Here is a 144,179-nt window from a genome sequence, read left to right on the forward strand (position 1 = left end):
CTAAATGCGGCCGAACTAATTTCTTGTGCAATTGTAACATGTCCTGCCAGCTCTTATACACAATACTCCGTCCAAAGAAGGCAAGCATATCATATGCCTTCTTGACCACTCTATCCACCTGTGTAGCAACCTTCACAATACAAAGGAACAAAAGTCCCACATCTCTCTGCACATCAACTTTTCTCAAGTCTCTTCCATTGACTGTACTGTTCGCTAAGATCTTTCAAATTGCATCACCTCACATTTGCCCAGATTGAACTCCATCTGCTACTTTTCCGCCCAACTCTCCAATATATCTATATTCTCCTGTATTCGTATACAGTCTGCTATGCTTTCTGCTGCTGCAACCATCTTCGAGCCATCTGAAAACTTACTGATCAGACAAACCAATGCCCTCTTCTAGATCATTTATGCATATCACAAAAAACAGAGACCCCAGTACTGATATCTGTGGAACACTACTGGCCACCGTTCTCCATTTCAAGAAACTCCCTTCAACTATTAGTTTCTGTCTCCTATTGTTCAACCAGTCCTTTACCTACCTAGCTAGAAGACGCTGTACAACATGTGACTTCACTTTTTCCATGAGTTACCATGGGGAAACTTATCAAACTCCTGACTAAAATCCAAATGTATGACATCGACAACCCATCCTTCATCTATCAACTTGGTCACTTCCTCAAAGAATTCTAATAATTTGGAAAGGCAAGATCTCCCCCGCACAAAACCATGTTGCCTATCACTGATTAGCCCATTCTGTACAAAATAAAAATAGTTCCCATCTCTCAGTGCCTTCTTTACCAACTTTCCCACTACTGACGTAAGGCACACTGATCTGTAGTCACCTGGAATATCGCAAGAACCATTCTGGAACAGGGCAACAACATTAGTAAGGCTCCCGTCCTCCAGAATTTAACCTGTGTTTAAAGTTGCGACAACGTTATCTGTCAAGGACCCAACTATTTCACTTTCTGAACCCTGTTTTCAAATAGATTCCCAAAAGAAATTACATTATTTTGTCTTTCAATGTATTCGTATGTCCTCTTGTTTTTAACTCATTTACTCAGAGGCACAGCTGCTCTCTGTTCACTCTGTCCGTACATCTCATGGTCTTAAACACCTCTGTCAGGTTCACCATTCTACCTTCTCTGCTCGAAAATCAAATCTAGCCTCTCTTCATAGTTTGAGTACTTCCTTGTCTTGTTACATCTTCGAAAGTGCAGCATCTCCTATCTCATATATATCCACAATGTTGTGGATAACACAATGATTATCCGGGTGGTTCAGAGTGGGGACCATGTTAGGTTACAGGAGAATACAAATGCATTGTCAGATGGCCAGATGAATGACAGATAAAATGTAATACTTATATATATGAAAGTAATACATTTTATCTGTCATTCATCTGGCCATCTGACAATCCATTTGTATTCTCCTATAACCTAACATGGTCCCCACCCTGAACCACCCGGCTAATCATTGTGTTATCCACAACATTGTTTATCAGTTTATCATTCTCCAAAACCCTCCTATCGCTACATTCTTATCATCAACATTTATGAATATCAGAAACAAAACTTTGTTTTCTTCCTGTTCTATCGATGTTGTTGCAGAGGAAGAACTGAAAATTCCCGTCTCTTCTTTATTTTCATACTTTGGTGAATTTACAACGTGATGCAGTTGAGGCCTTTTATGAAAGAGCTACAAATAACATTTTGCACATCTCGCTGAATACTATTTTTATACTCTGCCCCTCTGTATGTAATTTTCAGGAAAGCGGTTACATCATTTATTTTGGACTAGCTTTTGTCACTGTGTATTGTAATATTTACGTTGTATGTGGGCCTGCAGCTTAAACTTTATAGCATTCGCGGCAATAGTCAGAGTTGAAAGAATCTGGCTCATTTATTAAGATTGTTTGAAAGAGCTGGACAGATGAGAACAATGTTTGAATTAAAATCTGTAGTGTAAATACTCTATAGGAGATTAATTCTCTTGTTCTCATCTCTGGGCTGATTGGAAGCAAATTAATACAACAGACACCCAACGTTCTGAATCTTATCTTAAAAAGTGACATCATGATGAAATTATGCTTTGGGAGAACAGAAAATGTTGTCTGCACTTGATGGAGATATAGAAATGCAGAGTGAATGTACAACATTAACAAGAATCAAGTGTTAACTTAAAAAGTAGGAACATTTTTTCTTAAGTTTCAAAAGAAACCAGATCCCAGCTTTCCTGAATATTTGATTGCTCAACAATTTCACTTTTCCATCTACAAACTTTTCTCTACCACTGATGCATCTTCTGCCACACTACCTCCTCCGCTTCCTACTCTTTCTTTAAACTCCAACTCCTACCTCCCTTACTTTGCACATTCTGCTGCTACATTCCACTGACCATCTCATTTCACACTTCTCTCACTGCCTGTTACACTACTTCCCCTTTAATTCCCACTTTCCCTGACCACCCCTTTCGCTTTTTGCACTCACACTAGAGAATGAACGTTGTTGATTTTTGTGCAACTGCAGGTCATCAGTGAATGATGAGTTTGGAATGATCTATTATTAATAGCTGCAGACAATAGTATGTTTGCAACTCTCTGATGCACCGTGCACAAAATGGTTTTGGTTAATATTCGTACAAAGTGGAGCTTCTTCCCGTCCCTCTGTCGCACCGCTTAAGCAAAGACCCTTACTACCAATAGAACAAATATATTCAGACAGAATCGGAAGTCCAATCAGCAATTTTTCTCTTCTGTAAATTTTGAAAACATTATTAAATGAAACAGTCTTCTTGTCTTTTGCTCTTTATTCTTTCAACGGATCTTCCAATGTCATTTGAGCTGACATAAGAGTAAATTCCCTTTCCATCAAAGCAGGAATCGATGGAAGTTGGCATCAAGAACCTTGACCAAATCTGTGACCAATCGGAATTAGAGTATACTTTGCACTGGTAATGAGAATAGTGGAAAAAGCAATCTCTGCAAGTTATCTTCCAAGTTACATGTCTTTCTGACGAGGGACTAATTTGCTGTTCCTTCACTATCAGTTGTTAAAAAGTCTTGAAATATGCCGACAAACAGCTCGATGCTTATGTGCATTACATGAACATCAGAGGTTCATTCTGACGGCTCTTTGTCATCTTCTCCAGAACGATTGGGTTTGACAACTAATCTTTGCCTATGCTCGTGCATTCAAAAACACATGAATGAATATATGCTGTATAAAAACGCCAAGATATTTTATGTTTCTACAGTTTCATCGAAAGTTTTAGAAAGGTAAACCCTTCCTCGATGAGTGCGACCCCAGTGACGTCAGGAAATTGATATGACAATGAGGTAATGATCGGTGTTTTTACTTCAATCATTTACTTTCAGACAGTTGATCATGAAACGTCATGGCCACTGATTTCAACATTTTCATGGCGAGTTATGACAGTCCATCACGTTATCGATATTGAGGAACTTGTCAAACACATGTTTTTCTTTATTTTACATTTAATGACCATAACTAAATTCTTTAGCGTAAACTAAAATGGAAGTATCACTGTCACCTTTCTGATCAGATATGTATCTAGTACAAAATACAAAGAAAGTTGAAAGTGTAGGAAAACTTCAGCAAGTCTGTCAGCATCTGAGCAGCGAGAAACAGAATTTACGTTTTGAGACCAACATGAGTTTTTCAGAACAGGGCCTCATCACTCACAATATGTTAATTCTGTTTCTCTCTCTCGATCTTGACTCAGGTGCTGTATTTAACCACTATTTTCTGTTTGTATTTCAGATTTCCATGTTACCCAGTGTTCGTTATCACAGTGACATAGTTTGGGAACTGCACGGTGGCTCAATGCTTAGCACTGCTGTCTCATGGCACTATGGAACTAGGTTCCATTCCACCCTTAGGGCAGTCTCGGCATTGAGCATTCACATCCTTTCCGTGTCTGCAAGTGTTTTGTTTTTGTGCTGCTCCCAATTCCTCCCATAGTCAAAACATCTAAAGATTAAGTGAATTCACCATGCTAAATTGCTCATCTGCAGTTACTTGTGTTAGCTATGGGAGATATATGGATAGGGTAAGAATCGGGTATGTGTGTAGTGGTCTTCAGAGCGTCAGTGTCGGCTCGATAATAGCTCAATGTTACACTTTAGGGTTCTATTGAAAATTACAACAAAAGTGGCGGTTACTGAGGACATAATCTCTGCACCAGCTATTTCTCGACTGTTGTTCTGTATTCTCCCATGGTCCTGCACATTGTGTTATCTGTGTCTCTGTTTTCTTTTGGAATTCCGAATATATCTACATAATCCTAACGAACTGCATATCCAGTGATTAAAGTTTATACAGAACATACTATTCTCTCCTTTTAAAATTATCCTGATTGGCTCACATTGTCAAGGAACATTCAATCTCTCACATGTAATCAGTTCCTTTGCTCTGCATTGCATTTCGTTCTGTCCGTCAGAAAGAGAGATGATGACTGGGGGAATGACGTTGTGCAGCCCTCAAATCTCCACAATCACTGTCCGCATTCCTTTCTACCTCCTAGTAAATATTCTGTCCACTCTGTCCCTGACTCATTAATCCAAGGGTTTGAATGAACAAAGTCTTTGTACGTGCCATGTTAGGCTTTTGACTGAAGTCAAAAATATAAATGTTACTGCTTTAAAGCGAATAAAACATCAATAAGATGATTGTCAATCTTACAAAATATGTATCCTGCACCGTACTGTGTGTTGACATTACAACGTGGCCTTCTGAGAGCAGTGAGAGGAACGCACAGACAAATCCGAGCTTCTTCTGTAAGGCCCGGGAAACTCTGCTAATTGACAATCTTTTGGTTGGCATTTGTTGCCGCGGAGGAGAGAACCAGACAGTAACAACGACTTGATTGTGTGACTTATAGGGAGGCAAGCAGTCACAGCATTGTACGTGAACAACTTTCACAAACATGTCGCCTGCGAAAAGATGACAGCCAACTCTCTTCCTCACCACTGACTTCGTTCGAGTAATTGGTGATAGGAGATGTTTGTGATGTTGACATCCAATCCAGTCCAGCTGTTAATGTGAGCTGGAAGTGCTGTAGTGAAAAAGGTTAACTGGAAATGTTTGTTCAGAGACTGTGATTGATGTCAGTCTCCATGGATCCTAACTGTGTCACTGGAGGATTTCCCCTCTCCTATTAGTAAGGAGCGTCTTTGAATGCGTTACCCCATTGTAGCAGCAGATACATCAACTCCGTCAGTAATAGAGATCAGCAGCTCCAGAGACAGGGCGAGGAGAGGTCGAAGTCTGAGAACAACGGACTGGAATGTTCCAACAATGGATGAGAGTATGAGAACAACGGACTGGAATGTTACAACAATGGATCAGTATCTGAGAATAATAGACCTGAATGTTCCAATTATGCACAAGGGTTTATCCGAAGCTCTTTACTGGTTACCCAGGTCTAAGTCAAATTTACCAAGACGGATAAACTGTATACTCATGATTATTCAGGCAGGTTATTATCCTGTCCTCGCTATTGTTGGTATTCCTGGTAAGTCCCTCTATATCTGCCCATTTATTAATTAAATAAACCATGTTGAACTTCTTTTTGTTCTGTTGGGTACATCTGGTAAAGACAGAAACCATTGTGTTTAGTTTCATTATGAATTCCATTCATTATCAACAATTTCTTTGTATGATTTTTCTTTCCTTTCTCTATTTCTCCATATATTCAACTCACTCCATCAACACGGGAGTTGGGGCGACATGGTGGCACAGTGGTTAGCACTGCTGCCTCACAGCGCCAGAGACCCGGGTTCAATTCCCGCCTCAGGCGACTGTGTGGAGTTTGCACTTTCTCTCCGTGTCTGCGTGGGTTTCCTCCGGGTGCTCTGGTTTCCTCCCACAGTCCAAAGATGCAGGTCAGGTGAATTGGCCATGCTAAATTGCCCGTAGTGTTAGATAAGGGATACATATAGGGGTATAGGTGGTTTGCGCTTCGGCGGGGCAGTGAGGGCTTGTTGGGCCAAAGGGCCTGTTTCCACACTGTGAGTAATCTAAACACGCGTTACATTATTTCTCAGCTGCTTTCCGATCTGACCCATGGTCAGTGGACTCAAAAATCTGTTTTACTGTCAACAGACGCTGCCAAACCTGCTCCGTTTCCCCAGAACTCTGTGTCTGTTTGCTTCAGATCTCAATTATATTTCATTTTTTTGATTTAACCCTTAATATGTTATTTTACGGCATTTCAGCATCGCTGACAAGGGCAGAATTGGATGACCATCACTAATTGCCCTTGACTGTGACCATTCCACAAGGCAGAATCGAGCCAAGCGTATTAATATGGGTCTGAAGTCACTCTCAATCCAAACCTGGCAACAATGTGACATTTCTTTACCCTCCCTCACAAATATCTGAGATCAAGGAGCCTTTTTGCATTGAACTGGTTTATGTCTTAGTATTCCCTCCATCACCAAACTTGCCCACTCCCAGCTCCACCTCTGTGTCAGAGTTGTTGGTGAATTAACCATTATCTATGCCAAGGTAAATATCAGACTTTACAGTTCCAGTTCTTTTCTGGACACTGATCCAGTTACACATATTTCAATCACAAACTTGTTCTTGTCTCTGAAGTTACTTCACAATGGGGACTCTGTGTCAGAGTAGAAAAGTCGCTGGTCGCATAATTTCAGAGGCGCAGGTCATTACATTAAAGACACAGTTTCAAATTCTACCACAGCTGCCAGCTGTGATAAGAACCGACATTAAAAAAAAAATCACGAACTGTAAGCATAAAACCAGCAGCATTTTGTTGAATAAACTATCTGTTTTACTGGTAAAAAAAATGTCACATTGTTGCCGGGTTTGGATTGAGAGTGACGTCCGACCCATAACAATATGCTTGGCACGATACTGCCTTGTGGAACGGTCACAGTCAAGGGCAATTAGTGGTCATCCAATGCTGCCCTTGTCTGCAATGCTGATATCACGTAAAATAACATATTAAATGTTAAATCAAACAAAGAAGTATAATTGAGATCTGAAGGCAAATGAAACAGAGTGCTTGGGAAACGGGGCAGGTTTGGCAGCATCTATTGACAGAAAAAACATAGTTTTGAGTCTACTGACCATGGGTCGATCTGAAAGTAGCTGAGAAATAGTGTAATGTGTGGTGATGGAGTGAGTTGAATATATGGAGAAATAGAGAGAGAAAAAAATCAAACAAATGAATTGTTGATAATCCGCTGTGGTGGAAATAAAGTGTGAGATCAATCTCATTGATGTTTCACTTTTTCCTATATTCCTGGGTATCATGCCCTGATCGGTTTCCGTCGCTCTTTAAAGTGAGTTGTGTCAGCTCTGTTTCTCTTCCTTGAGTGTGGTCGTTTTCTTTTATTCATTAATGGTTCATCGGTGTCACTGGTGAGCTAGTACATATTTCCCTTTCCCAGTTGCCCTTGAGAAGGTGTTGGTGAGCTGCCTTCGTGAACCACTGCCGTCCACATACAGTAGGCTGACAGTGCTTATGCCTTTCTGGTTTCATTTTTTTCAGACCTTGTAGTGACAGAAGTGAATGGCTCCCTTGGCCATTTCAAAGGGCAGTTGAGAGTGAATCACATTGCATGGGTCTGGTGTCAGATGTCGGCCAGACCAGGTGAAGATAGCAGATTTACTTGCACGAAAGACACAACTGGGCCATGTTCTTTTTTTAAATAATTGAGAATATTCCCGTAGATTGTTAATTCCAAATACTTCATTGAATTCAAATTCCATTATCTGCTGTGGTGGGATTCACGTCCAGGTCTGCATCATTACCTCGGTCCCTGGATTAATAGTCTGGAGATAATATGAGGAGATTACTGCATCCCCAGCAGCTACACTGACAATAAATGCATTGTTGTTATCGTCAGTGAGGTACAGACAATAGTGCAGTTACATTGGCAACTACTTCTATGGAGAGCAAAACTGTTAATATTTCATGTCACTGGGACTTGCAGAAATGCAACGAGTGTTCATCCAGACATGGAAACTGAGGAGAGGAAGGCATTTTGAACATTGCGTGGGTGTGTCATGAATATGATATTTGACTTGTTCCTGTGATTGGAATGTCAGATGACTTTCTCTGGGTGGCAATCTACGATTTGTGCTTCAGCTGTTTCAATTATTCAGGGAATCTGAGGGTCTGGTGTCCCCATTCTGGACAAGGTGTGGGCACTGCATTTGCAGAGAGTCTGGGTCTGCAGAGACCACACAGGCTGGACCCGAACATTCCACTGTGCTTTTGGATTTTCCGAATGTTGTATCTTTCCAAAAGTCCAAATTGTGAAGCCAGTTTATCTCAACCATGAGGAGGTCACAGATCTGTGCATCCTCTTTCTGCATAACCTGACGTTCCACATCAGGAGGAATACAGTATTGACAATGCCCATCAACTGTTTTGATTCTGAAACTTCCCAGGCAGGAGGGGGTGATATATCCAATATGTCACAGTGCCATCCTTTCACGAATTCACTACGGGACAGACGTCATCTGTGTTCGATGAGGTGAGAATGTTGGTTCTATCTCCACAGAGGGAGCAACAGAAAAAGATTTGGAAATAATTGAGAGCAGGGTGACTGAAGAAAGTGAGGAACTTCAATAAATTAGAATTATGAAAGTTCAAGTACTGGAGAAATTCGTGGTAATGAACGTTGGTAAGCAAGATGAGTGATGAATTTAGAAAGATACAGAGATACTGCTGGAGAATTGAGCTCGCTGGACAACACATTTGCGAGCTGGTACAGACATGATGGGTCAATGGCCTCCTTCTGCACTGACAATTTTGGAAATCTATGAGGGAGTCAAAGTTCATCAAAACTCTTTAGATTATGAAAAATGATCCTACAAACTGGAAAGTAGCGTTTGTGAACGCAAAGTGGAAAAACGGAAAACGAACAGGTGGATAACTTGATGTCAGGTGTGAGGAAAATGTTAGCATTTCTTGTAATTAATGATAAGTAGATCCTTGGAGAATAATGATATAATTTACCAGAGTCAGCCAAGATTCATTGCAGGAAAATTATTTTTGATAACCATACTGGAGTTCATGGAGGATGTTGGTTGTTACATCGACAGAAGAGAAGCCGTGGAAGTGGTGCATTTCAATTTTGAGAAGATTGTTTTCACATACTTGCACACAGGTGTGTGAAGAAAGTAACATTCAAAGGCAAGGTGGATATACCAAATGCATTGAAAATTGGAAGATGGAGTAAGGGTCCCGTTCTGAACTGAAGTCTACTATTCATTGTGTATCACATGTATGAAAGCTTGTAGCACCACTGTTCGCAACGCAAAGAAATGATTTTAACAAGAAATGCTGTGAACATCGCATACAGATCTTTTTATTTTGTATTTAATAGAAGGTGAGTAGGAGGGAAGCGCTTTTCTCGAAGAGGACCTTGATGTTCTTGGTCAAACGTCACTAACAGAATTCATGTAGTTCGTCTATTAATCAGGACAGTAAATTGTGTTTTCCTTCTTTCCAAAATGAATCAGGGTAGGAGTAAAGGCACCTTCCTACATCTGTAGAGTGTTCTTGAGGCAGTATTTGGGGGATTCTGGACAGAGGTTCTCTCATTTACAAGCAACAATCTCCATGTCGCAGGGACATTATAAAGAACTTTCACCAGACTCTTCCCTGGGATGATGGTACTTTGAGGATAGTGTGAAGGAAATAAGTGCTTAGTTTGTGGCACTCTGAGAGAATAAGAGGTGTTTGCATTAAAAGTTGGATGTCATGGACGAACACTCATTATATCCAGTAAAAGACATTGATAGCATGAGAAATTGCATTTTCACAATGACACGTTTCCTGATAGATTATGTATCTCTGTCGAGCTGCCAAATAAGGTGAGAGGGAGCTCCAGGCTCTGAATATGCTCTCTCTATGTCAATGTGCAACTGAACATCATGTTTTTCATCAATCTGTCAGCAGCCATAAAGCCTTACGCCTGAAAGAGTTAGCCATTCCCACCAGTTTCTGACTTCCAACCAGAATACTAGCCTGTCTTATCGCAAATGGAAGATGCCTTCTTGAGGCTTGGCAAAAACCATCCACTGTCCTTCCTCACCGTCACCAAACTACGATAAAGTAACACGTGTGTACCATTATCAATGTACCCAGGAGGAACAACAAGGAACAGTCTATCCATACTGTCTCTGCTGCATTGGTTGGTCATGTTGAGGCTTCGATATCATCCTCCTTTTTGAAGGGCTTGAAGGGCTGAAGCCTCCTGACCCCATTGAAGAAGCTCAAAGACATGATCTGGCGACCCCCCGTTCCTGTGTAACAGCTCAACATTTTGAATTGTTTCCCTCTTTTCCTGTGTAATCGGCAGGGTGGAGGGAATGGGTAATCTCTCTTATCTAATAGTTTCGGTGGGCTGATTGGCTTCCTCATATTCCTATGAATCAATCTTGACGTGCTCCATGAGCTCATTATTTTACTATGGAAATATGCAATGTATAGCATTACTGTTACATGTATGCTGTCCACATTTTAACAGCAGAAGCCTGAATGTTGTCCGGATCTTGCTGCACATGAACATACACAGCTTCAGGAGATTGGGGTGGGGTTGGGGTCACATTGTTGTGAACATTGTGTAATCTTCAGTAACCATCCCCAGTTCTGATATTCTGATGAGGGTAATATATTGATTAAGCAGCAGAAAATTTTTGTGCCGAGACATCGAACCTGAGCATCTCCTGCAGAGATGTCCCAGAACTGAGATGGTAGATGTTCACGAACTACTAACAGTTATTTCGTGCTCTGAATCACTCCAATCAGTGGAGAGATTATCCCTGGTTACAATTAAGTTCAAGTTTCTTCGAGTTTCCTGATACCATACTCAATTATTTCTGCTTGACTTGAGGACCCTGACACTCTTACCTTGTGTGCATATATTTTATTCATGTCAATACGTCACGGTGTCTGTGTGGCTTATCCCAGAGCATCAGCTTCCACTATTATGAAGCTTAGGAAAAATGTTTAAATAAAACATAACTTGCGTTTTCTTTGACTTCCCGGTGTCCTGCACGGTTCTTCATGTTGGACAGTGGAATTTCAGCAGTTTTGAGACAAGTCTTGTAACTTGTTCTGAGCCTATTCACTGAACGCCCGTGCTAACCACTCATTTGCTCAGTTACACGAGGAATCCCCTCAACTGTCTTTGATTCAGAACATGATTCTAACTTGGCGTTCAGTGACGTTTAATTCATTTATGTTATTGAAAAGTTATTAGAATTCCTGGGGGATTGTTTCCGTGGAAGTTGTGCTTTAAGCTGCTGTACACTTTCAAACGTTTAGAGAATGTGGCGACCAACTGTGGATGAGATATTGTGATGAAGTTGAAAGCATGTACTGTAACTTTCAGTGAGAGTGAAAGTTGTAAAGCTAGTATGTGGTTAGCTGCAGGAGCAATGTGCCCAGAACAATTAGAAAATCCAATATTTCGGCTGTAACACAGCATTTTCGCAGCATTTCCAATTGAACTAATCTGTTTAGATTATTCCCCAAGACTCTAAAAGCCAATCGAATTTCAATTTTACTGTTTTGACTACATCAAAAAATGAAACGATCCAGTATTTTGGGCTATAAAACGCCAACATTTCTGACGGTTAGCCAGAAAAAGCACAGCTTCTGCTTTGAACGACTGCTGCTCTCTTTAAAATGTATTTACTTTCTTATGTAAAAAGAAAATCTGTGCAGCAGAATGCCGAAGACGACCTAGTGGGATTTTCAGGGAATGTTCGACACCGCTTGCTAGTTTTGAAAATTGATGTGCTGCAAATTTAATAAGGGCTTTATTGGATCAGTATTTTGTTAAGGACTGGAAGGTAACTAAATATTTAAGACAAATGAGGCTTGGAGTTGGAAATTTTTGTTGTTTGATGATCACTTTTGGAGTTAAATAATTTTTTTTACGATTAACAGTGATATTTGGGGTAATTCTCTGTTACCTATGCTTTATCAGATTACAAGGCGACATGAGCTTTTCTGTGTCGTTGGTTTAATTAGCAGCAGCGTTTATTTCCGTGTTGTAACAATGGTGACTGCAGATACAGCATCTGAGTGGACAATACAACCAATGATTGGAGCAGAGGCTGCAGAGGGTGGAAATTCTGTAAAACAGAATGAGGTGTCAGAATCAGATTAGCCATGGTATTATTGAGTCCTGAAGCACGAATTAATAGACCACTGCAATGTTTTAATATTATTCTGTTTGTAAAAAGTGAATTCCCATTCTCTCCCAGTGTCCCGTACTGTTGGGGAGTGAGTCCCCTCCTCCAGTTTCTGGGTAACAGGATCGTGGGAGCTCACGGACCTCCAGATTTCCATATATACCTGTTTAGAGTATTTGCATGAATATCTCCTGTCCCTGTGACCCAGTCTCAAGCAGTTCAATGACTGCTTCGTGTTCTTGTGCAGATTGATTAATATTGTTGTTGGGTTTGGCAATTCCTTTACTTTAATATTCTCAAGCGCATCCTCACCTCCGTCGATGGCAAGGTTCTCAGTCTCTCTATGTTGATTACCCAAAGCTCTGCTAGTTGTTCACATTTAAACTGATTTCCTCCATGTGTATTCTATCTCAACAACGGTTTTCATATCCACTGCCATCAACACACACCCACGCAAACATACATGAACTTTTACCTTGTACTGGTGCAATCGAGGTACAGAGGTATATACTTGTGGGAGTCCATTTACTGTCCCTGCATGGGTTTCAAATCCTCCCATTAAAAGGCATTTCTCCAATGCAAGTTCAGTAGTGATATATTGCAATGGTTTGCAATGTTCCCCATGCTGGGCAGATAGCCAAGTTTATAGAGTACTCTACCAGCATGGTCTGCACAGCTCTCTATTCTGGCCCGTACCTTGTCCCAATTAATGTTGTCTGTACCGGTTCAGTGCGGCAGATTCAGAATTTGATGTGACGAACCATTTCAACTGATCTGGCACTATCTTTATTGAATTTTCTCATTCTTGTGATTGGACCCAATATTGACTCACTTCTCCAGTTCGTTCTACTCTCATGTCGCCTTGTCCATATTTTCGCAATATGTTCGCAGTTAATTAATTGTTTGATTTATGTGTCTTTTCCTGGCCTTGTGTGTCGAGTGATGGCATCTTGAAGTTCAGAAACATTGAAGTGGTGTGTTGGGCCATTGTTCACTTCCCCGTGTGTCCCATGTGGTGGATAGAGGGATTTCAGCAGCTTTGATATATGTCTTTGTAACTTGGTCTGCGCCTGCCCACTTACCGCCTGTTTCTGCCTCTCAGCTGATTGTGCAGTCAGTAACTCGAAAGACCCTCGAGTATTATTCTAAAGTTCCAGGCAGCTATCCTGCAACTGAGGGGCTTCTGACTGTTTCCTCTTATTAAAACGTTAGTGCACGTGTTAGAGATGATTTGTTGGAGCTTGTACGGTGAGTTGCCTCAGGCATTCAGGGAGACATGAGGAACCTGGAAGTGGTGACAAAGCATCCTGTCTCCTTTTCTTGCGGATCGTTTCGGAGAACATCTCTGGGATACCCACACCCACCAACTCCACCGCCTCGGGGGTGAACACTTCAACACCTCCTCTCACTCTGTCATGTACATGCAGGACCTGCTCTACCACTAAACCGTTACTACCGGAGGACTGGACGAAGATTGCCTCTCATTCCACTTTTCAATAGCTTCCTCATTTCCCCTCTCGCTACATTATCCCAGTCCCATGCCTCCAATTTGGCACTGCCCACCAGAACTGTCAATCACTCCGCCCTCAGGCCTACTCCCTCACCTTAATCTACTGATCGCTTTCTCAGCGACCTTTCCCCAGACCCATACCCACTCCCATTTATCTCTCAGCACCCCGGCCCACAAGCCTCATTCCTGATGAAGCGTTGATGCCGGGAACATCGATTCCCCTGCTCCTAGAATGCTGCTTGACCATCTGTGCTTTCCCAGCACTGCACTCTCGACAATAGAATGATTTTCGTAAATAAACGGTTTGGGGGGAGCATTGCAAGTAATCGTTATCCACCAAGTTAACATAGATTTATGAAATGGTAATTATTTTTGAGAACATAACTGTCCGATGCATTATGGAAAAGTAATGGATGCAGTGCATTTGAGTTTTAAGAAAGATTTTTCATGAATTCTCAAGCCTAGAGTGGAAAGTCAAACCGAGTAAGAATGGGGATAATACATGAGCATGGTTTTAGAATGGGAGAGCTGACAGGAAACAGTGTATTATTTTATATATATGCTTTGTCTGCGCTAGCAGTATCATGGGATATCAAAGACATTGGTACTTGGGCCCCAGCTATCCCCAGTACAACTCAAACATTTAATTGAGGGTCTAATGGCACAAATGATGTTGGATCGTTAGTGGATGAGGAAGATGTAATAAAGCTCCAAGGTGATAGAGAGAAGTGGAGTGAATGGGCAAATTCTTGGCAGATTTTAAGCAATGTGGGTAGATATGACGTTGTGCACTTTGATGAGAAAAATAGAACGTCAAAGTACCATTTGAAAAGGGATTGATGAAAGAATGTCCGTCTATAAAGGGAGTTATTGTCATTTTATTGTTTCCCTCTGCACAGATCTCCGATGTCCATGTAGGATAGTGTGTTCTGAAGCCAGAAGATAATGGCATTTGCACGATGACAAATGTACATAGGCCCACTAGCTTGGTAGGTGTAACATTGAAAATGATCGGAATCTCGTTTTACTCCACTGAAAGTAATATTGCAGGCACAGAAAGCAGTTAGGAAGAGAAATGTTGTATTGCACTTCATTTCAAGCGGATTTGATTTCAGGAGCAAGGGTATCTCACTGTAGCTGTACAGGGACTTGTTCAGACCTGATCTCGCACATTGTGCAGGATTGTGCAAAGGTTTGGACTGCTTAACTAATAAACGACAAACCAGACATTGAAAGTGAGCAGTGACGTATTACCAGACTGGTCTCTGGGATGACAGGATTGTGTGAGAACAGAGTATGTTGCGACTGGGCCTGTATTCCATGGGGTTTAGGAAAATGAATGGAGATCTCAGTGAAATATATAAATCTTTGATAGAGTGAGGCAGATTGGAAGCAGGAACGATAATCCCCTGACTGGTATGTCTGAAACAAGGTATCACTTTGCATTGAAATGACAATAAATGTCTGAGATCAGAGACTGTTAAACTGGGGAATTATCTCCCACATAAAATGTGGATATCAAGGCAATGAATATAAATGAAGATTTCTATACACTAGAGGGAGAGAACATGAGTATGGTGTGGAGATAGAACGTCAGCTGTCATCTTTGGATTATGGTGGAAAATTCAAAAATGCAGTGTCTAGTTTAATAGTTTTGTAATGGTTTATCGCATTATGGAATATGTATATTGCGTGAATAATGTGCATTGATGGGATATTCTAAAATGAACTGGAATGGGCGGAGGCTCAATGTGTTGAATTACCTCCTCATCTCCCGACGTGTCTGTGCACTCTGAGGGAAAGCTCTGAAAATGTTGTCACAAGCTGTTATGTGTTTGGAAGGAGGTCCCTGCATGTCAACAGGACTGTGTTTCCCAATGCTTTTTCCAGTTCTGGGGCTGGTGATGGGTGTTCTGGCTGGGTTATCTTTGAAGACCTCGGAGCAATTTAATGCAATTGATTGTCTTGCGTCGCCCTTTCAGAGACCATTGAAGAGTTTATCACTTGACTGTGTGTTTGTAGTCAATTTTAGGCTACACCAGGAAAGCACGGGCGATTCACTTCCTGAAAGTACATTAGGAAAGCAAACTGGTGTTTACAATCGACAGTGGCTTCAAGGTCACTGTTACTGGCATCAGATTCTGGTTGTCTGGTTTTTAAATTTTTTTATCATTTTTAACTTCCGCCAGCTGTCAGAGCATTAGCGTGGTCTGGATTAGTAATCCAGTGACATTTCGACAACAACATCATCTCCACGTGGGGACCTATCGGAAACCACACTGCGCAGGTTATTTCTGAGCTTCTTGACAGCTCTGTGAAAAAGAACTCCCACCAAGTGACTGTCTTGATGGGCCTGAGGCGGTAGTAATTGGTCAGATTGCAATTATTCTTCTGTTAGGGGGAATTTTTCATGTTGTTAGGGAACTGTGAGAGCTGGAGCTGGAATGAAACCGTTTCTCCAGCGACAACGTACAACAGAGATCTTCAGTCCTATTGCAGGAATGATGTCATGGTCCATTCTCTTTTTTGTATCTACTGTGCTCAGGTGTTGCTTCACATCAGGTGCAGCGAATCGATTTGGTTGAAGATGGAAATCTGTGATTCTGTGGGCATCATTGCGAGGGTGAGGTGATCGCACCAGGCACTGTATCCAGTCCTCAATGGGCCCAGTATCCAGACTGCACTGGTCCGTGTCTCCAGGCTGCAAAGGGCCCAGTCTCCACATCACATCTGGCCCAGTCTCCAGACCATGCTAGGCCCAGTCTCCAGACCGCACCGGGGCAAGTTTCCAGATCGTACAGGGCACAGTCTCCAGGCTGCACTGGGCCCAGACTCCACACTGTACCAGACCAGTCTGCTGACCACATCGGGCCCAGTCCCCAGAGTGCCCCAGGCCTAGTCGTTCGACAACACTAGGCCGAGTCTCCAGCGGCCCCGGCCCAGTCTCCACACCATACCAGGCGCAGTCACATTACCTCATCCGACCCATTCTCCTGGCCGCACCAGGTCAAATTCCCAAGTTGCACTCAGCCCAGTCTCCAGGTCACACTGTGCTTTAACTCTGTCAGCCTCCATCCCTGCAACAGCCTCCTGTTTGGGAATCACCTCCTCCATTCCCATTGGAGGAACTTTAAATGTATAAAATTTGGGAAAATAACGTCCATCCAGAAAACAGAATAAAAGAGGTAGATACAAAGAACGGGCAGAACAGAAATGCTCTGGATGGAACATTCTGACTCTCCCATCATCTTTAGGACATTTGTTTCCTTCTGAAAAGAATGGCTTTGGAGACTCAGCGCAGGTTTGCACAATTCCTTGCAACGCTGTTACTGAGATTTCAGCATAAGGAGATGGTCATGTCCATTGCTAGCCCACATGCTGCCATTGGGTCTGTGTCAGAACTTTACAATCCATTCCCACTGTAAGTTGGAAGAGTATATCAAAAAATTAAAAGTTAGAGAAGGTGCCTGAAAAAAAGCACCTTACCCTCTCCCAGTGTGCTTCACCGAGAGTGCCCTGAATACAATTGAACTGCTGTAATCTGCACAACTCCGGTGCTGGGAAAAGTTCTAGTCCGGTTTATAGATCAATGCACTGTTGTAGTCTGCACAGCTCCATGTGTTCGACAGATATCCTTTCCACATTTATAGACCAATGCACTGTTGTAGTCTGAAAAGCTCTCAGTGCTGGACAGGTATCTCGTCCGGGTTTATAGGTAAGTGTAATGCTGTGATCTGCACAGCTCCCCTATTGGAAAAATGTTTAGTCTGTGTATATCGATCAATGCACTGCTGTGGTCTGCACAGCGACCTGTGCTGGACAGATATCTAGTCCGGGTTTATAGATCAATGCACAACTGTTGGCTGCACATCTCCGAGTTCTAGACATATATCTGGTCTGGGTTTATACATCAATGCACTGCTTAGATCTGCATAGCTACCTGTGCTAGACAGACTCATAGTCCAGGTTTATACATCAATGCACTGTTGTAATCTGCCAAGCTACCTATGCTGGACAGATATCTGGTCAGGGGTTATAGATAAATGTACTGCTGTGGTCTACACAGTTACCCTGCTGGACAGATATCCAGACCGAGTTTATAGATCAATGCACGGCTGTGGTCTGCACAGCTCTCCGTGCTGGACAGATATATGGTCTGGGTTTATAGATCAATGCACTGCTGTGGTCTGCATAACCATTTGTTTTGGACAGACATTCTAGGCCGGGGATATTGATCAATGAACTGCTATGGCCCGCATAGCTATCTGTTTTGGAACGATATCTAGTCCGGATTTCTAGATCAATGCACTGCTCTGGTCTGCATAGCTACCTGTGCTAGACAGACTCTTAGTCCACGTTTATACATCAATGCACTGCTGTGGTCTGCACAGCTCCCCGTACTGGACAGATATTTATTCCGTGTTTCTAGTTCAATGCACTGCTGTGTTCTGCATCTCCCACCGTGCTGGACAGATATCTAGTCCCGGTTTATAGATCAATGCACCACTGTGGTCTGCATAACGCCCCGTAATGGACAAATATCTATTCCCGGTTTATAGACAATGCATTGCTGGATTCTGTACTGCTCCCCGTGCTGGACAGATATCTAGCACGTGTTTTTACGAGCTGCTGTGGTCTGCGCAGATCTCTATGCTGGATAGATATCAAGTCCAGGTTTATAGATCAATGCACTGATGTGGTCTGCATAGGTCCCAGTGTTAGACGCATGTCTAGTCCGAGGTTTTATATCAATGGACTGATGTGGTCTGCACTGTTTTCTGCACTCGGTAGATTGCTGGGTTAGACTGAGCAGAGCTGGAACTTCAAACTGTGCTGCACAGATATCTTTGCTGGGTTAATGATTCTCTGTGTTGGATTGAGAATAAATTCTAACTAAGCATTTCAGCTGATCTGGCAATGTCTTCAGTTCTCATTCTCGGGTTTGGATCTTCTGACTCTCACTCCATTAATGTTCCAGTGTGCCCATGCCCAGTACATCATGTTGGTGAATGCACACTCTCCTGGCAGAAGCCACAGCTTCTTTATTCAGAAGCAGTCAGCCATTCCCATTGTCCTCGGGTCTCCACGTCGAAAGAAAGGATGGTCTGTCGGAAAAATGCCGTTACCTTGACTCACGGCTCAAAACACCCTCCTCCCGCCCCCAGCATTCCCACCGCCATCCAAACACATCAAAATATCCTGTGTATATTGAGATCAATTGGGACACTGGGAAAATCAGGGAACAGACCATCAAGAAGACGGAGCACAACTTCCCATTTCTGAAGTGTCTGTTTGAACCCTCTAGTACATACTTATCATGAAGTCCTGCAATCTCTCTACATTTATTGATATATATATATATACTATTATTCGTCCTGCAAAAATAACAGGTTCAGAGTTCTCCACGTTCTATTAAAGGTGCCAAATTGCTGTCCAAATACAGATACTCCACCATCTCCTGATAAGGTAATTTCCTGCCTATCCTCGATAGAATGCAATTGTTCCATTTAACGAAAACGTTGATATTGGCTGAAAATAATTGAGGACCCAGCCTAGGTCACAGTGTCACTGAAATCGTTAGTTTCTGCGAAAATGATCGTGACTGATTTATCTATAATTTAGTACAGCTCCCAGCTCAGCAATAAGTCCTCCCCGTATTCCTGTGGAGCAGCTTTGCAAGATTGAATATTCCCTTCCATTTCTTGTGTAACAGACATAAGAGATTAAAAGCTCTGCTCCAATTGCTGAGTAAAAGTCTCAAACGGCTGAATGGCCTCACTTTGTTCCTGTTTAAAACTCTCTATCCGCTGAATAGCCTGCTTCAATACAGGTGTGGTTGTGAATGGTGCTGAACATTTGGAGCCATTGGTGAATAGCCCACTTCTGACATTGTGATGGAGGGAAGACCATTGATGCTAGTCCATAGTGCATCATGGATGCCCAGTTCCCTTTCGCTCGGTCCTTCAGAAGTATGTCCTAATTCACAGAAGGGAGTGCCACGTAGCACAGTGGACGGTCTCTTCAAATGGAGGCTGAGACTTTCCCTCCATCAGGAGACTGTGTGCTGGCTGCTCCTACAAATACTGTTAGGGACAGATCCATCTGATACAAGACGTTTGGTGATGGTTCCCCCATCACTTCCCCCAGTCTGGCTGCTGTGTATTTGAGGCCTTGCCCTGCTCAATGGTGGGCCTGCAGAGACACGTTTGGTGATGGAGTACGTTCAGAGTACGTTCTGTGTCCTTGTCACCCTCAGTGTTTCCTCTGATTTGTTTTCAAAATTGAGGGGACCTGAGTTATCACCACGGAATAGTCTGGAGGGCAGTAGATCTTTATCATCAGGAGCTTTCCTTCTGACCATTAGAGAAACATGGTGATTGGGTGACCGACATTGGGAACTGAACATCCAGCAAATTATAGATTTATGCAAATCTGAAGATGAGGCAGGGTAGACCTCCCAATAAAGAATGGCACCGGTATAATTGAAAAGGAGGATCTTAAATCCAATTATCAGTGTATTGTGTCAATGATTTCGTGTGTGACAACGTTTACAGATGACAGACAATAAGTGGGAGGGAAAATGTATAGAAGATACTGAACGTATACAGAGAGGTATAGATAGCTTAGTGAGGGGGAAAAGGTCTCACAAAAGCAGTAGAATGTTGGTAAATATGAGGTCATCCATTTTGGCAGGCATAGCAGCACGCTGGACAACGTTTTAAATGGTGAAAAATTACAGCATGCTACTATGCAAAGGGACATGGGTTTCCTTGTGCAGGACTCACATTGATTTGCAGACAATTAAGAAGGCAAATGGTTTATTATCCTCCTTGCTAAAGGGATCCAGATTAAAAACAGAAAGATTATGCTCGAGCTGTATATGATGTTGGTGAGGCCACGCCTCGTGTATCGTGTACAGGTTTGGTCTCCTGACTTGAGAAAGAGTATACCAGCACTGTATGGGTGCAGAAAAGTTTCACTATGTTGATGGTAGAGTTGGGAGCGTTGAATTTTAAGGAGAAATTAAGTAGACTGGGACTGTTCTCATTGGATTTTAGAAGAATGCTTGGGGATCTGATGCTAACATAAAATTATAAATGGAGTAGATAAGATAGAAGCGCGAATGTTGTTTTCACTGTTGGCTGAAAATAGAAATAAGGGGAATAGCCTCAAAATGTTTGGGAGCAGATTTTCTTCTGAGTTGGGGAGGCACATCTTAACGTGAAACTGTAGAATTCCCTATTAAGTGAAGTAGCTGAGGCTAGGTCTCTGAATGTATTTAAGGCAAATGTAGATTTTGGAACAGTAAAGGAATTAAGGTAATGATGAGAGGTGGTAATTGCAGCTGGGTCTATGAAAAGATCGGTCCTGACATTATTGCAGTCAGGCTGAGTGCGTAGATGGCTGACTTCTACAGCTATTCCCTATGTTCTTACGGATGCAGCTAAATAATTATCTTTTAAATGCAAAGTGTCAGTCGAGATAGTGATTGAACAATGATTTCCAACATAAGACGGAGGAGGTCTCACCAATCTCACCGCGTTAATTGGTAGTTTGAGTCTTCACAATGTGAATCATATTGGTCTTCCCCCACTTCTAAGTGCACATCAATCCCAGAGAAAATTCCCACTCACGGGAGAGCCAGGAATTACTCAGCATCCCGGGAACCAGTGCCATCTTTGAAATCCCTTAGTACACTGCGACAAGCACAGTCCATGTGGACCTACCCTGGACAGCCCATGATATTGAGCCTGTATGTGGCAGGCAGACAGATATTACTGCCCTCACTAAACCCGCAATATGGGCGTGGGCATGGAGCTCCTTATGGGTTAGGAGGATCACAGACAGGACTTCCCCTTCTCCCGGGTCCAGGAGTGAGGCCCATGACACCAGACCATGCCTGCCTGCCCTGAATATATCCCCAATATTAGAGCAGTCTCAGCTATTAGGAACAACGTACAGACATGTAAGGAGGTCATTGTACTTCTCCACTCCGCCAGTGCAAGGGGAGAACGAGGGAAAATCTTACCATTCCACTTGAGAAGAACATGCACGATGCAGCGAGTTTATCTTAACAATCAAGAAAGGCCTCAGGAAACATCTCGTTGAATTTACCATGAATCTCATCAAAGCCTACGGCGCTCAGATAACACAGAAACTTTTTTTTCTGGTGCTTAGAAACAGCAAGAAGAAATAATACTGGTGGGAGTTACCTCCCAAAATCAAACCTGAAGGGAAATTTTTGTGCATGTTGTAAAAAGGGCATTAGATATGCAAGAAGTCGCTGGGAAAACTCAACAGGTCTCGTAGCATCTGTAGGAATAAAGCAGAGGGAACATTTCAAATCTGGGAACTCTGCATCAGAAGAATTTTTATTTCAGATGTCCAGCATGTGCACACTTTGTTTTATTTTTCAATAGACAATTATTGTGCATACTGCAGTATTAATGGAAAGGAGGGGAAGGAATTAGGGCAGAAGTGCAAGACATGGGTCATTTATAGCTGAAAGCCCTATCCATCAGAGTTTGGGTAGAAGTACTTAAATCCTCGTGTGAGAAAAATAGGTGGGGTTTAGATCAGTGTGGTGCTGGAAAAGCACAGCAGGTCAGGCAGCATCCGAGGAGCAGGAAAATCGATGTTTAGGGCAAAAGACCTTCATCAGGAATATCTAGTTCTGATAAAGGGCTGTTGCCGGAAACGTCGATTTTCCTGCTCCTCGGATGCTGCCTGACCTGCTGTGCTTTACCAGCACCACTCTGATCTAAACTCTGGTTTCCAGCATCTGCAGTACTCGCTTTTGCCTGCCTGAGACAAAAGGCATGGCAGAGGTGCCGCACTGGAATTCGACATCGTCTGAACAGATATGTAGGTTCCAGAGGAAGTGCGAGAATGAAATCACTCTGAGCTGGTACTGTGCTCAGTGGCTCAGTGACTCAGTGACTTCATCAGTTTCCTCATTTCCCATTCCCCAACCTCACCCGAGTTCCACACTTCCAGCTCAGCACTGTCCCCATGGCCTGTCCTACCTGTCTATCTTCCTTTCCACCTATCCACTCCACGCTCCACTTTGACCTATCACACTCATCCCCACCCCATGGACCACTTTGCTACCTTCCACCACCCTCCTCCCTGACCTATCACCTCTATCCCCACCCCCAGTCCCCTCTTGTACCCTATGCTACTTTGTCCCCACCCCCTTCTCATTTATCTCTCCACCCTGCAGGCACCCTGCCTCTATCACTGATGAAGGGCTTTTGCCCGAATCGTCGATTTTCCTGCTCCTCTGTGCTTTTCTAGCACCACTTTAATCTATAATCTGGTTTCCAGCATCTGCAGTCATTGGTTTTACTCAGTGGCTCAGTGGTTAGCACTGCTGGCTCACGGCACCAAGGACACAGCTTCAATCCGATGTTTGGGTTGCTGTCTGCGTAGTGTTGCATATTCTCCATGGTTCTGTGTGGGTTTCCTCCCTCTGATTGGATTTCCTCCCACAGTCCAACAATGCAGAGTGACCTTGCGAGACGGCCGCGCACTATCCCGGGTTGCGGCGGGCTAGCTGTGAGTAATGGCTGTATCAGTCGGGATGCTGTTTGGCGGGTCAGTGTGAACTCGATGCGCTGAACGGGTTGTTTCCACACTACAGAGCTTCTATGAGTTCTACTTCGGTGTCTGTGGCTGGCAACACCTCCCAGGATACTACCTATAAGTGCTGTCCCGATTTGCCTCACCAAACTGTTACACCTTACGTTTGTTGAGCATAATTTCAATTCGCAACTCCCTTGCGTTTTGGCTCATCTGATAAGGGTCCCATTGTACTCTGAGATAACCATCTTCACTGTTCACTAAACCACCAATTTTGGCATTACCTGCAAACCCACAAAGCATTCTTACCATATTCACATCCAAATCATATATGTTCATTACAAAATCTATTAGATCCCTTTGGCACACAGCTGGACACATGTCTCCAGTCTGAAAAAAAAAAACTCCCCACCACCATCTCTCAATCTCTGACATTCGAGCCAATTACCTCCAATTCTCTCTGTATTTCGTTTGATGTAATTAGTGCTATTGACTTTAACATGAGGAACCTTTTTGAACACCTTACTGAAGACCAAATGGACAACCCTTCTTCTACCCCTTCATCAACCTACTTCAGCACATCTTCAAAAAACTAAATCAAATTAGTGAAATATGATTTTCCACACGCTTTGTCATTTGACTACCTCTATTCAGTCCTTGCCTTTCCAAGCACAAGTCCATCAGAAGTCTCTGCAACAATTTCCAACATCAGACACACCAGTCTCCAGTTTCCTGGCTTTTCCTTCCCAACTGTTCGAGCGAGAAATATTTATTTAGTATGTGCCCCATCTCATGTGCTTCCACATAAAGGTTCGCTTCGCCGATTTTTAAGAGGGTCTATTCTCTCCCAGTTACTCTTTTCACACTAATATATTTGCAGAAACTCTTTTGAACCTCCTTATCCTATTTTCCAAAGTTATCTTATATCGCCATGTTGCCCTGCTGATTGCCCCCTTGAGTAATATCCTAACGCCCTTGAACTCAATGGATTCAGACAATCTCTGCTACCAACATCGATTATGTGCTTCTTTCGTTTTCTTGATCAGAACTCTGTTTTTTTAAGCCATCCAGCATTCTCTAAAGCTACGAGCCTTACCCTGCTCATGAACAGAAATATACTGTCGCTCGACTCTGCAAACTCATGTTGAAGGCCTCCCACTTTCATGTCAATTGTATCTCCCAAGCAGGTTTATCAAAGTGGGTGATAACCCAGCTTGCTGTGCAATGCACAAGCAGAGTCTGCACAGCTCCCCATGCAGATAGATAGTCTACCATACTGAGCATTACACTGGCATAGTCTGCACAGCTCTCCATGCTGGGTAGATAGTCCAGCTTTCTGAGGAGTACACTGCGATAGTCTACACAGCTCTCCATGCTGTGCACAAAGTCCACTTTACTGCGCAATACACTGGCATACTCTGCACAAGTCTCCATGCTGGCCAGATAGTCCACCTTACTGGGAAACACGCTAGCATAGACTGCACAACTCTCCATGGTGGACAGATAGTCCAGCTTAATGGACAGTACACTGGAATATTCTACACCGGTCTCCATGCTGGGCAGATAGTCCAGCATACTGAGGAAAACACTGGCATCGTCTGCACAGCTCCCCATTCTGGGCAGATATTCCTGTGTACTTACCAATACACTGTAATAGCCTACTCAGCTCCCCATCCTCGGCAGATAGTCCAGTTTACTGATCAGTACACTGGCATACTCTGCACAAACCTCCAAGCTGGGCATATAGTCCCGCTTACAGACCAATGCATTAAGATATTCTACACAGCGCGCTACCCTGGGCTGGCAGTCCAGCGTACTGAGCAATACACTGACATAGTCTGCATAGCTCCCCATGTTAAACAGGTAATCCAGTTTACTGAACAGTTGTCTGGCATACACTGCACAGATCTCCATGCTGGACAGATAGTCGTGCTTACGGAACACTGCATTAGCCGAGTCTGCACAGCTCTCCATGCTCGGCAGATAGTCCCACCTAATGAGCAATATACTGGAAAAGTGCATAGCAATCGATGCCAGGCAGACACTCCACCTTACTGAGCCAAACAGTGACATATTCTGCAAAGTTCCCCATGCTGGGCAGATAGTCTAGCTTACTGAGCAATGCACTGGCATCGACTGCACAGCTTCTCATGCTTGGCACATAGACCAGCTTACTGAGCAGTACACTTGGATAGTCTGGGAGAAAGTGAGAACTGCAGATGCTGGAGATCAGAGCTGAAAACGTGTTGCTGAAAAAGCGCAGCAGGTCAGGCCGCATCCAAGGAGCAGGAGAATCGACATTTTGGGCATGAGCCCTTCTTCAAGAATGAGGAAAGTGTGCCAAGCAGGCTAAGATAAAAGGTAGGGAGGAGAGACTTGGGTGAGGGGCGTTGGAAATACGATAGGTGGAAGGAGGTTCAGGTGAGGGTGATAAGGTGATCGTGATAGGCTGGAGTGGGGTTGGGGCGGAGATGTCAGGAAGATGATTTCAGGTTAGAAAGTTGGTGCTGCGTTCGAGGGTTGTGACTGAGACAAGGTGGGGGTAGGGGAAATGAGGAAACTGGAGAAATCTGAGTTCATCCCTTTTGGTTGGAGGGTTCCTAGGCGGAAGATGAGGCGCTCTTCCTCCATCGTCGTGTTGCTATGGTCTGGCGATGGAGGAGTCCAAGGACTTGCATGTCCTTGGTGGAATGGGAGGGGGAGTTGAAGTGTTGAGTCACGGGGTGGTTGGGTTGGTTGTTCCGGGTTTCCCAGAGGTGTTCTCTGAAACGTTCCGCAAGTAAGCGGCCTGTCTCACCAATATAGAGGAGGCCACATCGGGTGCAATGGATACAGTAAATGATGTGTGTGGAGGTGCAGGTTAATTTCTGAAAGGATATTGAAGGATCCCTTGAGGCCTTGGAGGGAAGTAAGGGGGGAGGTGTGGGCGCAAGTTTTGCATTTCTTGCGGTTGCAGGGAAAGGTGCCGGGAGTGGAGGTTGGGTTGTTGGGGTATGTGGACCTGACGAGGGAGTCACAGACGGAGTGGTATTTTCGGAGCGCTGATAGGGGAGGAGAGGGAAACATATCCCTGGTGGTGGGATCCGTTTGGAGGTGGCAGAAATGACGAAAGATGATACGATGTATGTGGAGGTTGATGGGGTTGTAGGTGAGGACCAGTGGGGTTCTGTCCTGGTGCCGATTGGAGGGGCGGGGCTCAAGGGCGGATGAGCGGGAAGTGGAGGAGATGCGGTGGAGAGCATCGTCGACCACGTCTGGGGGGAAATTGCGGTCTTTGAATAAGGAGGACATCTGGCCTCTGTTCCAACCCCAACCTCACTATCGAACCGGAAGATAAGGGAGGAGTGGTGGTTATTTGGCGCACCGATCTTTACACCACTGAGGATAAACGCCAGCTCGTGGACACCCCCTCCGACTGCCCTCTTAACCATGACCTCACCTCCCACCACCAAACCATCATCTCCCAGACCATCCATAGCGTCATCTCCTCATGGGATCTCCCACCCACCACCTCCTACCTCATAGTCCCACAACCCCGCACCGCCCGTTTCTATGTCCTGCCCAAAATCCACAAACCTGACTGCCCCGACGAACCCATTGTCTCAGCCTGCTCTGCCCCACCGAACTCATCTCTGCATACCTCGACACTGTCCTGTCCCCCTTCGTCCAAGAACTCCCAACCTACGTTCGGGACACCACTCACGCCCTCCATCTCCTCCACGACTTTCGCTTCCCTGGTCCCCAATGCCTTATCTTCACCATGGACATCCAGTCCCTGTACACCTCCATCCCCCATCACGAAGAACTCAAAGCCCTCCACTTCATACTTTCCCGCCGTACCAACCAGTACCCTTCCACTGACACCCTCCTTCGAGTGACTGAATTTGTCCCCACTCTGAACACCTTCGCTTTCCAATCCTCCCACTTCCTCCAAACCAAAGAAGTAGCCATGGGCACCCGCATGCGCCCCAGTTATGCCTGCCTCTTCGTAGGATATGTGGAACAGTTCATCTTCTGCAGCTGCACTGGCACCACACCCCACCTTTTCGTCCGCTACATCGATGGCTGCATCGGCGCTGCCTCGTGCTCCAATGAGGAGGTTGAACAATTCATCCACTTTACTAACACCTTCCACCCCGACCTTAAATTTACCTGGACTCCTCCCTCCCCTTCCTAGACCTCTCCATTTCTATTTCGGGCGACCAGATCAATACGGACATTTACTATAAACCGACTGACTCATTCAGCTGGCTAGACTACACCTCCGCCCACCCTGCCCCCTGTAAAAATGTCATCCCATATTTCGAATTCCTTCGTCTCCGCCGCATCTGCTCCCAGGAGGACCAGTTCCAATACCGTACAACCCAGATGGCCTTCTTCTTCTACTACTACTAAGCAGTACACTGCCATGATCTGCACAGTTATCCATGCTGGGCGGATACTCCGGCATACTGTGCAATACACCATCATAAGCTTCACCGCTCCCCATGCTGTGTAGAGAGCCCAGCTTACTGAGCAGTACACCAGCATAGTATGCACAGCTGCCCATGTTGTGCAAATGTTCCAGCTAAGTGAGCACGTCGCCGGCATAGACTGCACAGCCCATCACATTGGGCTGATAGTTCCGCTAACTGAGCAGAACAGTGGCATAATCTGCACAGCTCACCATGCTCGGCAGATATTCCAGCATACTTAACAATACACTGGAATAGTCTGCACAGCTCCCCATGCTAGGCAGATAGTCCAGTTTACTGAGCAGTACACTGGCATACTCGGCACAGAACTCCAAGCTGGGCATATAGACCCATTTACAGAGCAATGCACTGGGTCTACACAGCGCTCCATCCTGGGCAGGTCGTCCATCTAAGTGAGCACGTAACCAACATAGTCTGCACAGCTCATCATGCTGGGTAGATTGTCCAGATAACTGAGCAAAACCGTGATATAATCTGCACAGCTCACCATGCTGGGCAGACAGTCCAGTTTAGTGAGCAATACACTGGCATAGTCTGCACAGCTACCCATGTTGTTCAGATAGATAAGCTTTTTGAGCAATACACTGGAGTGGACTGCTCAGCACACAGGCATAGCTTGCACAGCTCCCCATGCTAGGCAGATAGCCCAGCATGTTGAGCAGTACACTGAAATAGACTGGAGGAGAAAGTGAGGTCTGCAGATGCTGGAGATCAGAGATGGAAATGTGTTGCTGGAAAAGCGCAGCAGGTCAGGCAGCATCTAGGGAACAGGAGAATCGACGTTTCGGGCATTAGAAGGGCTAATGCCCGAAACGTCGATTCTCCTGTTCCCTAGATGCTGCCTGACCTGCTGCGCTTTTCCAGCAACACATTTCCATCACTGAAATAGACTGCACAGCCCTCCATGCTGGGCAGATAGTCCAGTTTACTGAGCAATACACTGGACTAGACTGCACAACTGTCCATCTCGTGCAGATCGTCCAGCATACTGAGCAATACACCATCATAATCTGCACAGCACTCCGCGCTGGGCAGATAGTTCAGCTTACTGATTTACGCACTGGCATCGTATGCACAGCACCCCATTCTGGGCAGATATTCCAATGTACTTGACAGCACAGCTCCCCATGCTAGCCAGATCGTCCAGTTTACTGAGCAGTACACTGACATACTCTGCACAGACCTCCAAGCTGTGCAGATCGCCCCGCTTACAGAGCATTGCACTGGGATAGTCCACACAGAGTTCTATTCTGGACATTTGACTAGCTTACTGAGCAATTTACTGGCCTTTTGTGCACAGTTCTCCATGCTGGGCAGTTAGTTCAGTATACTGAACAATACACTGGCATATTCTGCACAGCTCCCCATTATGGGCAGATGGTCCAGCTTACTGCTCAGTACTCTACCATCCTCTGCCCAGCTTAAAATGCTGGACAGATAGTCCCGCTTAAAGAGCAGTGGACGCGAAAGTCCTCACAGCTCGCTCCCAGGGCCGATAGTCTGGCTCAGCAAGTGGTCCAGCTTACTGAGTCGTACATTGACATAGTCTGCACAGGCCTCAATGTTTGACAGATATTCGGGCTGACTGAGAAATATGGTGGCATACTCTGAACAGCAATCCATGCTGGGCAGATAGTCCAACTTACTGATCAATACACTGGCATATTCTGCACGGATTCCCTTGCTGAGCAGGTCGTCCAGCTAAGCAAGCAAGACAATGGCATAGTCAGCATAGCTCCCCATGCTGGGCAGGTCGACAGGCTAAGCGAGGAAGTCACTGTCATAGTCTGCTGGGCAGATAGTCCAGTTTACTGAGTAATACAGTAGCATAGTCTGCACAGTTCCCCATTCTGGTTCAGATAGTCCATCTTACTGAGCAATACAGTGGCATAATTTACACAGCTCTCCATGCTGGGCAGACAGTCCAGTTTACTGAGCAATACACTGGAATAGACTGCACAACTCTGCATGCCCATCGTCCAGTTTATCGATCAATGCATTAGCATAGTCTGCACAGTTCTCCATGCTGGGCAGTTAATCCAGAACAGAAATCTAGCACAATCTTCCCAGTTCCCCATTCTGGGCAGATTGTGCTAGAGTATGCCAATATACTAAGCAGTACACTGGCATACTCTGCACAGACCTCCACGCTGGGCAAATAGTTCCGCTTACAGAGCAGTGCATTGGGATAGTCTACACAACGCTCCATGCTGGGCAGATATTCCAGTTTACTGAGCAATACACTGGCATATTCTGCGCAGATATCCATGCCGGACAGAAAGTCCCACTTCCGGAGCACTGCTCTTGAAGTGTCTGCACAGCTCTTCAAGGTCGGCAGGTAGTCCCACTTAATCAGCAATATACTGGCAGATTCTGCACAGTTCTCCATGCCGGGCAGATAGTCTAGCTTACTGAGAATTACCTTGGCATCGTCTGCACAGTTTCACATAGTCCATCTTACTGAGAAATATACTGGCATCGTCTGCGCAGCTACAATGCTGGGCAGATAGACCAGCTTAGTGGAAAATATACTGATATAGTGGGCAGAACACCCCATGCTGGGCAGATAGTCCAGTTTTGTGAGCAGTGCACTGGAGTTGACTGCACAGCTCTCCATGCTGGGCAGATATTCCACCAAATTGAGCAGTGCATCATCATAGTCGACACAGTGCTCCATGCTGCGCAGATAGTTCAGCTTCCTGACCAATACACTGACATCATCTTCACAGCTCGCCATTCTGGGCATATATTCCAGAGTTATTAACAATACACTGGTTTACTTTGCACAGCTCGCCTTCATGGCAGATATTCCAGGTTATTGAGCAGTACAATTGCATACTCTGCACAGACCTCCATGCTGAGCAGATAGTCACACTTACTGGGCAGAATACTGGGATAGTCTACACAGCTCTCCATGCTGGGCAGATAGTGCAGCTTACTGAGCAGTACGCTAGCATTGGGTTTGCACAACTGTCTGTGCTGGTCAGATAGTCCAGCTGATTGAGCAGCACACTGGCATAATCTGCACAGTTCCCCATCCTGGGCAGATATTCCATTTTACTGAGCAGTACACTGTCAAAGCCTGCACAGCTCCCAATGCTGGGCAGATTGCACAACTTATTGGACAATACACTGGGATAGTCAGCACAGCGGCCAATGCTAGACAGATTCTAGAGCTTACTGAGCAATACACTGACATAGCCCGCGCAGCTCTTCATACTGGGCAGATTTTCCACCATACTGAGCAATACACCATCGTAATCTGCACAGCGCTCAGTGCTGAGCGGATAGTCCAGCTTACTGAGTAACGCACTGTCATAGTCTGCACAGCTCCACATTTTAAGCAGATCGCAGGGCAGCACGGTGGCTCAGTGGTTCGCACTGCTGCCTCACAGCGCCAGGGACGGGCGTTCAATTCCTGCCTCGGGCAACTGTCTGTGCGGATTTTGCACATTCTCTGCGTGTCTGCGTGGGTTTCCTCCGGGTGCTCCAGTTACCTCCCACAGTCCAACGATGTGCAGGTTAGGTGAATTGGCCAGGCTAAATTGCCCGTAGTGTCAGGGCCATTAGTCAGGGGTGAATGTAGGGGAATGGGTCTGGGTGGGTTGCTCTTTGGAAGGACAGTGTGGACTTGTGGGTCCAAAGGGCATGTTTCCTAACCGTAGTATTGCCCAATAAGTTGAAGAATCTGCAGGTGAATTTCTGATGGATATTGAACTTGCGCAAACACCTCCCCCCCTCACTTCCCTCCAAGGCCCCAAGGGATCCTTCAATATCCATCAGAAATTCACCTGCACCTCCACACACATTATTTACTGCCTCCACTGAACCCGATATGGCCTCCTACACCTTGGGGAGACAGGCCGCGTACTTGTGGAACGTTTCAGAGAACACCTCTGGGGCACCCGTACCAACAACCCAACCCACCCGTGGCTGAACACTTTAACTCCCCCTCTCACCACGCCAAGGACATGCAGGTCCTTGGCCTCCTCCATCGCCAGACCATGGCAACATGACGCCTGGAGGAAGAGCGACTCATCTTCTGCCTAGGAACCCTCCAACCACAAGAGATGAATGCAGATTTCTCCAGCTTCCTCATTTCCCCTCACCCCACTTTTTCTCAGTCCCAACCCTCAGATTCAGCACCGCCTTCTTTACCTGCAATCTTCTTCCCGACCTGTCCGCCCCCACCCCCTCTCCGGCCTATCAACGCCACCTTAACCTCCTTCCACCTATCGCATTCCCAACGCCCCTCCCCAAGTCCCTCCTCCCTACCTTTTATGTTAGCCTGCTTGGCACATCCTCCTCATTCCTGAAGAAGGGCTTATGCCCGAAGCGTTGATTCTCCTTCTCCTTTGATGCTACCTGACCTGCTGCGCTTTTCCAGCAAAATATTTTTAAGTTCTGATCCCCAGCATCTAGAGTCCTCAATTTCTACTAGCAGTGTCAGCACAACTCTCCATGCTGGGGAGCTTTCCAGCTTACTGAGCAATACACTGGCATAGTATGCACAGCGCTGCATGCTGGGCAGATAGTCCAGGTTGCTGAACAGTACATTGGCGTAGTCTGCACTGATATCTTAGCAGATAATCCAGCCAACTCAGCAAAGCACTCGCATAGTCTGCACAGCTCTCCATGCTGGGCCGATAGTCTAGCTTACGGCGCAATATACTGGCATAGTCTGCACAGCACCCCATGCTGGGCAGATTTTCCAGGTTACTTAGCGATGCAATGGATAGTCTGTACAGCTCCTCATGCCAGGAAGATAGTGTAGTTTATTGAGTAGTACGCTGGGATTGTCTACACCGCTCCCCATGATAGGAACATAGTCCAGCTCTCTGATCAATGCACTAGTATAGTCTGCACAGCTCTCCATGCTGGACAGATAGTCTAGTGTACTATACAATATGCTGGCACAGTCTGCACAACCCCCCATGCTTTGCAGATAGACCTGCTTACTGAGCAATACACTGGCATAGTCTGCACAGCTCTCCATGATGGGCAGGTAGTCCAACTTCCTGAGAAAAACACTAGCAAAGTCAGCACACCTCCTCATTTTGGCAGAATGTCCAGCTTACTGAGCAGTACACTGGGATATTCTGCACACCTCCTTACGGCGGGAAAATAGTCCAGATTACTGAGAAATGCATTGGCTGCACAGCTCTTCATGCAGGGCAGATAATCAAGATTACTGAGCAGTACACTAGCATAGTCCACACAGTTCACCATGCTGTACAGATATTCCAGCTTACAGGGCAATACACTGGCATAGCCTACACAGATGCCATGTTGGGCAGGGCACCACCTTACTAAGCAATACAGTGGAATAGTCTGGACAGCTCTCCATGATGGGCACATTGTGCAGTGTGAAAAATGTGTTGCTGGAAAAGCGCAGCTGGTCAGGCAGCATCAAAGAAGCATGAGAATCGTTGTTACTGGCTTATGCCCGAAACGTCGATTCTCCTGCTCCTTTAATGCTGCCTGACCTGCTGCGCTTTTCCAGCAACACATTTTTCAGCTCTGATCTGTGGCATCTGCAGTCCTCACTTTCTCCCAGATTGTGCAGCTTACTGAGCAATACGCTATGTATTGTCTGCGCAGCTCACCGTGCTGGGTGATTAGTCCAGTTTACTGAGCAATGCACTAGCATAATCTGCACAGCTCTACATGCCGGACAGTTAGTCCAGATAACTGCGCAATATACTGGCATAGACTGCACAGCACCCCATGCTTGGCAGATAGTTCCGCTTACTGGGAAATACACTGGCATAGTGAGCACAGCTACCCATTCTGTGCAGATAGTTCAGCTTACTGGACAATACACTGGCATAGTCTGCACAGCTGGCTTTGCTGTACAGGTAAGTCCAGCATAATGAGCGATACACTGGCATAGCCTGCATACTCCCCATGCTGGGCAGATAGTCCAGCTTACTGAGCAATGCACTTACATAGTCTGCAATGCTCGCCAAGCTGGGCTGTGAACATGTCCCAGCTTATTGTGTCTGTGTTTGTTCTGTGAGACACGTTCAGTATTTAATGTAACAAATTATTTTAGCTTCTCTGGCAATGCCTTTATTCAATGTTCACATTCTTGTAATTGGACTCATCAAGTTTGCACCTCTCCAATTAGACTCGCTCCCCTGTCTTTTTCCAAATATTTGAACAACATGTTCTGTTTCTCTCTTAATTGTCTCTTTCACCTTAATGTGAACCTTTCTGTCCCTCTGTATCTTTTCCAGGTCTTAGGCTTTTGGCTCCTGAGTGTATCGAGTGCTAGCAATTTGAGGCCCAGAAACAATGAAATGGTGTTTGTCGGGCCGTTGTTCATTGCCGGGCGCGACCCATATGGTGTTCCATGTTGGACAATGTTTTCAACAGCTTTGACTCACGTCTTTGAATGGTGGTCAGTGCCTGTCCACTGTACGCCAGTTTTGTCCCTCTCAGCTGATCCTGCTGTCAGCAACACGAGGAAGCCCTTGCAGTACTATTATAAAGAAGAAGAAATTTAACTTGTAGCTGAGGGGCTTCTGACTGACTCTCGGTATTGAAAAAAATAGCAGAGGTGTTGGGGATGGTTTGCTCGAGGTTGCGCTGTGAGCTAGCGCAGACATTTAAAGAGACCTGATGATTTGGTGACACAAGTCTGGATAGAGCATTGGGACTGTAATTGCAGCATCCGAATCTGTAACATGAACAACAAATGGAGATTGCAGAGAGGGGAAGCTCTGAAACCACAGAGTGAGTGTGTAGAAAGGCATCTGTCATATCGGTCTGTGTCTTAACGTGGACATTCAAACTTTAACTCTTCCACTTACACACACTCAAACTTACAGTATCTCTCTCGCTCTCTCCCCGCCAACCCCCTTCCACAGACAAACTCCTCCCCCATCCCCTCACACGCACACACATCTCAATATGCAGTATGAATGTTAATTTGCAGGTTTACTTATGCAGATGCATTCTGTTTTGTCTAAAAGGGCTCAATTTGTCGACACAGAATGTTGCATTTTATAAACTCCTACTTTGGAAATAAAACCAATCTGACTCCAGGTTAAGACACAGAAAGACTCCACACAAGACGTCATGCCTAAAACGCATTGTCTGACCGGAGGTGTTAACTCCTTTATATCGATAATACCTGAAGTTATCTTCAGGCAGTGAAAGAAGCAAATTCTGGATTTATATAATAAATAAAAATCTGTCCCTCCACTCTAACTGATTTAAGGTTTAAGAGCCATATTAGATGCGTTCCATTTATGTGCATGAGTTGTACGACCCCTTTGTCTTTTCCTTATAATTTCTGTGTTTAAGGTCTTCCTCTCTCACTAATCCTGATGATGGAGCAGTGCTCTGAAAGCGAATGATTGCAAGTAAATTCGGTCGAGTGTAAACTGCTGTCGTGTGATTTCGACCTTGCTCAACCCAGTCCAACGCCAGTACCTGCTCATCATGGTTTTTAATCGTTAGCCAATCCTCCCTCCAAGAAAGTAAATTATCCTAACCCCCTGTGGAGGGTTATCTTGCATAGGAATCTTTTATGAGACATGTTATGCAATGCCTTCTGGAAGTGCAGACACAAAACGTCTATAGTATCCCATTTATATACCTTGCTTGTCACATTAATAAAGAAGCTCAGCCAAATAACTCAAGTACAATTTATCTATCAGACTATCATGTTAGCTATGATGGATTAAGGATTGACTTTGAAAATCTCCTTACTAACAAACATCACTCATCCTAAAGCAGCATAATAAGGGGAAGGATTCGATTTCGAACAAATTGCCTTTAATCCCAAAAGTGTTCACACTATTTTTCATTCCCTTCTTAAAACAGTTATTCGAAGTTCTTACCTTTTTATAACCTCGACGTTACCTTTCAATTCATGTAAAACAGGCACAAGGATTAAAAGATCTGCTCTGGTTGCTGTGTAAGAGGTAAGATTGACTGAATGGACTCATTCTGTTCCTGGTGTACACACAACGATGGCGTTGAATGGCCTTCTTGGTGTTCTTATAGTATAGGCTCAAATGGCTGAATGTCCTCCTGGTGTTCCCTCATTATGGTCATGAAGGCCTGAATGCGCTGCTCCTCTTGCAGATCAAGCGACTGAAGGTCTGAATGTCCTTCTGCTCTGCTGTATGAGAGGTTTGGGGACTTATGGAATTTTGCTGCTGCAATGCATCATTTAAAGGGGCTGAAGTGTCTCCTCACATTCCTCCATAACATGATCGAGGTACTGAACAGTCGCCTCCTCTATCCATGAAATGGGAACGAGAGAGTAATTGGTCTTTCCTGTTTCTCATATAAGTGAACTGAAAATGTGTTGCTTATGCCCGAAACGTCGATTCTCCTGTTCCTTGGATGCTGCCTGACCTGCTGTGCTTTTCCAGCAACACATTTTCAGCTCTGATCTCCAGCATCTGCAGTCCTCACTTTCTCCTCTCATATAACTGAACCCTTGCAGAATTACCTCCACCTGTTCACAAAAAACTCAAACGATTTCTCCTGTTCTTGTGCAACACACTCAATGGGCTGAATGGCCTTAAGCTAGAGTGCCAATTTCCAGTCACTTTGCGGCCCCTTCCAGTTCTTGTGTTGCAGCATTAGAAGGCTTAATGGTCTCATTCTGTTGTTTTGTTGCAGGATACAGGTGCCATGATCTATAATGGGTCCTGTGTTGTAGTGTGGAGGGGTTGATTGGACTTTTCCTGAAACTGTATAACAGGATCAAGAAACTAAACAGCCTCCTTCTCATCTGCTGTAATGCGGTCGAATAATGTATTTCTACAGTTCCTCTGCTCCAGGTTCGAGAAGGGGAACGGACTCCTCAATTTGCTGTGTAATTGCCTTCAGTTACTGATCCTTAAAACACAATCATCTGTCATTCTTGCAAACTTTAATAGTTATTGGATCAAGCTGCCAATGCTCCCTCCTAAGTTAACGTGATGCTGTCGCTTAGTTGGTTAAAGTGCCTGTTTAGCAAACAGGTAAATCCGGGGTGCACTGCACATAAACCATTCCTTGTTGAAACTTTTTTTCAAGTGCCATGTTGCTGTCCCATCAGGTTCTTGATCCAACCTCGATGGCTGAACATGATGCCTGTGTTTCAAGGTAACTTGTTGCCTGGGATCCCACTGTTGTTAATTGGGCTTGATCAGAGAATATAGTGTTCAGTTAAGGTGATGATGTACTGATGTTGTCACTTCCCTATGCAGAAGTAGTAATGTTCTCAGGAACTGGATTCAAATCCTGCTCATGGGTTAACTTCAGTGTGGCAGCGTGGCTGAATACGTTAAGGCACTGGATTTCACGCTTAGTCTGAAAGTAGGCATGGGTTTGAATCCCATTGCTATTAACGTGTTATGTTGAATCTTAGAGGGAGTGAGTTTTGTTTAAACTGAACACGACAAAATGTTATCTGTTTCTTGCAAAGTGATACATGATGAGAGACAGCACAGACCCTTCAAAGAGGCAGCGGCCACAATGGGTTTCTGTAGTGCAGTGGTTGTCACATTCACCTCACATGTGAGTGGTCCCTGGGCAGAAACAAGGTTGTATTGCTGCTTCATTTTGTAGGCATGTTCTGTGACACATACTGGATAGTTCAGTGGTTATCACTGCTACCTCACAGCACCAGGGAAAGGGCTCAATTCCAGCTTTGGGTAACTCCATGTGTGGAATTTGCACAATCTACCCGTGTCAGCAAAAGTTTCCGCCTGATACACCACTTTCTTCCCACAGTATCAAGATTTACAGCACAGATGGACTGACCATACTCATGTCCGGGAATGTGCACACTAGGTACATTAGTCATGGATAATGCCAGGTTACTGAGATTGGGGTGGGGAGAGGCATATGTGGGTGGTTTGGATGGGATGGTCTTTAGTGGATCAGTGTGGAGTCAATGGGTCAAATGCTTCCAGACTGTCGTGAATCCATAATCAACAACTTTCTGACCAAAATCAGTTTAGGGAACAATCTCTGGGTTAATTACAATACTATTTCTTCTGTGAGGAGCTTAAGTCTGTGCACACTACTACAGATGTGATCTCATAAAGATGCTGTACATCAGAAGCAACACTTTACCAGCCTGCTCTAAGGTTCCCACTCAGGTTGGAGAAGGCTCAGCTGTCTGGAGGAATGCACAGCATTATTGGACGATCTTTGTCCTTCTCTATTCTATCTACATAACGGGAGATCTGGTGAAAATGTGACAACGACTCTTGATATGAATGATAAAGATGTGGCAAGATAATGTCATTGTTGTTATATGCTTCGCCAAACATCTTGCTGTAATCTACCATTAATCTCACCAGATCCTACACCACTCAGATTCGACAGAATCTGCTAAAGTGCAGCTTACAACAAGCAAGGAGAGGCATTGATAGGAGTTATATATCAAAGTCAAAATTGTGTTAAAATTGTTGGCTATATTACAAAACAGGACATTAGAAGTGCAAGTCTGTGGGAACTAAAATGATGGAGAGATTGAAGTTGCATCGAAACTGTGTTCACCCAAACTGAATGTTAATGCTGAGAAAACTGAGTTTCATGAGTATGTATGAGTTAGTTTCCTTTAACAATATGTTGAGCATCGCGCTAGAGATCAGTTCACACTTTTGGATCATTGGACGCTATTTTGGGGTTGAAGTGACCTGTACAATAAGGATGGATTGCACCTAAATTGGAAGGGGACTAATGTACAGGCAGGGAGATTTGCCAGAGCTGCTCTGGAGGATTTAAACCAGTAAGGAGGTCTGTGGGAATCGGGAGATAGTGAGGAAGGAGATCAATTTGAAACTGTTTTGGAGTTGGTGTTGTGTGATCAGAAGAGCTAATTGAAAACCTTGCGGTAAAAGAGATTTTTGCAATAGTGATCTGAATAAAGGGAATTTTACATGACTTTTGAATACAAACCAGTATTTTGTTTTCTTAAATTACGAATATATGCTGGAGTCATGCAAACCATGAAAGTATGAGGAGCAAGGTGGTTGAAGTGAACTTTAAATGTACATGAAAAAGATATAATGGAAGACAGGCACTGTCTGTTATTTATGGAAACATTCTAAGGTGCACAGTATACACATATTGTTCAAGGTGCAAATAGCAAAAGGGTGGGTGACTCAAAGTTGATTAACAAACGAAGTTAAACAGAACATAGAACATAGAACATAGAACATAGAAGAATACAGCGCAGTACAGGCCCTTGGGCCCTCGATGTTGCGCCGATCCAAGCCCACCTAAACTACACTAACCCACTATCCTCCATATACCTATCCAATGCCCTCTTAAATGCCCATAAAGAGGGAGAGTCCACCACTGTTACTGGCAGGGCATTCCATGAACTAACGACTCGCTGAGTGAAGAACCTACCCCTAACATCAGTCCTATATCTACCCCCCCTTAATTTAAAGCTATGCCCCCTTGTAATACCCGACTCAATACGCGGGAAAAGGTTCATACTGTCGACCCTATCTAACCCCCTAATCATCTTGTACACCTCAATCAAGTCACCCCTAAACCTTCTTTTCTCTAGTGAAAACAGCCCCAAGTGCCTCAGTCTTTCCTCATACGATTTTCCTTCCATACCAGGCAACATCCTGGTAAACCTCCTCTGCACCCGTTCCAATGCCTCCACATCCTTCCTATAGTATGGCGACCAAAACTGCACACAATATTCCAGATGCGGCCGTACCAGAGTCTTATACAACTGCATCATGACCTCAGGACTCCGGAACTCAATTCCTCTACCAATAAAAGCCAGTACGCCATATGCCTTCCTCACCGCACTATTTACCTGGGTGGCAACTTTCAGAGATCTGTGTACATGGACACCAAGATCCCTCTGCTCATCCACACTACCAAGTATCCGACCATTAGCCCAGTACCCCATCTTTTTGTTATTCTTCCCAAAGTGAATCACCTCGCACTTAGCTACATTGAATTCCATCTGCCACCTTTCTGCCCAGCTCTGCAGCTTCTCTATATCCTGCTGTAACCTGCCACATGCTTCCTCACTGTCAACAACTCCTCCGACTTTCGTGTCATCCGCAAACTTGCTCACCCAACCTTCTAACCCCTCTTCCAGGTCATTTATAAAAATGACAAACAGCAATGGTCCCAAAACAGATCCTTGCGGAACACCGCTAGTGACGGCACTCCATGAAGAAACTTTGCCATCAACTACTACCCTCTGTCTTCTTCCATCCAGCCAATTCCTAATCCAAACCTCCAACTCACCCTCAATGCCATATCTCCGTATTTTCTGCAGTAGCCTACCATGGGGAACCTTATCAAACGCCTTACTAAAATCCATATATACCACATCTACCGCTTTCCCCTCATCAACCTCCTTCGTCACCTTTTCAAAGAATTCAATAAGGTTTGTGAGGCACGACTTGCCCTTCACAAAACCATGCTGACTATCCTTGATCACATTATTCCTATCTAGATGTGCATAAATCCTATCCCTTACAATTCTCTCTAAGACTTTGCCCACAACAGAAGTGAGACTCACCGGCCTATAGTTACTAGGGCTATCCCTACTCCCCTTTTTGAACAAGGGAACCACATTTGCTATCCTCCAGTCTTCTGGGACTACTCCTGTAGACAAAGAGGACATAAAAATCAAGGCCAATGGCTCTGCAATCTCCTCCCTTGCTTCCCAGAGAATCCTAGGATAAATGCCATCAGGCCCAGGGGACTTATCTATTTTCACCTTTTCCAGGATTTCCAACACCTCTTCTCTACATACCTCAAAGCCATCCATTCTACTTATTTGTGCCTCAGTATTCTCATCGACAACAATGCCCTGTTCCTGAGTGAATACTGAAGAAAAGTATTCATTCAGTGTCTCCCCAATCTCTTCCGCCTCCACACGCAACTTCCCCCTACTATCCTTGACTGGACCTATTCCTACCCTAGTCATTCTTTTATTCCTAACATACCTATAGAAAGCCTTAGGGTTTTCCCTAATCCTATCTACTAAGGACCTTTCATGTCCCCTCCTTGCTGCTTTTAGCTCTCTCTTCAGGTCCTTCCTGGCTACCCTATAACTCTCAATCGCCCCAATTGAACCTTCATGTCTCATCTTGAGATAGGCCGCCCTCTTCCATTTAACAAGGGATTCCAATTCCTTATTAAACCACGGCTCCCTCGCACGACCCTTTCCTACCTGCCTGACAGGTACATAATTATCAAGGACACTCAATAGTTGCCCCTTGAACAAGTTCCACATATCATTTACACTCTTGCCTTGGAGTCTACTTTTCCAAGCCACACATCCTAAGTCATGCCTCACCGCATCATAATTTCCCTTACCCCAGCTATAATTCTTGCCCTGTAGTACACACTTATCCCTCTCCATCACGAGTGTAAAAATCACCGAATTATGGTCACTATCCCCAAAGTGCTCACCTACCTCTAATTCTAACACCTGGCCTGGTTCGTTATCCAGAACCAAATCCAGTATGGCCTCACCTCTTGTTGGCCTGTCTACATATTGTGTCAGGAAACTCTCCTGCACACATTGAACAAACACTGACCCATCTAACGAACTTGAGCTATAGCTTTCCCAATCAATATCAGGAAAGTTAAAGTCCCCCATAACAACCACCCTATTACTGTCACTCATCTCCTGAATCACCTTCCCAATCCTTTCTTCAATGATTCTAGGACTATTAGGAGGCCTGTAAAAGACTCCTAACAGGGTGACCTCACCTTTCCTATTCCTAACCTCAGCCCAAACTACCTCAGATGGCAAGTCCTCATCCATCGTCCTTTCCACCGCTGTAATACTATCTTTGACAAGCAATGCCACACCTCCCCCTCTTTTACCCCCACCTCTAAACCTACTAAAACATTTAAATCCCGGAACCTGCAACAGCCAATCCTGTCCCTGTTCTAGCCATGTCTCCGTAATAGCCACAACATCGAAGTCCCAGGTACCAACCAACGCTGCAAGTTCACCTACCTTATTTCGTATACTTCTTGCATTGAAGTATACACACTTCAAGCCACTTCCCTGTTTACAGGCACCCTCCTTGGAAATTGATGCCATGTTCCTCACCTCCCTACACTCCAGGCCCTGCACCCTGAAGCTACAATCTGGGTTCCCATGCCCCTGCCGAGTTAGTTTAAACCCCCCCCCAAGAGCACTAGCAAACCTCCCCCCAAGGATACTGGTTCCCCTCAGGTTCAGGTGTAGACCATCCTGTTTATAGAGGTCCCACCGTCCCCAGAAAGAACCCCAGTTATCCAAAAACTGGAACCCCTCCCTCCTGCACCATCCCTGAAGCCAAACATTTAATTGTTCTCTCTCCCTATTCCTCGAATCTCTATCACGTGGCACGGGTAACAAACCAGAGACAACAACTCTGTTTGTTCTAACTCCAAGCTTCCAACCTAGCTCCCTGAAAGCCTGTCTAACATCCTCAGCACTCCTCCTACCTATGTCGTTGGTGCCAATGTGGACCACGACTTCGGGTTGCTCCCCCTCCCCCTCCAGGACCCGGAAAACACGATCAGAGACATCACGTACCCTTGCACCTGGGAGGCAACATACCAAACGTGAGTCTCTCTCGTTCCCACAAAACCGCCTATCTGTGCCACGAACTATCGAGTCCCCAATTACTACTGCTCTGCTCTTCTCTGCTTCTCTGCTTAGAACATTAGATCCAGAAAAGTAGCTGAGAAAAATGCCAGATATTGCGGATTCATTGGAACAAAGGGGGTCTAAGAAACGGAGAAGGAAATGAAAAAGAGATCAAGAGTGCAAAATAACAAGGAACAGAAAGGCTGACGCAAAACTTCCTTCAGTTATACAAGGACTGATTAACTGATAGTCAATATAGCTTTGTACGTGGGAAATCATGTCTCACAAGCCTGATTGAGATTTTTGAAGAAGTAACAAAGCGGGTTGATGAGGGCAGAGCTGTAAATGTGATCTCTGTGGACTTCAGTAAGGTGTTCTGGGGGGAGGGGCCAGAAGAAGGTCCTTGTACACATTGGAACCAATGACATTGGAAACGAAAGGTTTGAGATACTGAAGGGAGATTACAGAGAGTTAGGCAGGAATTTAAAAATGAGGTCCTCGAGAGTAGTAATATCTGGATTACTCCTGGTGCTATGAGCTAATGAGGGTAGGACTAGGAGGATATAACAGATTAATGCATCGCTGAGGAGCTGGTGTAAGGGAAAACAATTCACACTTTTGGATCATTGGACGCTATTTTGGGGTTGAAGTGACCTGTACAATAAGGATGGATTGCACCTAAATTGGAAGGGGACTAATGTACAGGCAGGGAGATTTGCCAGAGCTGCTCTGGAGGATTTAAACTAGTAAGGAGGTCTGTGGGAATCGGGAGATAGTGAGGAAGGAGATCAATTTGAAACTGCTACAGTTGAGATCAGCGGAGAGACAAGCAGTCAGGGCAGAGAGGGGCAAGGTAGGACTAATAAATTAAACTGCATTTAGTTCAATGCAAGGGGCCTATCAGGGAAGGCAGATTAACTGCGGGCATGGTTAGGAACATGGGACTGGGATATCATATCAATTACAGAAACGTGGCTCAGGGATGAACAGGACTGGCAAGTTAATGTTCTAGGATATAAATGGTACAGGAAGGACAGAAAGGGAGGCAAGAGAGGAGGGCGAATGCCGTTTTTGATAGTCCTATAATAGTAGTGTTGTCCCAGTCGAACTCATGTTGCTTGTCATCTGCGTGTTTGTTACTAAGGATAACTAGTCGTGTCGTCTCGTAGCTAGTTGGCGTTCATGGATACGGATCGTTAGCTCTCTTCCTGTTTGTCCTATGTAGTGTTTTGTGCAGTCCTTGCATAGGATTTTGAACACTACGTTGGTTTTACTCAAGCTGGGTATTGGGTCCTTTGTCCTGGTGAGTTGCTGTTTGAGAGTGGACAAACCAAACAGAGAACAGCCAGGGAATTCCGAGAGGCATAGCACTCATCCACAGATTCTATCAACAACACCTCGACCTGGACCCGATATACAGGCCACTGCAGCGGACAGCTGGAACTGACAACCGTAAGTGGCAGAGACAGACCACTCTTAATGTTGGAGGAAACATCACAGAAGCGCTTCGCAGGAGGCTCCCAAACACTGAGGATGTCACCTAGACAGGGGACGAAACGTCTGCAACACAAATTTCCAGCTCAGCGAACTGAACCACAGCAACGAGCACCCGAGCTACAAATCTTCTCACAAACTTTGAACTTGACCTACTCTTGGGAAATAAGGCAGGGCAGGTGACTGAGGTGTCAGTGGAGGAGCACTTTGGGCCCAGCGACTATAATTCTATTAGTTTTAAAATAGTGATGGAAAAGAATAGTCCAGATCTCAAATTGAAGTTCTAAATTGGAGGAAGGCCAATTTTGAAGGAATTAGGAAAGTACTTTCAAAAGCTTATTTGGCACAGATGTTCGCAGCGAAAGGGACGGCTGAAAAATGAGAAGACATCAGAAATGAGATAACAAAGGTCCAGAGAGAGTACATTCGTGTTAGGCTGAAAAGAAAGGCTGTTAGGTATAGGAAATGCTGGATGACTAAATAATTCGAGGGTTTGGTTAAGAAAAAGAAGGAAGCATATGTCAGGTATAGAGAGAATAGATCTAGTGAATCTTTTGAAGAGTATAAAGGCAGGCGGAGTATACTTAAGAGAGAAATGAGGAGGGCAAAAAGGGGACATGAGATAGGCTTGGCTAATCGAGTTAAGGCGAATCCAAAGGGTTTTTACAAATACGTTAAGGACGAAAAGGGTAACTAGGTCGATAATATGCACCTCAAATATCAGCAAGGCAGCGTTTGTGTGGAGCCGCAGGAGATGGGGCAAATACCAAAGGAGTATGTTGCGTCAGTGTTTACTGTGGAAAAAGGACATGGAAGACATAGAAATAGATGGTGACATCATGAAAACAGACCAGAATACAGAGGAGGAAGTGCTGGATATCTTGGAACACATAAAAGTGAATAAATCCCCAGGACCTGATCAGGTGTACCATCGAATTCTGTGCGAAGTCAGGGAAGTGATTACTGGGCCTCTTACTGAGATATTTGTATCATCAGCAGTCACCGGTGAGGTGCTGGAAGACTGGAGGCTGGCTAACGTGTTTAAGAAAGGTGTTGAGGACAAGCCAGGGAACTACAGAACAGTGAGCCTGACGTCGGTGGTGGGCAAGTTGTTGAGGGAATCCTGTGGGACAGGATGTCCATGTATGTGGAAAGGCAAGAATTGCTCAAGGTTAGTCATCTTGGCTGTATGCGTGGGAAATCATGTCTCACAAACTTGATGGAATTTTTTCAAGAAGTAAAAACGAGGATTGATGAGGACAGAGTTGTAAATGTGATCTATATGGACTTCAGTAAGGCGTTCGATAAGGTTCCACATGGGACACTGGTGAGCAAGGTTATATCTCATGGAATACAAGGAGAACTCGCCATTTGGCTACAGAATTGGCTCAAAGGTAGAAGACAAAGGATGGTGCTGGATGGTTGTTTTTCAGACTGGAGACCTGTGACCAATGGAGTACCTCAAGGATCGGTGCTGGGTACAATACTTTTCGTCATTTATATAAATGATTTGGATGTGAGCATAAGATATATAGTTAGTATGTTTGCTGATGACATCAAAATTGGAGGTGTAGTGGACAGCGAAGAAGGTTACCTCAGATTACAACGGAATTTTGATCAGATAGGCCAATGGTTTGAGGGGTGGCCGAGGGAGTTTAATTTAGATAAATGTAGGGTGCTGCATTTTGGCAAAGCAAATCTTAGCAGGACATATACACTTAATTGTAAAGTCCTAGGAAGTGTTGCTGAACAAAGAGATGTTGGAGAAGCAATGGATGCATAGAAGAAAGTGAGGACTCCAGATGCTGGAGATCAGAGCTGAAACATGTGTTGCGGGAAAAGCGCAGCAGGTCAGGCAGCATCCAAGGAGCAGGATAATCGACGTTTTGGGCATAAGCACTTCTTAAGGAACGAGGAAGGTGTGCCAAGCAGGCGAAGACAAAGGTAGGGAGGAGGGACTTGGGGGAGGGGCGTTGGGAATGCGATAGGTGGAAGGGTGTTAAGGTGAGGGTGATAGGCCGGAGACGGGGGAGGGGGGTGTAGAGGTCGGGAAGAAGATTACAGGTCAAGAAGGCGGTGGTGAGTTCGAAGGTTGGGACTGAAATAAGATGCGGGGAGGGGAAATGAGGAAGCTGGAGAAATCTGCATTCATCCCTTATGGTTGGAGGGTTCCTAGGCGGAAGATGATGCGCTCTTCCTCCAGGCGCCGTTTTACCATGGTCTGGCGATGGGGGAGGCCAAAGACCTGCATGTCCTTGGTGGAGTGGGAGGGGGAGCTCAGCCACGGGGCGGTTGGGTTGGTTGGTGCGGGTATCCCAGAGGTGCTCTGAGTTCTGAAGCCAAAAGTCAATACTGGGAGTGGCATTGGCACAATTACCACTGTATATGGACACAAGTGGGTAGCTGAAACATTGTAGAAGGATCTGGATCTCGTTGTAAACCAGTCACTGAAAGCAACATTGCCAGACAGTTAACAGTAAGGAAAGTAAATGGTCTGTTGATCTTCATTTCAAGTGGATTAGCGTCCAGGAGTAAGGGTGTCTTACTGCAGCAACACAGGGACTTGATGAAACCGCATCTTGAACATTGTGCAGTATTTTGCGCAGTTTTGATTTTGTACCTAGCACAGAGCAAACCTGACATTGGGGGAATGCAGCAAAAGATGATCAGTCTGATCTCTGGGATGACAGGCTTGTTGTGGGAGCACTGTTTGGGTCGATTGAGCCTGTAGTCCATGCGGTTAAGGAAAATGATTGGAGACCTCAGTGAAATATCTAAAATTCTGACAGGGTGAGACAGATTGGAAGCAGGGATGATACTCCCCCTGGCTGGGGCGTATAAGACAAGGGACAACAGTAATGCACAGGCAGGCCACTGCATTGAAATGAGAACAAATGTTTGCACTTAGAGACTGGTGAACCGGGGGAAATCACTTCCACACAAGTCTGTGGAAGCCAATAAACTCAATATAAATGCAGATTTTTCGACACTAAAGGGAAACAGAAAGAGCAGGCCGATGGTGTGAAGATACAGGATCAGACATCATTATATTGAGTTAGGGAAGACAAAGATGGATCGAAGGGACTGCTGAAGTTAATTTTTCTGCAATGGTTAATCAAATTAAGGGAAGTTTACATTGTGGAGAAAAAGTGCATGAGGGAGATGTTCAGACATGAAGTAGAATGGGAGTAGGCTCAATGCATTAAATGTCCTCATCTTTTTCTGATGTTTCTGTGGGAAGGCTCGAAAAGTTTTGTCACAAGCTCTCAGATGTAAGGAAGGAGGTGTCTGCAGGGCCGAAAGTACTGTGTTTCCATTTCCCTTTTCCAATACCAAGGCTGGAGAAGATTTTTCTGTCTGGTTATATGCGTTAAGACCTCTGAGCAATTTGATATCATTGAGTGTCTTGCTCAGTTCCTGTGCTACTCGACACCTGTCAAATAGTGCTTCCACCAATTTGACTGTCCTGATGGGACTGAGGCTGTGAGTAATTTGTAAGGTTGTAATTAAACCTCTCTTCGGGGACAGGACAAGCTGAGTCATTTTCCACATTTCCAGGGAAATGTCAGAGTTGGAGCTGGAATGAAACAGCTTCCCCAGGGACGCGGCTTGTTGTGCAGCACAAGGCTTCAGTCCTATTTCAGGAATGGTGTCAGGGTTCATTGCCTTTCACGTAGCTACTGTGTTTAGCTGTTTCTTCATGGCCCCTGTTGCGAATCAAATTGTTTGAAGACTGGCATCTGTGTTTCTGTGGGCGTCATGGCGAGGGCTAGGTGAATCATCGACTCAACGCTTCTGGCTGAGGATGGTGCAGATACTACATACTTGCCTTTTACACTGATGTGCCGGGCTGATCCATTATTTAGGATGGGGATATTTGCGAGCTATCTCCTCTTGTAAACTGTTTATTTGAACTGTTCGTTCGTTGATCTTGGGACCATTTCACCCTCTCTATCACATGTTAATTCTCCTGTTTGGAATGTAAGCAGTAAGAGCTTTAACGGGTTGTTATCAGTTTTAAATACACATGGTTCTGTCTCTGGAATATTCACCCACACGCATCATTGACCCATAGATTGGCTTGATGGTAATGGTAGAAGACGTATTATGCTGGGTGAAATGAAACATATTGTGATTGAATATAATTCTGATTCTGCTGCTGCCGTCTCTAGCACCACACCAATATCAGCAATTCTGCAGACCAGGTTTCCTAAACTGATCGAGTTCTGTTTTTCTTCTATTGGCACATGCCCCTCCAAACCTTTCCTCTTCATGTCCCCATCCATTTGACTTTTCAATGTTATGATTGTACTCCCCAATACCACTTTCTCTAACAGTTCGCTACATATACACACTACCCTCTCTGAGAAACAGCCGCTCATTGAATCCCTTTCAAATCTCTTCCCTCTCACCTTAAAGATATCCTCGCTGGTTCTAGTCACCCCTAACCTGGGTGAAAGACCTTGGCTATTCAACTTATGCTTGGTCCTCCTGATTTTATAAACCTTCATACGGTCACCCTCCGCCCCCCTACGCAAAGGGAACTAAATCGCAGCCTCTCCATATACCTCAAAACATCCAGTGTCCGCCACATAATTAAAAACATTTTGTCTCCTTTCCAATTTTTAATAGCGGGGTGATACGAATTGTACTCATTACTCCAAATATAGCCTTGCCATTCTCTTCAACAGCCATAAAATGATGTCCCAATTCCCTTCCTCAATTCTCTGCCTGAAGAAGGCAAGCTTGCCGAGTGCCTTCTTCACAGCCCTGTCGACTGCGATCCCACTTTCACAGAACTATATACCTGTACCCTGTGTCTCTCTGCTCGACAACACTCCGCAATGCCCCGCCGTTTACTGAGTAAACCCTGCCCTTGTTTGGGTAACAAAATGCATCATCACAAATTATCTGCATGAAGCTCCATCTGTCCACTGACACAGTAGGTCAAGATCTCATTGTTCTCTCAGATAACCTTGGAGGTTTTGTCTACAAATTTCCGTCCAAGGTCCCAATGTACTCATCCAAATCATTTACAAAAACAAAGAACGGCAGCAGCCTGGTCCTTGTGGCACTCCACTGTTCACAGGCTACTATTTCCAACAACAGATCTCTCCCAGCGACTTCTGTCTCCTACTGCTAAGACAATGTTGTATTTAGTTGGCTAGCTGTCCATGATCCCCTGTGATTGAACCTTATTTTCCAGGCTTCCATGCAGAATTTAGTTGGCCTTACTAATTTCCACGCAGACAACGTATGCTGTTTTAACTTCATCTAACTTCTTGGGCATCTTTACAAAAACTGCAATGTAATTTGTGAGACACGTTTTCCCATATACAAATCCGCGCTGACTATCTCTAATCAGTCCTTTCCTTTCAAAATGCATACACACCCTGCCATTCAGCGTCTCCTGCACACAATTACATACACCTGAAATCAGACTCTTTGGTGTTTAGTACCCTGGCTTTTCTTACAGATTTAAAAAAATAATAATGTTACAACATTAGCTGTCTTCCAGTCCACCAACTCCTCACCCATGGCTGTCAATCTTCCAAATACAAACAAAGTGAAAGAACTGCAGATTCTTTCAATCAGAAACATGGACAGAATATGCAGGGAAAACTCAGAGCTCTGGCAGCATCTGTGCAGAAACATCAGAGTTAATGATCTAGTAAACTTTCAACAGAACTCGAAAGAATGAAAGAAATATCTCACCCAGTGGCCCCACAGTTTCTTTCTCAATTTCCTGTAATAATCGGGGATACACTTGAACAGCTCCAGAGTACTTGTCTAAGGTTAGGCATGTTAAGACCTTCAGCACTTTCTCTTCTGTAATGTGTTCTCGTTTCAAAGATCAATTATTTTCATTTAATGAGTTCCCTTGTTTCCGTGTTTTCCATTCTGGGGGAATGGAACTTTGTACTTAAGACTGTGTCATATGTGGCGACTTGTAAACTTTTGACACTCCACATGTGACAATAAACATAGTAAACCTAATTCATCTCCTGTGGAGCCTCTTTGATTGTTTAGGGGGCCCGATTCTCTCCTTATGTCTCTTTTGCACTTAAAGTACTTTCAGAATCTGTTTCCATTCTCCTTAATCCTATCAGCCAAATCTAACTCATGAATCCTTTTTGCCTTCCTGATTTCCGTGGTAAGTGATCTCCTACACTCCGAATTCTCACGGACTCTCTTGATCCCAGCTGCCTAAATCTGACATATGCCTCCTTCTTTTTTCCTTGAACAGAGAGTCAATATCCCCTGCCATGTCCTGTTTCCCACTCGTGCTTGCATTTTCTTTCACACAAACAGGAACATGCTGTCGCTGAACTCTCATTATCTCGCTTTTGAAAGATGCCCAATTGCATGATGTCATATTACCTGTGAATAGCTTCCCCCAAATCATCTTTTGAAAGTTCCTGCCTAATACTGTCAGAATTGCCTTGCCCCAAATTATAACTTTAACTTGTGGACTAAGCCTCTTCTTTTCCAGAACTACTTTCAAACTAAGAGAAGTATGGTTACTGATCCTAAAGTGCTCACACTCTAACAGAAAATTAATTTGCCCTGCCTGATTTCCCAAATGGAAATAAAGATGATGTCAGTATCAGATACCCATGGTCTTATGGAACGGCAAGGCTGGCATGAGGGTTGAATATCTGCATGTGTCTGTGTGTTATGTTTTTGTGTATCTGTGTTTGCAGGGTGTGTGTGTGTTCGCGCGTGCACACGCGCATGTCTGCTTTTGGGTATTAATGTGTGTATCTCTGCATCAGCGTCTCTGAGCAATTGGATTTCTGTTGTTTTGGGAGTAAATCATTGAATTGGGAATCAAAGTGTCAGACATCACACTTTCACTCTCTCTCTACTGGTTGCACCCTCGTGTGCTAAAAGTGATTTAATGCCCCCCTCTGCTGAAGCCCCATGCCACTGAACAAGCAGCAGCTTTGTTTGGAAAAGCGTCAAAGGCAGGAACTCTCCAACAATTGAATTGTATTGGCTTCAATGTTATATGCACTCTGATAAGTGCAACGAAAAAATTCCAATGGCTTTGCTTTTGGTACTATCTCTTATAACATTTTTAAACACCGTAACCGCAACTGAAGTAAGGCTCAATGACCTGTAATTACCAGGTTTGCCGGTGGCCCAGTGGTTAGCACTGCTGCCTCACAGCGCCTGTAGACCCGGGTTCAATTCCCGACTCAGGCGACTGACTGTGTGGAGTTTGCACATTCTCCCCGTGTCTGCGTGGGTTTCCTCCGGGTGCTCCGGTTTCCTCCCACAGTCCAAAGATGTGCGGGTCAGGTGAATTGGCCATGCTAAATTGCCCGTAGTGTTAGGTTAAAGGGGTAAAAGTAGGGGTATGGGTGGGTTGCGCTTCGGCGGGTCGGTGTGGACTTGTTGGGCCGAAGGGCCTGTTTCCACACTGTAAGTAATCTAATCTAATCTAATCCTTCTAAAACAACGGAACAGCATTTGATATCCTCCAGTTTTCTGGCAATATTTCTATCGACATTAATGACATAAAGGTCGAAGCCAAATGTTCTGCAATCGCCTCCCTTGTTTCCTAGAGAATCCGAGGAGAAATCCTATGAAGCCCAGGGATCTTACCTATTTTCAGATCTTAAACAATTTCTAAAAAGTCCTCTTTGTCAACCTCAATGCCATCTACCCTTTTAGCCTGTATCTTCGTAATCACACTAATGTTTCCAATGTGAATACTGAAGAAATTTATTCATTATGTGCTTCCCCGATGTCCTCAGATTCCACTCACAACATATCTCTACGATCAATGATAGGCCCAAATCTTACTCGCATCATTTGACACTATCTAGTCTCCAGACTGCACGAGACCCAGTCTGCCGACGATACCAGGCTCTGTCTTCAGGCCGCACCGGGCCCAGTCTCAAGGCCGCACCATGCCGAGTCTTTATAGTGCACTTGGCCGAATCTACTGATTGCAGGAGGCCTAGACTCCAGGCCAAATTAGGCTCAGTCTCCAGGCCACATTGGGACAGTCTCCAGAACGTCTCGGGCCCACAATCCGGGCTGCACAAAGCCCAGTCTCCAGACGATGCCAGACCCAAGTCTCCAGTCCACGTCAGGCCTAACATGCAATCTCCCGGCCGTGCCAAGGCCTCGTCCCCAGATTGTGAAGAACTCAATCTGCAGACCGTACAAGGCACAGTCTAAGTCTGCACTGGGTCCTGTGTCCAGCATGCACTCGGCCAAGTGTCTAGGGATCATGGAGCTTCAGATCTTGAGTCATCAATTCTCAAAGGTGTAACCTTAAAAACTTAAAGGACTGAGAAGTAAATACCCTTCGGAAAGCAAAATTAGAAAGAGAGAGACACAAAGTGTGGGCGTAGACAATGAGTTTCACCTGGAACATTCCACCCGAGCCACCATCATCAGGATATTTTTTGCTGTTTCCTTCTTCAGTAAATGGCTATGTAGACTCAGAGTACTTTCGTCCAATTCGTTGCAATGCTGTCCCTGAGATATTAGCGGAAGGAGTTGAACATGCACATTGCTGGCCCGTATGCTGTAATTGGATTTGTTTCAGGAGCTTACATTCCATTCTCATGGTAATTTGGAAGAGTACTTCAAAAATCATTGAAAGTTGGAGAGAATGCAGTAAGATTCATCACAACTTCTTCCAGCGTGCCTCACTCAGAGTGGTCTGGGTGCAATTGTACTGCTGTGGTCTGCATAGCTCCAGGTGTCGGACAGATATCAATTCCAGGTTTATAGATCAATGCACTGCTGTGGTCAGCACAGCTCCCCGTGCTGGACAGATATCTAGTCCGGGTTAATGCATCAATGTAATGCTGTTGTCTGCATAGCACAATGTGCTGGGCAGATACCTTGTCTGAGTTCATAGATCAATGCACTGCTATGGTCTGTATAGCGCTCCATGCTGGATTGCATCTAATCTGGATTTATTGATAAATGCAGTGCTGTGTTCTGCATAAAACATAGTGATGAACAGAAATCTATTATGCTGTTTTCTGCACAGGTCCCCGTGCTGGACAGACATATACTTCGGGCTTATGGACCAATGCACTGGCGTGGTCTGCACAGTTTTCCGCACTCGGCGGATTGCTGGGTTGGACCGAGCCGAGAAGATCTTGACCGACACAGTGCTCTGCGCTGAACAGATATCTCCTCTGGTTTAATTGTTTTCTGTTGTGGACTAGAATGTGGTATTACTAAACCATTTTAGCTTATCCTGCAATGCATTTAGTTCTCATTCGTGTGATCGCGCCCTGCATCTCTCACTCCATTAATGTTGCAGTGTGCCCATACACAGTATATCGTGTTGGTGAATACCCACTGTCCTGGCAGCCGCCACAGCCTCTTCATTCAGAAGCAGTCAGCCATTCCCATCATCCTTGGGTCTCCACGAACAAAGAAAGAATGCCCTCTCAGATAAAGACTGCCCCCCTGGTCCACGGCTCAAAATACCTTCCCCCTCACCGCTCCCCACCGCCAACCAATCATTTCAAAATATCTTGTGTGTCGTGAGAGCAATGGGGCACCTGAGAATATCAGAGACTAGACCATCAGTGAGATGGAGCAACACTTCCCATGTCTGAACGGGTCAAAGTGAACCATACAGTATGCACTGTATAATTAAGTCCTGTAATTTCTCCCCAAGTGGTTTATTATTCCTGATAAATAGCCACAGGTTCACGATTACCAAAGATATTTTCCAGCTGTCAAGTCGCTGTCCTTTGCTTATCCAATTAGTGATGCTCCACCTCCTCTTGATAACGTAATTTCCTGCCTGTTTATGTTAAAACATATCTGCTGCATTTATGTAACATGTTGCAAATAGTTGAGGCCCCAGAACTGACCACTGTGTCACTGCAGTCGTTAAATTGTGTTGAAGGGATAAAAACTCATTTATCCCTAATTTATACCCACTCCCGGGTCAGTAACCAATTAGATGCAATATAAACCTTCACAAACCTTCCTTCTCCGTATTCCTGTGAAGCAGCTTTGACAGGCTGAATCTTCCCTTACATTTCCTGTGTAACAGGTATGATAGATTAAAAGCTCTGCTCTAATTGCGGAGTAACCGCCTCCAATGGCTGAATTGCGTTATTCTTTTCCTGTTTATAACTCTTAATGGGCTGAATAGCCTTCTTTCGTGTAGATGTAGTTGCGAATGTTGCTGGATATTTTGGGACCATTAGTGAACAGCTCACTGCTGATTTTATGATTGAGGGAAGGTCATTGATGCTGAAGCTGCTGCTAGCTCACACTGCCTCATAGATGCCCAGTTTCCTTTTGCTCGGTCCTTTAGACTTATACCCTACTTAACAGAAGGGAATGCCACATAACACAGTTGGCAGTATCTTCAATACGAGACTGAGACCTTCCCTCCGCCAAGACTGTGTGCTGGATGCTACTATATAGAGTCATAGAGATGTACATCATGGCAACAGACCCGTCAGTCCAACTCGTCCTTGCCGACTCGATATCCCAACCCAATTTAGTTTCACCTGTCAGCACCCGGCCCATATCCCTCGAAACTATTCCTATTCATATACCCATCCAAATGCCTCTTAAATGTTGCAATTGTGGGACAAAGAGTTTGGTGAAATGTTTCTTTCATGTTGGTTCCCCATCACTTCCCCCAGTCTGGCTGCTCTGTATGAGAGGCCTCTCTCTCCTCAGTTTGTGGGGGGACTGTGGATACACTCTCAGTGATGGACATTGAAGTCCCACACCCAGAAACATTCTGTGTCCTTGACACCCTCAGTGCTTCCTCTGATATGTCTTCCATATCGTGGGGAACTGAGTTACCACCGAGGTATGGGGTGGGTTGCAGCAAATGTGCATCCGCAGGAAAGTTACTTGACCATCTTTGACCTGTTAGCATTGGTTTTCCTGGGTTCTGGAAATAATGTTGAGGAACTGCAGGATAACTCCTTTTTCGATTGTATCCCACGGCGTGCCCACCACTGCGGGGTCTGTCCTCACGGTGATACAAGGCATACCCAGGGTTGGTAATGTGGCTCCATGAAACATTACCCATCAGGTCTGACTCCGTGAGTATGACGGCACCAGACTGCTTCTGACCAGGAGAGTGGTGCTGGAAAAGCACAGCAGGTCAGGCAGCATAATCCCTTCATCAGCAATGAGATTCGTGGGCCAAGGGAGCTGAAAGATAAATGAGAGGAGGTGGAATGGGGGCAAGGTCGCTGAGAATGTACGTTGATGAAATTGGGGGAGATGGTGATATGCCAGAGAGGATCGTGAAGCAGGTAGATCGGAAAGGTAATGGACAGGGCAAGACAGTGGTTCTGAGTCGGAGGCTTGCGATTGAGCTAAGGTGAGTGGAGGACAAATGAGGGAACCGATGAAATCTGCATTGACCCTTTGTGGTTACAGGGTTCCAAGTCTCGGATAGTCAGGGTTTGGTGATGGAGGAGGCCCAGGACTTGCATGTCCTTCGTGTAGTGGGAGGGGGACTTAAAGTGTTCAGGTATGGGATAGTGGTGTTGGTTGGTGCAGATCTCCCAGAGATGTTCTCTACAACTATCTAAACATTGGTGTCCGGTATCCTGGTGCAGAGAACATCACATTGTGTCCAATGCATACAGTGTATGGCAATGATGGTGATTCAGGTAAATTTCTTTGGAATATGGAAGCATCCTTTAGGGCCTTGTTTGGAGGTGAGGCATGAGGTGTGGGCATTTCTTGCGGTGGCAGGGGGAATGGGCTGGTGGGGGGCGTGAAGTGAGTCATGGAGGGAACGGTCTCTCCAGAACGCTGATGGGCCTGGGGTGGGAAATATTTCCCTCGTGTTAGAGTCTATCTCTAGGTCGAGGAAATGGCTGATGCAATGTATACAGAACCTGTAGGGGTGGAATGTTAGAACTGTAGGGTTCTGTCCTTTTTGCGCTGGAAGTGGTGGGGTTGAAGGGTGGATTTTTTGAAAGTGGAGAGCAGGCGCTGGGGGGCATCAGCAAACACGTGGAAGGGAAATTGCGATTTTTGAAGCTGAGCGACATCTGGGATTTTCTTAGGTGGATTCCGGCCTCCTGGAAGCAGGTGTGGTGGAGGCAAAGGAATTGGGAATAAGGGATTCTTACAGGAGGCAGGATGGGAGAAAATGTAATCCAGGTAGCTGTGGGAGTCGGTGTGTTTGTAGTAGATGTCCGTGATTGAGATGGAGGGGTCCAGGACCTAGATGGTCGAGCTGAATTTGACTTTGGAGTGGAATGTGCTTGTGAAGTTGATGAACTGCTCAAACTCCTCGTGGGAGCATGAGCTAACGCTAATACAGTCATCAATGTAGCGGAGGGAAAGTTGGAGAGTAGCTTGGTGCAACCGCAGACGTTTTCCCACAATATTTTGAGCCCAACATTCTATTACCGACATTCCCTGGAAACTTCTGTACCCAACATTCTATAACTAACATTTCAGGACCATTCTATCACTGACATTATTTATGAATGGCTGGACGTCAGTGGATTTAACAAACAATAAGATCCCGAAGGATGAGATACCGTTCCAGGGAGAAGACAATACTGTTCTGAAGTCCCCTCCGGCGATTAAAGTGATGAATAGGTTTTTCCTGTGTTTACATTTATTCATGGCAGGCAATTTAGACTAAAAGACAGAAATTTCCAAACTCTGTTTGTCTTCAGGAAACTGGGAAAGAATCCTTCAGGACAGCAACGTTTTCACGTCCGTATTAGGAACTGGAAAGAAGTGACCTGTGTATTTTCTCGAGTAATCGATTTTCTCGGAATGTTCTAGAAACCATTTTCCAACATGGATGTGTCCCTGTGTGTTCCGGGAGGGAGGTTTTCTTGTGGTTTATGTCATGTTTTTGTCAGTAATTCAGAACTTCCCATTTGTTATTCCAGCTCCAATTATTTTAATAAATCTCTGAATGCAGTGACATATTTGAAAATCTCACTGGGTCATCAGACACACTGGGAACTCTACCTCAAGGCTGATGTTTAATGAGTTCGTTTTCCTTCCTCCCAGTAAATGTCGTGACTATCTACGTCCTGCTTTATAAAGATTGCGGATTGTCTCCATGTGTCAGACGTTACCTGGGAGCCATGGCAGTGGCGGATCTACTGGTCATTATCCTCGACTTGATCATGAGGCAGATTCCAATTGTTTATCCGGAAGTGTTTTATTTCCTGAAGTTCATCCCCGTGTGTAATAAACATGCAGTCCTGCTTTATACCGCCATTGACTGTTCTGTCTGGTTCACCGTCACTTTCACCTTTGATCGGTTTGTGGCCATTTGTTGCCAAAAGCTGAAAAGTAATTATTGCAATGAGAAAACGGCGGCTGTGGTTCTGGGAGTAGTGACAATGCTGAGCTGTTTAAAGAACATTTTCTGGTACTTTATGTTCACGGTTCGGTATCGGCTTATAAACCGCCCCTGGTTTTGTGACGGAAGAGACGGTGCTTTATACTCTCATGTCTGGGTCACAATCCAGTCCCTCCACTACATTCTAACCCCGACTCTCCCATTTGTCTTTATTCTGCTGCTCAATGCGTTCACCGTCAGATACATTTTAGTGACCAGCAGAGCCCGTAGAAGACTCCGGGCTCACACCAGTGGGGGCCCTCACTCTGACACTGAAATGAGAAACCGAAAAAGAGCCATGATTTTACTGTTTGTGATCTCAGCCAATTTCATCCTGCTATGGTCAACATTTATGTTGTTTTCTATATGGACCCGGATTCGGGAGATTGTGGATAGCCCTGTGTATCTCTATCCCTTTGTGCGGGAACTGGGCTTCATGCTGCAGCACCTGAGCTGCTGCACAAACACACCAATTTATGCCGTGACCCAGACTAAGTTCAGGCAGCAGCTGAAGAATGTGCTGAAATATCCCTTTACTCAAATATATCAATCAACCAAATTCACTCATTAATCAATCCATCCTGGATTTTCTCATTTCAGTTCAGCGTTTCAGCAATGGAGCAGTCTATCGCTATGCTAACAGACTGAGAGTAGCGCTGGTTTGTCTATCCATAGCGCAGGGGATTTATGGGAACACATTTCAATGTTTCTCTCAACTCAGGGGCCAGCGAGAAAAGGCACCATCCCACTGACTGTATCTATAACTCCACATTGTAAATAATAAAACTGTTCATTGAAGATTACCAAGCAGTAGAGTAAAATATGCTGCTGTTTGTCTTTGTGTTGAAGAAGCTGAGTTGGAGAGAGACAGACTCAGCTCCAAGTCCTTGTATTCCGGGAAGGGGAAGTGAGCGGCTGTTAGCTCAGAAGTTGGATTTAATTCCCTCTGACATTGCGTTCACCTCTGGGGCCCCCAACACTGACCTGGACTTCAGCGGAATTTATCTCTCTAGCGCGTTCTCCCCATCTCCACAAGACTGCATCCGTCTCTCTCCCTCTTTCTTTTCCTCCATTCCTTGCTATCCCTCTTGAGCCCCCGTCCCCTCTCCTGCGTTCTGACTCCATTTCCTCCCCCTTTCTTCCTCCACATTTCTCTCCCTCCCTCTCTCTGCCCACTCTGTCTCATCCACTCTCCATTTCCATCGCTCACTTTCCCCTCTCTCTTTCTTACAAATCCCCAGCATGCTCCAGCAGCCTCCACTATTCTCTCTCTACCCACTTGCAATCCCAGTCTCCTGCTGTCTCTGTCTTCCTCTGGTCTTTCCATCTCTCCCCCATTTTCTCCCTCTGCACAAACCTCATATCTCTCTGTTCCCCCTGCCCACCCCAAGACTCTCCAAGCTCTACGCGTCTCTGGTCAGAGGGAGAAGGAAAGACTAGCGAGAGAGAGTGTGTTCAGTTAAGAGGGAGGGAGAGAGAATCAGTCAGAAGGAAAGGGATGGAGGAAGAGAGGAAGAGTCAGAGGGAGAGGGAGGGAAGGAGAGACAGAGAGAGAGTGTGGAGCATGAGAGAGAGTGGGGAGACAGGGTGGGGAGAAAGTGCGTGGGTGTGCGAGAGAGTTGGTGGAGAGAGAGTGTGGGGGAGATAGCGAGTGGCGGCAGAGAGAGTGTGGGGGTGAAAGAGAGGCTGGGTGGAGTGAGGAAAAGTAGAGAGAGAGAGGGAGTGTAGGACAGACATGGTGAGGGAGGAGAGACTGTCGAGGGCTAAGACCGTGTTAGGAGAGAGATTCAGTTGGTGAGAGAGTGATTTTAAGGAGAGAGTGAATGGGAGGACAGAGGGAGTCGGAGGAAGAGAGAGAATGGTGTGGAAGAAGAGAGGTAGTTTGGGGAGAGAGGGAGTGATGGGGAGAGAGTCTAGGATGAAAGAGATAGAGAGGGAGAGAATTGAGAGGGAAGAATGGGGCGAGTAAGAAAGGGGTGGAGAGAGGAAGTTGGAGAGAGAGGGATGAGAGAGACTAGGGAATAGAGTTTAGGGGAGTGAGTGGTTGGACAGAGTAGGAGGAGAGAGAGGAGGGACAGAGAATGAAAGGAAGAGAGACAGACAGGAGCAGAGTGCTGGGGCGAAGAGAGAGCCGGAGAGGGGAGAGAAAAGGAGTGATGGCGCAGAGAAGGAGAGTCTGTGGATGAGGGAGGGGAGGAGAGTGGGAGAGGGCAGGGAGAAAGAGAGTAGAGGGACAGAGAATGTGGAGGTCAGAGGAGGGATTACGGAGAGAGAGAGTTGGGAAGAGAGATTGGGGAAAACAGACAGTGGGGGGAGGGAGGGAATGGGAGAGAGTGTGGGGAGAGAGGTATTATCGTGGAGAGAGTGTGAGGAATGAGATCGAGTGGGAGAGAGAGAGATTGTGGTGAGGAGAGAACGGGGGTATAGAGCGAGTCGGGGATCGCGAGTTTGGAAGAGAGGCAAAAAATTGATAGAAAGATGGGACAAAAAGAGGGAGAGGGAATAGAGCGAGGGGGTAAAGAGGGAGAGAAGAGGAGAGGAGAGAGAGAGAAGAATCCGGTGAGAAAGAAAGGGGTGGAGACAGGGAGTGGGCGAGAGACGGGTGAGAGAATGGGGAACAGAGCATACGGAAGATAAAGGGGGACAGACAGGGAAAGAGAGGAGGGAGAGAGAGTGAATGGGAGAGAGATAGGGAGTACAGAGTTAAGGGGAGAATACAGAGAAGGAGAGGGGAGGGGGAAGGTGGCAGAGATGGAGAGTCTGAGGAAGAGGGAGGGAGAGAGGGAGACAGAATGGAAGGAGAGAAAGAGTGTGCAGTTGTGAGAGGGAATGTGGGAAGAGAGAGTGGAGGACAGAGAGAATGGGAAGGGAGAGACAGTGGGGGAGAGTGGGTTTTGGGAGAGTGTAGGGGAGAGAGAGATGGGGGTTGGAGAGAGCGGTAAGAGAGAGCAAGTGGGGAGAGCGTGAAGGGGGAGTGGGAGTGGTGGAAGAGAGACAAAGAGAGAGGTGGGATGGGAGAGAAAGGGAGAGTGGAGAGAGGGTAGGATGAGTGGAAAGAAAGAGAGGTGGAGGGAGAGATGGAATAGAGACGGGGAGGAGGAGAGAGAGTGAGGGCGTGAGAAAGAGGGGGTGGAGAGCAAATTTGTGAGACAGAGGAGAGAGAGCGGGGGAAAGTGGGAAGCAGCGATGGGGAGAGATGGGTAATAGATAGGGAAAATAAGAGAGGGAGGGGATGGGAAGAGCTAGAGATGGGAGAGAGCGCAAGTGGGAGAGGGGTGGGGAGTGAGAGCAGGAGGGGAGAGTGTGGAAGGGGAGAGAGAAGGAAGCGAGAGAGTGAGAGGGATAGGTGAGAAAGAGAGGGATTCGGACGGTGGAGAGTGTGGCGAACAGAAGAGGTGGCAAAGAGGAGGGAAACGATGGTAATAGAGAGGAGGAGAGCACGGGTAGAGGGTGAGAGAAGGAAGTGAGAGGGAGGGTTGAGAAGAGGGGTTAGAGTGCGGAGGTGAGAAAGGGAGTGGGGAGAAAAAGAGTGGAGGAGAGAGAGGGGGACAAGCGAGAGTGAGAGTTATGAGAAAGAGAAGGGTGAATACTGAGGATGGGAGGGAGAGGGCATCTAGAGAGAGTGGGGGCAGAGGGGAGAGAAACGGCTAACAGAGAAGAGGAGAGGAAAATAGAGAGGGAGAGCACGAATGTAGCGGGTGAAAGCGTGTGGTGGTAAGAGACGTAAGGGAGTGAGTGGGTGGAGAAATTAGAAAGGAAGAGGCAGAGACAGAGAGCGAGAGACGAGGGAGAGAAAGGGATGGTGAGGGAGAAGGAAAGACTGGGGACAGAGTAGCAGAGGGGGCGGGGAGTGATTAGGTGGGGAAACAGAGAGGTGGAGGGGAAGAGTGGGTCGGGAGAGAGGGGTGGATAGATAGAGATGGGATCAAATGGGGAAGAGATGGAAGGGTAAGAAGAATGGGGAGAGAATGGGAGGGAGGGGAGAGAGAGGTGGGAGAGAGATAGAGAGGAAGGAAGACAGTCAGGGAGGGGGAGTGAGTGGAGATGAGAGTGTGGGAGAGGAGAGAATTGGGGATAGAGAGAGTGAGAGAGCGGGAGGGAGATAGAAATGAGTGGAACTGGAGAAGGGGCAGTGGAAGTAAGAGAGTGAGGGAGAGAAAGAGTGGTGGAGCGACAGAGGCAGGCGGGGAAGAGAGAGAAAGGGGCAGAAAGAGTGAGGGAGTGAGGATGTCAGACAGGTTGGAAGAGAGAGTGGGGAGAGACAGGTGGGGAGAAAGAGGTTGGAGAAAGCGAGTGGTGGGGAGAGATGTGGGGGAAGTGAGTGAGAGGGAGAGGAGAGAGAATGAGGGGATGGAGAGTGAAACAGCGGGTGGAAGATAGGTTGGGGAGAACGAGAGATGGGGAAGCGAGAGAATTGGGAAGAGAGAGTAAGGCGGAGAGAGGTGGAAAGTGGAGAGGGGTGAGGGGGAGCAAGTGAGGGAGGCTGGGAAAAGAGGAAGGGGAGGGAGAGGGTTGGAGGTGAGGTGCAAGAGAGATGGAGTTGCAAAGAGAGAGTGAAGGGTTGAGTGGGTGGGCATGAGGGAGAGAGACGGGAGACAGAAAGGAGCGAGGCGGTAGAGTGAGGAGTATGCGAATAAATGGAATTGAGAGAGATGGAAGGGTGTGGGAAAGAAAGGGAGGGCGGGTGGGAGGCAGAAGGGGAGAGAGAGAGGAGGGAAATGAGAGCGGGTGGGAGAGAAAGATTGGGTGCCAGAGCGAGTGGGGGGGGGAGAGAGCAAGAGAGAAAGTGGGTGGAGAGATAGGCGTAGAGAGAAGGAAGGTTGGAGAGAGAGAGGGGGAGATAGGGTAGGGAGACACTGAGCGGCAGAGAGCGCGTGGATGGGAGAGAGAAGTGGGGAGAGTGAGACAGTGGGAAGGCGACAGTAATTGGGGAGAGATCGAGTGGGGGGAGGGAAAAAGAGAGAGAAACGATGGGAATCGACAGAATGGCGAGAGAGAGAGCCAAGGATGGAGAGAGAGAGAGAGTGGGGGCAGAGAGAGAAAAAAAGAGAAAGCGAGTAGAGAGTGGGGGATAGAGAGGGGGGGGCAGCAGTGAGAAAGTGGGCAAGAAAAAGAGTAAGGGTTGAGAATGTGGGGTAAGAAAGATATTGGGGAGAGAGAGTGAGGTGGGAGAGAGAGTGGGGTGTAGAGACAGTGAGTGGGAGAAGAGAGAGAGTCGATGAGGGAGAGTGTGCGGAAGAGAGGGAGGCAATGGGGAGAGACAGTGAGTGAGATGGAAGAGAGAGAGAGACAGTGTAGAAAGAAAAAGAATGGGTGGAGGGAGAGAGAGATTGGGGTAGAGAGATAGAGTGGGGGAAAAACAGAGTGTCGGGGAGAGAGGTGGAGGGAGAAAGGGGGTGGGGAGAGCGAATGGACAGAGAGTACGTGAGAGAGAGTGGGAGAGATATAGTGTTGGGTTCAGACAGAGATTGGGCCTGAGCAACAGTACTGGCGGAGTGAGAGTGGGGTGCTGAAAGAGAATGGGGGGACAGAGAGAACGGGGGAGAGAGTGTGGAACAAAGATTGAGATGAGAGAGTGGGGGTGGGAAAGAGAGTGGGTTTGTAAGAGACTGGGGAGAGAGTATGGGAGAGAGTGGAGATGACAGAGAATGGTGTAGAGAGAGTGGATGGAGAGCCTGTGGGGAGAAAGAGCGGGGTAGGGAGGGTGCAGAGAGAGAGACTGTGTGGGAGAGAATAAGTGGTGGTTAGAGAGAGTGTGAGGGCAGAGAGAGTGGGGATGAGAGAGAGTGTGGGGCAGGGAGGGAGAGGGGTAGGAGAGAGAGAATGGTGGACAGGCAGTGGTATAAGAGAGAAAGAGGCGGACAGAAAGAGTGTGAGTAACAGTGAGAATGTGGATAGAGAGAGATTGGGGCGAGAGAGAAAGAGTTGGGGGACAGTGAGATAGAGAGTGGAGTGGAAAAGAGTTTGAGAGACAGAGAGTTGGAGGGAAGAGACAGAAGGAGTTGGGGGTGATCGAGAGAGAGAGAGAGAGTGGTGGTGGAAAGAGAGAGTGGGGCAGAGAGAGTGGGAGGGAATTGAGAGCTGTGGTAGAGAGAGAAAGATTGTTTGAGAGAGCGGAAGACTGAGGGAGAGAGAGAGAATAGACTGGTGGTGGAGAGTGAGAGGAAAGGGTTGGGGTGCGACAGAGAGGAGGACAACGAGAATTTGAGGGTGAGAGATTGTGAGGGTGGGGGAGAGCGAGGATAATGGAGAGAGAGAATAGGAAGGGTGTGAGACAGAGTGCACGGAAGAGAGAATGTGGACGAGATAGAGAAACAGTGGCGGACAGAAAGGGGGAGAGTTGTTGGGAGTGAGAGAGATCGAGGAAGAGAGAGAGTGGGCCGGAGGGAGAGAGTGAGAGGAGGGAGAAAGATAAAGAGAGATGGAGATAGACAGAGAATGGGCGAGAGAGAGAGCAACAAAGTCGGGGAGAGAGATAGAGAGTTGGGGGAAAAGAGTGAAGGGGTGAGACAGAGAGAGAGGGAAGTGATTGAGAGTTGGGAAGAGCGAGTGATTGGGCGAGATAGAGAACGAGTGGGGGACTGAGGCAGAGAAAGGGAGAGAGCATGGGGGTGGGATAGATGAAGAATGTGGTCAGAGAGAGAGTGTGTGGAAGAGAGAGAGATGATGGGAGAGAGAGTGGGAAAGAGATGGAGTGTATCTGGGTCGAGCAAGAGAGTGAGGAAGAGAGAAGGAGTGGGGAGGAGAGAGAGACATGAGGGCAGAGAGAGTGGGGGTGAGAAAGAGTTTGAGGGAGAGAGAGAGAGACGGCCGGCGGGTGAGAGTGAGAGGAGGGAGAAAGAAAGAGAGGTGGAGAGAGAGTGGGCCGGAAGGTGAGATTGAGAGGAGGGAGAAAGAGAAAGAGAGGTGGAGAGAGAGAGAATGGGTGAGAGAGAGATCAACAAAGTGTAGGAGAGATATAGATAGTGGGGGAGAAAGAGTGAGGGGGTGAGACAGAGAGAGAGGGAAGTGATTGAGAGCTGGGGAAGCGTGAGTGATTGGGCGAGGTAGAGAAAGAGTGGGGGACAGAGAGACAGAAAGGGAGAGAGAGTGTGAGTGAGATAGAAGAAGCGTGTGCTCAGAGAAGAGAGTGTGGGGGAGAGAGATTGATGGAAGAGAGAGTGGGGCAGAGATGGAGTGTGTGTGGGGCAACCAAGAGTGTGAAGTAGAGTGAAAGGGTGGGGAGGAGAGAGAGACTTGAGGGTGGAGAGAGAGTGGGGGTGGGAGAGAAGCAGAGAGAGAGTGGGGGTGGGAGAGTAGCAGAGAGAGAGTGGTGGATGAGAGAGACTGAGAAGGGAGACTGGAGGAGAGCGAGAGTGGAGCGTAGAGATAAAGTGGGTACCCACAGAAAGAGTGGAGAGAGTGAGACAGTTGGGTGATAGAGAGATTGGCGGGGAGACAGAGGGAGTAAGGGCAAAAGAGAGTAGTTGGCAGGGAGACAGAGGGACGGAAGAGAGAGAGAGTAGGTGAGAGTGAGGTTAATAGAGAGAGTGGGAGAGCGAGAGTGGGCGAAAGAGTGTGTGGGTGGTTGAGAAAGAGTGGGGAGAGAGAGATACTTAGTGTCCGAGAGACAGAGAGTGAGGGGTGAACGATAGTGGCGGAGACAGAGTGGGAGGGGATTAGAAAGTGAGGGGAGAGAGAGCGGGTTAGAGAGAGAGTGAAGAGGAGAGATAAAATGGGGTCTCAGAGAAACAGCGGGGGGTGGTGGTGAGAGAATTTGGTGATCGAGAGACTGGCAGGGGGACAGAAGGAGTGGGAGTGAAAAAGAGTGGGAGGGAGAGAGCGGGACAGAAGAGAGAGAGAGAGTAAGTAAGAGAGTGGGATGGGGTGAGAGAGTAGAGCGGAGAGGGAGCGTTGGTTGAAATAGAGAGAATGGGGGTTGAAACAGAGTGGTGGGAGAGTGAGAGGGGGGCGAGATATTGGTGGTGTTAGAGATAGTGGGGGTAAGATAGAGTGGAGGAGTGAGAGCAAGGGCGAGAGAGAATGGGGAGAGAGAGTGTGCGAGTTATAGAAAGAGTGTGGGACAGAGGAAGAGAGAGGGTGGTCCGGAGAGAATGTGAGAGGAGACAGAGGGAGACAGATTGAGGAGAAAAAGAGATCGATGAGTAAGGATGGGGAGAGAGTGAGAGTGGCCGAGATAGAGAAATTGTGAGGTACAGAGATTGAGTGGAGGGAGAGACAAAGAGAGCTGGTGCAGAGAGGGAGATTGGGGGGTGAGAGAGAGTGTGTGTGTGAGACAGAGAGAGTGTGTCGGGGAGAGAGCGTTGTGGACAGAGAAAGAGTGGATTGGATAGAGAGATTGCGGGGGCGGAGAGCGCGGGGGAATGAAAGAGTGTAGAAAGATAGAGTGCAGGGGAGAGAGAGTTGAGGGAGAAAGAGATTTGGAGACAGACAGAATGATTCGTGAAGAGGAATATAGTGAGGGTGATAGGGATGTGGGGGAGAACGTGGGGAGGGGGAGAGAATGGTGGGAGAGAGCTGGCCAGTGAGAGAGAGTGGAGGCTGAGAGAGAGACTTTGGGGAGAGAGAGGATGGCGGGTAGACAGAGGGAGTCGGGGTGAAATATAGTGTGGGCACGGAGAAAAAGACAGGGGAGGAGAGAGGGAAAGTGAAAGAGCGAGTGGGGAGAAGAGAGAGTGTGAGGGGATGAGCGACAGTGGGGTTAAAGATAGTGGAAGAAAGGTAGAGAGTGGGGGTTGAGAGAGTTGGAGGAGAGAGATTCTGGGAAGAGAGGTTCAAGCAAGAGAGAGTGGGTGTAGAGACAGTTTCGAGGTTTAGAGAGAGATTTGAGGCAGAGCGGGGGCGGAGAGAGATTCTGGGGGAGACAGAGTGGGAGAGAGAGAATATGGGGAGAGAGAGAGAGAGTGGTAGAGGTGGAATGCGGGAGTTACAGATGGAGGGGATGAGAATGAGTGGGTGGTGAGAGAAAAGGTTGTTGGAGAGAGAGAAAGTGAGTGGGAGGAGAGAAATCGAGAATGGCGGGAAAGAGAGTGGGCAGAGACAGAGTGGGGGCTTTGAGAAGGAGGAGGTGAGAGAGTGGGAGGCGGCAAAGTGATTTTGTTGTGAGAGACAGAGATAAAAAGAGTTGGGGAGGGAAATAGAAAAGGGGAGAGGGAGAGTGCAGGAGAGAGAGTGGGAGGGAATTGAGAGCTGGGGTGAGTGAGTGAATGGACAAGGTAGAGAAAGAGTGGGGGGCAGAGAGCTACAGACTTGGCGGAACGAAAGCGTGAGTTGAGAGAGAGGGGGGAGAGTAGGGGTGGGGATAGAAAGTGGTTGGGAGAGAGAGAGATTGGGGGAGAGAGAGTGTGGTAGGGATAGGGAGGGAGAGAGGGGGAGAGAGAGAATGGGGGTCAGAGAGATGGAGTAGAGAGAGTGTGTGGGGAGAGAGAGAGAGGGGATTGAGAGCTTGGGTGAGATAGTGAATGAGCGAGATAAAGAAGTTTTCGGGCAATAGCTAGAGTCAAAGAGAAAGCGAGATTGGGGAGAGAGTGTGTGGGCGGGAGAGACAGAGTTGGGGCAGAGAGAGAGTGGAGGGAAGAGAGAGTGGGGAAGAGAGAGAGAGTGGGTGAGAGAGATTAGGGGAAAAATAGTGTAACGGGGAGAGAGAGGGAAATGGGCGAACCGAGAGAAACTGGGCAAGATAGAGGAAGACTGGGGGCAGAGAGTAAGAGAGTGTGTCAGAAAGAGACAGAAAGGACAGTGAGAGAGACTGGGTGGGAGAGAGAGGTGGGGAGAGAGAAAGCGAGAGTAGGGAGAGAGTTTGAAGTGGGAGGAGAGAGAGACTGAGGAGAGAGAGTGGAGGAGCAAAGAGCAAGTGCGAGGGGAGAGAGAGTGAGAGTGGATGAGAGAAAAAGAGATTGGAGGGGAGAGAGAGTTGGGGAATGAACAAGAGTGAGAGAATACTGAAAGTTGAATGGGGAGAGGCAGGGGGATATTGAAAAAGAGGGAGAACCGAGGGGGAGAGTGGGCAGGAGAAAGAAATAGCAGCATGGAGAGGGAGAGTGCCGAATAGAGTGGGAGCTTGGTGACAGAGTGGAGGAGAACAATTGCGAGGGGAGAGAGGGCGGCGTGGAAACAGAGGGAGTGGAGTTGAATAACATTGTGTGAAGGGTGAGGAGAGAGAGGGGTGTGGAATGAGAATTGGTGAAAGAGAGAGAGAGTAAGAGGGAGAGTTTGGGAAAGAAGAGAGAGGGTGTAAGAGAGAGAGCAAGAGAGTGTGAGGGAGAGAGAGGGAGTGTTTGAGAGAGAGAGTTTGGGGTGAGTGAGAACGGTGGGAAGACAGAGGGAGTGGGATCGAAAGAGACTGGGTGGGGAGAGAGAGGGAAGGGAGAGAATTGGTGAAAGAAACAGTGCAGTGTAAGAGAGAGAGCGGGATGGATAAAGAGAGTGGGGGAATGTGAGAGAGAGTGGGATTGGAGAGAGGGTGTGTTGAAGAGAGAGAGAGAGAGAGAGAGAGAAAGAGAGTGTGCCGAGAGAGATGGGGAGTTAGAGAGTAGGGGGAGAGACTGTGAGAGGGCCAGAAGAGGAAAGATTGGGGGACAGAGAAGGTATAGGGGCAAGAGTTAGTTGGGAGAGAGATTGGGAGAGACAGTGTGTGGGCAGGAGACAGAGAGAGTGTGGGTCCAGAGAGAGTCAGGGGAGAGTGTGGGGGGAGAGAGATTGGGGTTAGAGAGAGACAGTGGATCGGGGAGAGAGTGGTGGAGTGAGAGATAGTGGGGGGGAATGAGAGCTGGAAAGGGAGAGTGCGAGAGAGAGTTTGGGAGAGACAAAGAGACTAGGGAGAGTGCGAATGGGGGCGAAAGAGAAAGAGTGGGGAGGAGAGAGAGTGAGAGAATGGAGTGACAGTGGGGGAGAGAGACAAACTGGAAGAGAGAGAGTGGGCTGAGAGAGAAAGTGGGAATTCAGAGAGTGATGAAAAGAGAGAGAGAGTGAGGGAGAGAGAGAATGCGCGGGACACAGAGCGATTTGGAGGTGAAATATAGTGGGCGGGAGTGAGAGTGAGGGGAAAATACAGATTGAGGTGAGAGAGAGTGTGTGAGGGCGAGAGAGAGTGGGGGAGAGAGAGTGTGAGGGGATTTAGAGCTGGCGGAGAGAGAGACTGTGGATGAGGTAGAGAAAGAGGGGAGACAGAGAGAAAGAGATAGTGGACCGAAGAAAGACAGTGAAAGGAGAGAGAAAGAGTGGGAGACAGTGAAAAGAGAGAGAGGGGACGGAGAGTGGGGAAGAGATAAATAGAGAGTGGGGGAGAGAGAGTGGGGGTGAGAGTGGGTGGAGTGGGAAGGGAGTGAGAGCGGGGGCGACAGACTGAGTGGGTGAGATATAGGAACGTTTTGGAGGGATATGGGCAGGATGCTGCCAGGTGGGACTAGATTGGGTTGGGATATCTGGTCGGCATGGACAGATTGGACCGAAGTGTCTGTTTGCATGCTATACATCTCTATGACTCTATGACTAAGGGTTGGCGATACAGCGAGAGTGAAGGGACAGAGATTGTTGAGGAAGGTCGAGACATTGAGGAGAGATGGAGAGAGTTGAGGGACGAGGAAGATATTGCGATGAGAGAGAGTGGGGAGGAGAGAGTGGGTGGGGAGAGAGTGAGTGGCAGGGGATTGAGAGCTGGAACGCGAGAGAATGAGTGGGCGAGATAGAGAAAAACAGGCAAAGACAGAGAGTATGGTGGGAGAAAGTGTTGGAGAAGGGAGAGAGATTGAGCAGAGTGATATAGTATGGGCGAGAGAGAGTGAGGAGCGAGGGAGTATGTGGGGTAGGGAGAGAGTGTGGGGTCAGAGAAAGAGTGGGTGAAAAAGAGATAGATTGCAGGGAGAGAGTGAGAGTGATGTGAGAGTGGTAGACGGAGAGAGAGAGGGCAGATAGACTGAGGGAGAAGACAGACAGCTCCGGGTTGAGACAGAGTGATGGGGAGACAGAGTGGGAGTTTAGAGAGACTGGCGGTAATGAGAGAGAATGGAGGTAATACAGAGAGTAAGGGTTGAGAGAGGATGGTGAGAGAGACTTTAGTGGGGAGAGGAAGAGTGCGTGGGAGAGAAAGAGTGGGGAGAGATAGACTAGGAAGAGCACGAGTTGGCGGCAGAGAGAAGAAATGGAAGGACAGAGAGTGGGAGAGTGGAGAGATAGTGGCGGAGAGATAGAAATCGGGAGACTGAGAGTGGGGCGAGAGGGTTGGTGAGAGAGAGTGGCGATGAGAGAACGTGGGTATTGAGAATGGGGAAGAAAGAGAGAGTTGGGGAGAGAGAGTGTGGGCAGGAGATAGATATATTGGAGGGTGAAATATAATGGGTTGGCTGAGAGTGAGGGTAAAAGGAGGGAGTGAGGTAAGCGAGCCAGAGAAAGCGTGGGGCGAGATAGAGTCAGGAGAATGGAGAGAGTGGAGGAGAGAGAAAGTGCGGCGAGAGTGTGAAAGGATTGAGAGCTGGGGACAGAGAGATAGATAGATAGATAGATAGATAGATAGATAGATAGATAGATAGATAGATAGATAGATAGATAGATAGATAGATAGATAGATAGATAGATAGATAGATAGATAGATAGATAGATAGATAGATAGATAGATAGATGGATAGATGGATAGATGGATAGATAGATAGATGGATAGATAGATAGATGGATAGATAGATAGATGGATAGATAGATAGATGGATAGATAGATAGATGGATAGATAGATAGATAGATAGATAGATAGATAGATAGATAGATAGATAGATAGATAGATAGATAGATAGATAGATAGATAGATAGATAGATAGATAGATAGATAGATAGATAGATAGATAGATAGATAGATAGATAGATAGATAGATAGATAGATAGATAGATAGATAGATAGATAGATAGATAGATAGATAGATAGATCGAGAGAGACAGTGGGCCGGATAGAGACAGTGAGAGGTGAGAGACAGAAAGATAATGGGGGTGCTGGGAAGACAAAGAGTGTGAGAGGAGAGAAAGTGTGTGATAGAGTAGGAGAGAGAAAGATAGAGCGTAGGGGGGAGAGAGTGGTGTTGAGAGAGAGGGAGAGCCGGAGGTATTTGAGAGCTAGGTCGAGACAGAATGAGTGGGTGAGATAAAGGAAGAGTGGGGGACACAGAGTGAGGGAGAGAGAATTTTGGGGAAGGGAGAGGGATTTAGGGAGAGAGAATGTGTGGGTGAGAGAGAGAGGCAGTGGGGAGAGAGCGAAAGAGTGGGTGGCGAGAGAGAGATTAAAGGGAGAGAGAGTGGGAGAGCAGAGACAGTGGGTAGGGAGAGAATGAGTGGGAGGGGATTGAAAGTTGGCACGTGAGAGAGTGAGTGGGCGAGTTAGAGAAAGAGTGGAGGAGAGAGTGTGGTGGGGAGAGTGTGTTGTGGAAGGGAGAGGGATTGGGGAGAGTGAAACTGTGGGCGGAAGAGAGATATTGGGGTCAGAAAGAGAGAGTGGATGGGAAAGAGAAAGGTTGTAAGGAGAGAGAGTGAGTGGGTGTAGACAGCGTGGGGGCGAGGGCAAGAGAGGAAAAGCATGATGAAGGGAGAGTGGTGTTTAGAATCTGCAGGTAAAGAGAGGGAATGGGGTGAGAGAGATTTGCGGTGAGAGGGAGTTGTGGGAGAGAGAGTTTGGTGGGGATAGTGGCGGACAGTGAGAAATAGTGGGGAGGAGAGAGAGAGGTGAGGAGCAGACAGGGAGTTGGGGAGAATGTGTTTGGAGGAGAGAGAGTGATGGAGAGTGAGGGAGTGGGCGCTAAGAGAGATTTTGGGGGGGAGAGAGAGGGAGACAGAGAAAATGTGGGTTAGAGAGAATGGGGTTAGAGAAAGGGTGCGCAGTAAAGAGAGAATCGGGGTGAGACAAAGTGGGCGGAGAGAAAGAGTTGTGGGTAGAGAGTGTGGGAGTGAGAGACAGTGGGGGGCGTGAGAGAGTGTAGGGGAGAGAGAAATTGCTGGGGGAGAGCGCGTGGTGGTGAGCAAGAGAGATTGGGGTCTGAAAGAGAATGGGTAAGGTGAGAGAGGGGTAGGCGAGAGAGTAGGTGAAAGAGACATGGGGAAGAGAGAGTGGGGCGAGAGAGAGTGGGGAGAGAGAGCATGGGGATGTACAGAGAATGTGGAGGTAAACATCGAGAGTGTGTGTGTAAAGAGAGAGTGGGGTTGAGAGAGAATTGGGTCTAAAGAGAGAAAGTGGGGAGCAGAGAGAGAGTGGGAGTATAGAAATAGGAGAGAGAGAGGGAACGGGAGAGAGAGTGGGTTGTGAGAGAGCGTGAGAAAGAGAGTGGGCGGAGAGATATAGAGAGTGTTGGAGAGACAGAGACTGTCGGGGTGAGAGAGAATGGAAGGGGAATATGAGCTGGGGAGAGAGTGTGAGCGGGTGAGATAGAGAAGGAATGTGAGGTAGAGAGAGATTGGGGAGAAAGAGCGTGGGAATGGGGAAAGGCAGTGGGAAAAAAGGGAGAAAAAGTGAGGGGGAATGTACGAGAGTGCGAGGGGAGTGAGAGTTAGCGAGATTGTAGGCGACATAGGTAAAGAGTAGGTAAAAGAGAGAGTGGGTAGGAGAGAGAGAGTGGAGGAGCGACAGATTGGGGTGAGAGAGTAGGTAGAGAGTGTAGAGGGGATAGTGAGTGCGGCGGGGAGAGAGAGTGGGGTTATAGAAAGGGTGGGGGAGAGAGAGAGTTTGAGGAGGCAAAGTGGCGGGGCGACAGGGAGTAGGGTGAAAGAGAGTGGATAGGGTGAGAGATAGGAGAAAGAGGGCAAAGAGGTAAACTGGGATAGTAGAGAGAAAGTCGGGTGGATAGAGAACGTTGAGCAGAGAGGGAGAGTTGTGGCGAAGAATGAGAGAGTTGGGAAGAGAGAGTTGTGGAGAAAGTTTGAGGGAAGATAAAGAGTGGGGCGTGAGATTGTGGGGGTAAGAGAAAGAGTGGGTTGTGAGCGAGAGAGTGGGAGAGAGAGAGTGAGGAATGGATAGTGGGGATGAGAGTGGGGAGAGAGAGTGCGTGGGCGAGAGAGAGTGGGGGCGACAGTGAGTGAGTGGAGATCGAGCGTGGTGGAGAAAGAGCGGGGGCTGACAAATGTGACGAGAGAGTGGGGGTGAAAAGGGAGAATTTGGGGAGGCAGAAAGTGGCGGAGAGTGTGTGGCGGGGAGAGAGAGTGGGGGCCAGAGAAAATGATTGAGGAAGAGAGAATGTGGACAGGCAGGAAGAGAGAGAGTGAGGGGAGAAAGAGATATATGTGAGAGAGTGGTTGAGAGATGGAGTGGGGGTGAAAGAGATGTGGGGGAGAGTGCGCAGAGAGCGTGTGGGGGGAAAGAGAGATTGGAGATGAAAGACAGTTTGTGGGAGAGAGAGATTGAGGAGACAGAGATTGGCTGGGATACAAAGGGAGTGGGGCATGAAAGACAGTGGTTGGTGAATGGAGAGAAGGGGAAGAGAGAATGCGAAAGAGAGAGGCGGGGAGAGAGTGAGTGAATGGGAGAGAGTATGGGGAGAGAGAGTGGAGGATGGGAGAGTGTCATGGTGAGAGAGAGTGGTGAGGAGAGAGAGTTTTAGGTAGAGAATGTGAAGGGAGAGAGTGGGAACGAGAGAGAATGTGAGTGAGAGAGTGCTGAGCGAGAGACAGAGTGGGGGTAAAGAAAGAATGGAGAAAGACTTGGGGCGTTAGAGAATGGAGAGGGAGGGTTTGGGGGCAGAGAGAGTAGGGGAAGAGATAGAGTAAGGGGTAGAGATAGAGGAGGGTAAAAAGAGATAGAGTAGGGGAGAGTGAGAGTGGGGAGGTTAGAAAGTGTATGGAGAGAGCGGAGGCAGAGAGAGAGTGGGTTTTAGAGATAGAGGTGGAGATAGAGTGGGAGGTGCAGGAGAGGGAGGGTGGTGGGAAAGAGAGAGAAAGAGAGTGAGGGAGAGAGAGTGGGAATGGATAGAGAGAATGGAAGTAGTATGAGAGCGAGGGGAGAGAGTAAATGGGCGAGATACAAAAGACTGAGGTTCAGAGAGTGAGAGCGTTTGGATGGAAAAGACAGTGAGGGAGGAGAGAGAGCAAGTGGAGAGACAAAGTCGACAGGAGAGAAAGAGAGTGGGGGTGCGTGAGCACGAATGACAGGGAAATGAGAGCTGTGAGGAGAGAGATGAGAGTGGGCAAGATGGGGAAGAATGGGGAACAAAGAGAATGGGTGGAGAGAGATTGGGGAGAGACAGTGGGAGAGAGCGAGCGAGAGTGGGGGAGAGTGAATGGGAAAGAGAGAGTGGGGGTGAGTGAGAGTGGAGACGAATGAGAGCTGGACGGAGAGAGAGTGTGTGGGCGAGATAGAGAAAGAAGGAGGACAGAAAGCCAGAGTGTGGAAGAGTGAGAGAAGGGGTGGGGGGGGGGGGGGGGCGAGAGTGGATGAGAAGAGAAAAAGTAGGGAGGAGTGAGAGTGGGTCAGAGAGAGACTGGGGAGAGAGAGTGGAAGGAGAAAGAGGTGGGTGAGAGCGAGAGTGGGGACTGTGTGAGAGAATGAGGGTAAGAGAGATTTGGGGAGAGAAAGAGTGGCGGGGAGACAGAGTGAGTGGGGGATGTGTGAAGTGTGTAGGGATGGAGAGGAAGAAGGATAGTGGGAGCAAGACAGAGAGTGTAGTGGGAGAGATGATACAGAGAGAGTGGGAGATGAGAGAGAATGCGGTGGGGAATGAGAGTGGGGAGAGTGAGAATGCGGAGAGAGAGACTGTGGAGTGAGAATGAGGGGAAAGAGAGTGTGGGTGAGTGATCGAGTGTGGGAGCGGGAAGAAAACTGGGTGCAGAGAGAGAATGGGGAGTCAGAGAAAGAGTGTGGAGGAGAGACAGAGTGAGGGTCAGTGAGAAAGAGTGGGGGAGAGAGAGATTGGGGAGAGAGATTGGGAGAGAGTGGGGTGACAGAGAGTGGAGGATGGATGAAAGAGTCAGGGAGAGAGAGGGAGATGGGAGAGAAAGTGGCAGGAGGCAGAATGATTGGGGAGTGAAACTGAGAGGGCTGGGTAGAAAGAGGTTAGGTGAAAGAGGAAGTGAGGAAAGGGAGAGATCTTGGGGAAAGAGAGAGCAGTGGGAGTGAGTATGGTCGTGTAGCGAGAGTGTGGGGGTAAACAGAAAGTAATGTTTCATGGAGCCACATCACCAACCCTGGTTATATTTTGTCTCACCTTCAGAACAGACATCCCAGTGGTGGGAACACCGTGGGATAGAATCGAGAAAGGAGTTACCCTGCAATTCTCAACATTATGTCCAGAATCCAGGAAAACCAATGCTAACAGGTCAAAGATGGTCAAGGAACTTTCCTGCTGATGCACATTTGCTGCAACCCACCCCATACCTCGGTGGTAACTCAGTTCCCCACGATATGGAAGACATATCAGAGGAAGCACTGAGGGTGTCAAGGACACAGAATGTTCTCTGGGTGTGGGACTTCAATGTCCATCACTGAGCGTGTCTCCACAGTCCCCCAACAAACTGAGGAGGGAGAGGCCTCACATACACAGCAGCCAGACTGGGGGAAGTGATGGGGAACCAACATGAAAGAAACATTTTACCAAACTCTTTGTCCCACAATTGCAACATTTAAGAGGCATTTGGATGGGGATATGAATTGGAATGGTTTCGAGGGATATGGGCCGGGTGCTGAGAATAAATTGAGTTGGGATATCGAGTCGGCAAGGACGGGTTGTACCGAAGGGTCTGTTTCCATGATGTACATCTCTATGACTCTATGTCGTGGCACCCAGCACACCGTCCTGGCGGAGGGAAGGTCTCAGTCTCGTATTGAAGATACTGCCAACTGTGTAATGTGGCATTCCCTCCTGTTAAGTAGGGTATAAGTCTAAAGAACCGAGCAAAAAGAAACTGGGCATCCATTAGTCACTGTGAGCGAGCAGCAGCTGCAGCATCAATGGCCTTCCCTCAATCATAAAATCAGAAGTGGGCTGTTCACTAATGGTCCCAAAATATCCAGCAACATTCGCAACTACATCTACACTAAAGCAGACTATTCAGCACATTAAGAGTTATAAACAGGATAGAATAAGGTCATTCAACCACTGGAGGCGGTTACTCAGCAAATGTATCAGGAAATGTAAGGGAACATTCAGCTTTTGAAGGCTGCTACAAAGGAACACGGAAAAGATTGGTTACTGGTCCGTGAGTAGGGCGAAATTAAGGATAAATGGGTTTTTTATCCTTTCAACATAATTTAACGACTGCAGTGACACAGTGGCTAGTTCTGGAGCCTCAACTATTTGCAACATTTTAGATAAATGCAGCAGATATGTTTTATCTAAACAGGCAGGAAATTACATTACCAAAAGGAGATAGAGAATCACTAATTGGATAAACAATGGACAGCGACTTGACAGCTGGAATATACTTTTGGTAATTGTGAATCGATGGCTCTTTTCATCAGGAAGAGTAGACCACTGTATATTGCACAAATGGGGAGAAATCACAGGACTTAGTGATACAGTGTATACTGTATGGTTCACTTTAACCCCTACGGACTTGGAAATGTTGCTCCATCTCATTAATGGTCTGGTGTCTGATATTCTCAGAGGCCCAATTGCTCTCACTACACACAAGATATTTTTATATGATTGGATGGCGGTGAGGAGAGGTGAGAGAGAAGGTGTTTTGAGCAGTGTACCAGGGGGGCAGTCTTTATCTGAGAGGGCATTATTTCTTTGTTCGTGGAGACCCGAGGATAATGGGAATGGCTGACTGCTTCTGAATGAAGAGGCTGTGGCTGCTGCCAGGAGAATGGGTATTCACCAACACGATATACTGTGTATGGGCACACTGCAACATTAATGGAGTGAGAGATGCAGGGCGCGATCACACGAATGAGAACTAAATGCATTGCAGGATAAGCTAAAATGGTTTAGTTCTACCACATTCTAGTCCACAACAGAAAACCATTAAACCAGAGGAGATACCTGTTCAGCGCAGAGCACTGTGTCGGTCAAGTTCGGCTCGGCTCGGTCCAGTGGTGCTGGAAGAGCACAGCAATTCAGGCAGCATCCGAGGACAGGCAAAATCGACGTTTCGGGCAAAAGCCCTTCATCAGGAATAAAGGCAGAGAGCCTGAAGCGTGGAGAGGGAGGAGGTGTGGGCACAGGTTTTAGATGGATGTGGAAGGCTCCCTTAGGGCCTTGGATGGAGGTGACGGAGGAGATGGGGGAGGAGATGGATGTGGAAGGCTCCTTTAGGGCCTTGGATGGAGGTGAGGGAGGAGATGGATGTGGAAGGCTCCTTTAGGGCCTTGGATGGAGGTGAGGGAGGAAACACTGTGCCCACACCTCCTCCCTCACCTCCATCCACGGCCCTAAAGGAGCCTTCCACATCCATCAAAGTTTTACCTGCACATCCACTAATATCATTTATTGTATCCGTTTCTCCCGATGCGGTCTCCTCTACATTGGGGAGACTGGGCGCCTCCTAGCAGAGCACTTTAGGGAACATCTCCGAGACACCCGCACCAATCAACCAAACCGCCCCGTGGCTCAACATTTCAACTCCCCCTCCCACTCTGCCGAGGATATGGAGGTGCTGGGCCTCCTCCACCGCCACTCCCTCACCACCAGACGCATGGAAGAAGAACGCCTCATCTTCCGCCTGGTAACACTTCAACCCCAGGGCATCAATGTGGATTTCAACAGCTTCCTCATTTCCCCTTCCCCCACCTCATCCTAGTTTCTAAGCTCCAGCAACACGATCCCCTTGACTTGTCCAGACTTGTCCGACCTGCCCAGCTCCTTTTCCACCTATCCACTCCACCCTCTCCTCCCTGACCTATCACCTTCATCTCCTCCCCCACTGTCCTATTGTACTCTATGCTACTCTATCCCCACCCCCACCCTCCTCTAGCTAATCTCTCCGCGTCGATTTTGCCTGTCCTCGGATGCTGCCTGAATTGCTGTGCTCTTCCAGAACCACTGATCCAGAATCTGGTTTCCAGCATCTGCAGTCATTGTTTTTACCTCGGCTCGGTCCAACCCAGCGATCCACCGAGTGCGGAAAACTGTGCAGACCACGCCAGTGCATTTGTCCATAAGCCCGAAGTAGATGTCTGTCCAGCACGAGGATATGTGCAGAAAACAGAATAATATATTTCTGTTCATCACTATGTTTTATGCAGAACACAGCACTGCATTGATCAATAAATCCATGTTAGATGCAATCCAGCATGGAGCGCTATGCGGACCATAGCCGTGCATTGATCTATGAACTCAGACAAGGTATCTGCCCAGCACATTGTGCTATGCAGACAACAGCATTACATTGATGCATTAACCCGGACTAGATATCTGTCCAGCACGGGGAGCTGTGCTGACCACAACAGTGCATTGATCTATAAACCCGGAATTGATATCTGTCCAACACCTGGAGCTATGCAGACCACAGCAGTACAATTGCACCCAGACCACCCTGAGTGTGGCACTCTGGAAGAAGTTGTGATGAATTTTACTGCATTGTCGCTAACTTTCAATGATTTTTGAAGTACTCTTCCAAATTACCATGAGAATGGATTGTAAGCTCCTGAAACAAATCCAATTACAGCATACGGGCCAGCAATGTGCATGTTCATCTCCTTCCGCTAATATCTCAGGGACAGCATTGCAACGAATTGGACGAAAGTACTCTGAGTCTACATAGCCATTTACTGAAGAAGGAAACAGCAAAATATATCCTGATGATGGTGGCTAGGGTGTAATGTTCCATGTGAAACTCATCTTCACCGCCCATTCTTTGTAACTCTCTTTCTGATTTTGCTTTCCGAAGGGTATTTACTTCTCAAACTATTAATGTTTGAAGTTGACGCCATTTTGAATGGAGGACTCAAGATCTGAAGCTCAATGTGCCATGGACACTGGACCCAGTGTAGTCTGAGACTGTGCCCTGTGCGGTCTGCAGATTAAGCTCTGCACAATCGGGGGACAAGGCATGGCACGGTCTGGAGACTGGGCCCAGTGCGGGCTGCAAATTGGGCCTGATGTGGCCTGGAGACTGGGTCTGGCATCGTCTGAAGACTGGGCTTTGTGCAGCCCGGAGTGTGGGCCCGAGACGTTCTTGAGACTGTCCTAATGTGGCCTGGAGACTTGGCCTCCTGCCATCAGGAGATTTGGCCCAATGCACTATGAAGATTGGGCATGGTGCGGCATTGAGTCTGGGTCCGGTGAGGCCTGGAGACAGAGCATGGTCTCGTCTGCAGACTGGGCCTGGTGCAGTCTGGAGACGAGATAGAGTCAAATGATGCGAGTAAAATTTGGGCCATTCAATGATCATAGTGATATGTTGTGAGTGGAATCTGAGGACATGGGGGAAGCACATAATGAATGATTTTCTTCAGTATTCACATTGCAAACATTAGTGTGATTACGAAGATACAGGCTAAAAGGGTAGATGGCATTGAGGTTGACAAAGAGGACGTTTTAGAAATTTTGTAAGATCTAAAAATACGTAAGACCCCTGGGCTTCATAGGATTTCTCCTCGACTTCTCTAGGAAGCCAGGGAGGCGATTGCAGAACATTTGGCTTCGATCTTTATGTCATTAATGTCGATAGAAGTATTGCCAGAAGACTGGAGGATATCAAATGCTGTTCTGTTGTTTAAGAAGGAATCTCCAGGCAAACCTGGTAATTACAGGTCATTGAGCCTTAATTCAGTTGCGGTTATGGTGTTTGAAAAGGTTATAACTGACAGTGCCATAAGTAAAAGCATTGGAGATTTTTCGTGGCATTCATTAGAGTGCATATAACATTGAAGCGAATTCAATTCAAATGTTGGAGACTCCCTGCCTTTGACGCTTTTCAAACAAAGCTGCTGCTTGTGCAGTGGCATGGGATGTTCAGCAGACGGGGGTATGAAAGCACTTTCAACACACGAGGGAGAAACAGGCAGAGAGAAAGTGGGAGTGTGGTGAGTGACACTTTGATTCCCAATTCAATGGATTTACTCCTAAAACAACAGAAATCCAATTGCTCAGGGACACAGATGCAGAGATACACACATTAATACCCAAAAGCGGACATGCACACATACATATGCACCCATGCAAACACAGATGCACAAAATCATAACCATAACATACAGACACATGTAGACATTCAGCCCCTCATGCCTGCCCTGCCATTCCATAAGACCATGGGTGATCTGATACTGACATCATCTTTATTTCTCTTTGGGAAATAAGGCAGGGCAAATGACTTTTCTGTTAGAGTGTGAGCACTCTAGGATCAATGACCGTAATTCTCTTAATTTGAAAGTAGTTCTGGAAAAGAAGAGGCCTAGTCCACAAGTTCAAGGTATAATTTGGGGCAAGGCATTTCTGACGGTATTAGGCAGGAACTTTCAAAAGATGATTTGGGGGAAGCTTTTCACAGGTAATATGACATCATGCAATTGGGCATCTTTCAAAAGCGAGATAATGAGAGTTTAGTGACAGCAGGTTCCTGTTTGTGTGAAGGAAAATGCAAGCACGAGTAGGAAACAGGACATGGCAGGGGATATTGACTCTCTGTTCAAGGAAAAAAAGAAGGAGGCATATGTCAGGTATTGGCAGGTGGGATCAAGAGAGTCCGTGAGAATTCGGAGTGTAGGAGATCACTTACCACGGAAATCAGTAAGGCAAAAAGGATTCATGAGTTAGATTTAGCTGAAAGGAATAAGGATTCTGCAAGTATTTTAAGAACAAAAGAGAGATAAGGAGAGAACCGGATCCCTTAAACAATCAAAGAAGCTCCACAGGAGATGAATTAGGTTTACTATGTTTATTGTCACATGTGGACTGTGGAAAGTTTACATGTCGCTACATGTGACACAATCTTAAGTTCAAAGTTCCATTCCCCCAGAATGGAAAACACTGAAACGAAGGAACTCAGTAAAATAAAAATAAGTGATCTTTGGGACGAGAACACATTACAGAAGAGGAAGTGCTGAAGGTCTTAAAATGCATAACCGTAGGTAAGCACCCTGGAGCTGTTCAAGTTTATCCCCGATTATTACAGGAAGCTGGGAAAGAAACTGTGGGGCCACTGGGTGAGATATTTCTTTCATTCTTTCGAGTTCTGATGAAGGTTTAATAGATCATTAACTCTGATTTTTCTGCACAGATGCTGCCAGAACTCTGAGTTTTCCCAGCATATTCTGTCCTTGTCACTGATTTAGAGAATCTGCATTCTTTCATTTTTTTTGTATTTGTATCATTGACAGCCATGGGTGAGGGGTTGGAGGACTGGAAGACAGTTAATTTTGTAACATTATTTTTCTAAACCTGTAACAAAAGCCAGGGAACGAAACACCACTGAGTCTGATTTCAGGTGTATGTAAGTTTTCCGGAGATTCCGAAAGGCAGGATGTTTTGCATTTTGAAAGGCAAGGACTGATTAGAGATTGTGTGATGGACAGACAGAGAAGGGGGAGAGAGATTTGTGACGAAAGAGAGAAAGTGGGGAGCAGGGAGAGGGAGTGGGGGATGGAGATAGAAGGTGAGAAAGAATGGAAGGGCAGAGAGAGACTGAGTTGTGAGAAGGAGAGAAAGGGACAGGGCTGGGGAGAGAGAATGGGCGAGAGAGAGAGTGGGAGAAGAATGGCAGTTGGGGAGAGTGCATGGGCGACATAGACAAAGAGTGGTAGACAGAGAGCTTGGGAGAGAGAGAGAGTTGGGGAGTGAGCAATAGGGTGTAGAGGAGACAGAGAGTGGAGAGACAGTAAGAGTGGGGAGGAGAGAGAGAGTTGGTGCAGAGAGAGATGGGGAGGGAGAGATTGCGGGAGTGACAGTGGGTGACAGAGATTGCGGAGAGAGAATGGGCGAGGGAGAGTCGAAGTCAGAGAGCAGGAGAGAGAGACAGTTGGGGAGAAAGGGTGTTGGGACAGAGATGGGGAGAGAGAGTGGGGGAGAGAGAAGGTGGGGGCGAAACAGTGTGGGGCGAGAGTAGGGAGAGAGAATGGTTAGAGAGAGTGGACAAAAGAGACAGTGTGAATGAGAGTGTAGGGGACAGAGAATATGGTGGGAGAGAGAGCTGTGGAGAGATATTAGTGAGCAAAAGTTTGTGGGTGAGAGACAGTAGTGTGAGAGTGGGGGTAAAAGATAGAAAGGGGAACGAAAGTCGTGGAGGTAGAAAGGAGGCAGAGACAGTAGGGGAGAGATAGAGAGGGGTAGAGAGAGAGAATGGAGATAAAAAGAGGGGGAAGAGAGTAAGATTGGGAGTGTTAGAGAGTGTGGGGCAGAGTGGAGGCAGAAAGAGTTCTGGGGTTAGAGCTGGAGGGTGGAGAGAGTGGGAGCTGCGAGGGGGTGGTGGACAGAGAGAAAAAAGAGAGGGAAAGAGAAATAAAGAGTGGGGTAGAGAGTGAGGGTGGAGGGAGAGAGAGTGGAAGGTGCGTGAGAGCTGGAGGATAGAAAGTGAATTGGCAAGATACAGAAAGACGAGCGGTCAGAAAGTGAGAGAGTGCGTGGGCTGAAGAGACAGTGGGGGAAGAGAGGGTGATGTGAGAGAGAGGGAGAGAGTGTGGGGGAGAGAGAGTGGAGGGATGAGAAATGGAGTGTGAAGAGTGAGCGAGAGTGGCAGGGCAATGAGAGCTAGAAAGAGAGAGTGGGCGAGGTAGGGAAAGATTGGGGGAAAAGAGAGACAATGTGTGGATCGAGAGAGATTGGGGAGAAAGAGAGTGGGGAAAGAGAAGGAGTGAATGGGGAGAATGGGAATAGAGAAAGAGGGTGTCATGACAGAAAGAGTGGTGGAGAAAGAGAGTAAGTGCGAGACAAAGAACGAGTGAGGACAGAATGTGGAAGATAGATAGAGTGGGGGAGAGAGATTAAAGAGAGAGAGTGTGAGGTGGGCAGAGGGTGGGATCTGCATTAGAGAGAGGAGAGAGACAGTATGGGGGATGACAGAGTGATTGGTTGTTAAAAGCGAATGCGTGAAAGTTGGGAGTGAGAGAGGTGTAGAAAGCGAGTGGGCGTAGAAGCTAGAGGGTGTGGTGGGAAAGGTAGTGCTGGCAGAGAGAGTGGGCGAGATAGAGAAAGAATGGGGGGCAGAGAAAGATTTGGGGGTGAGGGAGTTGGGTCAGCAGTTGTGGGGAGAGAGAGAGTGTGTGTGGGAGAGTGAAAGTGTTGGGAAAGAGTGAGAGTGGGGAGAGAGAGGGCAAGTGAGTGAGGGTGGAGGGATGAGCAACAGTGCGAGAGGAATATGATCTGGGAGAGAGAGGGAGTCAGCAAGATAGCGAAAGAGTAAAGGATAGAGGGTGAATGAGTGTGTGGGAGAGAGAGAGTCAGAGGAGAGGGAGAGTGAATGAGAGAGAGATTGGGGATCGCGAGAGTGGAGGGAGATTGAGAGAGATTGGGAGGCGAGAGACTAAGTGTGAGAGGATGACTGAGTGATTGGGAACAGAGAGAGGGTGCGAGGGACAGATTAGGCAGAGAGAGAATGGGTGCGAGAGAGAGATTGGGGAGAGAGACAGAATGGGACGGAGAGAGAGAGACAGAGTGGGACGGAGAGAGAAATTGGGGAGACAGAGTGGGGGAGGGAGCGCGAGTCGGGGAGAGAGACAGTGGAGGACGAGAGAATGGGGAGAGAGAGAGAGATTGGGGTGGAGAGAGTGGTAGCTGAGAGTGTGTGTGGAAGAGAGAGCGTTGAAGGAAAGAGTGTGGGAAAGAGAGAGAATGGGGAAGAGTGAGGGTTGGGGGAGAGAGATTGGGGTGGAGAGAGAGAAAGTGGGAAGTGAGGGAGTATAGCGAAAGAGTGGGAAGATAGCAGCTGGGGAGATAAAGTGAAGGTGAGAGAGAGAGTGGGGAAAGATAGAGACAGTGGGGGCAGAGAAAGAGAATTGGGATGAGAGACTGTGTGCGAGGGGATTGAGAGCAGGGAGAGAGAGAGAATTAGCGAGATAGGGAAAGAGTGGGGGACAGAGAGAGAGAATGTCGGGAGCAGAGAGAGAGAGTTGGCGAACAGAGAGAGTTTGGGGGAGAGCGCGTACAGAGAAAGAGTGGGTGCAGAGAGAGAGAGTTGGGGAAGAAAGAGTAGGGGAAGGGAGAGTATGGGTGGAGAGACAGAGTGGAGGGTGGACAAAGAATGGGGGGGAGAGAGGGGTGAGATAGAGAAAGAGTCGGGACAGAGAGAGTGTGTGGGTGGGAGAGAGGGACTAGGGAAGAGAGAGTGTGGGGGTAGTAGCAGAGAAAGAGTGGGCGATGGGGCGTAGAGAGAAAATGCATGTGACAGATACTGGGAGGGAGACAGAGTTGGAGAAGAGAGTGAGTTGGGGAGAGAGGTAGTATGGAGGGTGAGAGTCTGTGAGCGTGAGACAGAGAAAATAAGGGAGAGTGTGGGTGGGGGTGTATAGAGATAAAGTTGGTAGAGAGTGTGAGGGGAGAGAGAAAGTGGGGTGGGAGAGTGTTTGGAGGAGACAGCGGGGTGGGAGAGAAAGAGGATGAGGGGAGAGTGGGAGATGGAGCGACAATTATGTTGGTGAGACAGCGTGGTAGGGGATTGAGAACTGTGGAAGGCAGAGAGTGGGTGAGATAGAAAAAGAGTGGGCGACGTGACAGAGTAGATGGTAGAGAAAACGTTTTGTGGGAGAAAGAGTTTAGGGGAGATACAGAGATTGGGGAGAGAGAGATTGGGGTAAAGAGAGGGAGTGGAAGATAGAGTGTGAGGAGAGTCAGAGAGTGGGCGGGTTGATCAAGAGAGAGTGAGTGGGCTGGTCAGAGAAAGACTGGAGTGGAGAGAGAGATTGGGGAGAGAGAGAGAGTTATGGGAGGTGAGACAGAGAGTAAGTGGAGAGCCAATCGGAGAGAGAGTTTGAGGGGAGAGAGACAGAGTGGGGAAGAGAGGGAGAGTCTGTGGAAGAGGGAGAGTTGGGGAGAGAGCGCGGCAGAGAGACAGGAGGGGTAAAAGAGAATGAGTGGGGGTGAGACAGGGTGGAAGGGAGAGAATGGTGAAAGAGAGTGGGGAGGAGAGAGAGTGGGGAGAGAGAGAAAATAGACAATAGATAATAGGTGCAGGAGTAGGCCATTCTGCCCGTCCAACTAGCACCACCATTAATTATGATCATGACTGATCATCCACAATCAGTACCCTGTTCCTCCCTTATCTCCATAACCCTTGATTCCACTATCCTTGAGAGCTCTATCCAACTCTTTCTTAAACGAATCCAGAGACTGGGCCTCCACTGCCCTCTGAGGCAGAGCGTTCCACACACCCACCACTCTCTGGGTGAATAAGTTTCTCCTCATCTCTGTCCGAAATGGCCTTCCCCTTATTTTTAAGCTGTGTCCTCTGGTTCGGGACTAACCCATGAGCGGAAACATGATTCCTGCCTCCAGAATGTCCAATAATTGAATAATCTTATACATCTCAATCAGATCCCCTCTCAGTCTTCTAAACTCAAGGGTATACAAGCCTAGAAGTTCCAATCTTTCAACATACGATAGTCCCGCCATTCCAGGAATTGACCTCGTAAACCGACGTTGCACTCCATCAATAGCCAGAATGTCTTTCCTCAAATTTGGAGACCAGAACTGCACATAATATTCCAGATGCGTCTTACCAGGGCCCTGCACAGCTGCAGAAGAACCTCTTTGCTTCTATACCCAATCCCTCTTGTTATGAAGGCCAGCATGCTATTAGCCTTCTTCACTACCTGCTGTACCTGCATGCTTGCCTTCATTGACTTGTGTACAAGAACACCCAGATCTCATTGTACTGCCCCTTTACCTAACTTGAGTCCATTTAGATAGTAATCTGCCTTCCTGTTCTTGCTACCAAAGTGGATAACAATACATTTATCCACATTAAACTGCATCTGTCATGCATCTGTCCACTCACATAACCTGTCCAGGTCACCCTGTAATCTCCTAACATCCTCCTCACATTTCACCCTGCCACCCAGCTTTGTATCATCAGCAAATTTGCTAATGTTACGATTAATACCGTCTTCTATATCATTAATATATATTGTAAAAACCTGCGGTCCAAGCACTGATCCCTGCGGTACCCCACTGGTCACTGCCTGCCATACCAAAGGGAAGCTGTTTATCACTAAACTTTGTTACCTGTCAGCCAACCAATTTTCAATCCAAGTCAGTACTTTGCCCCCAGTGCCATGCGCCCTAATTTTGCTCACTAACCTCCAATGTAGGACTTTACGAAAGGCTTTCTGAAAGTCCAGGTGCACTACATCCACTGGATTGCCCTTGTCCATTTTCAGAGTTATATCCTCAAAAAATTCCAAAAGATTAGTCAAGCATGATTTCGACTTCATAAATCCATGCTGACTCTGACCTATTCTGTTACTGCTATCCAATGTGTCATAATTTCATCCTTTATAATTGACTCCAGCATTTTTCCCACCACTGAGGTCAGACTAACTGGTCTATAATTTCCTGCTTTCACTCTCGCTCCTTTCTTAAAAAGTGGTACAACATTAGCCACCCTCCAATCCGCAGGAACCGATCCTGAATCTATCGAACTCTGGAAAATAATCACCAACGCATCCACGATTTCTAGAGCCATCTCCTCAGTACCCTGGGATGTAGACCATCAGGCCCCGGGGACTTATCAACCTTCAGACCTAACAGTCTCTCCAACACCAATTCCTGGCAAAAATAAATTCCCTTCAGTTCATGTCCTTCAGCCACTGTTACCTCTAGGAGATTGCTTGTGTCTTCCCCAGTGAATACAGGTCTGAAGTACCAATTCACATCTTCTGCCATTTCTTTGTTCCCGTAATATATTCCCCTGTTTTTGTCTTCAAGGGCCCAATTTTAGACTTAACAATTTTTTTCCCTTTCACATACATAAAAAAGGCTTTTATTATCCTCCTTTATATTTTTCACCAGTTTATCTTCGTACCCCATTTTATCTCTGCGTATTTCCTTCTTAGTAATCCTCTGTTGTTCTTTAAAAGCTTCCCAGTCCACCGTTTTCCAACTCATCTTTGCTATGTTATACTTTTTCTCTTTTGACTTTATACGTTTCTTAACTTCCCTCATCAGCCATGGCCACCCCTGCCTCCTGATAGGATCTTTCTTCCTTTTTGGAATGAACTTAATCCTGCATCTTCTGCATTATACCAGAAATATCTGCCATTGTTCCTCCACTGTCATCTCTGCTAAGGTATTGCACCATTGAACTTTGGCCAGCTCCTCCCTCATAGCTCCATAGTTCCCTTTATTCAACTGAAATATTGTCACTCCTGATTGTACCATCGCCCTTTCAAATTGCAGATTGAAGCTTATTGTATTATGGTCACTACCTTCTAATTGCTCCTTCACTTCGAGGTCCCTGATCAATTCTGGTTCGTTGCATAATACCAGATCCAGAATTGCCTTCTCCCTGGTCGGCTCAAGCACCATCTGTTTTAAGAATCCATCTCGGAGACACTCCACAAAATATCTTTCTTGAGGTCCAATATCATCCTGATTCTCCCAGTCTACCCGCATGTTGAAATTCCCCATACCAACTGAAGTAACATCTTTGTAACAGGCCAATTTCAGCTCCTGATTCAACTTACACCCTACAACCATACTACTGTCTGGGGATCTGCAGATAACTCCCAAGAGAGTCTTTCTACCCTTAGAATTTCTCAGCTCTCTCCATACTGACTCTACATCTGGGTCTCCCCACGCAAGGGTCTGAATATCATTCCTTATCAACAGGGCCACCCCACCCCCTCTGCCCGTCAGTCTGTCCTTACGATAGCACGTATAGCCTTGAATATTCATTTCCCAGGTCCTGTCCACTTGAAGCCACGTCTCAGTTATCCCCACAATATTGTAGCTGCCAATTTCCAAAAGAGCCTCAATCTCATCCATCTTCTTTCTAATACTTTGTGCATTTATATATAGTATTTTTAATTTGTTACTGTCCTCACCCTTCCTATCAGCCCCTATTTCACTCAAACTTACGGCATGATCATTTTTTGAGTTTTCTTCATCATTGATACCGTTGTCTTTCTTGACTTCCCTTGTTCTAACTTTCCCTTCAATTTCCTTCTTAAACTTTCAGTTTTCCCCGCCCCCCGCTATATAGTTTAAACGCAGCTGTGTTGCAGTAGCAAACCTGCCTGCCAGAATGCTAGTCCCCAACCTATTAAGGTGCAAAGCGTCTCTTTTGTATAATTTATGCTTACCACAAAACATACCCCAGTGATCCAAGAATTTAAATCCTTGCTTCCTGCACCAGTTCCCCAGCCACACATTCAAGTCCATTATGTCCCACTTCCTGGCATCTCCAGCCCGAGGAACTGGAAGCAAACCGGAGATAACCACTCTGGACGTCCTGCTTTTCAACCTTCTTCCTAGTTCTCCGAAGTCCCACTGTAGTACGTTCCTCCTCTTCTTTCCGACATCATTTGTGCCGACCTGTAGCACCACCTCTGGCTCTTCACCTTCGCACTTGTGGAAGGCAACACACCATCCTTAAAGCCTGCCTGTTGCCATGGAAACCCCGTTCAGTTCCTTTCACTATGGACCACCCTATCACCACGTCTCTGTGCAATGTCTGATTTCTCGGCTCTGCCTCCACACCAACATTTGATTGACAGACCTGACCGCCTCGTGGACTGGCAGTGTCACCTCTCTCAACTGTTTCCGAAACTTTCAACTTGGTCTCTTGCACCTGTCTCCTCTCTGTCTTCCTCATCGTCTTATCTCTTCTGATCTCTTCTGGTATGGTCGGTGTAATAACCTCGCTGAAGATGCTGTCCAGAAAGATTTCGTTCTCTCGGATGAGCTTAAGGTCCTCGAGTGACAATCACTTACCTTCCCAAACCGGCTTTGCGCTCCGACTGCACTTCCGCCCAGCTCCCGCCGCTCTCTGCTGCAAAAAGACCGTTGGCGTCGGGGTTAGCTTTTAAATAACAATTGCTTACCTTCCCAACCGACTCTGCGCTCCGACTGCACTTTCGCCCTGCTCCGCCGCCCTCTGCTGCAAAAAGACCGTTGGCGTCGAGGTAAGTTCGGAAATATCAATCACTTACCTTCCCAACTGGCTCTGCGCTCCGACTTGACTCCCGCTGCTCTCTGTTGCAAAAGAGAGTTGGGAAGAGAGTGGAGGTGAAGAGATCGAGAGTGGGAGAGAGAGAGTAGGGAGAGGGAATATGGGGCTGTAGAGAGCTACTGTGGCATTAGATAGAAAGTAGGGGAAGAGAGAGAAGGGTAGAGCGTGAATGGGGAGAGAGAGAGTGCGGGAAAAAGAGAATAGTGGAGAGTGGGCAGAGCGAGTGGGGCAGAGAAAGAGTGAAGAGACAGAGTGAGTCTGTTGAGAGAGAGTGTGAGGTGTCGAGATAGTGGAGGAGAGAGCGTGGGAGATGATTGAGAGCTCGGAGAGTGAGAGAGTGGGTGAGATAGAGGAAGAGTAGGGGTCAGAGAGAGAGAGAGAGAGAGACTGGGCCAGAGTGAGAGTGTAGGAGCGAGAGAGAGAGAGAGAGAGAGAGAGAGAAGAGGGAGTTGCTGTAGAGGAAGAAAGCATGGGAGAGATAGGAAGTGTCGGGGAGAGAGAGAATAGGGAGACAGAGTTGAGGAAAAGAGTGATTTGGAGAGAGATAGAAAATGGTGGGGGGAGGTAGAGGATGGGGGAGAAAGCAAGAGAGAGGGAGACAGAGAGAGAGGGAAAAAGAGCGGAGAAGAAGAGAATGGGGAAGGAGAGAGAGAGGGTAGGGGCCAGAGTGGGAGGGGATTGAGAGCTGGGTGATGAGAGACAGTGGGCGAGATAGACGAAGAGTTGTGGACAGAGAGAATGGGCAGGAGAGAGAGAGGAGAGAGAGGGGGAAGGAGAGAGAAGTAGTGAGGTGGGAGAGAGAAAGAGAGTGGAGAAATAGAGAGATAGATAGTGGAGGAAGTGAGAGAGAGTGGGGTGGAGAGAGAGTGAGCGAGTAGGAATGTTCTGAGAGAGAGAAAGAGAGAGTGGGCGAGTTGGAGAAAGTGTGGGGTACAGAGAGTGGGGCTAGAGAAATAGGTTTGGAGCAGAAATGGAGATTGGGGAGAAGAAGAGAGTAGAAGAGAGAGAGTAAGGGAAAGTGATTGCTTTAGATGGAGAGCGTGAGTGGGGTGGTGCGAGAAAGAATGGGGGTAGGGAGAGATTAGGGAGAGAAATAATTAGGCGGAGCAAGAGGGGGAGGGTGAGAGAGTGGTCAAGAGAGAGTCGGGAAGAGACTGTGGGGAGGAGAAAACGAGAGAGTGGGGAAATAGAGAGATTGGGGAAGAGAGAGTGTAGAAAGTTATTGAGAGTTGGGGGGTTGAGAGTGGGTAGAGAGAGAATGGGAAGAAAGAGAATGTTGGTTTGCTGTGATAGACAGAGTGCAGGAGACAGAGAGTGCAGGGAAGGGAGAGTTGTGGTGAGACTTTGTAGGTAGTGGGAGAGAGTCGGGAAGAGAGAGAGTGGGCAAAATGAGAGCGGGGACAGAGACACAGAGTGGATGAGAGCGAATGGAGGGGAGAGGGAGTGGGGGAATAAAGAGAGTGTGGAAAACACAGTTGGAAGAGAGTGCGGGCGGGAGAGAGTAGGAGAGAGAGAGTTGGGGAGATAGATTGTGGGGACAGAGAGAGATATTTGGGGCAGAGAGTGGGAGAGAGAGGGAGTTGTGGTGAGACAGTTGGGGGGTGAGAGTGGGATGAGAGAGTTAGTGAAAGAGGGTGGCGGAGAGAGTGGGGGCGAGAGAGAGTGGGCAAGAGAGAGAATGTGAGTGAGAAAGTAGGGGAGAAACAGTGAGAATGGAAGAGAGAGTTGGGAGAGAGAGAGAGTAGTGAGCGAGTGCGTGGGGACAGAGAGAGAATGGGGGAAGTAGAGAGAGATTGGGGCAAAGAGAGAGAATCTGGGCATTAGTGAGTGTGGGAGAGAGAGAGTGAAAGCAGAGAGAATGGAGAAGTTAGAAATAGAGGTAGAGAGAGTTGGAGCGGCGAGAGAAAGAAGTCAGACGGGGTGTGATAACTGGTGGGGAGGAGAGAGTGAATGGACGAGATACAAAAAGGCTGGGGGTGAAAGAGAGAAAGTGTGGGCGGAACAGAGAGTGAGGGAAGACAGAGATATAGCGGGGGAGAGAGAGAGGGAGAGAAAGAGAATTGGGGACTGAGCGAGAGTGCGAGGGGAATGAGCGTTAGGAGGAGAGAGAGAGAGAATGAACGAGGTAGAGAAAGAGTGGGGGACAGAGACAATGAGAATGGGACGGAGAGAGAGAGTGTGAGAAGTAAAAGAGACAGAGAGAGAGAGTGGGGGAATGAAAGTGGAGGACTGAGCGACAGTGGGAGGGGAATGAGAATTGGGAAGAGAGACAGTGGGTTAGATAGGGAAGGCGTTGAATACAAAAAGGGGATGGATGGGACAGAGAGACTGGTGAGAGAGATGGGCGGGGAGAGAGAGTGGCAGGGAGAGAGAGAATGGGTTGAGGGAGAATGGGGAACTAGAGAGAGTTGGGGCAGAGCGTGCGAGGGAGAGAGAGTGAACATATCGAGAGTGGAGTGAAAGAGAAGAGGGGCGAGAATGTGTGGGCGCGAGAGAGTGGCGGAGAGAGAGTGTGGACCTCGTAGAGAGAGTGGTGTGTAGAGATAGTGGAGGAAAGAGTGAGTGAGAGGGGATTGAGAGTTGGGAGTGAGAATGAGTGGATGAGATAGAGAAAGACTGGGGACAGAGAGAGAGAAATTGGGCCGGAGAAAGAGTGGGGGAGAGAGAGTTGGGGAGAGTGTGAGTTGGGGAGAGAGATGCAGAGTTGGGGGAGAGAAAGAATGAAGAGGTGAAAGAGAGGGGGAAGACAGAAAGAGAGAGAGGAGACAGAGAGAGCTAGATAGTGGGGTAAGAGTGAGAGAGTGGAGCGGAGAGAGCAAGAGTGGAAGGGGTCTGAGACCTGGGGAAAGAGAGTGTTGGCGAGAAAGAGAAGGTGTGGGGGACAGAGAGAGTGAGGTTTAGAAAGAGCGAGTTGGGTGAGTAAGGGAGATTAGGGAGAAACAGAGAGTGGGGTAGTGAGAAAGAGGGGATTTCGTGAGAGAGTGTGGGAGAGACATAGTGCGGGAGAGATAGTATGAAGGGGAGAGCGAGGAAGACAGTGGGGTAGCCAGAGAGAATGTGGGGGTCAGAGAGAGATTGGTGAGAGAGAATTGGGGAGATAGAGTCGGGGATAGAGAGTCGGGGAGAGAGAGACGGAGGGTATTGAATTTTGGGGGAGCAATAGAGTGCGTGAGATAGTGAAAGAGTGTGGGACAGATAGGTAGTGTCGGGGGTAGAGAGACAGTGTGAGTAAGAGAGAGTGTTGGCTGAGAGCAAGAGATAGAATGCGGGGAGAGAGTGAATGGAAAGAAGGGAGAATCGGGGGTTGAGAGTGTGCGCATAGAGGGATGCGTAGGGAAACAGAAAGTGGGGTGAGAGACAATGGAGGTGAGAGGTAAAGTTGGTGGAGTGAGAGAGTGGGAGAAGAATGAGAGCTGGAGGAGAGGGAGAGAGTGGGTGGGATGACTGCGGGAGAGAGAGAGTGCGGGTGAGAGAGACAGACAGTGAGGTTTAGAGGGAGAATGGGAAGTAGCGAGAGAAAGTGGGGAGACAGTAAGTCTATCGGAGAGAGATATTTGGGAGAAAGAGTAGTGTAGAGGGAGAGAGTGGGGAGAGAGAGTGGGGAGCAGAGAGAGTGTGAGAGAGATAAAGAAAGAGTTGATGGAGAGAAAGGGTGTCGAGAGAGAGATTGGGGAGAGACAGTGGGGATAGTGTGACTGGGAATGGAGATGGAGATGGAGAGTTAAGGGAGAGAGAGTGTGGGGAGAGGGAGGAAGACATAGAGAGAATGGGGTGGCGGGGAGACAGGGTAAGCTGAGGAAGAGATTGGGTGGTGGGAGAGAGGGAGATGGTGAGACAGGGTGTGTGGATGAGAGAGTGAGGAAGAGATTGTGAGTGGAGGAAAAGAGAGAGTGAGGTCGATGGAGACAGCGGCGTAGAGAAAGAGAGTGTGGGGAGAGGGAGTCGTGGGAAGGCAGAGAGTGGGCGAAAGAGAGTCGATTGGGGAGAGAAGAGAGGGGAAGAGAGATAAGGGATTAGAGAAAGTGAGTGGTGCGAGAGAGAGAGAGAGACAGGTAGGGAGAGACAGTGTGGGGGATAGAGAGAATGGGGGAAGACAGAGAGTGGCAGAAGCAGAGAATGGGGAAGAGAGAGTGGTTCGGAGACGGAGTGTGGGGAGAAGAATGTGGGTGGGAGGAGAGAGAGTGTGGTGAAGAGAGAAAGTGGGGAGGCAGAGAAAATCTCAGGATGTTTGTTGCAAAATCTAAATTGGATTACTGTATGACTGTTTGGATATCAAAGACGTGATAATTAATTTTGGAATTCTGGCAAAGTAAATGATTCAATATTTCCCAACGAGTTGGACCTGCTGTCGATTAGACCTTTATTAAGGTAAGTGAACTGACAATTAAAACACTTGAATGATGTGCTGGAAAAAAACACTGAGGCATTCAATAATTATTGATCAGAAGTGTTTTGTCTTTTAAATTTGCCAAATTTTCAAAAATTCTAAGTTTCCTGCTTAGTTTTCTTCTGTGGAAATACAATACATAATTCCTTCAATTTTTCATATCATAAATATTTAGACATTTGAGACAGAATTACAAATAAGATAAGTAGATAAAGAACATAGGCATCAGTAAAATATACTCAACAGCATTCACGAATTGTTTTCAAGATTGCTTCTGAAAAAAAAAAACAGAAGAATAAGCTGAATGGTGTCTGTTCAAAATGTTTTCAGAGACTGATCTACTGAGTCACAATTACACTTTTGTATGGATGATTGGACTGGAATCCTGTTGGAAACGTGCCAATATTCAGGACTTATATCATCCCGATACATTTTACTATTAGAATCCTCATCTATAAGTAATGAAGTGTGATTATTGTTCTGGGAAAGATGTAGCATGTAAACTATAAGAATAGAACATAGAACATAGAACACAGAAGAATACAGCGCAGTACAGGCCCTTTGGCCCTCGATGTTGCGCCGATCCAAGCCCACCTAACCGATACTAACCCACTATCCTCCATATACCTATCAAATGCCCGCTTAAATGCCCATAAAGAGGGAGAGTCCACCACTGCTACTGGCAGGGCATTCCATGAACTTACGACTCGCTGAGTGAAGAAACTACCCCTAACTTCAGTCCTATATCTACCCCCCCTTAATTTAAAGCTATGCCCCCTTGTAATACCCGACTCCATACGCGGGAAAAGGTTCACACTGTCAACCCTATCTAACCCCCTAATCATCTTGTACACCTCAATCAAGTCACCCCTAAACCTTCTTTTATCTAATGAAAACAGCCCCAAGTATCTCAGTCTTTCCTCATACGATCTTCCTTCCATACCAGGCAACATCCTGGTAAACCTCCTCTGCACCCGTTCCAGTGCCTCCACATCCTTCCTATAGTATGGCGACCAAAACTGCACACAATATTCCAGATGCGGCCGCACCAGAGTCTTATACAACTGCATCATGACCTCAGGACTCCGGAACTCAATTCCTCTACCAATAAAAGCCAGTACGCCATATGCCTTCCTCACCGCAATATTTACCTGGGTGGCAACTTTCAGAGATCTGTGTACATGGACACCAAGATCCCTCTGCTCATCCACACTACCAAGTATCCGACCATTAGCCCAGTACCCCATCTTTTTGTTATTCTTCCCAAAGTGAATCACCTCACACTTAGCTACATTGAATTCCATTTGCCACCTTTCTTCCCAGCTCTGCAGCTTCTCTATATCCTGCTGTAACCTGCCACATCCTTCCTCACTGTCAACAACTCCTCCGACTTTCGTATCATCCGCAAACTTGCTCACCCAACCTTCTAACCCCTCTTCCAGGTCATTTATAAAAATGACAAACAGCAATGGTCCCAAAACAGATCCTTGCGGAACACCGCTAGTGACGGCACTCCATGAAGAAACTTTGCCATCAACTACTACCCTCTGTCTTCTTCCATCCAGCCAATTCCTAATCCAAACCTCCAACTCACCCTCAATGCCATATCTCCGTATTTTCTGCAGTAGCCTACCATGGGGAACCTTATCAAACGCCTTACTAAAATCCATATATACCACATCTACCGCTTTCCCCTCATCAACCTCCTTCGTCACCTTTTCAAAGAATTCAATAAGGTTTGTGAGGCACGACCTGCCCTTCACAAAACCATGCTGACTATCCTTGATCACATTATTCCTATCCAGATGTGCATAAATCCTATCCCTTACAGTTCTCTCTAAGACTTTGCCCACAACAGAAGTGAGACTCACCGGCCTATAGTTACTCGGGTTATCCCTACTCCCCTTTTTGAACAAGGGAACCACATTTGCTATCCTCCAGTCTTCTGGCACGACTCCTGTAGACAAAGAGGACATAAAAATTAAGGCCAATGGCTCTGCAATCTCCTCCCTTGCTTCCCAGAGAATCCTAGGATAAATGCCATCAGGCCCAGGGGACTTATCTATTTTCACCTTTTCCAGGATTTCCAACACCTCTTCTCTACATACCTCAAAGCCATCCATTCTACTTATTTGTGACTCAGTATTCACATCGACGACAATGCCCTGTTCCTGAATAAATACTGAAGAAAAGTATTCATTCAGTGTCTCCCCAATCTCTTCCGCCTCCACACGCAACTTCCCACTACTATCCTTGACTGGACCTATTCCTACCCTAGTCATTCTTTTATTCCTAACATACCTATAGAAAGCCTTAGGGTTTTCCCTAATCCTAATATGTCTCTTGCTTCTCTGTCGATAGACAGAGAAAGCAATATTTCAGTTCCACTTTGCTGTAACGTTGATTGGATATTCATTAAGATTGGCAAACTGCGGATTACAAATATAATAGCTGGCTTTATGAATAGACTTTTAAAAAGAGCCATTCAATGAATGTTGAACAGAATTGATTGTATTTTGCTCATAAATGCAGGTACAAGAAAACATATATGTCTGTGTGTTGGTTTGCTTGTAGCACATGGTTATTTTAATTGTGTAATATTTATTATCAATATTGATATACTCGTGTCAGAATTCGAAAGAAAAAATACTTCATCGTCAAAGTGAACATTACACTCAACAAAAGTTACAGTGAATGACATTTGATTGAAAAAGGAATTCTCATAAATATGTGATCATTGTAGATTGATACATAATATTCGAATAAGAGGCACAAAATTTCAACATATTCAAAGCTGTTTGCTTATTATGAAATGAAAATGATAAACATTTTGCAGCACGTATGATTTGAAAATGCAGTCAGTTCATGTGACTTTTCAGCTGAAGATTACTTCCCATTTTCCAAAAATGTAGGACTCTTAATAATTTAAAATTTAGTCTTGTTCATGAATGCAACAAAATGTATGTAATTTAAGGCTTCTCTTGTACACAGAAAAGAAATAGGAAATTTCTCGAATATTTTCCAAAGGAATGTAGAATCAGCAGAAGTAAATGCATACTTTTCTTTGTGGCCTGAAGGAAATTAAAAACCAGATATTTTAGTTATTGGAATGAACAACAGATAGAAAAAGACTCATGTTCACCTGAATGACAATTCGTTCAATTCTAAGATAGCTTCTAATCAACATTCAGTGCTGCACTGACACACCTCTGTTGAAGGTAGGAATTTAAAAATGCTTTCTGTAGTAGAGACATGACCAGAGTTCCACAGGAACCCTTCATAATGTTCCCATCTAGGAAGGGCATGACAAGAATCACATGCTTATTGTCATTGATCAAATGAAATCGCAGCCAATGTTCATTGTGATACTTGAATTGGGAATTAATTTCTGTTTGAAATTGACTGAAAATAAAATGATAATTCTCAATAATGGTGGAATGCATCAATAAAACTCGTAACTAATTAGGAAATTCATAATAATTCGTGAAAAGGCAAAATGACATAACTACGAGAATATTGTACATTCACAAATAAATATCGATGAAATAAGTCAATTTATTCAATGCAGTGCATAATTTGATGAAATGAAAATTAAGTTGATTTTGCTGCACAAATTGAAACGAAATACTGACTTAGACATTCAGTGTGCCTATTCATCTGAAGAGAACATTTATTGATTCCGAAAATTCAGTCTTTCTGAGATTCAAATTAACTTTGATTGTTTAATGAAAGGACAGATTATTGATTATTTTTCTGTGCACGGAAATACACATTAATTTTTAAAAAGTCACATGAAAAATAGATAACATTTATTTGGATTAGTAACAATAAGTGTTAGATTTGAAGTGAAATATAATGAAACCAGTTAACAATTTTTCCAATTTAAAATAAAAATCAACACTCGCAATGATTGAAAGATTGTACACTGCAATATCCTCAGATGAATTGTTCAATGACGGGATAATTCCACTCCGCCTGACTGATTTGAACAATTATTCGATATTAGCAACAAATAGATTGCAAAAATTCTATTAGTACATTGAATAATAATGAGATAACATATCTTGGCATTTGACAGAACAATGGATAGAAACGAAAAATAACTTTTATCGTGATCAGTATTTTGGAGACTTGTATCACATTTGGAAGGAAATGAGAAACAATTAATATGGGAACTTTAGGGAATGGAAAGCACAGTAAATTATAAACAGAGGCAACTTACAGTATTTGCTCTGAATGAGCAGATAAATATTTTAAATGCCCATGAGCTGAAAATGTTTGCATCGACATTTAAACAAAACCAAAATTCCACTTGTTTTGCAATATTTGCACTGAAATCCTGTTTGAGAAATACAATAAATCTGGACTATCATCATGTCTTGATGTTAGCAACATTGATCATTGGAAATAATATATAAATATTGTTTCGAGCATCAAGTACCGTGTGTAATTACTGAACAGAAATATCAGAAGACATCTATTGCATTTATTAAAGGGAATGATTACCAGGTGACTACTGTGATGATTGTTTTTAGGAACAATAAGATAATTACTTAGATTAATACACTGAATATAGTACCTTTATATAGCTTTATGCACAGTAATATGTGTGAGCATTGATTTCAGTAGTATTGCAATAGTTTACAAGATTTATTAACAGATTGACAATTGAGTGTTAAAGATATTTCGTAAAGTTAGCAAATTCTTCAAATACTTTCGTAGAATTCCTTCTTGAAACAAGTTTAAACCATAATGCAAGAAGTCAGGTAACTGGGAGACATAGAAATTCAATTTTCAAATGACGACATTCCAATATTTTCAAAACATATCAAAATTACGTTTAATATGAATGGGAGAATGGAAAATAAGTTGATTTTCCAAACAATTGATGGATTGAACAAAAATTATAAATGTAATTTAATCAAAAGACATAACAATAATTAAATACTGTGCAGTATTTATTTACAAATGTAGGTAATCAGCTGACTACTGATTAATAGGTAGTCACATCTGATTATTTTACTGAAGAATGAATCAATATCTTTTTGTGCCTTTGTAACACTGGAGAACAAAGATTTATGTGTTTGAAATGTTTGCATTAAGCATCCATGAAGAAAAAGAATCACTGAGTATCATTACTTAGACTTTTCTCACTTTTAAGACTGCAACATTCTCAAACATTTTCCGGGAACTTTGATTGAGGCTAATCAGATACTTTCTTTTCTTGGGAACTCGAAGAGAATGAATAGCAGGTAGTGTGAATTAATAATTCAATGTCTCTCTTCACGTGAAAACAACTTCCCTTCTTTTGAAAAAATGTTAAACTTTCAAAAATTAAAAGAACACTGATGGTTTAATGAAACAATAAAGAGATGTGATTACTTTTTGGCATTAAAAACTGAATTGTAAATGATTTTGTAGCATGAAGAACCTTATTGTGATTACAAACACAACAAATGTTATCATTGAAGTGAAAATTATTAAAGGAATTTAACTACGTTTCACCGTTAAAATATAAACTGATATTCACCATGATTGGAAGATTATAAACTGCAATATCTTTACATTGGTTCATACACTGAATTGTAATTCCCCATTTATGCATAGTAGTAGATTGAATAATTATTGGATATTAGCAGCAATTGGTTTGACAGAATTCTATCGGTCAATTTAAGAATGAAGAGAAATCTCATCTTCTGTGTGATTTAGCAATGTTTGGAAACGAACAGGAATTATTGCAACGAAAGCAAGTTACAGTTCTCTGAAATTTTAAGTCTGTGATTATTGTCATCTTTCAAATGAACAAACATCAAACATTTACAACGAGTTTCAGATGGGAAGTCATTGGTTCCATTGTGGGATAGTTGACCTGAAAATCATGCGTTTTTATATTGTAACATTGGTACTAAGGAACAAATAATTAGCTTAAATGTAAATCCCACGATATTTGTGAGAAAGGCTAAAATAATGATTGTGCAGTTACCTAGTAGAGAATGGAATTTGTATAATTGCTTGGTTATTGTACATTTTGAAATGACGTTGAAATAAGAATGAAAAAGATGAACATGCTCAAAGCAGTTCTATTCTATTAATAAAATGAAAGTAATCATGCAACACATGATTTGAAAAAGGGAAACAGCCATTTAATGTGAAATTTCAGATGAAGTTTAATTTCCTTTTTGAAAAGTTTACAATTTTAAGAAGTGAACATTTAGTGTGTTTGTTGAACTAAACAACAAATGGATGTAACTGTACTTTTTCTTTGCACACAACAAATAGCATAGTAAATTTAAAATATTTTTTAGTATATAAAAATTTAAGTCTCAGTGTGATTATTTGAAACACAACAAATATTTTTATTGAATAAAAATATAGTCAAAGCAAATAAAACTGGATTCCAATATTAAAATAAAAGAAGTATGGATTCTATTATTGAACTAAAAATCAACTGGAATTACATTATAACCAATAAATAAAAATCAGCTTTCTCTGAATGGGAAGCCGTAGAGTGGAAAATGGTTACATCAGTTGATCAACCATAAGTTCATCCTTTAAGCTGGATATACAAGTTTTGAACAATTATTAAATATTGTGAGTAACGAATTGGATAAAGAAATGTTCATTGCAAACTTATTTATGATGACTAATCTCATTTTGCTGTGCAACTCTGCAATGTGTAAAGATGAACAGTCATTATTGGGGTGAAAAGTAATCAGACATGTTTTGATTTATGAGGCTGAGTATTAATTTCATGATTCATATCCTTATTCAGATGAGAAACGATCAGATAGTAACTGTGAGAGTTCGATTGGAAGTCATTGGTTATTTCGTAGGTGTGTTGACCTGGAATACATGATCCGTTCTTCATTGTAATATTGAGACAAATAAAGAATGGATTTAACTAAAATGTGAATTTCACGATACTTAATACAAACAATAAATTGAATTATCGTCTGATTATTGAAATGGCAATGAATTGAAAATTAATGTTAGAAAACCGATAACTTAAATGATTCAATATCTCTAAACGAGTTTGCTCTGATGTTATTTAGATATTTATGAATATCAGAGAACTGAGAATTAAAACGCTGGGTTGATGAGTTGGAAAAAATCTGTGACATACAGTCATTATTGATCAAAATTGTTTTGTCATTCAACGTTTTCAGCTATACAAGAATTTTATTTTTCTTCTCTCTGCTTTTCTTCTAGAGGAAAATGATTCACAATGACAGCATTTTTGTATCATCAATATTTAGTTACTTGCGTTAAAACAATAAAGAATTAAGCAGAAAAGGAAAATCGATACGACAGAATGAAAGTCAATGTCATTTCGAGAAGAGTGGTTTGCAAAATGTGCTCCTAATAAACAAACACGTTTAATGGATATGAGTCTAAATGTTTGCTGCTATTGACGTACTGAGCCTGAATTATACGTTTGTGGTGATGATTGAACTGGAACATTGAGAGAAATATGAGAAAAGAAATCTGCACTATCAACATCTAACATGCATGGAATGGAATGATAAGCAAATATTCGCTGTGGTTATTGAGCTCAAGGACAGTAAGCTACTTAGGAAGAGTGTAATTAGATGGCATTGAAAATTGTCATTTCGTCTTTGTGTAGGGTGTGTGTTACTTTGATTTCAAAAACGTGGAATTATTTTACAAAATTTCCTCCCTTTGGTTTTCTTGGAGAAAACATTTATTTATAAGGAATACAATTTATCTTGATCAATATTTCCACATTTGTATCAGAATTAGGAGGAAAATGAGAAGCAAGTGACATGAGTATTTTGTGAAAGAAAGATGCAATAAATTACAATTATAATGGCTACTTTCAGTACTTTATTTTACTAAGCAGATAAAGATTTGTAATAGACATGAGCTCAAACTGTTTGCACCTACAGTTGTACTAAGCTCAAATTAAAGTATTTTGTCAAATTTGGACTGGAAACCTGTTTTAAAACTTTCAGCGAATCAAGCATACCAGCATCTCGATATATGTCGCTGTTAGCATCCTCAGCTATTTGTACAAAAGTCTGACTAATGGCTTTAAATGCATACATCATGTGCAATTACTGAGCTGAATTATACGATATTGATTGCATTGATTGTATGGAATGATCAAAATGCTCACTGTGGTTCTTGCTCTCAGGAACAATAAGAAACTTATTCCGCTTATTCTACTCAGCATTAATTGTATGATCATCAAGATCTTTGTGGGGCTCTGGGTGGTGTGCTGTGTGAGCATTGATTTAAATTACTTTGACATATTTTATGTGATACAGGAACTGGTTAACAATGTGGCGTTAAAGAGCTTAATTAACGTTATTGTTTCCAGGATTTCTAAGCGAAACACACTTTTTTAAAAAACTTGTGAGAAGTGAGACATTTGGGACATCGATTTTCAAGTGAACATACTCCAATATTTTCAAGGCTTTTTCATTTTACATTGAATATGAGTAGAGGGGTGGATAAATATACCCTCAGACAGTTCATCAATAGAACAGGACGTAAAAAAGTCAGTTTGATTAAAAGATGAAGCAATAATGAGAAGAATTTCAATATTTTGCTGTATAATAAAGGTAATCAACACACTGATTGGCAATAGGAAGTGGATCGGTTTCAATTTTCTGAAGGAGAAACCCATTTTTCCTTATCTTTCTTGGGCTAGAGAATAAGGATAGATGAATGTGAGTTGCTGACGTGGATAATGTTGATGTGTTAAATGTTTATTGAAACTGTTTTGGAGAATTCAATTCACAGAATATACAATACGTGAACATTTCTGAGCTGATTGGAAGTAAACACCTATTGCTCATCATATGGAAAATAATTGGATTGCTTAAGTTATTTTGTACCAAAACAAAATGCAATTCATTATATAGATATTTTATGTTTTAACAACTAAAATGTTAACAAAGTTAAAATTTGAGACACTATAATGAGATACATAGCTTTACTCGTGCCCTGAAGAAAACAAATTGCAGAATTTCTCAATACGCGAATGAACAACAGACAGAAAAATATCCAATGTTTGATTGAAAAGGAATTCAGTCTCTGCTTAGGTATTTCCAAACAACATTCTGAGCTGTTTTGACACATGCCTGTTGAAGGTCAGAATTGAAGTGACGTCGCCTGGTGGTGTATGAGAGACATTGTCAGATCTCCAAAAGAGCCTTTCATTATTTTCCTATCCATGAAGGTTGGGAATATAATCACATGCTTATTGTGGCTACTCAAACGAAAACTAATCAATATTCATTGTTATAATTGGCCTGATTGTGTGTATAATGGGCTAAAAATGAAGAGATAATTCACAATAATAGCGGTACTAAGCACAGATGCTCTTACTTCAAAATTAATATCATGATAAATGAAAGAAAGTCATATAGCAATCATCGTGTGATATTGTAAATTTAAGTAAAATAAATTAAACTATTCAATAAGTTTAAAATGTTCTTTTTTCTCATAATAAAATGACAATTTAATGTTTTGTAGCATGACGAATTCAGAAACAAAATGTCATTCAATGTGACTTTTCAGCTGCAGACAACTTCACTACCTTTCACTAATGTATAACATTCAACAATTCAAAATTTACTCTGATTGATAGAGGAAAGGTCAAAAGAGTGTAAATTCTTTTTCTTATTTACATAAGAAAACAAATTTCAAATCTTTTTTTTGCATTAAAAGCATTTGACTCTTACTGCGGTCAGAAATACAATAATTTTTAGAAGTTGAAGAAAAAAAATTAGATCAAAGTACACATCGATATTCAGAATAATTGGGAGATTGAACACTGCAATATCTTTCCATCAGTTGATGTACTGAGCCATAATTCCACTTTTATACGCTTAACTGGACTAATCAATTATCAGATATTAAATTATTAGTAACTAAATTATTAATAAGCTCTCAGTGAACTGAATATTAATGACAAATTTCACGTTGCTGTTTGAATGAGCAATGTGGAGAAATAAACAGTAATAATTGGATAAAATTTCATGAGACATCTTTTATTTGATGAGGCAGTTATTACTTTGACTGTTCGAATGAGTAACAATCAGATGTTTCCAAAGAGCATTGTAAAATTTATACATTTGTTTTGTGGACTTGAATAATTTTTAAAATTGTAGTATTGGCACTAAGAAACATTGGATTGAGTTAAGATGTCAATTTCACTTTACTGAATATTTTCAAGTCTTCTGACAGGTTTCTTGGCCAATTATCAATTAGCAGTTCAGGCTCAGTACATCAGTAACTGAATATATTTAAAACACAACCTTTGTTAATTCAGAACAAATATTGAAAAAAAAAACCTTTGTAAAGATCTTATAACTTCCGATTATACTCAAGTCTATTGTCTACTATTTCCTTCTTAATTCTGACAGTCATGGTTATATATTGATTACATTAAATGGCATGTGAGTTACACATTATTTTTCTTGACAAGAGCATAGAACGTAGATTAGATTAGATTAGATCATTTACAGTATGGAAACGTAGTTCTGTACAACTGAGGACCGGGCCTTTTGGCCAACGACATCGTGCTGAACATGGTGCTTCTTCCTGCCGTTTTTTGATAACCCACCAGTCCTTCCATATTCATGCGCTAATCTAAATGACTCTTAATTGCCCCGATCGTAAGTGCTACACCAACACTCCTAGAAGTCAGTTCCAGACACCTACCACTCTATGTCTAAAAAATTCCTTGCCCCTTACATCTTCATTGAACTCTACCCTTACCCACAACTTAAACGCGTGCAACCTGTTTTTTGACATTTCAATTCCTGCAAACATATTCTGAATGTTAACTCTATCTATGCATCTCGTAATTTTATATAATTGCAACTTAGCCTCCACCACTCCAGAGGAAACATCCTGAGTTTGTCTAACATCTCCTTGTATTTCGTACCTTCTCATGAAGGCGGTTTCCTGGTTATTACCCTCTGCGCTCTCTCCAAAGCCTCGACATCCTTCCTGTAATGTGGCGAATCGAACTGAACACAGTAATTTCAGTATGGCCCAACAGTAATCATGCAAAGTCTTAACATAACATATTGACTCTTGTAATCAGGTCCCTGACCGATAGAGGTAAGCATGTCATATGCCTTCTTTAACATCCTCTCTATTTGCGTGATCAATTTGAGGGAGCTGTGGACTTGAACAACAAGATGCTTTTGAACAACAAAGCTGTTCCGGGTCCTGCCATTAACTAGATACCTTTGCCTAACATTTAATATTCCAAAGAGGTACACATTAAATTTACGTGGACAAAACTCCATTTGTTATTTCTCATATCTGCTCATATCTGCAGCTTTTCTATGTATCGCTATATTCTTTGACAACCCACTATAATATCCACAACATGACCGATCTTTTCATTGTTTGTAAACTTCCTAATCCATCACCGATATTTTGATACAAGTCATTTAAATGCATGACATAAACAGCAGATGCCCGAGTACAGATCCCTGTAGAACAATGGGAAATAAGGGAAATATAGAATTCTTGAATAAATGAGATTCTTGAATAACGAAATAATTCTGATCAATAATTTCTGAACGTTATTTTAAAGCAATATTTTATTGCTCAGTTTACCGATCTTAATAAATATCTTGTCAAGATCAACGAAATCAGCTTTGAAAATTAATAAGTCATTTTAATTGTTGTGTTCTAACATTATATTCCTTTACAGGATGACGGTATCGCTATCGAGCCCAGCATTAATTTCCCATCTCTCTTTGCCCAGAGGACAGTCGCGAGACAACCATGTTGCTGTCGATAGGGAATCACACGTATGCCAGACCAGGTAAGGACGGTAGTTGCCTTATCTAAAGGAAATTAGCAAACCAGATGCGTTTTTACAACAATTGACAATGGATTCATGGCCATCATTAGATTTTTATTTCCAGATTTTAATAAAAACTGAATTCAATTTTCTTAATCTGCTATTGTTATTTGAATCTGGATCCACAGAACATTATCTGGATCTGTTAATTTGCAGTATAGCGATAATACCACGAGACCATTCCCTGACCTGTAAGTTATGATTTTCTTGTCATTTTAATTATCACACCATGATTCAATTTATTCTTTGTAACAAACATTATGAGATTCACACTATAGGTTAATCGATTATTTCTTAATGCCAGTATTAGAATGAAATATTAACATTTTTTTTCCAAGTCAACACACCTCTAATCAACCAAATCTTTTTCATTTAACACTCATAGTAAATATCTGATTTTCTTACATATGACTATTCATGTTAATGGAAGGATTATTAATCAGCCTTATCAATTATAAGATGTCTACTTAATTTTCGGATCAATATTTCAGGTTCTTTCCAACATATTACACAGTATCATTGCAACAACAGTATTCTTATCATTCATAAATTAGTTGGCAGTTATTTTAAAACTAATTCTTCCTAATAACAAACGGGTTATAATTGTTGAAATCCAATATATCCAGCTATAGATGTAGAATTATGGTCAGTACATCAACTGACACAAACTCTACAATCTCCCAATCTTAGCAAAAAATAATTTTATGAGTGGAAACTTAAGTGAATTCATTTGATTATATTTCACTACATTGTTAACATTTATTGTAATCCTTGCTAAAAATTCATGAAATTTCCATTGATCTTCTCAAATCTCCACATGCTTGGAAAAAAAAGGGAATTTGCTTTCAGCTGATTTGTCATCTTAAATGACTGGCTTTTCTTTTCAAAATTCATGCACATTGTAAAATGTTTTCTATTTAACTTTCAGTTCAATGTATGAAAAAAGTGTTTTAACATATAGAAATTTTAAAGCTTATATCCCAAATTATTTGGCAATAGAACATATTGGGATAAGTAATGCAATTCTGCGTACAAACAAATATCATGAGTAGCATCTTTCACTAAAATGCATAATCACCTTCATTATCTATTTAGGTTTGCCTAATTCTAACCACTGATTGTGGTGAAAATTTGACAAATCAGAAGTTACCTTTTCCTGCAAAAAAAATAATGGAAAGTAAAGAGAATTCTTGAATCATCTGCAGTTTTGAATGAAAACAAATTCTGTTTGATGATGACTGTTAATTTTCTTCCAACTGATCAAATTAGTTAACATGCTTTAATCCTGTTCACTGATGTTAATGAACATCGAAGTGAAATAGCTTGAAAACATTGAAACATTTACAATCTTAGGTATAACTTAAAAACCGAAAGATCTGCAGAAGGTGTGGTTCAGGAACAAGAAGGAGAAATTGCTGGAAATACCCAACAGGTCTGGAAGCATCTGTGGAGAGAAAGCAGAGTTAACGTTTAGGTTGATTGACTTTCCTCAAAATGGTCTTCAGTGTCAAAACACCCACAAAGAACCAATGACGTCACATCCAATTTTGTCAAAACTATCACATTTGTCGTCTTATTTACATACTCATAATAGTCGTAGCTTATTCTTCGGCCTTATCAATCCACTAGAATAAGTGCTGTTCATTGTTCAGTCAAATAGCAATGAAATACGTCACTATTCTTTCAGTAATCCTAGTTTTTAAAAAATAATCTGATTATTTTCAACATGTAATGTGGACAATTTTTTTCAATCCAGTTATTTGCATTGCGTGAAAATATGGCTCACATTTCATCAACTGATGTAATCGTTTACATTGCATATTCTCCCGATCATTGTGGGTTCAGTGGAAACCGTGCTTAAGTGAATTGGTTGCGAACAAAAATGCACTATGTAGAAGGGGCACTTGATCCAAAACATTAACCCTGCTTTCTCTCCACAGACCTGGTGAGCTTTTTTCCAGTAATTCCTGATTTCTAGCATGCGCATTTCTTTAGTGTCTTGCATTAATTTCTCTCACTTTAATGCTAAATTTTATATATTTCTAATTATTACAATAAAAGCTAACTTTTTTTATTTAAATATAAGAATAAACCTAACCTACTCAACCTCTCGTCAGAGCTAGCACCTTGCATGCCAGGCAACAAACCTTCTCTGCAACCTCACCAAAGCATCCACATCCTTTTTTTTAATGTGGCGCCCAGAACTCGAGACAGTATTCTAAATATGGCCGAACCAATGCCTTGTAAAATTTTAACATGACCTGCCAGCTCTTATACTCATTATCCCGTCCGGTGAATGCAAGCATAGTTTATGCCTTCTTGACCACTCTATTCACCTGTGCAGCAACCTTCAGGGTACAATGTACCTGCACTCCAACGTCTCTCTGCCCATCAACGTTTCCAAAGGCTCTTCCATTCATTTGTATAATTCGCTATAGAATTAGTCTTGCCCAAATGCATCACCTCACATTTGTTCACATTGATAGCCATCTGCCACTTTTCCGTCCAATTCTCCAGTCTATGTATGTCCTCCTGTATTCTCTGACAGTCCCTTATGATTTCTGCCATTCGATAAATCTTTGTGTCATCTGCAAACCTCCTGATCACACTAATAATGCCCACTTCTAGATCATTTATGTATATTTTAAACAACAGTGGCCCCAGTGCTGACCACTGTGGAACACCACTGGTCACCTTTCCCCATTTCCCCATTGTGGGCGGCACTGTGGCACAGTGGTTAGCACTGCTGCCTCACAGCGCCAGCGACCCGGGTTCAATTCCCGCCTCAGGCGACTGACTGTGTGGAGTTTGCACATTCTCCCCGTGTCTGCGTGCGTTTCTTCCGGGTGCTCCGGTTTCCTCCCACAGTCCAAAGATGTGCTGGTCAGGTGAATTGACCATGCTAAATTGCCCGTAGTGTGAGGTATGGGTGGATTGCGGAGCGGTGTGAACTTGGTGGGCCGAAGGCCTATTTCCACACTGTAAGTAATCTAATTTCAAGAAACTCTCTTCAGCTACTACTGTATGTCTCTTGTTGCTCGACCAGTTTTTATCCATCTAGCTAGAGCACCCTGCACACCATGTGACTTCACTTTCTCCATTAGTCTACAATGTGAAACCATATCAAACTCCTGACTAAAGTCCATGTATATGACATCAACAGCCCTTCCTTCATTTAACAACTTGGTCACTTCCTCGAAGAACTCTATCAAGTTGGTCAGGCTCTATCTCCTCCGCACAAAACCATGTTGCCCAACACCGATAAGCTCATTCCTTTCCAAATATAAATTGATACTATCTCTTAATACCCCCTCCAGTAACTTCCCCACCACCGACGTCAGGCTCACTGGTCTGTAGTTTCCCGGAATATTCCCAAAACCCTTCTTGTACAGGGGCAAAACATGAGCAACCTTCCAGTACTCCAGCAGCTCACCTGTATTTAAGGATGCCACAAATATATCTGTCAAGGTCCCAGCTTGATCCCGTCCGTTCCTGGGGATTTGTCCACCTTAAAAACCTCCAGCATACCCAACACATCTTCCCTACTTATGCCAACATGGTCCGGACGAATCAAACTTCTATCTCTAATCTCAAGGTTCATTATGTTCCTCTCCTCAGTGAACACTGATGGAAAGTAATCATTCAGAGTCTCAGCCATTCTCTCAGGTTCGGCACAGAGCCTTCCTTCATTATTTTTTCGTGGACCAATCCTTTCTCTAGTTACTCGTTTGATTTTTATATAACAATAATATGCTTTGGGATTTTCCTTAATTCTGCTAGCTAAAGTCATTTCACGAATACTTTTAGCCTGCTTGGTTCCTTGTTTAAGACTTGTCCTACTCTTCCAATATTCGTCCAGGGCCGGTTCTGTTCTCAGCTGCCAAGACCTAATGTATGGTTCCCTTTCCCTCTTGGCTCGTCGTACAATTTCTCCTGTCATCCGCGGATCACGAATCTTGCCCTTCTTATCCTTTGCCTTCAACGGGACATGCCTATCCTGCACTGCCGTTAACCTATCTTTGAAAGCCTTCCACATCTCAAATGTGGACATCCCTTCAAATAGCTGTGTCCAATCCACATTGATATAATTGGCCTTGGCCCAGTTTAGCACTCTTCCCTTAGGACCATTCTCTTCTTTATCTACGAGTATTGTAAAACTTACAGAATTGTGGTAACTGTTCCCAAAGAAATCCCCCACCTCAAATTCTACCCCTTGTCCTGGCTCGTTCCCCAGTACCAGGTCCAATACGGCCCCTTCCCTGATCGGAATATTGGCATACTGCTCTAGAAAACTCTCCTAGACGTTTCGTACAAATTCTACTCCATCCAGACCTCCGACGCCACGTGCACCCCAGTCAATGTTGGGAAAATTAAAGTCTCCCATCACCACGATCCGAGTGTCCCTAAATCTATTCATAATCTATTTACCTGTTTGTGATCCTACCTCATGCTCATTGTTGGGAGGTCTGTAATACAACCTCAACAATGTCACTGCACCCTTCTAATTTCTCAGCTCCACCCACAATGCCTCACTACCCAAGATCGCCATCGTGTCCTCCGTTATCACAGCCGTGATATCGTCCCTGACCAGCAAATCAACTTCACCCCCTCTTTTACTTCCCTCCCTGTCCTGTCTGAAACGTCTATATCATGGAACATTCAGTTGCCAAACACCATGCCCTTCAACCAAGTCTCTGTGATGGCAATAATGTCATAATCTCAGGTACCAATCCAACCCAAAGTTCATCTGCCTTGCATTAAAGTAGTTGCATTTCAGGCCACAAGTTATTTTACGCTCAACTGCTCTCTTCCGTTTCTTCCCTTTATTAGTGCTATCTTCATAATTCTTACAGTCTGCAGTCTCGCTGCCTACTTGTCTTCTCTTCTGGTTCCCCGTCCCCTGCCACATTGGTTTAAAACCTCCCCAACAGCAGTAGCAAAAGCTCCCCCAAGGACATTGATTGAGTCTGGTTCAGATGTTGACAGTCCATTTTTGTAATAGTTCTCCATTCCCCAGATCCGGTCCCAATAACTAAGAAATCTGAACCACTCACTCCTACACCATCTCTCAAGTTCATTATGCCTATTCTTTCATTTCTGTGCTGGTTGGCGCGTGTCACTGGTAGTAATCCCGATATCACTACCTTTGAGGTCCTCACCTTTAAACTCTCTCCTAGCTACCTGAAGTCTTCTTTCAGGAACTCATCTCGCTTTCTACTTCTATCGTTGATGCCTATATGCACCCAGATAACTGGCTGTTCACCTCCCCTTTCGAATGGTCAGCAGCCGATCAGTGACTTCCCCGACCTGAGCACCTAGGAGGCATTATGCCATCCAGGAGTCCCGTTTTCGGCCACAGAACCGCCTATCTGCTCGCTTCACAATAGACTCCCCTATGACTGTAGCCCTACGAGTCTTTTACCTGCCCTTCTGAACAACAGTGCCCGCCACGGTGCCGTGATCTTGACAATTGCTGCCCTCCTCTGGTGAGACATCTCCCCCAATAGTATCCCAAACTGTATGCGTGTTTTGGAGGGAGATGACCGCAGGGGACTCCTGCACTGCCTTCCTACACTTCCGTATTTTGGTCACCCCTTCACTGTCATCCTCAGCAATTCTAACATGCGGTGAAACCAGTTCACTAACTGTGCTAACCTCGACCTTATCCGCATCGTGGATGCTCCACAGATGCTCTAGGCCTGTCATGCGGTCAAACGACAGCTCCAGCTGGACAAACTTCTTGCAAGTGTAAAATTTAGGAACGTCAGACACGTTCCGAAGCTCCCACATCAAGCAAGAGTCACATGCCACGGGTCTGAGGTACGTGCCATTGGATGCTTAGCTTTATATGAACGAACTAAAACCAAACAATGCACTTAAATAAATGAAAAAGCAAGACAAGAAATAAAAGCCTTACCTTACAGGGTTTTTTTCTTCCGGTTGGGTGGGGGGGGGGGGGGGGGGGGCGGGAGGGAGATACTATACGTGCAGTATCTCTGGCTTAACCACTGCCCAAGTATAAATTAAGCCGTTACCTTCCCGGCAGTTTGACTCCTCGCCGCTTTGGCAAAATGGAGGCCCGACTCCCGAGATAAGTCCCTTTATATATGGGAAAACTCACCCTTGCCGGCAGCCCTCGCTTCATTTCTCCTTCTCTCCTGCATTGTGGAATGTAGATTGATACATCACGAAAACAGGCCATTCAGGTCATCTTGTCTATGCCTACCAGGTTTCCTAAACTGAACTAATATTTTGATTGGATGTTCATTAGGTTTGGTAAAATGAAGTATAAAGTATGCTTATGTACCCGAAGAAAAATGGGTTATTAGTATTTATTGAGCAGAATTTATTTTTGTTCGAAAATGCAGATTATACAAAAATAATGTATTTCCTTCCTTCACTTGTTGAAACGTCAATTTTTAATTTATATAATTTCTATCCTGATCATAGTTTGAACATTTCTGTCGGAATAAGCAAGAAATTATGCAGATGATGAAATTGAGTATCACAGCGACCACAGCATACAGGTAATGCTGTCGTAGGAAAATGATTTTAGAAAATTTTGTGATTATTGGATGTTGATAAATAATGTTTTTATGAAAATGAAAACTAATTCAACATTTTCAAAGCAGTTTTCTTTTCTTATAATGAAGTGAAAATAAAAAAGGTTTTGCAGCGCAAATGATCTGAAGAATCAAATGCTTATTTAATGTGATACATCAACTGAAGGCGAATTTCCTGTTTTTTTTTTTATTGAAACTTAGGACGTTCAAGAATTCAAAATTAGTTATATTTGGTGAGCTGAACAAAAAATGTATATGACTTCACATCTCGCAAAAATAAACAAGAAATTTAGAATATTTTTATCACGAGAAATATATAGCTTTTAGTGTGATCATTGAATACAAAATAAACGTTTGCATTGTTTTGAACTCAAAGCAAATCAAGCAGGATTCCACTACTAAAGTGAAAATCAACTTGGATTCCATTATTCAATTAAAATCCAACGAGGATGTCACATACACCATAAGAATCAGCATTTGCTATGATTGGAAAACTATATAGTGTGATATGTGAACATCAGCTGATGTACTGAATCAATATTCCACTCTTCAAGCTGGATGTACCGGATTTTAACAATTATTAAATAATTTAATTAGGAAATAATTAGCAATTAATCAAGCTAGTGTCAAACTTTAAATTGGTGAGAAATCTAATGTTGCCTTGCAACTGCGTACGGTGTAGAAATGCTCAGTAATTATTGGAATGAATAGCAATTTGACATATCTTAACTAATAAGGCTGAACATTAATTTCATGATCACTTTGCCGCTTCACAGGTGAAAGGATAATTTATTTAATATGAGTGCTGGATGGGAAATCATGGGTTGTTAACACATGGGATATGTTAACCTGTAAAGAACGATTACAATTTTTCATTGTAATATTGACACTAAGACATAATGGATTAAACTAGAATGTGAATCTCAGGTGCTTGTAATAAGGACTAAACTAAATTATCGTCTGATTATTGGGATGACAATGTATTGAAAATTAATGTTAGAACTCTGGCAAATTAAATGATTCAATAATTTCAAATTACTTTGCTCTAATGTTGATAAGACATTCACAAATATCAGTGAATTGAAGATTTAAATGCTATGTTGATGTTTTTTTAATTAAACTTTGCGTGTTGTTAATCAGCATTGTTTTGTCAGTAATAATTCTCAGTTATTCAATAATGAGTTTCTCTGCTTTTCTCAAGAAAAAATACATTTCCTGCATTTTTTCTTTCTACACAATATTTAAGCATTCAAGTCAGAATTAGAACAAAAATAAATATATGAGAAATGTGGCCATCATATGAAGTTACAGTCACTGGCATTTAGAGAGGACTTTTTCAATATTTGGCCTGAATACACACATTAATAAGTTTAATGACATGATGTATAAAATCTTGCAAGTATTGATGTACTCAACCATAATTACACTTTTGTAGTTGATGATTGGACTGGAAACCTATTGGAAATCTTCGAAATATTCAGGAATATCATCACATATATATGCTAATATTAGTATCCTCAGGCATTAATAACAAAGAGTGATAATCAGTCTGAGTAACATAGAGTGTGTAAATTATAAGATATACTCTTGCAGATCACTTGGATGGCGTGATAACCAGATGCTTTCTGCGGATACACAATCCAAGCATGTTCAGTGGAATACTCTTCGTAAGTAACTTAAGAGTAATTACATGACCTTAAAGACAATTGTATGGTTCTATGTACCACAGTGTTTGCGTGTAAATTGATTTCAATAATGTTAACCTGTTTAAAACGTTTGGGAAATGATTAATAGTCGAGAGAAAAGTTGCTAATGATTTAACACTTCCAGACAGTTGGCTCCAACACCCTTTGCTATTGCCATGGTGGACTAGTGTAAAATGCTGGGAAACTGTCAGGAAATCAAGATAACAGAAAGTCTGATCGAAACTCCGTCAATACAGAAGTATTGAGCTCGTTGTAACTGGATCCTCTTAACCTTTGTGATCTCTTTGACCTGTGTTTCCACTGTTCTCTGGGGCCAACTGATCCTGGCAGCTGTTTCATTGACTTGAGCCAATTTTCTGCTCGGCCCAGTTACTCCAGCTTTGGTTTAATTTAGAATGTCCAATTTATATCGATTGTCATTAGACCTAAGTGGATAGCTAAAATATAACTCACTTTTGTGATAACAATTATGTAATAGTGAATGTTAGTTATTAAACAAATAAAACGATTCAATATTTTCAAACCGTTTACACTTACATTGATTAGGTACACATTAAGATCGATAAACTGAGAATTTGAATGTAATGGCAGGATTGGTGAATTGTAAAAAAATTGTTCACTAGAAGGAATTGTTTTCCATTCTAATGCATAGGCTGTTCAATAATTCTATATGCCCTCCCATTTGTTTCCTTGTAGAGAACACTCATTTATAACACATACAATCTTTAATAAGACCAATACATTGATATTTATGTCAGAGAAATTATCATAATCAAGAGAAATTAAGTGAATTAATGGCATATTTAATTAAAAGTGCAGTAGCGACTTCAGCATTTGCTCTAAATAGGCAGATACATATTTTTAATGGACATGAACTCAAAGTATTTGCATCTATGGATTAACTCAGGCAAAACCGCACAATGTTTTGTAGTACTTGAAATGGAACACAGTTTGAAAGCTTGCTGCAAATTAGAACTATCAACATCTCGATCCTTTTGCTGTTGCATTTTTGATAATTTGTGATAAAGTATAATTATTGCTTTCTGAAACAGGAATCGCTTGTAATTACTGAATTGGAATATAAGACATCGATTGCATTTATTGGATGGAATGATAACCAAATGTTTCCTGGGATTGTTGCTCTCTGGAACAATAAGATCCTTACTCAGATTACTTTACTGAACAGTAACTATGGAATCCCCTTACTGTCGGCCCAACATGCCGTTCGGCCCAACAAATGCACACCAACACACCGAAGATCATCACACACAGACTTATCTCCTTTCCCTATCCCTGTAACCAAGGATAATGCACCTAATCACCATGAAAATCTTTGTGTGACTTTATGTGCAATATATTGTGTGAGCATTGGTATCAGTAACATTGAGATATTTTACAACAGACTGATAGTTGGCTGTGAAAAATCTTATGTAAAGTCAACAAATTTTTGACATTTACGAGAATTTCGCCAGTAAACATTCTTAAATCATGATGCAACAAGCGAACACATTTCAATAAGTTCTGGTCATCTCCATCTTACAGTCAAAATGAACAAGTGAATGGAAAACAAAACCAATTTTCTGACAATTCACAAATTGAATTACAATTAAAAATTCACTTTCATCATAGCACAGAGTAATATTTAGGTGAATCACAACATTTACTTACAAAGTAGGTCATCAGCTGACCGACAAGTAATAGATAGTGGCTTTTGTTAGTTTACTGAAGAAGACATCAACATTATTTCAAATTTATAGCAGGGAAAAATATTGTTATAGGTGTTTCAATTGCTTGGACTTGCCCCTTTCGAGCAAAAAAAAAGACATTGATCAATATCATTACTTCGACATTTTAATCTTTAATTCTGCAACATTCTCAAGTATTCTCTGGGAATTTATAAGCAACAGAATTAAATGCAGATATCGCCCGCTATCCGAAAATAGACCGTTACTATGAAACCTTTCATAAGCTGAAATGGTGAAAAGTGAAGAAGCGAAGAAGATTTTTTCCATTTTACGTGAAAGTTAAAATCCTGTTCGGATTTTTTTGGGTTAGAGAGAACAGGTACTATTGTAGATCTATCGTAAAAGCAAAGTGTCATAAAGTGAACTTCTGAAAAGCGGGGGATACCTGTACACACATTTCTTGGTAACCTGACAAAAGTAACTATCAAATTTTGTGATTATTGAAATGAATAATAGTTAAAAAGAGACCTAATGTTGGATTGAACAGCAATTCAATCTGTGCTCACTTATTTTTCTAATCAACATTCAGAGCGGGTTTTCATACATTTCTGTTGAAGGTGTGATTTGAAACCTTGCCTTCTTGTCTCGTAGTAGAGACACTACCAGAGCGCCACAAGCTTCTTTGAAAGTGTTCAAACCCAGGAGGGGCAGGGCTGAAATGGCTTGTTTAATGTGGTTTTACTCATATGAAAACTGGTCAGCTGTTAATTACAATAATTGGATTGGGAATTAACGAAGCAGTTTCTGTATGTTTCCTCAGTTAAAATACAATTTGATATTCACAGTGGTCAAGAGATTGTTCACTACAATGTCTTTACATTAATTCAATACTGAGACATAATTCCACATTCATACTATTTTTGTGAAAGGAACTTGTGCCAAGAGTAGTAGGAGGTAGGAGAGGTCCTGAACGAATAATTTGCGTCAGTATTCACTTGTGAGTTGTACCTTGTCCTTTGTGAGGACAGCGTGAAACAGGCTTGCGCAAATTGATTTTAAGACGGAAGACGTGCTGAAAATATTGAAAAACATGTGGATAGCGAAGGGATATTACTAAGTTTGTTATGGAAAGCGAGGGATGGGATTATTGTACCTTAGTCGATGATCTTTGCATCATCACTGTCGACTGGAGTCATACGAGATGATTGGAGAGTGGATGACTCCCTTGTTCAAAAAAGGGAATAGGGATAATTCTGGGAATTATACAGGAGACAGTCTTGCATTAAATGTGGGCAAGTTATTGGACAGGATTCTGAGAGACAGGATTTATGATTAGTTTGCAAAGCATAGCTTCATTAGAGATAGTCAGTATGGCTTTGTGAGAGCCAGATTATGCCTCACAAACCTTAATGAATTCTTTAAAGATGTGATAATGCACATTAATGAGGGCAGAGCAGTGATTGTGGTGTGTTTGGATTTTAGCAAGATATTTGATCAAGTTCCACATAGTAGGATCATTCAGAAAGTAAGGAGGCATGGAATACAGGAAACCTACCTGTCTAGATAATAAATTGGCTGGCCCACAGAAGACAGAGTAATAGTAGATGGATAGTATTAAACTTGAAGCACGGTGACCAGTGGTGCTCTGCAAGAATCTTCTCTGTGACTTCTGTTCTTTGTGATAATTATAAATAACTTGGATGTGGAAGTGGAGGAATGGATTCGTAAGTTTGTCGATGATACGAAAGTTGCAGGAGCGGTAGATCATGGGCAGGGCTGTTGTAGGTTGTAATGGGACATTGACAGGATTCACGGCTGGGCTAAGAAGTGGCAGATGGATTCAACCTGGGAAGGTGCGAAGTGATTCAGTTTGGAATTTCGAATTTGAATGCAGAATACAGGGTAAAATGCAGGATTTTTAGCAGTGTGTAGGAACATAGAGATCTTGTTGTCCATGTCTATGGATCCCACAAAGTTTCCACCCAAGGTGTTAGAGTTAATAAGAAGGTATATATTGTGTTGGCTTTCATTAGCAGGTTGATTGAGTTTAAGAGCCGCGAGGTTATGCTGCAGATCTACAGAGCCCTAGTCAGAAACAAAGGATTGAATGCAAGTATGAACCTCACTGTACTTGTTGGCAAGACTAAGTTAAAACATTGTGTAATAATTGTAATGCTAATTACTTAACAAGTGTTGTTAGTATCCTGAAAAAAGAATATATTGTACTATTTGTCCGAACAGTCAATAAGTTAAATTAAAATGTGAACCGCCAAATACTTGTTATCCAGACTAATTTAAATTGTTATACGATTATTGTCATGGAAATGACCTGAAAACTACTGCTAGAACCTAAACAAATAAATTGATTCAATATTTTGAAAGCACATTGCTATGAAATTGATGGGATACTTTTTAGGATTGGTAAACTGAGGGATAAAATGTAATATCTCGCTTGATAAGACTGAAGGAAAGAAAAATGAGACAGTATTATTGAACAGGATTGTTTGTGTTTAAAAATGCAGTTGATGCAAGACTTATATATTTTCTTTCAATGGTTTTCTTATAGAGTTTCTTTTTATTTTTTGCCATTTTTATCGTTTGTGTCAGCGACTGTAAAGGGGAGTGCGAGAGAGAAAGAAACAACCAAAAGAGCAGAGTGGAAAGGAATTGGGGAGCAGAGGATCTCCCACTGTAGTGTCTTATCCTGCCATCATCCGATTGGGAGAGTTGTCTCGCAGAGTAGGCAGGCAACAGTCTGACATAGTCATACACACAGAATCATAACTCAATTACCCAGACACAGAACAGTCCCAGCAAAGGTGACAGCACAGTAGGATACAGTCAGGAGGGAGTTGCTCCTGGAGTCCTCAAAATTGACAAGGGGCCCCATGAAGGATCATGGCTTGTTGAACATTGGAATAGAAACATCCTGCTGATTAGCACGTAACGTCCTTACTTAGCTGATGAATCAGTACTTCACCCATCGGGGAGATGATGACCTATCACTTAAGTCATAAGTGATAATAAGTACTTAAGTGGTTTATTACTCGACTATGAATCCAAAACCCGGTATAATGTTCTGTCGGCCTGGGTTCGAATCCAGGTGTAGGAAGTGCTGGAATTTCAATTTAATGAAATAACATCTAAAATTAAGTGTCGACTGATGACCATGAATCCACTGCTCACTGTCGGTAAATAATCCCAACTGATTCATTAATGTCCCTAATGAAGGAAATCTGCCATCCTTACCTGGTCTGACCGACATGTAACTCCAGAGCCACAGCAATGTGGTTGATTCCGAACTGCCCCTGAAATGGCGTAGCAAGCCACTCTGTTGTGTCAAACGCTAGGAAGTCGCAACAAAGAAATGAAAACGGACATTGACATTGGAACCGAAGAAGACAATGGCAAAAACTCAAACAGCCATGTCGACTATGCAAAATGGGAGAGCTATCTCCACACTAGTCAAACAACAACCTGACTTAGTCATTCTTACGGAATCATAACTTACAGATAACACCGCAGACCCCACTATTACCATCCCTAGATATGTCCTGTCCCATCGGCAGGACAGATCCAACAGAGATGGTGGCACAATGGCATACAGTCGGGAGGGTGTTGTCCTGGGAGTCATTGACATCGACTACAGATCGCATGAAGTCTCAGGTTAAATATGGGCAAGGAAACCCATTACTTCTTGCCACGTCCCATCCTGCTTCGGCAGATGAATAAGTATTCCATTATTTTGACGAAGCTCTGAGGGTGGCAAAAGTACTCTGGGTGGGGGATTTCCAAGTCCACAACCAACAGTGGCTCATCAGTAGCATTCCTGTTTGAGCTGGTCGGTTCCAAAAGGATATAACTGCTAGACTGTGTCTGCGGCAGGTGCTGAAGGAAACAACAAGAGAAACAAAAGCATACTTGACCACATCGTTACTAACCTGCCGGCTGCAGAAGCATCTTTACATGACAGTATAGGTAAAAAATGACACGGCACAGTTCTTGTCGAGACGAAATCCCGCCTTCATATTGACAGTAATCTCTATCATATTGTGTAGCACTATCACTGTGCTAAATGGAACAGATCTTGAACTGATTCAACAACTCATGACTGGGCATCAATGAGGCGTTGGGGTCATCAACAGCTGCAGAACTGTACTCTAGCACAATCTGTAATCTCATGGCTCAGCGTATCCCTCACTTAACCATTACCATCGAGCCAGGAGATCGACTCTGGCTCAATGGAGAGCGCAGGAGGACATGCCAGGAGCAGCATTAGCCATACCTAAACATGAGGTGTCCAAAGAGTGAAGCTACCAACAGGACTACTTGCGTGCCACAGTAACGCAAGTGATAGAGCTCAGTAATATCACAAACAACGGATCGATCTAAGCTCTACTGTCCCTCCACATCCAGTCGTGAATGGTGCTGGATAAGTAAACAATGCACTAGAGATATTCACAAATATCCCATTTTCAGTGATGGAGGCGCCTAGCACGTCAGTGTAAAAGATAAGGCTGATGTATTTGCAACCATGTTCAGTCAGAAGTGCCGAGTTGATTATCCATGATGTGCTCCTCCAGTGGTCACAGCATCACAGACACCTATTTACAGCCAATTCGATTGACTCCACGGGATATCAATAAACGGCTGGAGGCACTGAATTCTGCAAAAGCAATGAAGACATGTGCTCCAGAAAATGTCACTCCACCAGCGAACTTCTTCCAGTACAGTTGCAACACTGCTATTTTCCCGATGATGTGGAAAATTTCCCAGGTGTGGCACGTACACAAAAAAGCAGAACAAATCTAATCCACCTCAATCAGTCTACTCTCCATCATCAGTAAAGTGATGGAAGGGCTCATCCAACAGTTCTATTAAGCAACATTTGCTAATGCAACAAACTGCTCACTGACGCCCAGTTTGTGCTTCTCACTCAGCTCCTGATCTCACTACAGCCTCGGTTCAAACATCGACAGAACAGCTGCATTCCAGAGGTGAGGTGAGATTGACAGCCCTTGCGCCACAAAAATACCAGACAATGACCATCACCAATCAGAGAAACTCTTACCACCGCCCATTTAAACTTCAATTGAATTACCATAGCTCAATACCACACTGTCAGCATCCTTAGCGTTAGCATTGACAAGTAACTCAACTGGACTCACCATATAAACACAGTGGATACAAGAACAGGTCAGACACGAGGGGGACTGCGGCAAGTAACTCACCTCCTGAAACCCTAATTTCTATCCACCATCTACAAGGCAAAATCAGGAGTGTGATGGAATACTCCCCACTTGTCTGAATGGGTGCAGCTCCCACTACACTCAAGAAGCTTGATAGAATCCATGACAAAGCAACTCACTTGATTGGCACCACATATACAACTATTCAATCCGTTCACCACAGGCCATCAGTAGTAGCAGTGTGCACTCCCTGCAAGATGCACTGCAGAAATTCACCAAAATCCTTAGATAAAATCTTCCAAACCCATGACTACTTCCATCTAGAAGGATAAGGGGAGCAGGTACTTGGGAACACCACCACCTGCAATTTCCACTCCAAGCCACTCACCACCGTGACTTGGAAACATATCACTGTTCGTTCTCAGTCGTTGGGTCAAAATCCTGGAATTCCCTCCCTATCGGCAATGTGGGTCAACCCACTGCAAGTGAACTGCAGCGATTCAAGAAGGCAGCTCATCACCACTTTCTCAAGGGCGAATAAGGGTGGGCTATCAATGCTGGCCAGCTAGCGATGCACAAGTCACACAAATGAATATTTTTTTAAAATGAAGAAGAATTGAGGTTGGCAAGGGCACAAAACATGCTCTGGTTGAAGGATTTCAATCTTCACCACCAAGTGTGGCTGGGCACCAGTGCTACTGATCGAGTTGGTCGGGTCCAAAAGGACATAACCGTGAGACTGTGTCTGCAGTCGTTGTTGGGTCAAGCACCAGGAGGGGAAGAAACCATACCTAAGCTCATATTTACCAATCTGCCAGCTGTAGATGCATCTATCCATGACATTATCGGCACGTATGACCACCACACAGTAATTGTGGAGACAAGTCTCATATTCACGTTGAGAATAACGTCCAATGCGTTGTGTGGCACGGTCACCATGCTAAATGGGACAGACTTTGAACCGATCTAGCAGGTCAAGACTGGGCATCCATGAGGTGATGAGGCCATCAATAGCAGCAGAACAGTACTCCAGCACAAGCTGTAAACCCATGGCCCGGCATATTCCACGCTCAACCATCACCATCAAGCTAGGGAATCATTCCTGGTTCAATAGAGAGTGCAGGAGGACATGCCAGGAGCAGCATCAGGCATACATGAAGATGAGATGCCAACCTGGTGAAGCTACCAAACAACGCACTTGCATGCCAAACTGCATAAACAACAAGTAATAGATAGAGCTAAGCGATGCAGCGACCAACAGATCAGATGTAAGTTCTCCATTCATTCCACATCCAGTCGAGATGGTGGTGGACAATTTAATAACTCACTGGAAGAGGGGCTCCACAAACATTCCCATCGTCAATGATGGAAGAGCCCAGCGAAGCAGTGCAGAAGATAAGGCTGAAGCTTTCTTGAAGCTAAATTTCCAAGGATGTACATCCAAATGAAAAGACAAGCAGGTGGGCAGATTGTGTGGGGTGAAAGAGTAAGAAATGAAATTATATCTGCAGCAATAAATGACGAAGTGTCAGATAATGTAGAATCTGTGTGGGTAGATATGAGGAAACACAAAGGTTAAAAAAAAATAATCGGCGTTACCTACAGACCTCCAAAGAATAGTCAGGATTTGGGGCATAAGATACGTGAGGAGGTAGGAACAGCCTGTTAAAAGACAAGGTTACAGTAATCAGGGGGGGTATTCAACATGTAGGGGGACTGGGAAAATCAGACTGGCAGTGTATTGCAAGAAAATAAATTTGTGGAATTTTTACAAAATGGTTTTTTTTAGCAGGTTGCGGTGCAGCCGACTAGGGAACGTGCAATTCTGGATTCAGTGTTATGCAATGAGGCAGGCTTCATAAGGGAGTTTAAGGAGAAGGAAACTACAGGAGCCTGTGACCATATTATGATAAAACTTCCTCTGCAGTTTGAGAGGGAGGAGGGGGAATCAGATGTAACTGTGCTATTGCTGAACAAAAGCAACTGCAGAGATATGAGGGAAGAGCTGGGGAAAATTGGCTGGGAGCAGAGCCTAGCAGGAAAGACAGTGGAACAGCAATGGCAGGAATTTCTGGGAGCATTCAGGGTGAGACAGCAAACATTCACCCCGAGGGAAAAGAAACATCGTGCAAGGAGAATGAAGCAATCATGGCTGACTCGGGAAGTCAAGCACAGCACAAAAGCAACATGTCACGTGGCAAAGGACAGTGGGAAACCAGAGGTTTGGGCAGCCTATAAACACCAAGGGAGGACAATGAAGAAAAAAATAAGGAGGGAGAGAATTAAGCACGAGGAAAAGCTAGTCAGTAATATTAAAAACAAGATTGTCAGAGTTTCTTTAGACATATACATTTCAAAACAGAGGAAAAGTGGTCATTGCACTATTGGAAAATGAGACTTGATGAGTACTGATGGGGAACAAAGAAATGGATAACGTCCTGACTAAGTACGCTACATCAGTCTTCACGGTGGAAGACACGAATAATATCCCAAAACTTCAAGAGAGTCGGGGGGACATAGATGAGTACGGTAGCCATCACCAGGGAGAAGGTGCTAGAAGACTGAAAGGTCTGAAAATAGATAAATCACCTGGACCAGATGGACTACACCCCAGAGTTCTGAAGGTGATAGCTGAGAATGGAGGCTTTAGTTGTGAGCTTTCAGCTATCACTGGAGTCAGGAAGGGTCTCAGAGGACACAGACATTGCTAAATATGACCCCTCAGTTTAAGAAGGGAGTACGTAAAAGAAGGGAAATTGTAGGCTAATAAGCCTGACCTCAGTCGTTGGTAAATTGTTTGGTAATATTATGTCAGTAATATTTCATTAACTGGTTACTTCAATCACAATGAAATCTTTACAAACCAAGAACCTTTTAGGTGACAAAAAATTTGCAAAGTCTTTTCTCGATCTCTTGCTCTCTCTCCTTTTTGGTAAGAGGAGGCCGGGTGGGATGCAAACACTGCAGTGATGTAAGCTATATGTATTACAGTGCTACAGGAAAGTTTGTGCGGTTCACATTGACTCTTAGACCCCACACAGTGAAGCAACAGATTCACTACATAATAAACATAACACAACATTTCAACCTCACTCACACCTGGCGTGACAGAACGAAAATGTGGATCGATTGGACAGGCTGGGTTTGTTTCAGCTGTAGTTTGGGAGAGTGAGGAGTGATAAGACTGATGTGTCTAAAATCCTGAATGGTTTGATAAGGAGGATGTGGAAAGGATGTTTCCTCGTGTCGGTCATTCCTGAACTTGAGGGAACAGCTTTAAAATTGGGTTCACCTTTTCAGGACAGATATGAGGAGATTTGTTTCCTTTCAGAGGGCTGTGCAACTTTGGAACTCTCTGCCCCAGAAGTTGGGCACCCTGAATACTTTTAAGACACCGTTTGATATATTCTTGTTAAGGGGCATTGGGGGAAGATGGAATACACATCACTAACAGATCAGGCCTGGTCTTATTTAATGGTGGAGCAGACCTGAGGGACCCAATGGTCACCTTCTGCTTCTTTCCCACAATACCGCAGGTCTGAGAGCTTTGTTTAACATTCTGTCACTGGATGTAGGTGTCACTAGCTAAGACAGTATTTTTTACCCAAAGAGCAGTTAAGAGTCAGCCACATTGCTGTGAGTCAGGAGTCATATCTCGGACAGACCAGGTAAAGATGGCTGCTTCCTTCCCTATAGGGTATCATTGAACCAGATGGGGTTTTCCTGATAATTGATAATAGTTTCATTGTCATCAATAGATAATAATTCTAGATTGTTATTGAATTCAAATTCCACATTTACAGTGGTGGGATTCGAAACAGGGTCCCCAGAATATTACCTGTGTCTCTGGACTAATGATATCACGAGGCTCTTACCGAGCTACAAAGGGAGAGTTTTAAGGGTGGAAACTAAAATTTGATCCATCACGTAGAAATTGAGGACAGACTAAAGAATGGAGGAGAGTTGAAGGGAATGGGAAGAGAATTACCAAGTTCAGGTTCAAGGGAGCTGAAAGTAAAGCCAACAACAGGGATAATAATATAAACGCTCATGCGGGTGGAATTGGATCAGTGCAGAAAGCTCTGGAAAGAATAGAGCTACGCAGGGAGGACAGGGTGAGACCACGGGTAGATTTAAAAGCACTGAACCAAATTTTGAAATTATATTTCGAATATAATGTAGATCAGATTAAAACTGAGGTGGGTGTCGTACGCCACTGGCTGTAAGGACACAGACAGTAGACTCTGAGATGTTCATGAGGTAATGGAGGTAGAATGTGGGAGACAAGTTGGGACAGTATTGGAGTAGTCATGGTGAGAGGGAACAAATGCTGGATGGAGGGTTTCAGCAGCAGATGGACTGATGCTGAGGTGAGCCATCTGAAACTGAGCAAGTGACCATCATCAAGAGGACAGAGAAACTGATCCATCAGCTGAAACTGACCACGTGGCTGCCAGTGAATCTAACACAAGTGAATGGAAACATTGCTCAGAACCAGTTTCTGTAACATTCAACACAATCAGGAAATGAAAAGTGAATAATTAGCAGAAAACAAGGTCACTGCTGTGCTAGAGTCAAAATCATTCAATGTTCAGTAGCTGAACATTATCGATTCACAGAATATTCTAATATGCAGAAGGTAATCTCCCAGATTCACAGTAAAAGGGGAAAATAACAACATTATTGGCAGAGACATAATGAAACTGGATTTCCTCCCGGTGCTCCGGTTTCCTCCCAAAGTCCAATGATGTGCAAGTCAGGTGAAATGGCAACGCTAAATTGCCCATAGTGTTAGGCGCAAGAGTCAGAGGGGAAATGGATCTGGGTGGGTTACTCTTCGGAGGATCATTGGGGACTGGTTGGGCTGAAGGGTCTGTTTCCACACTGCAGGGAATCTAATCTAATCTACGTTAACACCAATTTATAACAAAGGGGTTGAATCCTCAACAAACTGGCAAACACAAATGCCATCAGATTTGTAGATGGAGATTGTAATTCTTTGAATTCCAGTTACCTCAGGGATCCCACAATATTCCAGTATATCCCACCGATGGAGTTGATGGAGTTAGTCACATTGATCTTAACAATACCTCATCACCTCAGTCTGTGAGAAAGAAGACATTCAAATATTAAACAGATTATTGGGTCAGGTGAAGCAGGCCAGGCTTAAAACTAAACCACAGAGAGTGCAACTGGGAAGGTAGGGAGAGACGTACCTGGAGCGTCATATCGATGAGATCAAATCAGGAAGGAGAGGGGCAGTCCCAGTCGGACCAGAAACCATGATTTTAAAAATATCTACCCGCAATAGTGTGCGCGCAGTGTGTGCAAAGGAATGCAATCAGGACAAAATGGAGGCAGCAGCAGGGAACCATGGGCCCATTGGAACAATTACAGATGAATTTTGAATATGCCCCTATCTCAACACAGGGAAGGAAGTCCTGCTGGTTTTTAATAAACAGGTTTACTCAGTGGGTGGAAGCATTCCCCTGCAGTCTCTGACCAAAGGACACATATTACAGGGAACGTGGTTAAACAGCTATTTTATTTGCCCTGTTTGATACTGAAACAAAATCCCATCCCCCACCACCCCCAGAATTCATGTCCAGTAGAAGGGATGGAACCGACGCCGAAAGCTAGTCTAACTAAGGCACTGACAGAGAGAGGCAGGGATGGGCTATAGTACTCCCCACCATCCTAATGAAACTGAGGTCAACCCCAGCGAAGGGAATAGGGCTGTCCCCTTTTAATTAGTGATTGGATGGACTATACAGCGGCCAGAGGTTATGGTAGTGGGAGTGCCCGAGATGTGCAATGGTAAGGATAGGGTTAAATAATTCTTGAAAGAACTGGCAAATCAACTGCATGAGCTGAGAGGGGAAGTTGCAGGAGGATGGAGAATCGGGACTGGGAAAGGAAGCACTGAAACGTCCGGGCTGACATTCCAGGATATCGGGTCAGGGGAAAATATTACTGGAACTTATGAAGGAACTTCAGCTGTACTTGGCTGGGGGAACCACAGAGTTCTCGAGAGGGAACTCTCCCATCATGCCAAAGTAATGTGCTCTGAACATCAGTCACTCGTGCTGCTAAACACAGGTTCCTCTTTGATGTTTCTCCCAGCAACAGTTGTGCATGGGCATGTTGCTGGCTGCAGGTCTGTGGCCAGTGTCTCTGTTCAACAATGACCAGAACTGGCACACCTGTTTGCATGAAAATGCAAACAATTTAATTAGCAAATTTGTAGATGGTGCAAATTGATGAAGTTCTCAATCGTGAAGAATGTTGTCAAAAGATACAGCAAGAAAGATCAGTTGGCAGGTTATTCGGAGAAATTATACATAGATTTCATTCGGAGAAATGTGTGGTGATGCATTTTGGGAGGCATATTGCAACAGGAATGTATACACTAAACAGAAGTGCCCTGAGCAGAATTGCTATACAGAGGGATCTTCAGGTGCAAGTTCGCAAGCTCCCTGAGCGTAATGAAGGAGATGGATGGCATGCTTGCCTTCTTCTGTCAGGGGTGTGAATATAAAACGGTAATTAGGCCACTTTTGGAGCAGTGTGTGCTGTTTTGATCACCACATAAAAAGGAGGATGTGGAGGTTTTGGAGAGAGTGAAAACAGGTTTACCAGGATGTTGCCTGGATTGGGAGAGATTGGAAAATCTTGGATTGCTGTCTTGGAAAGTGTCTTGGAGTGACCCGAGAGGCACAGATAGTGAATAATCTGAATTTTTTTCCAAGGTGGAAATGATAAATTCTAGAAGTCTGGAGAGGGGGCAAGTTTAAAGGAAATGAAAACCCAAACATCTGCAGATGTTATAAACCACAATGAAAAAATAAACAGATGTTTCTGGAAATGCTCAGCAGGTCAGACAGCATCTGTGAAGAGAAATTAGTGTTAACGTTTCTGAGGAAGCGTGACCGGACGCGAAACATTAACTGATTTTTCTTCACAGATGCTGCATGATCTGCTGAGCATTTACAACAACATCTGTGCAAGTTTAAAGGGAGTTGTGTCAGGCAGGTTTTTTTGCGCAGAAGCTTGTAATTGATTAGAATGTACTCTTCTGGTGGGTGGTAAAAGCAGAAACAATCACAACGTTTAAGAGGTATTTGGGCAGGCACATAATCAGGCATGGGTTAGCATGAATATGGACTATGTGCAGGCAGATGGAATTAGTTTGGAATGGCATCATGATCCGCATAGACATGGTAGCCTAATTATTCCGGTGCTGTACTGTTCTGTTTTCCAGACAGTAGAATGTGTGGAGCGAGAGTTAATATTTGAGTGGAATATGTCTCTTCTTTGGAGCACACAGCGAATTGATGCGTTTTGAGAGAAGCGATGTAGAAAGGGGATATATATTTGAATGGCACAGACAAAAAGTGCAGGACACGGCAATGGGGGACCAATCATTAAAGGAGAGAGAACACAAAGTGTTTTGAGTAAAACATATGGTATGCTGGGCTTCATTAAGGGGGGTATGATGACAAACTCATGGGAAAGATGCTGATCCTTGACAAAGCTCGAGTTAGGTCACAGTCAATCATTGCATCCCATTCTGGTCAACAGATTCCTGGTCAGGATGAGGAAGTTAAAATGCCACAGAAGGGCCTGTTCTATATTTTACTTCTCTTTCAGGACACATTGGGGCCTCAAGGGATAAACATTCCCCGCCTAATGGCTTACTGCCGTATTCTAAGAGTATAAGGGCTGTACTCTTACAATACAGACAGAACACCTCAGTAGGGGGGAGGCAGACTGTATCTTCGAAATGGAACCTATTAGAGCTACAAATGTGGATACTCTCGTCACCCCAGACAGAGGAAATTGCCGTTTCCAGACAAGACTGATAGCCCTGTGCACAACCCTGTTAAACTGCCTCCAGCTCGTATTATCTGACTTCTCCTCCATATTAGCACAGATATGTGAACCACCCATTTACTGAAAGAAGAACCCTTCGGCCTTAATCGCTTCCCATCAATACATAATCATAAACAATACAGTAATCAGTTTCAGTAATCCATTCACACGTTACCACAGGACATCGGCGTTCATCAAACTTTGTAAATTCATAATTACTTACTTTCAACTATGTAATGACAATCGCCCATGAAACTGATAAGCCTTTGTCTAATTCCGATACAATAGACTATCCCTGTATGTAAGGCAGGGATTTGTGAAGAAGAGGCACGACAAGTGGACACTGGGCTACGTTAGAGATGCTTTAAGTCTCTCGCCGGCTTTCCGATCATAAAGCTACTGCTGTTGTACAGAAAACTTGTGTCGTCTTAATTTGTGGAACAAAATAGACATCAACAAGGAAGGATATGAGTGATATTCAGGGTGTGGAGTACAGATTTACTGGAGTGGTTCACTGATTAAGAAAATGCAGTCAGTGGATTGGTTTGAAGATATTGTTACTTTCTTCGAAGAAAACAAGTTGAATATATTTTTGACAGAGCTGTATAAGATTATAACAGATCCAGATATAGCAGACAAAAAAATCTGTATTCGATAGGTGACGGCACAAGAATTAAGATGACATGTAAGGTTTAGAGAAAGCAGGAGTTGAGCAAGTGTGTCTGCTGACTGTATTGGCCAGAAATATGCAGAACATGGTGGTGCATGTAGAGAAGATCAATGATTGATAAAAACAATTATATCAGATCAGAGAGAAATTAACTTGCAGAATTTCGGGGAGAAATGGGGAATGAGAATAACGGATTCTGCTACAGAGAGCCAGCTTAGATTTGATTGTCCTATTGCTGTGCCATAATGCATTTTTTTTTGTACTTGCTGAACTTGCTCTGGTCACTTGTCTTTTGGGGTTAAATTATCATTTAGATAAATCTGCTCTGTGTCCTTACTCAGACTAATACAGGTTGTCCTTTTACAGTAGGAGACAATGTTCACTGTTTTATACTGGGTTCTGGGGGTCGTTCCCAGGAAGGGCACACAGAACTGAACACAAACTCCAGGGCGATCTAAACATGATTGTGAATATCTCAGAACATCTGGAGCCACACAATTACCTGAAATGCTTTCCGACAGACTGAGAAAATAAAATATTTTCTTTCCACAGTCATCAGGGCGGTAATATCCATATCCTGGTGCAAGGAGTTACGACACGATGTCTGTGTGGAATATTCAATGCCTTCCCATTTCATATGCTCTAGAAGATGATTAGAGAAAAAGAAGTCCATTACTGACAGAAGAGACAAATATTTCTCTTGATTCTCTTCACTGTGACAAAGGATGGGAGCACATGCACCCTGCCACACTTTACACCATCAAAGCCTCTGGCTCAGTCCTTGATATTTAACAATGATTCCCCAGACACACCTCCCTGATCTAAAACAATGACCATATTCCCATAAACGCCCGGGGCATTGCCAAAATAAAGATGGCGGTGGCAAGTTAGGCCACGCGCTGCCTGCAGCCCACAGCCCTTTTCCCATTTCGTAAAAGTGTGGAACTAGGAAGTTCAAAATCGATTCTGTACTTATACATGAGTGTTTTACGAAACCTCGCAGACCACACTAAATTCAATTTTATACAGATACCAATGTATCTTATTCTTTACCGCACAGGAAATCTCGGCAGTCTCTCAGACACATCCATCACGGTAGCACTGCGCTTGCGTACATACACCGGCAGGCAGCTTAGTCACGTGCTGTCAAACGGACCCACCCCTCTACCATTCCGATTGGTTGAAGGACCAGCCTCCCCGTTCCGTCCTCCAGCACCGCCACTTCCCTGTGATTGGACTGAACTAGACTGTGTCTGCGGCAGGTGGTGATGGAACCAACAAGAGGTCAATAACATACTTGACAACATCCTGACTAATCTGCCGACTGCAGAAGCAAATGTCCATGACAGTATCGGTAAAAGTGACCATCACACAGTCCTTGCGGAGATGAAGTCCCACCTTCCCGTTGAGAATAATCTTAATCGTGTTGTGTGGAACTATCAACGTGCTAAATGGGACAGACTTTGAACTGATCTATCAGCTCAACACTGGGCGTCCCTGAGGTGCTGAGGCCATAATCACCACTGTCCGCCAGCACAATGTGTGACCTCATGGCCCAGCATATCCCCCACTCAACCATTGCCATCAAACCAGGCGATCAACCCTGGTTCAATGGAGAGTGCAGGAGGGCATGCCAGGACCAGCACCAGGCATACTTAAAAATGAGGTGTCAAACTGGTGAAGCTACCAAACAGGGCAACTTGTGTGCCAAACGTCATAAACAGCAAGTGATAGAAATGATAGACAGAGCTAAGCACTCCCACAACCAGCGTACCAGATCAAAGGTCCACAGTCTTTTCACATCCAGTTGTGAATGGTGGTTGACAATTAAACAGCTCACTGGATGAGGACGAGGCTCCACAAATATCCCCATCCTCAATGATGGAGGAGCCCAGCACATCAGGGCAAAAGATAAGGCTGATGCATTCGCAACAATCTTCAGTCAGATGTATCGAGTAGATTATCCAACTCAGGCAGCTGCAGTTTTCCCCAACATCACAGATATGAGTCTCCAGTCAATTCGATCCAATTCACGAGATATTAAGAAACGGTGGAGTCAGACACTGGATACTGCAAAGGCTATGGGCCCGTATAACATTACAGCAATTGTACTGAAGATGTGTGCTTCAGAACTTGCCACGCCGCTCGCCAAGCTCTTCCAGTACAGTTACTACACTGGCTTCTACCCGACAATGTGGAAAATTGTCCAGGTATGTCCTGTACACAACAAAGGACAAATCCAACCAACCAATTAATGCCCAATCAGTCTCCTCTTCATCATCAGTAAAGTGTCAGAAGGGTTCATCAACAGTGCCATCAATCAGCACGTGTTCAGCAACAGCCTACTCAGTGACGCCCAGTTTGGGTTTTCGCAGGGTCATTCAGTTCCTGACCTCATTACAGCTTTGGTTCAAAAATGGACAAAAGAGCTGAATTCCAGAGTGGATGTGAGAGTGACAGCCCTTGACATCAAGGCTGCATTTGACAGAGTATGACGTAAAGAGTCCCTGGCGAAACTGAAATGAATGGGAATCAGGTGGCAAACTGTCTCCTGGTTAGAGTCATACATGGCAGAAAGACAGAATGTTGTGGGTGTGGAGAGTCAATCATCTCAGCTCCAGGACACTCTGCAGGAGTCCCGCAGAGTGGTGTCTTCGACACAATAATCTTCAGCTGTTTCATCAATGACCTTCCCTCTGTCATGTGGTCAGAAGTTGGGATGCTCACCGATGATTGCACAGTGCTCAGCACCATTCGTGACTCCTCAGATACTGAAGCAGTCCGCGCTCAAACGCTCAAACGTACTGTGTGCAGTTCTGGTCGCCTCACTTTAGGAAAGATGTGGAAGCTTTAGAGAAGGTGCAGAGAAGATTTACCAGGATGTTGCCTGGAATGGACAATAGGTCGTACGAGGATAGGTTGAGAGTGCTAGGCCTTTTCTCATTAGAACGGTGAAGGATGAAGGGTGACTTGATAGAGGTTTATAAGATGATCAGAGGAATAGATAGAGTAGACAGTCAGAAACTTTTTCCCCAGGTACAACAAGGGGACATAAATTTAAGGTGCAGGGTGGAAGGTATAGGGGAAATGTCAAGGGTAGGTTATTTACCCAGAGTTTGGTGGGGGCATGGAATGCGATGCCTGTGGGAGTGGCAGAGTCAGAATCATTGGCGACCTTAAGCGGCAATTGGATAGGTACATGGATGAGTGCTTAAGCTAGGACAAATGTTCGGCACAACATCGTGGGCCGAAGGGCCTGTTCTGTGCTGTATTGTTCTATGCCTATGTCTATGCAACAAGATCTGAGAGTGCCGTTTTGGAGGAGAACTGCAGGTCAGGCAGCATCCGAGGAGCAAGACAATCAACATTTTGGGCATAAGCCCTTCATGGCACCCAACCATGTACCTATCCAATTGCCGCTTAAAGGTCGCCAATGATTCTGACTCTGCCAATCCCACAGGGTAGGGGGGCTTATCCATGAAAATTCGGCTACCCTGCTCCTCTGAGGCTGCTAACATTTCTGCTTTTCCATCACTACACTCTCATCTCTGATCTCCAGCATTCGCAGTACTCGCTTTCTCCCTGCAAGAAGATCTGGACAATATCCAGACAATGAGCATCACCGATAAGAGACACTCTCACCACTGGTTCTTGACACTCAGAGGTAATACCATCACTGAATTCTCCACTATCAACATCCTGAGTATACAATTGCACAGAAACGTGACTGGACTAACAACATAAACATCGTGATTACTATAGCAGGTCAGGGTCGAGGGATACTGCGCCGAGTAACTCACGTCCTGACACCCCGATGTCTCTCCAAACCATGCACAGCACAGGTCAGGCGTGTGATGAAATACTCCCCACTTGCCTGGTTGTGTGCAACTCCAACAGCACTCAAGAGGTTTGACACCATCCAAGACCAACCAACCTTGCTGATTAGCACATCTACAAGCATTTAATCCATCCACCACATGCACTCAGTAGCAGCCGTGTGTATTATCTACAAGATGCACTGCAGAAATTCACAAAAGATCCTTCGTCAGCACCTTCCAAACCCACGACCACTACCATCGAGAAGGAAAAGGGCAGCAGGTATTTGGAAACACCACCACATGCAAGTTCCCCCTCCAAGCAACTCACTATCCTGGCTTGGAAATATTCTGCCGTTCTTTCACAGTCGTTGAGTAAAAACATTAGGCTGAAGCTTTCTTGGAGCGAAATAGAACATAGAAGAATACAGCGCAGTACAGGCCCTTGGGCCCTCGATGTTGCACCGATCCAAGCCCACCTAAACTACACTAACCCACTATCCTCCATATACCTATCCAATGCCCTCTTAAATGCCCATAAAGAGGGAGAGTCCACCACTGTTACTGGCAGGGCATTCCATGAACTAACGACTCGCTGAGTGAAGAACCTACCCCTAACATCAGTCCTATATCTACCCCCCCTTAATTTAAAGCTATGCCCCCTTGTAATACCCGACTCAATACGCGGGAAAAGGTTCATACTGTCGACCCTATCTAACCCCCTAATCATCTTGTACACCTCAATCAAGTCACCCCTAAACCTTCTTTTCTCTAGTGAAAACAGCCCCAAGTGCCTCAGTCTTTCCTCATACGATTTTCCTTCCATACCAGGCAACATCCTGGTAAACCTCCTCTGCACCCGTTCCAATGCCTCCACATCCTTCCTATAGTATGGCGACCAAAACTGCACACAATATTCCAGATGCGGCCGTACCAGAGTCTTATACAACTGCATCATGACCTCAGGACTCCGGAACTCAATTCCTCTACCAATAAAAGCCAGTACGCCATATGCCTTCCTCACCGCACTATTTACCTGGGTGGCAACTTTCAGAGATCTGTGTACATGGACACCAAGATCCCTCTGCTCATCCACACTACCAAGTATCCGACCATTAGCCCAGTACCCCATCTTTTTGTTATTCTTCCCAAAGTGAATCACCTCGCACTTAGCTACATTGAATTCCATCTGCCACCTTTCTGCCCAGCTCTGCAGCTTCTCTATATCCTGCTGTAACCTGCCACATGCTTCCTCACTGTCAACAACTCCTCCGACTTTTGTGTCATCCGCAAACTTGCTCACCCAACCTTCTAACCCCTCTTCCAGGTCATTTATAAAAATGACAAACAGCAATGGTCCCAAAACAGATCCTTGCGGAACACCGCTAGTGACGGCACTCCATGAAGAAACTTTGCCATCAACTACTACCCTCTGTCTTCTTCCATCCAGCCAATTCCTAATCCAAACCTCCAACTCACCCTCAATGCCATACCTCCGTATTTTCTGCAGTAGCCTACCATGGGGAACCTTATCAAACGCCTTACTAAAATCCATATATACCACATCTACCGCTTTCCCCTCATCAACCTCCTTCGTCACCTTTTCAAAGAATTCAATAAGGTTTGTGAGGCACGACTTGCCCTTCACAAAACCATGCTGACTATCCTTGATCACATTATTCCTATCTAGATGTGCATAAATCCTATCCCTTACAATTCTCTCTAAGACTTTGCCCACAACAGAAGTGAGACTCACCGGCCTATAGTTACTAGGATGCACATCCAAATGAAAAGACAGGCAGGTGGGCACAGTGGCTGTAGTTGCCTGATTAGTAAAAAATAAAAATAACTCAGTAGCAATAAATAACATAGGGTCGGATAATGTAGAGTCGCTGTGGGGTGAGTTGAGAAACGGCAAAGGTAAAAAAAAAACTTATTGACAGTTATCCAGAGACTTCCAAACAATTGTCAGGATTTGGAGCATAAGGTACACGAGGAGATAGCAAAAGAGAGTAAGAAAGGCAAGGTTACAGTGATCAGGGAGATTTTAATATGCAAGGAGGGAGGAAAATCAGGTTGGTCGTGGATTGCAAGAAAATGAATTTGTGGAATTTCTGCAAGATGGCTTTTCCGAGCAGATTGTGGTGGACCCTACGAGGGAACAGGCAATTCGGGATTTAGTGTTCTAAAATGACGCGGACTTGATAAGGGAGCTTAAGGTGAAGGAACTCTCAGGGAGCAGGGACGATAATATGATAGAATTTACTCTGCAGTTTTAGAGGGAGGAGGTGGAATCAGATGTAACCATATTGCAGCAGAATAAAGACAAATACAGAGACATGAGGGAGGATCTGACCTGAATTTACTGTGAGAATAGCCTAGCAGGAAAGACAGTGGGACAGCAATGGCTGGGGTTTCTGGGAGTAATCCGGGTGACACCGCAAACATTCATCCCGTGGTAAAAGCAGCATGGCAGCGGGAGAATGAGGCAACCATGGCTGACTAGGGAAGTCAGGGACAACATGAAAGCAAAAGAGAAAGCATATCATGTGTTACAGGGCAGTGGGAAACCAAAGGATTGGGAAGCCGACAAAGATCGACAGAGCACAATGAAGAAAGAAATAAGGACGGCGAAGATTAAGTGTAAGGGAACGTTCATCAGTAATATTTAAAAAAAGATTGCAAGAACTTCTTCAGATATATAATGATCAAACGAGAGGGAAAAGTGGGCATTGGGCTCCTGGAAGATGAGGCTCGAGAAATAGTAATTGGGCACAAAGAAATGGCTGAGGAACTGAATAAGTACTTTGTATCAGTCTTCACGGTGGAAGACACGAATAATATCCCAAAACTTCAAAAGTGTAGGGGATGGGGAGAGTGGGTGTCCGGAAAGGAAAAGAGATGAGTATGATGGCTATAACTAAGGTGAAGGCGCTACAACATTGAAAAGTCTGAAAATAGATAACTAACCTGGATCAGATGGACTACACGACAAAGTACTGAAGTTGATAGGTGATGCGATTGTGGACGTTTTAGAAATAAAGTTTCAGGTATTACTGAAACCAAGGAAAGTCCAAGAGGATAGGAGAACTGCTAATATAAACCCCTGTATAAGAAGGGAGAAAGTAAAAAGACGGAAAATTATACTGTGATTAGCGGGAACTTAGTCGTTGTTAAGTTTTGAGACCATTAGTGAAGGATGAGATTTCTGAATACTTTGAAGTGGATGGTAAAATATGCCAGGAGAAAGTGAGGACTGCAGATGCTGAAAAAATGTGTTGCTGCAAAAGCGCAGCAGGTCAGGCAGCATCAAAGCAGTAGGAGAATTGACGTTTCGGGCATAAGCGTGAAGAAGGGCTTCTCCTGCTCCTCGGATGCTGTCTGACCTGCTGCACTTTTCCAGCAACATATTTTTCAGGTAAAATAAGCCAGCATGGTTTCATCAAGGGAAGGTAATACCTGACAAATCTGTTAGAATTCATTGCGGATGTAACAAAAATGTTCAACCATGAAAAGTCAATGATCGTCCAGAAGGCCTTTGACAATGTGCCACACAGAAGGCTGCTGAGTGAGATAAGGGCCCATGGTGTTAGAAGCCAGGTACTAGCATGGATAGGAGCTTGCCTGTCTGGAAGAAGGCAGAGAGAAGGGATAAAAAGCTCCTACACAAGATGGCAGCCGGTGACGAATGGTGTTCCAGAACTGTCAGTGTTGAGAACAAATCTATTCACTTTATACATTAATGATCTCGATGAAGGAACTAAGGGCATTCTGGCTCAGTTTGCAGATGATACAAAAATAGGTAGAGGGACAGTTAGTACTGAGGAGGAGGGGGCTGCAGAAAAACTTGGACCGGTGAGGAGAGTGGGCAAAGAACTAATAGATGAAATATGTTGTGGGAAAATGTTAGGTCATGAACTTTGGTAGGAAGAATAGAAGCATGGACTATTTTCCAAATGCTGTGAAAATTGAGAAATCTGGTGTGCAAGAGGACCTGGGGACCCTCATGCAGGTTTATCGTCAGGCAAACATGCAGGTTGAGTCAATAGTTAGGAAGGTTAATACAATGTTGTCATTTATCTCGAGATGATTAGAATATAAAAGCAGGGATTACTTCTGAGGTTAACAAAGTTCCGATCGATAATGTTGAGAGTGTTGTTAGCAATTTTGGGCCCGATACCTCAGGAAAACTATTAGCCCAGGGATGGGTCCAGAGGAGGTTCACAAGAATGATCTCAGGAATGAAAGGCTAAACAAATGAGGAGCATTTGAGCACTCTGGGACGATACTCAATGGACTGTAAAAGGATGAGTGGGGAATATGATTGAAACTTACAGAATACTGAATGGCCTGAGCAGAGTGGACATTGGGAAGATTTTACCCTTAGTGGGAGAGACTAGGATCCCCAGGCACAACCTTAGAAGTTAAGATATTTTCGAACATTGATAAGTAGAAACATTTTCAGTCAGAGACTGTTAACGATGAAATTCATTGGCACAGAAGGCTACGGAGGCCACGGCATTGACCATATTCGAAAGAGAGATAGACACACTCATGATTGTTCAGGGCAAACGTTGCATGGTGAAATTAGTAAAATAGGATTGAAAAACCAATCAGACATGATTGAATAGTGGATCAGACACGATGGGCCGAAAGGCCTCATTTCTGTATTTATGTCATACCGTCTTTTACAGCAATGTTCAGACAGAAATACAGAATGGATGATTCATCTCGGCTTCCTCCAATGGTCCCCATCATTACAAATAACAATTTCGGCCAATTTGATCCATTCCTCGTGATATCAAGTAACTGCGGGAGACATTGGATACTGCACAGGCTATGGGCTCTGCCAACATTCTGGCAATAGTACTGAAGACTTGTGCTTCAGAATTTGCCAGTAATCCAGCCAAGCTTTTCCAGTAAAGTTATAACACTGGCATCCAACTCACAATATAGAAATCTGACCACGTATGTCCTGTACAGAAAAAGCAGGACAAATCGAACTTGGTCCTGGAGGTTTACTCTCGATCATCAGTAAAGTGACGGATGGTGTCATCAACAGTTCTATCAAGCAGCATCTGCTCAGCAACAACCTTCTTAGTGATGCCCAGTTTGGGTTTCACCAGGGTCACTCAGTTCCTGAACTCATTACAGCTTTGCTTCAAACATGGACAAAAGAGCTGAATTCCAGAGGTGAGGTGCGAGTGACAGCCCTTCACATCAAAGCTTTATTCGACTAACCGTGGCATCAAGGAGCCCTGGCAAAACTGGAGTCAATGGGTATCAGGGAGCAAACACTCCGCTGGTTAGAGTCATACCTGACACATAGGAAAATGGTTGTGGTTAATGGAAGTCAGTCATCTCAGCGCCAGGACATCTCTGCAGGAGGCCCTCAGGGTAGTGTCCTTGGTTTAGCCACCCTCAGCTGCTTCAGTGGCCTTCCTTCCATCATAACATCCGAAGTGGGGATGTGCACCGATGATTGCACAATGTTAAGTACCATTCTTGACTCTTCAGGCACTGAAGCAGACCAAGTCCAAATACAACAAGATCCGGACAATATCCAGGCTTGGGTTGACAAGGGGCAAGTAACATTCATGCCACACAAATGCAGGCTATGACCATCACGAATAAGACATAACCTAACCACCATCCCTTGACATTCAATCGTGTTACCGTCACTGAACATCCACTGTCAACATCCTGGGGACTATCATTGATCAGAAACTGAATTGGTCCCACCACATAAACACAGTAACTATAAGAGGAACTCACCTCCTGACTCCTGAAAGCCTGTCCAACATCGACAACGTACAAGTCAGGAGTGTGATGGAATATTCTGCACTTGCCTGGATGAGTGCAGCCCTAACAACACTCGAGAAAAATGATATCATCTGGAACAAAGCTGCCCACTTGATTGGCACTTCCTACACAAGCATCCACACCAACCATCACTGATGGTCAGTAGCAGCACTGTGTACTCTCCACAAGATACAATGCAGGAATTCACCAAATATCCTCAGAAAGCAGGATCCAAACCCATGACAACGTCCATCTACAAGTCAAAGGGTTGCAGACATATGAAAAGAAAACTACCTTTAAGTTCCCCTCCAATCTCCAAAACACTCTGACCTGGAAATATATCGCCGTTCCTTCACGGTCGCTGGGTTAAAATCCTGGAATACACTCCAGAAAGGCATTGTGGGTTAACCCACAGCAGGTGGACTGCAGTGGTTCTAGAAGACAGCTCAGCACCACCTGCTCAAGGATATCTAGGGTGGGCAGTAAATGCTGGCCCAGCCAGTGGCACCCATAACCCACAAAATTAAGATTTAAGAAATATCTGCAAGATTAAAGCAGATCCACACTGTGCTAACTGCCATTTCTGCCTCTTCTTATTGAGAAGGACAAAAGAATCTCACCTTGCCTTTCCCATGCTCACATTTCTCACCAAAGCCCTGTATTCACCCCAGCCTTCACTTATACCAACCAACAGCACATCCACCACCAACACAGCAGCCCCTCTTAAAATCTCTTCAAATTTTTAACGAACTGTTTACTTCAATTGCAATGCAATCTCTATAAATCTCTATGTACCCTTTAGATGACAACCAATTTCTAGCAGATTTTTTCGAACTCTCACTCTCCTTTTTTGGGGTTGGAGGGCGGGAGGGATGGAAACACAACAGTGATGTAGGATTTCTGTAATACAGTGAGACATGAAGGCTAATGGGGCTCACTTGATTCTTCGAACCCACACAAAGAAGCAACACATTCACTGTATCATAAACATGACACAACATTTCAACCCTACTCACATCTGGCGTGACAGAAATAAAGTGCAGATCCATTGGACAGGCTGGGTTTGTTTCAGCTGGAGTTTAGGAGAGTGAGGGGTGACACTACTGAAGTGTCTGAGATCCTGAATGGCTTGATAAAGAGGATATGGAAATTATGTTTTCTCTTGTGGGTCATTCCTGAACTACAGGGAACTGCTTTAAAATTGGTTTCACACTTTCAGGACAGAGATGAGGAGATTTGCTTCCAAACAGAGGGCTGTGCAACTTTGGAACTCTCTGGCTCCGAAAGTGGGCACAATGAACATTTTTAAGACACAGGTTGATAGATTCTTGTTAAGGGACGTTGGGAGAAGATAGAATACAAATCACTAACAAATTAGGCCTGGTCTAATTGAAAGGGGGAGCAGGGCGCGAGGGGCCGAATGGTCTCCTTCTGCTTCTTTCTCACATGATCCCAGGACTGTGGGATTTGTTTAAAAAACATTCACTGTATGTAGGTGCCACTGGCTATGGGCAGTATTTATTACACAGAGTGCTGGTAAGAGTCAACCACAATGCAGAGGGTCAGGAGTCACATGTAGACCAGATCAGGTAACGATGGCAGCTTCCTTCTCTAAAGGACATCAGTGAACCAGATGGGTTTTTCCTGACATTCGGGAATAATTACATCAATAGACTCAAAAATCTAGATGATTATTGAATTCAAATTCCACATCTGCCGTGGTAGGATTTGAATCAGGATACTCAGAATATTACCTGGGCGTCTGGATTAACAGTTCAGCAATGATACCACAAGGCTGTTACCGAGCTATAAAAGGACAGTTTTCAGGAGGGAAACCAAAACCTTGATCAAACAGGTAGAAATTAAGGAAAGCTGATAGAATGGAGGAAAGTTGAAGAGAATGGGGGAAGAGAATTACCCAAGCTTAGCTTCAAGGCAGCTGAAACAAAAGCCACCAACAGGGAGGAGAATAAAATAAGAAACTCACACACAGTTGGAATTGGTTAAGTGCAGGTACCTCAGGAAGGGATGGAACTACGCAGGAATGATAGAGTTAAATTACGGGTAGGTTTAAAAGCAGTGAACTAAATTTTGGAATTATATTTCGGAACGTAATGTAGATCAGGTTAAAACTGAGGTAGATGTCTTACGCGGCTTGCTGTAAGGACACAGACAGTAGAATCTGAGGTGTTCCTGAGTACATGGAGGTAGAATGTGGTAGAAAAGCTGGGACTTACTGGAACAGTCATGGTAAGAGAAAAGAAATGCTGGCAGGAGGTATTCAGCAGTTCATGGACTGACGCTGAGGTGAGCTATCGGAAACTGCACAAGTGACCACCATCTGACAGGACTGATCCATCAGCCTGAAACTGATTGACCACGTGGCTGTCAGTGACTCCAACACAAGTGAATGGACACATTGCTCAGAGCCTGTTTCTGGAACATTGAACACAACCAGGAAATGGAAAGTGAATAATTAGCTGAAACAAGGCAGCCACACTGTTCGAGTCAAATCATTCAATGTTCAGTTATTGAACATTATTGACTCACAGAATATTCTAACCTGCAGAATCACAGTCAAAAAGGAACGTAAACAACATTATTGGCAGAGACATAATGAAACAACTGCTTATTTAAAAACAGCTCCGAACAAAGGAGCTGAATCCCCAACAAACTGACAAACACAGATATCATCGCATTTATAGGTAGAGATTGGAATTCTTTAGAAAAACATTTCCCTGCTGATGGTCGTGCTGGAAACCATTCTGAGTGTGAACTGCCACTTATTTCCTTTGAAAAGAATCTGTTTGCCCTTAGAAAAGCAAGTGTGTCGCTCATTGGCCACCTGATTTACACACAAAGGAAACCTGATCGGGGACTCGCAGATAAATTAAGCTATTAGCGACAGTCCATTGCACAAAACAAGAGCTTAGAACAGAACAGATTCTAGTGAAAGCAAAAATGTAATCAAAAAGGTGAATCATGCAAATAATCCCGTCATCTTCTAAGTATTTTTCAACTATTAATACCAATGTATACATACTTCGTTTCCAAATTTTCGTCCAAAAATGTTTCTGATCATTGTTTTCGAAATATATTTTAAATGGTCAATACATAATAACAATTCGTTTCAAATTATTCTTAGTACAGAACAACGTGCAAAGTAAAATAGTTTTCATGTCAATAATGACACTGGAAACGTTGTTATGTAGTTTAACCATATGTCCAAATATTGTTTTGGTTCACTATTGCAGTGAAGCCAAACTTGAAGTCTATTTATTTTTTCTGATACCCTTCCGTTACTTTAATCCCTAATTACAATGCATGGTGTAATGTGACAAGCACTAAAATAAAATTGAATTTTCAATGCAGGAACTGGTACAAATAATCACATATTATTCAGTTCACTCATTCTCTTTGATCATCAGTTTGATTTTTACTGTATGATCAACTTAAACTCATTTAAATAATCACAGTACAATTTTCACCTCTGTAGATATGTAAACTGAATGTCAAATTATTTTTATTTCAAGAAAAAACAAATTCACATTTTGTTCTGTTTTATTCCAAGAATGACGGAATGTGTTACATTATTACGAGTTCAGGAACAAGTGAAGGTGGTGGCTCTCAGACGTGAGGCCTTAAAGCCAAAGGGGCAGGTGGTGGTTACAGTGGGGGAGGTACCTAGTGCCCTGCTCTACTCAGAAGGCAGTGAGGATGGTGACACTGACTGGGACGGATTAGATGACGAAGCGCCCGCGTATTGCCAGAGGGATGGTAATGGAGGGGATGACCCACTGCCTTATAAGGAAGGCTCAGAAGGCGGTGTCTATGGCACTGCTGGCCATCAAAGCTCAAACTTGGACAGACAGTAGGGAGCAACAAAGGGAACTGTCAGAAACCAAATCTGAACCGTTTACCCGGCTGAACGACAGATGTTGGTGAATGAACATGCAGCCTGATCGAGAAATGGTAATAATGGGCCTTATTTGGAGAATATTGGTGAATTCGTTGAGATACACAGTCTCACCGAAGATGATGTACAGACCCTCCCTCAGGCCAAGATGCCTTGACGTGTACAGCAGAACTTTCCCTGCAATGAAAGAGTGAGGGCGTGAGCCGGTGACCCCCCCCCCACCGTGCACAGCCGATCAGTGGCTCCAGGCATTTACAGATATTACAGGGATACAATGGGGAGGGGACACGCTGAATTGGCTAAACTAAACTTGGTGACTTAGGGAGCCAACGGTAATATAAAAGATCATTCAGAGAGGAAGCTTGAGGTGTGTAAGGCTCGGGGGGAGTTAGTGAGGACTGCAGATGCTGGAGATCAGAGCTGAAAATAAGTTGCTGGAAAAGCGCAGCAGATCAGGCAGCATCCAAGGAGCAGGAGGGGAAGGGCTCATGCCCGAAATCTCGATTCTCCTGCTCCTTGGATGCTGCCTGGCCAGCTGCGATTTTCCAGCAACACATTTTCAGCTCAGGGGGAATTACCCAAATCCAACCTCTGATGATAAAATAGGTTTGATGAATTTAAAAGATGACATGGGACCCCATTTAACTGTAGTTGTAAACATGGGGCTCTCAGTGGGAGATAATTCTAACCAAATTCTGAATTGGACCATGGGAGTTGAGGCAAACTCAGAAACACAGTGGAATAGCTTCAGTACAGGGAGGGTAACCAGACCCACAATGTTACAATTGAAGCAAGGAAGAGTAAGTAGCCAAGGAACGTAGGCAGTTCAAATTATGTGCGGCCTTTGTTCACGTGTGCACATGCATAGCCTAGGAACGTTCTTGATGCGCTTTTTTGGGAACAACAGCACATGATGAAAATACAGGAGAATCCACATCAGTTACAGATATGGATTTATCCCTCATCCCCGCAACTATAAAAAGATCACAGTCGTAGGGGAAACCGAGGAAGTTAAATGAAGCAAACCTGCCCCAATGCAGATCATGAGTATGACAAAGTATATTCAGATATGGGAGTGTGAAACTGAGGAAGGGACAATTCTGAGAGTTATCGTATTAGAACAGTTAAAAGCAGATGATCTATATCATGAGGACGCTCCGGTCAGGACTGGGACAGGGAAAAAGGGAGAGGTGACATCTCCCGAATAGCTGCATTGTAGGACAGTCAGGGAATCTGGGGACTTATAGTTACGAACCTTTCAGCGCCGTGGGTAACTCAAACAGAAACGTGAGTTATTATCTGTAGATGCTGTAAAGATCGATTGCTCTCTGACTCCCCACACAAACAGGATCCCATTAAAGCTGGGGCTATGGAGGCAGTAATTATGATAGTAACAGATTGAGAGAAGCAGGCAATAGTTAGAACGCAGTATCTCAGACTAATTCACAGAAGCCAGGTGGCTCATCCCACCTCACTATTGATTATACCCCCCAAAATAAATTCGCACTAAAAAATATCCTACAGTAGCAAACCTCGCCGCTATATTTAGTGGATTGAAATCGCAACAGGATAGAGACTCGGCCCTTCATATTGTGAATGGGTTCAGGTCCATACCTGTCGACCTGTAATGGCAGAATAAGCTGGTGTTTAAACAGTGCACCTGGTTCCAGTTACCTCAGGGATACCACAATATTCCAGTATATCTCACCGATGTATGGCTGATGGAAATAGTCGATTTAATCTTACCAACACCTCACTACTTCAGTTGGTGAGAAAGAACATATCCAGATATTAAACAGAGTATTGGGTCAGGTCAGTCAGGCTGGACTTAATATTAACCCACAGAGAATGAAGGTACAACACCCCGAATGGGGGCCACATAAATCATGAAGTACAGGTCAGAGAGATAGTGGAAGCAACTAACTTTCACAGTAAAGCAGCAATAATGAAGATTAGAGCTCACAGGAAAGTAGAAACTCAAAACCAACGGGGACATTGAGTATGTGGGCAAGGCAGGGAAAATTCTTAGTGAAAGAGTGCAGATATTTGGGAAAATAGCAGTGGCAGTAGCTACAGAAGCGAGAAAGGAAAGTTTGAAGATGTTCCCAGATATATTCCCACAACAGGAGAAATGAGAATGGGAAAAGGGTGGGGCAGTAAAAGGACACGACAGATTCTGGATAATCCAGCTGTGCCACTACACTGGATAAGACAAACATCATTAAAAATAGATCATGTACTGATCCATATTGGGCAGGATACAATGCAATATCAGATGATCAACTACAGGGGTGGCCTGGAACAGGGAGAGATAAAGCAAGGTTTTGTCGAAGGCGTGTATTCTGTACACAGCGTGAGCCAGGGAAAACAATCAGGATAAAATAGAGGCAGCAGCAGGGACGCAGGAGTCCATGGGAACAAAAACTGATCGAGATTACACACACACCCATCCCAATTCCAGGGAATGAAATCCTGCTGGGTTTTAATCAACAGGGTTACTCAGTGGGTG

Source organism: Chiloscyllium plagiosum, unplaced genomic scaffold, assembly GCF_037043375.1.
Source record: "Chiloscyllium plagiosum isolate Xiang-an unplaced genomic scaffold, Cpla_swu_hap1 HiC_scaffold_38, whole genome shotgun sequence".
NCBI classification, from domain to species: domain Eukaryota; kingdom Metazoa; phylum Chordata; class Chondrichthyes; order Orectolobiformes; family Hemiscylliidae; genus Chiloscyllium; species Chiloscyllium plagiosum.